The sequence below is a fragment of the Sus scrofa genome, chromosome 3 (assembly GCF_000003025.6).
Source record: "Sus scrofa isolate TJ Tabasco breed Duroc chromosome 3, Sscrofa11.1, whole genome shotgun sequence".
NCBI classification, from domain to species: Eukaryota; Metazoa; Chordata; class Mammalia; order Artiodactyla; family Suidae; genus Sus; species Sus scrofa.
The window spans coordinates 73,552,892-73,682,572 of NC_010445.4; the positions used below are offsets into that span (position 1 = coordinate 73,552,892).

The 129,681-nt window shown below is 45.7% G+C and overlaps 1 protein-coding gene across 8 annotated transcripts; it reads right to left on the bottom strand.

Annotated features, from left to right (window-relative positions):
- Positions 3,670–97,106, bottom strand: ARHGAP25 (Rho GTPase activating protein 25). 8 transcript variants are annotated; one of them, XM_013996088.2, is made up of 11 exons: positions 96,364–96,614; positions 54,487–54,686; positions 47,506–47,593; positions 41,385–41,501; positions 24,466–24,673; positions 19,174–19,306; positions 15,999–16,072; positions 14,096–14,217; positions 12,825–13,021; positions 9,117–9,652; positions 3,670–5,620 (listed from the first exon to the last, which is right to left on the bottom strand). In XM_013996088.2, the coding sequence occupies exons 1-11, from the start codon at positions 96,545–96,547 to the stop codon at positions 5,413–5,415; spliced, it is 2,067 nt and encodes a 688-aa protein (XP_013851542.2). In that variant the 5' UTR covers positions 96,548–96,614; the 3' UTR covers positions 3,670–5,412. The 8 variants fall into 8 exon arrangements, with proteins under 8 accessions (XP_013851542.2, XP_020943075.1, XP_013851543.2 ...); XM_003125069.6 differs by lacking the exon at positions 96,364–96,614 and adding an exon at positions 96,642–97,106 and having other exon boundaries at positions 4,731–5,620; XM_013996090.2 differs by lacking the exon at positions 96,364–96,614 and adding an exon at positions 73,502–73,547 and having other exon boundaries at positions 4,799–5,620.

The following is a 129,681-nucleotide window of genomic DNA, read 5'->3' on the forward strand; positions in this document are numbered from 1 at the left end:
TGATATTCAGCACTCAACAGATGTTAGTGATTATTACCATCATAATAATTATCAGTTTTAATTTCACACATGGATGTAAATTATAGGTATTAAACTGTACATTTGATGGAAGGTGAAAATAACCGTTTAAATAGGCATGCCAGGAAAAGAAGAAAGGTAGCAATCCCCAGGGCCAATTCAGTGCTCCATACCCTTGGTCTCATCATTTACACAGGGAGGGGAGAGGGGCTGGAGATGGAGTTCAGTCACCAATGGACAATGATCTAATCAGTTGTGATTATGGAATGAAGCCTTCATGAAGCCCCAGACAGCAAGAGAGCTTCGGGGTTGGCGCTTGCGTGGAGAATGCCAGGAGATGGTGGAAGCTCCAAGCCCCTTCCTATGTGCCCTGCCCAATGTATCTCTTCCAGCTGGCGGTTTCTAAGTTATGTCCTTTTATATGATAATAAACCAGTGACCTAGTGAGTAAAATGTTTCTCTGAATTCTGTGAGCCACTCTAGCAAATTAACCAGTGGGGTACTGGAAACTTCTGTGGGTCAGAGGTACAGGTGGCAACCTGGACTTGCAATTGGTATCTGATATGTTGTGGGAAGGGGAGCTGTCCCAAATGCCTTGGATTTATTCATGACTCAGCTACTGTTACATTGAAATTGTTTGGTTTCTTCAGGCTCAGTTTTCCCCATCCGAAAAATGGGTTTATAACAGAAATCCATTTTCTAACTTGTAGGCACTTCTTATCCTAAAAGAGTGTACACGTGATAATCCAGCAAGTAGGGAGGTCAGAGAGTGTAACTGTGTTGAGTAGAGATGGGAGAGGAGAGTGGATAGATTTAATATTAACATTAGTCACGAGTTGAGCCAAACTTAGCAGTTTAGCAATGCTGTCTGAATATTAGAATTAACTGGAAAGGTTCTTGTTTTCTTTTTCTTTTTCTGATGCACCTGCAGCATACGTAAGTTCCTGAGGAAAGGATAGAATCCAAACTGCAGCTGTGACCTATGCCACAGCTGTGGCAATGCCAAATCCTTAACCCACTGTGCCACAGCAGGAACTCCCAGGACGTTTTTTTTTTTTAAGAAAAAATGTCTTAGGCAATACCCCCAAGATTCTGATTCAGTTGATATGGGGTAGGATCTGAGTATCAGATCCTTAAGGAGATTCTATTGCGCAGCCAAGACTGAGAACCACAGTCTTAGGACAGCATTGGTTATGCAGAGGAGGTGGAAAAGGTTAGGTGGGTCTTGGTTGTGATCAAGAATTCAGTCCAGTTCTATATTCTAGAAGCTTACTCGCTTACGTTTAATGAGTTTCACAGGGTGGTCATGGCCTGAGGGGGAGAACTCTCAGGTAGAACCCAAGAGTCGAAAGAATCACTGAACAATGCTCAGAGGAACCCTCAAAAACCATCTAACTTTAATCCTCTTCCTCATCGCTGCGTGAACCCCGGCAACTCTGAATCTTGGTTTCACCATCCACTAAATGCACAGGTTAAATAGACAAGTTCAAGGGTATCTTCCAGTGTTGTGGTTCTATGGTCCTAAGATAGTTTTAAGGCATCCCAGGAAAGAGATGTTGGCATTGCATGTCCATGTTGGTATTCTCTGCTCGTTCCCTGTTTGACGTCACACAGCAGCTCTCTGTTGCTGACAAGATGCCAGCCTTGAGCAACAGCTGCATCTCCATCCTCGCGGCTTCAGCTTCACGCAGCCTTCTCTTACAGGATGAAAGCTTCCATGTAGTTCCTGTAAAGGCAGCCAGTTTGAATTGCAGGAGTAGTTGCTGTGATGAGAGAGCTCTGCTCCTGGCAAGCATACCGCCTGACCGCTGATGCAGAGGAAGTGGTGGAATGTGGAAGTTTACACAACGTCAGTGCACACACATCCTCTCATCTCAAGCCGGGAGCCCAGCCACCAGCTGCTGTGCCCTGGTGCCCCTTGTCCTCCCCTTCTCGATGGTCTCTGCGTGGGACTTAAAGAACTGGTCAGAGCAACAACAACAAAAGCATTTGCTGCTTGCGTCTCTGCAGGCTCTGTCCTCGTCATGTCACGCTCCATCTCACCAGGGCACAGATGGACCAAAACCCATTGGAAGAGAATTGCTCTGGCTGAACATTTGTGTCCCCCCCACCACCGCAAATTCCTATGTGGAATTCCTAACCCCCCGAAATGATGGTATTAGGAGATATGGCCTTTGGGAGGGAAGTCATAAGGGTGGAGCCCTCACAAATGGCATTCATGTCTCATGAAAGAGGCCCCACAGAGCTCTCTACCCCCTTCTGCCATGGGCGGATACAAGGAGAAATCTGTGACCCGGAAGAGGATCCTCGCCTGACCCTGATCTCAGACTCCAGCCTCCAAAACTGTGAAAAATAAATACCACGCCTGGTCTGTGGTATTTTCTTAGAGCAGCCCAAGCGGATGAAGACAGGAAGCATTGTGGCTAAGCCCCTAGTACAAAACATCCTACTCAGCACAGAAATGGGTGGAAAAACCATCAGCTCTGCCTCACACTTAGGAGAAAAAGCCCTGATGTGTGCCATGCTTGAGGCTGTAAGGAAATGAAGAATGCTAGTGGGAAGTGGCAAGGGGTTTTAAAGTGCATTCTGCGGGCGTTCCCGCTGTGGCGCAAGGGGATTAGTGGCGTCTCTGCAAGACCAGGACACGTGTTCGATCCTCAGCCCGGCGCAGTGGGTTAAAGGATCTGGCATTGCCACAGCTGTGGCATAAGTCACAAAGGCTGAGATCTGATCCCTGGCTCAGGAACTCCAAATGCCATGGGGCGGTCAAGAAATAAATAAATAAATAGGTCACGTGTATATGGCAGACCTTTCGACGTGCTCAGTACCTGTGCAGGTAGAAGAGGGGGACAATGAAGGGGGTCAGTGGCTGGAAAAAGGCAGATTCAGTAGATCCTGCCTATGGGAGGGCTTTGAAAGTTAACAGTGGAAGCTCCAGGGTTCAACACGGCATCAATGACATTGGTCAATCAGGTTCTGCCTCCCAGAAACTGCCTCCCAGATCCAGGTAAGGCCTGGAGTTATGCTGCCATGCATTGCATAGGTGGCCTTTTATGGGGGGAGGGGGACGGAGGTCACCATCATTAGACCCCCCATCTTCTTCCCCGGCCCTTCCTTGGACTCATGAGGGCCTAGGGTCCTGCAAAAACTCAGTCACGGGTCCTCTTCATAGAAAGGGTGACAAAGGAGCAGGTAGTGGCAGCTTGGGCCGGACAGTTCCCTCCTGCTTGTGAAGATGAATTGACACCCCAGCTTCCGAAACTGGAAGGTCACTCTGTTATCTTGAGGTCCTGGCAGGAGGCGTGGAACAAGAGGCATTGCCTGACCAGGTAGGGGGCTTGGGGTTCCAATGAGAGCCTTACACGCAGCCCAAGCTCTCTCTCCCAGGCCCAGCAAGGTCCTAAAACACAGACCCCCAAACAAACAGGCCTCAGGACTTCCTCTTTGTGCCTTCAAACAAGGGTTCCCCTTTGGAACTGCAGAGCCGGCTACTTCCGTACTCAAGTCTCTATTAGCATCCGAAGGGTGAACACGAGGAGCCCTTGGGAGGACACGGCGCCCACTCCTGGCAGAGCTGCAGACACTCATCAGAGCACATTCAGTGTCAGGAAGCATTTCTACGTTTGCTACCCTGTAACTGAAAAGCAAAGCCCAGGATATCAAATATTTTATTGCTCTATTTAATAAAGTTCTACATCAGTCTCCCCGCCTCCCAATCTTCTGTCAGCAGACCCCAGCAAGGATGCTCTCGATGTCATCCTTGTCCTCTGTCAGTCTGGTCCTCAGGGGGCTGAAGGTGGGCAGAACAGGACTGAGAAACACAGATTCCCATCCCCCAACCCCAGTCCATCCATCCTCTTCGCCGTGTGAGTAAAACCTCATGGCCGAGGGCAGGGGCCAATAAGCAGGGTGAAGGAAACACAGCAGATGAGCAAAAAGGAGAAAACAAAGGGAGGAAAAAAAAAGGAGTAACAGAAGAGACACAGATGCTGGGAAAGCCTAAACTCTCACTGTGGTGACTAGAGTTTCCAAACCACTGATTTAGCAGCGTGGCTTCAAGAGCTCAAGGAAATTTATGGGAGCGATGGGACCAAATACATATAACATTGGTACAGGTATCACCTGCTGGGAAACTGGGCCGGAGGTCTCCAGACCTGAAAGCACACTTGAGAATATCTCCTTGTATTGGTTTGTATCTCCTCATCGATCAATTTCTGTCCTGCGTATGTTTTATGATATATAATTTATAAATAAATAAATATACCTAGTTTGGGCGGGTGTATGCTCAAATATTTTCTGTTGAGGGGGTACATGGTCAAAAGAGCTTGGAGACCACCTAACTAGAACGACAACAGAAACCACTAAAGACTCCCCCATGCTACCTAGCCAGCCTGGGGCCTCACCGGGGCCTCTGCCAGCCTGGCTTAACGTGGAAGGAAAAGTCAGCTTTTGGCTGGAAAAGCTCATCTCCCAGCTTTTCTCTAGTGCCTCAGGGGCCTTTACAGGGTAAAATCAACTGCATTTTGGTGAAGCAGAAACCAAAGTTATTGTTCGGAGCCACACCCCCAAGCAGCCTCTAAGGAAGTCCCATCACAGCGGGCCCGCCCTTTGCCACTGTGGCTTTTGAAAGGCAAGTGGGGTTGGAAGGTGGCCTGTGCCTTGTTCATCAGGCAGGGAAGCCTTTTACTCTCCTAGAAGAGTTGTATGGATTACCAACAGCCCTGCTGCTGCTGCTTTTTTTTTTTTTTTTCCCTTTATTTGAATACAATTTTCTAGTTGATGCTGCTTTCATAAATACAGTTTATTGTTTGCTTTGTCTTCATCTAACACTAATTTTGACTTTTCAACCCTGGAGCATGTGCATCATGGTGGGGGTGGCAGAATAGGGTCGTGGCTTCAGCAGGTGCCCAGAACACAGCGCACCACGGCCAACTCAAGAGCTGGCTATCCTTTCCTACCACTGTGTCTCAGAGACACCGGAGGCCATCTGACTAGGTGGGTGGTTCCACACTGGAAACAAAGAGCGAATGCCTCAGTCTAGCCTCGATTGGGGGCAGCCTGTTGCCTGAGTCCTGGCCTGTGGCCTGGGTCAAAGTCTCCAGTAGATACAACCATCCAGCCATGGGAGGTGCCTTTGCACTCAGCCCAAGACCAGGGGGAAGCATGCAGTCCTTTCTAATACAGCCCCAGGGGCTCAGAGAGGTCCATTCAAGTTTCCGGTCACTCAGCCTCCTGCAAACTCCACTGATTTATTTCCTGGGAAATGTGATGTTTCCCCCCACACGTCCTCTGCCTCTTAAGGAAGTCACGCTGCTACCCAGTCCTCAGGTAGCACTGAGAAAGGGAGCAGTGCTGGGTCTTTGCAGGGCGGTCCCCCTGGTGCTCCTGGGACCCTCAAGCGTTGGTCTTGGGCTCCTTCATCGACCGGACAAATTCCTTGACTTCCTCTTCCAAGGCCTTGTTCCTCCTCTCCACGTCCTCCAGGGAGCGCTCCACGTTGCGGAGGCTGATTTCCAAGGCTGCAGACTTCTTCTTCTCCTTCTCCAGTTCCTCATTGAGCCTCACCACCTTAGTCCAGACATCGTAATTTTCCTTCTCAAGGCTGCAAGGAAGGAAAGAAAAGAATGAAAGCACAGGGCGTGACCACTAGATGCTCCCCCCAGCCTTGCCCACAACCTCCTCTGTCCGTTTTACCTTCTGCATCACAAGACCCATCTCCAACCTGTGCCTCTGCGTACGGCCCACCCCCAACAGGGGGACTTTTCCAGTAAACCCGAATGCCCAGAGCCTGTCCAAGGCCCTCTTTTTTCACTTAGCATCCATCCAGTACCATCTCTCCTGTTGTTTTTCAGGCCGTTTTATGGTTTGTTTATCTCTTCTTTTTATGGCTGCATTTGTGGCATATGGAAATTCCCAAGCTGGAAGTCGCATCCTTAACCCCACTGAGCAAGACCAGGGACCGAACCCACAGCCTCAGAGAGACAGCGTTGGGTTCTTAACCCACTGAGCCACAATGGGAACTCCTCATTTGATGTTTTATACGTTCCACCACACCATAAAGTCTTTGAATGAAGAGACCACCTCTAATATCTGTACCCCAAAGCACCTTGCTTCTGTCCTGCTGAGGGGAGATGTTGACTGATGACGGAACCCCATCCAGATCCCAGCACTTGTGCCTGCAGGCACATTCTCATCCTGCTTTAGTGTGGAGCACAGACCAGCACCTTCTCTAATGAAGGCTCCTGGGATCCAGGTTTGGAGAAAGACAGGGCACTGCCTACTGGGAGCAAGGGTTCCGCCCATCCCACCCTGGCATCTGAATCCTACTCCAAGTGTAGGATCTGTTGGATTCCTAAGTTTCCAGGCCTTTCCCTGTTACTGACCAACTCCCTAGTCTAGTCTCAGGTGTCCCTCTGTCCCCCTCCCCAGGCTAAGCTGAATTAACTTTTAGGAATCAGTACATGGGCCAGGTTTCAGCCAAAGGAGGGAATTTCAGGCCTGTGAGGAGACTGTGATTGGAAAGTTGCTTCACATTTCATTCTGTGAGGTGCTGCCTCTCTGCTACCCTACTCCTTTTTTTTTTTTTTTTTTTTTTAGGGCCACACCCACGGCATATGGAGGTTCCCAGGCTAGGGGTCAAATCGGAGCCGTAGCCACCGGCCTATAGCCACAGCAATGCTGGATCCAAACCGCGTCTGCAACCTACACCACAGCTCACAGCAATGCCAGATCCTCAACCCACTGAGCAAGGCCAGGGACTGAACCCGCAACCTCATCATTCCAAGTCGGATTCGTTAACCACCGCGCCACTATGGGAACTCCTGCCCTGCTCATTTTATATGGAGACTGAGCTCCCCTTTGAGCCTATCCCCGGCTTCTGTCTGTCATCAATGGCCTTGGCCCTACACATAATAGCCTCTCTTTGGAGTCTTGCCTACCCCTGCCTATTCCTTCTTAAAGCCAAATTCGTCTCATTCCTCTGGACTTCCATGCACTGCAAATTTAGTTTTCTTCTCTGAGCTCTCCACATCCCTCTCATTTAGTGGAAGTCTCAAGAGAGACACCAAGCTGGATCCTGACCACCACCTCCAACAGAGGGGTGAGATATGAGTGGGCTCAGGAGGCTGGCTGATCCAGGTTCAAATCCCAGCCCCACCCACGATTAGTTGTGCAACTTCCGCAAACCTGTTTATACTCTGGGAGCCTTTCTGCTGTGAGATGGGGCTATTACCTATGTCATGGGACGCTTGAGGGGATTATATGAGAAGGCGTACCTGAAGCACGAAGCTTGGAATAGGGACTGAAGCCTGTTCAATCCCCTCCACCCCCGCAGGGTAGGGTGGGAGCTGGGGAGCTCCCCGCCCTTCGACAGTGCATTCAGAAGACATTGTTCCCTCACCAGGAGTGGCCGTCTGGGCATCAGCCAGTTCTCCCCCATTCTGTCAAGTTGGGCATCTTCCCTGGGGCTGCCTTGTCACCACAAAGCTGTGTCACTGGCAAGACATTGCCCAAGCCCAAGAGTCTGCAAACAATTGATTCCTGGTTCTTAAACAAAACAGCTACATGATGCTTCTAGACAGGCAGCCCCCTGTTGGGAATAATGGCTCGGGCGCAGTCTTCCTTTCATGCACCTGAGTCTCGATGGGCTGAAAAGTACCCACAGTTGGAAAACAGGTTCACATTTTACTCCTTTTTGATTAGCATCAGTGTGGGCAAACCTGGATTGAGGTTTCCTCTCAGGAAAAAAATAAGTGGCATGAAAAAAATTTCAAGGAAATAGTTTATCTCCTCAAGCAAACAGATTGTGTCCGAGCAGCTTAGGGATTTGGGTGAAATGGTGGCTGCTGCTTCTGTTTTGCTCCTCTCCGAGTCCTGGGCAGCCAGTGACCCTGATCTGGGGAAGCTTCAGTCAGGTCCGGGCTGCTCAGAAGCTCCACCTCTTAGGCTTTCGGGTGGCTGACCAGGCCTCCTGCATCCTCTGCTCCCTCCCAGCCATCACTCCCCTGTCCCAGCCACCACCACTCTTCCTGGGCCAGGCCCCTTCCTTCCATGGCCTCTGCACTTTGGTTCTCTGCCCGGCCTGCTTTCCTCACCCCTTCCCCCAAACCCCAGGAGGACCTCCCTGGGTCCCTCCTCTCCTGCAGGCCTTTGATTGAATGTCACCTTCTCAGTGAGGCCTTCCCCAACCCAATCAGCCTATTTAACATCGGAGCCCCTGTCGTGATGAACCCCCCCAACTTCCTGCCCTGCTTTACTTTTCTCTATAGCATTTCCTACCATCAGACAAAACACGGGTTTTAATTACCTATCTGTATGGTCCGTCTGTTCCCCCTAGAAGGAACAGTCTAGAAGCAAAGGGAATTTTGGTGTGTTTTGTTTAGTGCTGTTTTCCAACAGCTGGGATGGGATGGGGTCTGGCACACAGTAGGTGCTCAAGAAATATTTGTAGAGTTGACAAATGACATTCATATGAAAAACTTCAAAAGCTCCTCTTCATCTATTAAGGCATGTGGACGCTTAAAGACCCACTATCTGGAAAAAGCTGATTGAGCTACTTAAGCTACATACTAAACTTTTCAAGAATTTAATCTGAAGCTTAGAGTTTTCACTAATTTATGCATCTCCTCATTCCCTTTACCCTGTTTCTTTTTTAGGCCCAACTGCTGTAGATACTTTATTCTACAAATTAAAGTTTTGTAATGTCATTTCCTTGGCAGAGGAGAACAATCCCTACCGCTTTTTTTGGCTGCATTTGTGGCATGAGATTGAAGCCACACCACAGCAGTAACAATGCCAGATCTTTAACCTTCTGCACCACCAAGAGACTCCTCCTTTGCTTTTAAGATGTAAGTTGAGTGGCTGCCCAGGGCCCTCTGCAGGTAATTTTTTTTTTTTTTTTTTTTAGGGCCACACCTGCAGCATATGGAAGTTCTCAGGCTAGGGGTCAAATCGGAGCTGCAGCTGCTGGCCTACACCACAGCTTACGGCAATGCTGGATCCTTTACCTACTGAGCAAGGCCAGGGATCAAACCCGCATCCTCATGGACACTAGTCAGTTTTGTAGCCTGCTGAGCCGCAATGGGAACTCTGTGACTTACTTTTTAATCTGTTCCTCATACATTTGCTTCTGTGTTTGTATTTCCTTTCGCAGCTCCTGGACCAACATCCTCTGAAAAGATTCGAGTTCCTCTTCTCCAGAGTTCTTTTTCCCAGGCCTGGCTTCGGAGTTTGGGCTGCCGGGAGCATCTCTCTTGGAGTCATAGGCCTGGGGGGACAGTGCATCTGCTTTGTCCCCAGGGGACCCAGGCTGGACAGGGACATTATCATAGGTGGAAGTCCGCTGGGTGTCGAAAAACTGTGGCACACCTTGAGACATCGTTCTCCTGTGCCCTTCCCCTGCCTTCGCCTCCGAAGATGGTGAGCAGAACTCATTTTTAATGACCTCCGTTTTGCAGCTGTTGGCACCTTGCAAAGCTGATGTCAAGAAGCATTTCCGGTTAGGGAGCGTCTGAGTCCTTTTTCGGGATTGCATCTTCCAATCTCCTGGTTTTTCCTTGGACGCTTTGATACTGTCTTCTAGACACCCATCATTTGGCCGTTGTCCAGTAGGACTGGTTGCGTCGGAGTCGCTGGTCTAGGAAAAAATGGCCACAGATGTTACATGGGTTTTACCCATATGTGTCATGTTCCCAAGGTAAGGATTAGGAAAGTATCTCCTGGCTGCACCCATGAAATTCTAGAAAACCATCTCTTCCCTTGTCACATTAGTTGATTATCTGTGTGGCTTTTTTTTTTTTTTTTTTGGCTTTTATTTTTTTGGCTTTTTAGGACCGCACCCGCAGCATATGGAGGTTCCCAGGCTAGGGGTCTAATCGGAGCTACAGCTGCCAGCCGACACCACAGCCACAGCAACGCCAGATCCAAGCTGTGTCTGCAACCTACACCACAGCTCACGGCAACGCCGGATGCCTAACCCACTGAGTGAGGCCAGGGATTGAACCCACAACCTCATGGTTCCTAGTCAGATTCGTTTCCACTGTGCCAAACGGGAACTCCTGTGTGGCATTTTTCAGAAGGATATTGCACTTGAAGGAACTCATGCTCTGGAAGTGAAATGTTGACTAAAATCAACTGCTTACAGTAAGGGCCCCAAAATAGTTTTTTTTTACATAATCTTAGAATGCAGAGGCTTTCCTATGACCAAAGTCCAGAAGCCAGAAAAGAAAAGTCTGATAAATTCAACCCACATGGATTTCTATGATTCCCCCCCAAATTAAAAATAAAACAGTGATCACCAAATGCTAAATCAAAAAGAAGTGACAAAGTGACAAAAATATTTGCAATGCATATCACAGACAACAGGCTACTCTCCCTAATATACAAAAATCATAAAAACTGTATAGAAAAAGACCAAAAACCAATATAACTACAGGCAAAGAACAAGATTAGGGAGTTCACGGAAGAAAAATGCAGCTAGCCCTTACACATAAGAAAAAATGTTAGGACTCTCTTGTAACAGGAGAAAGTCACATTAAGATTAAATTACTGGAATTCCCAACTTGGCGCAGTGGAAATGAATCTGACTAGGAACCATGAGGTTGCAGGTTTAATCCCTGGCCTTGCTCAGTGGGTTAAGGATCCGGTGTGCCGTAAGCTGTGGTGTAGGTCACAGACACAGCTCAGATCTGGCATTGCTGTGGCTGTGGCTGGCAGCTGTAGCTCTGATTAGACCCCTAGCCTGGGAACTTCCATATGCCATGGGTGAGGCCCTGAAAAAAAACAGACAAAAAAAAAAAAAAAAAAAGATTTAAATTACTGAAATACCAGTTCTTACCTATCAGATGGGCAACCCCCCCAAACTCTGACAACACACTCTGCAGGTAAAACTGTAGGGAAATAGGTAATTTTATGCATTGCTGATGGAAGTACAAAATGGCACAACCTCTATTTAACAAGTTTAATCAGAATTACATATTATAGATCTATTGACTCTCTAACTCAGCAATTCCACTTCTGGGAATTTGTCTCAGACATATATCTGCTTGAACACGAAATGAATCATGGTCAGCGTAATTCATTGCATCCTTGTTTGTGGTACAAAGGAATAAAAATAACCTGTTCATCTATAGGGGTCGGGTAAGTAGATCATGGTACAAGCACAGAATGAAACACCGCATCCCTGCCAAAAACCTGAGGTTATATGAAGTTGCTGGCTATGTACTGACATGAAAAGGTCTCCAGGATGCATAGAAAAATTAAACATTCAGAGTAGTGTGTGTGTGTGTGCATGTGTATGTGTGTATAGAGAGAGAGATAAAGTATGAGCATGTTGCACTTTGCATAAAAAGGAAGGTACATAACTAACAGTCATATCTGCTTATATTTGCATAAAGGAATACTGGAAGGATAGAAAGAAACTAATAGAGGCAGGGAAGAATAAGGTGGGGAGAGGTAGCAGAGGGAGCAGGAGTTCTAAACGCACATCTTTTTCTTTTGTTTTGACTTTTTGGAATCATATGTCTATATTTTAGATCAAATTAAAAAGAAAAACAGAAAGATTGAGCCCTCAATGTAAAATCAGAAAATCAGGCTGTCCATCTAATGCTTCTAGCTCATCGCCTGCTTTAGCAGCCCCACCTGGAGTCAGAAGGACGAGAGCCCTGCAACACACAGTAGATCTTAGTCCCACTCTTTACTCTTCGAGTGCCATCACCTTCGGCCAGCTGGTCAACCTCCCTGAACCTCAATGTCTCTGCCATGAAATGTGGATGATAAATTCTGCCCTACAGAGTAATGGTGAGGACTCCAGATCTATCTAAGTTCTCCAGCACAGTGCCTACCCATTACTGCTCACAGTGTTACAATAAATACAGAAACCTGTCAAATGAGCACAACAATGGCTACTCTAAAGGACGGCTAGGATGATTTAATTCTATGAAGTACAAATATTTGGAAACATTCATTTGATTTTAGAGTATTAGCAAGATGCACTGTGTCTAGACAGGCATCATCCATGAAAAATCACACCCACCACTACCTTTTTTTCAATTCTTTCTTAATCATCCTCAGGATTAACAGTACTGAAGGCAATTGACATTTGCTGGCCAACCGGAAATTTCAAATTCATTTCTTGGTTGCACGTGAAGAATCAAGCTGCTATAAAAAGTTCATATGTTCTTTTAAAAAAATTATCTCTATAAATACCTAAAAATATTTAAGCTTTGTAAATCAGTGGCCTCAAATAGTCTACATTTCAGAGCGTGCAGAGTTTTTTGACATTGTGAACGTGAGCCCCAACCCTTCAGTACAAACGAGGGGGTTGACATTGCTGAGACAGTTTATCAGGGAATGAGAAATATTCCACAAACACATCACATACTCTGAGAAAAGAATCACGTTTCATGGTTTAGCAGGAAACCAGTTCTCTCCAGACTTTCACCCGGAATTTTCAACAACTCTCCCTAAAACATTTACACCGTGGTGTATAATTTCCCTGTTGAACTTTCCTGGACTGCAGTCCAAAGGGTTTCCCTTATCGGGTGGGCTTCAGTGAGGACTGCCATTGCCTAGCCTTTGGGGGCATGGGCACACACGTCACTAACCCCACCTCCAGGATGCCAACTGAAACTAGATTTTGCAAGAGGCCAGGCTTTTAAGATGTGTTCAAATGGGTCTGTACAAGTTGTGCTCACTGCCACAGCATCACCCGGGACTCCCCACATTGTCACCCCAGAGCAGCTCTTACACAGAATGGGCTGGATTAAAGGAAGAGTTGCTTAGGAGGAGGAAAGCTTTCTGTACCTTACCATGTTATTAATGCTGTCTGTCCTAGAAATTGGAGGGTCCTCAGAGGCATCCCAGCCCACAGAGCTTCGTGCCACTGGAGGTTTCTTGGGGTCGTTTTTGGGGGCAGGAGGGGATAAGGGTGCATCCTTAGACTTGGGGAAGAGGACTTCATGGTCTCTGATCATCATGGTCATCACTCTTTGGATCTGAGGAGTCCCTGAAAGAAAAAAGAAAGAGGTTTGTAGTGCTGGACCATAGGGCCAGGGGCAGGCAGTCCTCAAGAGTGTCCATCCATGGGATGTCTCTAAACTTGGCTCTAGAACCACACAGCCCCAAAAGACCTCATTTTGCTCCTCAGAGGACCCTTTTCAATTGCTGGGAGTAGGGGACTGTGGTGAAAGGAATGGGATAGAATGATACAGGAGTGGCGTGAAAGAGGGTCATTTTCGGAGTTCCTGTAGTGGCTCAGTGGTTAACGAATCTGACTAGGAACCATGAGGTGGCAGGTTCGATCCCTGGCCTTGCTCAGTGGGTTAAGGATCCGGCGTTGCCGTGATCTGTGGTGTAGGTTGCAGACGCGGCTTGGATCCCATGTTGCTGTGCCTCTGGTGTAGGCCGGTGGCTACAGCTCTGATTCGACCCCTAGCCTGGGAACCTCCATATGCCATGGGAGCAGCCCTAGAAAAGGCAAAAAGACAAAAAAAAAAAAAAAAAAAGAGGGTCATTTTCAACCTATAATCCTCTGGATCGGTCTTTGATCAGGAAATAGGAAATATGGTAGGAAAGAACATGAAGACATCCTTCTCTCCTGATGTGGTCGTCACTATGACATATGATTTCTTACTGCACACAAAGCAAATGTGTGCCAGGCACACTGCCTTCCCCACCATAGCAGACACCATACTCTATGGAAAGACTCTTGTTCACCGAACAAAGACAGACCCTCTCAGAAGGCGCTTCAGCACAGCACTACAAGTAGCCCTTTTGTGAGGTGCCTTATAAAATCACACTCGTTTGCTCTCTCTGGCTAAGGATGTTTAGAAGTAATAGAAGACTAAGAAATTGGCTATTTCTGTGCTAGCTATCCTACTATGTGACAACTGGTAAATCGGTCTCTGCTCTGCCATGACTTGGAAAAGGGACATAATTGCTACCATGATTATTTCACAGGGCTATCTTACAGCTCGGACAAGACCATCGAGTGAAAATGCCTGGCGAGTTGCAGAGCAGTTTGGTGGTGGTGTCACTGTTACTTCCTCTGCACTTGCCTTCCCCACGGGACCAGCCGTACCTCTCATGATCACGGCAGGGTCTTCGACTTTTGACCTGATGAGATTCACACCAATTACAGTAGCCAGATTGTCCACACTCATCTTGTTAACTCCACAGTTCAGCTGGATTTCGTGGAGGAACCTGTGGACAGCCAGGAAATCCAAGAATAGGAAATAAGAAGTTGCCAGAAGGAAGCACTTTCAGGTACAAACCGAATCTTGGAGGTGGGTCCCAACTCTTTCCTTCTGGTCTCAGGAATGGAACCAGTCTGCACTGACTACAAGAATTGAGCTTAGCCCTGAAAGATTCAAGATTAAGGAAGAAGAGAGACAAAGCAGCCCAGCTGCTGTTGGTGACATTGGGGCCCGGGGTTGGTGAAGAGTCACTTTGCTAGGAGGCAGGGTCTGGTTCCTGGGGCTAAGAAAAGATAAGAAGAATCAAATGGGTGTTTGACGGCTCCTGATCTTGACATGATAGGTTTATTTCCCAGGCTCTAAGCACCTGTCCCAGATGAGTCTTCAGAGAAGGAAACTTTATCATGAGAAAGTCTCAGAAGTAGGAATTCATGGTGCCTCCTTTCTCTCATTCTCAGGTTACACCACCAAGCATCTTGAGTTCTCAGTGTGTGCTTAAAAATTAACAATGAATTTTTGCTGAAATTCTACCCATTTGAGGCATGAAGCTCTCAGATTCACTGTTTAAAAAAAAAAAAAAAGAAAGAAAACCTTGAAAATATCATTAAGGAATTTCTAAATACTCTCTCTAAAAACTATTTGTAAATGAATAGGCTGAAGCAACATAAAATTCCGAATACAGAGAAATTATCAAATAAGTGGTGGGGTATCCAGATGAGGAAACATTATGGGATATTATAGAAACATTTACAATCTTATTTTATGACATAGGAAAATGCTCACAGTACAGCATTTAGCCAAAAAAAGCAGGATACAATTATATATATAATTCTAATTTGGTATAAAATTTGTTTCCCTATATTCATATTGATGCATGCATAGGTCTAGCCTAGAGATAAAAACATTCAGAAGGAAACACACTCAAGTATTAATAGTGACTTTTGCTGGGCGAGGGGATTTGGGGTCATTTTAATTAATTTACAGTATTTTGTACTCTCCTGGTTTCCAAATCAAGCATGTATTTCTTTCATAATCTGGAATCTACAAAAGACTATTTTAAAAAATAAAGGTAAATTTCAGCAATATCTGGCATGGAGATCCAGCCTCCCAGCTCAGCTAGATGTGGATCAATCCACATGCTACATGTTACTACAGAGATGGCATCCAGCAGGTCCTCAGAAACGGAAATAAGAAAGGTGCCCTTGGAGTTTCCACTGTAGTACAGTGGGTTAAGAACTCAACTGCAGCAGTTCCAGTTGCTGCAGAGGTGCAGGTTAGATCCCTGGCATAGCACAGTGCGTTAAAGGATCTGGCGTTGCTACAGCTATAGCACAGGTTACAGCTGCCAGTCAGATTCAGTCCCTGGCCTGGATAACTCCATATGCTGTTATGGCCATTAAAAAAAAAAAAAAAAAAAAAAAAAAAAAGTGGCCTGGAATGAATGCCTCTGGATGCTACATTATGGTCCAGAGTTAGGAATATGGGAGATAACTCTAGAAATAGAATAAGGATTTGGGGTTCTGATGCATGTCCCAGGACTCTGGGCAGCTCTGGGACAGGCTTGTAGGAGGAAGCATGTTCATTTTATGTGCCCATCAGATTTTCAGGGGACCCTTTAAATAATCTTGTGGACACAGGAAACTACCTCAATGCTGCGTGAATAGAGCTGACCTTCCACAGGTTGGACCAGGATCTCTTGGGTTCATAGAGATACTCTTTCCTCCTCTAACAGAGGGCTTCTCTCTGGTGAGGCTGAAAACTGTGGTGTGGACACCAGAGCGCTCTTACCTGCAGATGTAGCTCAGGAGGCTATAGTTGTCTCGAGGAAGGATGGAGAGCTGCTTCACCAGCTCCTGCTGAGCCTGGGAAGAGATTTTGAACACCAGTAAATGAGCCTGCTCTCTTGCCGGCAATGGGACCCTGCAACCTAATTGGTGTATCTTTGCAGAAGCCACACATTGGCAATCACTCCTGTTCCTATAGTTTCGTGCACTTTTTTAAAGAAACTTTTCCTTTTAAAATAACTATAAACCCACAGGAAGTTGCAAAAATAGCATAGAGAGGCTCATTGTTTTGTACAGTATATTTTTTTATTTGTCTAAAAGTATACCCCTCTTCCCCAACTCCCTCTAAGGCAAGAACTGTTTGCAAACCACACTCACAATAATGGTTTGCCTGATGAATGCTAGAGATGTAACCCTCCAATAAAGAATTGTACCAGTGGGAGTTCCCTGGTGGTCTAGTAGTTAAGGACTTGGGTGTCACCGCTGTGACTCTGGTTCAATCCTTGGCTTAGGAACTTCCACATGCTGTGGGCATGACCAAAAAATAAAAAGAATTAGACTAGAACCAAACACCCCCAAGTCACTTTAAAATTATTGAGAGAAGGAGGATATTTTTGAGAACTCAGGCTTCAAGCAATATGGTTTTGCTGGGACACAGACCAACCTGAGGACAGGTGAGAGGTCCGAATATTCTAGGTCCATGAGAACCACGAAGATAGGAGATAGTTATACAAGGAAAGTGTGTGCCAGGAAGAGGAAGAACAGGGAGTTTTCTTTGTTCTTTTCACCTGTGGCCCTGTAGGGTGTATAAATCACGGTCTGCCACATCATGACTGCAAAAGGGCACCAGTGCACATGAGACACTCAGACCCTCCTCTAACCTGAGAAAATGCACCCCACAGCCTGTCAGCCTGCAGGTGGTTACTCGGTGCCACACCTCTGGATCTAGAACACCCGCTTCATACTGAGTCCCGCCTCTTCAATTAAGTCAAGTGAATTCATTGCCAAGATTGCCAGAGACTCACCCCTCCCAGCTACTGCCCCTGACACATTTTCACCTACGAGTGAGGTTGTGATCCCCCACCCTGTCCAGATGTGCATTAGATTAGAAACACTTCAATATGTCAGGATTGAGAAAAGTTGGGAGAAGTGGGTCTAAACCGAGGAAGTTCAGGGGCGAAGTTCAAGAGTGAGAGTCTCTCAGAATTGCATCCATGACCTCCTTCACTTTCTCTGAAGCAGTGAGACCAGATGCCACCTGTAACATTCATTGTTTCAGCCAGCTTTTAAACCTAATTCCATGAAATTGTATTCTTTTCGCAAAGGTGAGCTGATACACTATACAAAGGAGATTTTCCATCTCCTCTTCGAACCCACCCCAAATTCATGAATCACACACAAAATATCCTATACTAGATCATGCAACCTAACTGAGGGCTTGAAAAATAGCCACAGCAGCTCTAGTGTGTGAGCTGCCTCACTGTCACGCTTTTCCTTTCCTAATGTTGAAATATAAAGCCGCCTTTTTTCTTATGCCAGGGTCTACTCAGATCATGAGGCTCTTCTCTCTCCATCAGGACAGAAGTGGCTTTGCTTTGTTCCAGGGCTAGAGCACTATCTCTTCAATGATTTAAAAGAGAGATGGGGGAGAGAGAGAGCTTTTTCTGGATACTACAGAACAAATTCTAAAATAAATCGGAGAATAGGGAGTTCCCATCGTGGCGCAGTGGTTAACGAATCCGACTAGGAACCATGAGGTTGTGGGTTCGATCCCTGGCCTTGCTCAGTGGGTTAAGGATCCGGCGTTGCCGTGAGCTGTGGTGTAGGTTGCAGACATGGCTTGGATCCCAAGTTGCTGTGGCTCTAGCGTAGGCCGGTGGCTACAGCTCCGATTAGACCCCTAGCCTGGGAACCTCCATATGCCACGGGAGCGGCCCAAGAAGTGGCAAAAAGACAAAAAAAAAAAAAAAAAAAAAGCGGAGAATAAACCCCTAGAATCAATAATTGTAAAATGTCATTCACTTGTGACACATACCCCTTAGTCCTCAAAACAATCCTGCCATTATGAAATTTGCCTCAGCTTGTGCCATCCAATAGCCACTTGTTGCACATGTCTCTTTAAGTACAAATTTTTAAATAATAAAATAAAATCAGAAATGTGATTCCTCAGTTGCACCAACCACATTTCCAGTCCCTAGTGGCCATGTATGGCTGGTGGTTACCACACTGGATACTGCAGTTATGTTACAGTTCCATCATTACAGAAAGTTCTCTTGGTCTAAGTAAATAAACTGAGTCTCAAAGAAGACGCATCATTGGCTAAACGGCAAGATCAAAGTTAAATTCACTGCCAGTTTTTTCCATGCACCACTTTGCCAGAGAAAGCTTTTAACACAGTAGTGCTAAACACTAACTTCCCCAAAGTGGGGAAGTAGACCTCTATGTTAGCTGTGTAACACAAAAGCATTCGTGAGTCATTTAATTTCACAAATCTTGGTTAAAAACCATAAAGGTTTCATTATTGTTGGCTGGGTTTCATTAGTTTCTTTTCCTGGTTGGTGAGTTTGTTGAACAGGACTCCAGTGTGGTGATGGGTGACTATAAGGCCTTCAAGGAAATAATCTATACAAGGATCAAGACTCCTGGGTTGAACTTGTGCATGCCACCTGCAACACTGCAAGCGTGATGCTGCAGACAGGACTACAGACCCTACAGGCAGCTGCAGCTGAAATGAACCAAGAAAAACTCCCATCCTTCCTTTCTCTGGACCACGTGTCCATTGCCTACCCCTGTCTGACATGCATGGTCATCCCAGCGCTAGAACATTCAGAACGCTCACCTACCCTCCAGGTTGGTCAATCTTTGTGTCTCAGTGGGTCTCCGCACCGACACATTGCTTGAAACCCTTCTCAGAAGCATCTTCCTTCTCATACTAATTTTAAAGTGATTTGGGGGTATTTGATGATAGCCCAGTTCTTTGCTAGAGTGCTACATCCCGTGAAGGCTATCACCATGATTGGCTTCATTGGTCTTTTATTGCTGAGGAAGTTCCAGTGTGATAAAATATCTCGACAAAAGTTCCGGGGTCCCTGATCCACTGTTGTTTGTCTGTCGGCAGAGTGTTCTGCAACCATCACCTTCTTCTGAAGCAAGACAACTAACTCTATTGAGATACAAACCTTTGCCTCATCTGCATTCATGAGCTGCCCACACAGCAGGAACCCCTCATACTGGCTCCAGGGAACCACTGGTTCTGGGAGGTCTCGGAGGTAGAGCTTCAGCAGGGAGGCCACTGTGTGCACATCTGTATCTCTGGAAGAAAAGAAGCAATGCTTTTGAAAGCAAAACTCTAGGGCTCTTCTCACCGTCACCCTCCTGCCCCTCATGGTGATTCCCTGAATAAAATCTCAGCTTCCAAAGGGAAATTTTGCAGAAGCATAGAGTCTGATAAAGATGTATCTGACCAAAATATTTTTGCTACTTCTCCTTCTGGAGTAAAAACCCCCAACACCTTTTCCTTTATCTCTTCTACCTAATCGCCTCAAAGACAAGGTCTGCTTTTCCATTAAACCTGTTAAACTATTCTAGTCTTCATTGCTTTCTTCTTTCTCCAAATCACTTTACCTACTTAGTCTCTAGTTTTTTGGGGGGTTTTTTTGTTTTTGTTTTTGTTTTTGTTTGGTCTGTTTGTTTGTTTGTTTTTAAGGCTGCAACCACGGCATGTGGAAGTTCCTAGGCTAGGGGTCAAATTGGAGCTGCAGCTGCCAGCCTACGCCACAGCCACAGCAATGCCAGATTTGAGCCATGTCTGCAGCTTATGTTGCAGATTGTGGCAACGTCAGATCCTTAACCCGCTAAGCAAGGCCAGAGATTGAACTTGCATCCTCATAGACATTATGTTGGGTTCTCAACCCACTGAGCCACAACAGGAACTCTTGTATTGTCTTTGGCTGATTGCGTGCTTTAAGTGCAGAGTTGGATAGCTGCAGCAGAGACCATCCAGTCTGCAAAGCCTAAATATTTCATATGTGGCCCTTCAAGAAAAGTCTGCTGACCCCTGGTTTATGGAGCTATTGCATTATTCTGCAGCTCTCTGAGAGAAAATGAGTCTGCAAGTACCATATACTTGAAACTCAGTAGTGAAGAAATATTTGTTCATTTCACATCAAAAAACTGATTGTGTACCCCAATTTTCGTAACAACACTATTTACTATAGCCAAGACATGGAAACAACCTAAGTGTCCATCAACAGATAAATGGATAAAGATATGGTATATTTACACAACAGAATGTTACCCTGCCACAAAAAAAGACTGAAATAATGCCATTTGCAGCAACATGGATGGACCTAGAGATTATCATACTAAGTAAAGTAAGTCAGAGAAAGGCAAACACCCTATGATATCACTTATATGGGGAATCTAAAAAAAATGATATAAATGAACTTATTTACAAAACAGAAACAGACTCACAGACATAGAAAACAAACCTATGGTTCCCAAAGGGAAAGGGTAGTGGGGGAGGGAAGGATCGGAAGCTTGGGATGGCACATGCACACCATGGTATGTGGAATGGATGGTCCATGGGGACCTGCTGTGTTGCGCAGGGAAATCTACTCTATATTCTGTGATGACCCATATTGGAATGGATCTGCATATATGTGTAATTGAATCACTTGGCTGTATAGCAGAAATTACACAACATTGCACATCAACTCTACATCAATAAAATTTAAAAAACCAAACCAAAACAGAAAAGAAAAAAAAAAAATTACAGTTACCAAAGGGGAAAGGAGGATGGAAGGAAAAATTGGGAATTCGAGATGAACAGATATACAGTACTGTATATAAAATAAACAACAAGACCTACTGTATAGTACAGGGAACTATATTCAATATCTTGTAAAAACTTTTAATGGAAAAGAATCTGAAAAAGAACACACATACATATATGTATGTATGTATAAATGAATCACATGGCTAGTACACCTGAAACATTGTAAAGCAACTATACTTCAATTTAAAAAAAGAAAGAGGGTGTTCCCGTCCTGGCGCAGTGGTTAATGAATCCGACTAGGAACAATGAGGTTGCGGGTTCCATCCCTGGCCTTGCTCACTGGGTTAAGGATCCGGCATTGCCGTGAGCTATGGTGTAGATTGCAGACGCAGCTCGGATCCCAAGTTGCTGTGGCTCTGGCGTAGGCCAATGGCTATGGATCCGACTCGACCCCTGGCCTGGGAACCTCCCTATGCCGTGGGAGCAGCCTTAGAAAAAGACAAAAGATAAAAAAAAATTTTTAAAGTAAAATAAAAAAAGAAAGGAAGGAAGGAAAAGAAAAAGTGGTCTTTGTAAGAGACAGTGCCAAGTATTTAGAAAAGCTGTGGTGTGGTGAGGGCCTCCTCGGCTTCAGGGAGGGCAGGGTATAGAGGCAGCGGGGTGGGATCACCTCCAGGAGGCAGAGGAGGCAGGCATCCGCAGCAGCAGAAACCAAACACCAAAAAACACAATTAGCCATTATAAATCATCACAGAAAGCTTCCCAATTCATTTTGCCAGGGAAGATCACTGCTTGGCTTGGCTAACTCCTCATGCTTGTTTATTGTGTCTCCACTTAAGTGTCATTTTTCAGGGGACCTTCCTAAACCCACCAGACTATGTCAAAAGCTCCCCCTGCCCTTAGATTATTTGTCTAAGTTCTTTTTTTTTTTTTTTTTTTTTTTTTTTTTTTTTTGTCTTTTTGTCCTTTTATTTATTTTTTTTTTAGGGCCGCACCCTCGGCATATGGAGGTTCCCAGGCCAGGGGTCGAATCAGAGCTCTATCCACCGGCCTACACCACAGCCACAGCAACACCAGATCTGAGCCATGTCTGTGATCTACACCACAGCTCATGGCAACACCGGATCCTTAACCCACTGAGAGAGGCCAGAGATCAAACCGGCAACCTCATGGTTCCTGGTTGGATTCATTTCCGCTGTGCCATGACGGAACTCCTAAGTTCTTGTAGTACCACCTATTTTTCATTTTTCATCATGTAGCACAATGGAAACTATGCAGTTATTTCTTTAAATTTTTGGTTCAAGGTCTGCGCCCCTGTTATAACAGGGCTGACTCAGATGTCATGGCTATGGTCTCAGTTTCCGGTATGATTTTTCCCAAATTTGCTTTTCCTCCAACCTAAGGGAACAGCCTTTATATGATTTTTTTTTTTAATCTGTCTTTTTTTTTTTTTTTTTTTTTTGGCTATTTCTTTGGGCCGCTCCCATGGCATATGGAGGTTCCCAGGCTAGGGGTCGAATCAGAGCTGTAGCCACTGGCCTACACCAGAGCCACAGCAACGCGGGATCCGAGCCACGTCTGCAACCTATACCACAGCTCACGGCAATGCTGGATCCTTAACCCACTGAGCAAGGCCAGGGATCGAACCCGCAACCTCATGGTTCCTAGTCGGATTCGTTAACCACTGTGCCACGACGGGAACTCCAATATGATTTTTTTTTTAAATGAAAGACTAAGAGCATGTTGAGTTCAATGCCTGATCCATCAGAGATTAGCCAAGACCACTCAAAGGGTCTGGTGACACTTTCCTTGCACCACTGACCTTATAATGTGGCATATATGTGTGTCCTTTTCTCACAAAAATATAAATATTGGAAGGGTATTAGCTCTATTTATTGGCTGTATCCAGCCCAGTGAAAACCCAACAAAGAGATTTTTAAATTCATATTTGTATGTTTAATGAGAGCCAGATACATCTGCACTAGAATCTACCAAACAAGAGTGCCTTTGTTTTTCTTCATTATAATGAGGCAGCTTGGAGGATCTCATGGTGGAACTGCACACAGGACCAATGGAGAAGACCATGATGTCACAACCCAAGGGTCGGCCGTGGGATGACCCTGAAGAACCCCAAATGATCCTTCCTATTTCTGGATGTATAAGTGCTACCCTTCCATACCGGGAGAGGAGCTGTCACGACAAGGTGTGGTAACTTTCTTCCCTCCAGCCCTCAATATTTCATAAGACTCAAAGATACTGACTCCACCGCCCAGGCTGACTTTATAGATGCAGAAGCTCAAGCCTCAGGCAGGTGTTTGGCAATCCCTGCAGTCACTTCTATTCTTCCAGGCTGACTGTTTTCATTGCCTTGGCAAGAACCTGTCCATCTCTTCTGATCAATGCAAAGCTAATTAAAAACATCAGAAGAAAAGTGAATATAAAAGCAGTGAGCTTTTGATTGAACAGGTGCCTGATAATGAAATGGGATTTATGGTCCTGCTGAACGTTCTGTAAATTTGATGCCCATAACCTGCTATATCTTCAGAAACAACTTCACCTGTTGCTCTTCTGTTACAATACAGCACCTTGATAAATTAACTATGGCATACCAAGGGCAGCAGAGACAGTCATATGGTGCCCCAAACTCAGACAGTAGCTGTGAGAAGAGAGAGAAACAGACAAGTCTCAGTGATGCTTTGGAGGGACAAGGGGCATTACTCGTGTGGGAGGTTGGGAGCAGGGAGAATGGTTCACACAGCATGGTACTTAGCTATTCATGATTTTCCTAGGACCAGCCCTAGTCCTCAATCATAAATAAGCTCTTGGAAGATTTTAACCTTTCGAAATTGGATAGAGTTCAGGCTCATCTCACTAAATCTTGGTTTATAGGCTGCTGATTTGGAAAGAACGATGGCTGTTTCTTGCCAGCAGGACAAGTGCATGCAGGCAACTGGAGTGAATATTGCACAATGGGCTGAGAGGGTACAATGGCAGGTACGGGTTGTTCCGGCCAAGCGTGGCAGAGAAGAAAACCTTGGCTAGGTGGCTGCAGCAGGCGAGGCAGGAGGGGGATGGTGGAAGAAATGTCACTGCTCCTGAAATGCCCCCAACAGGGCTGGGCAACCTCCACAGAGGAGACTTGGGAGAATGCCAGGCTGCCAAGACATCAGTATGTACTCCCTTCCAAAGGTTTGGAGACCAAGTTCAGAATTGCAGACCACTGTGGTCTCCCAAACGAACAAGATGTCCTGGTTCCGGCCATTTCTGGAAAGCTGAGGAAGACTTTTAGAGCCCTTGCGTATAGACCTGCACCTTATCTACCCCCCAGAGTCTGCACGGCCAGCTCAGCAATTCTCCATTCCTCCTCCGCTCCCCAGCACGGACTTTGAACCGAGCTGCATCCTTCTCCCTTAGGTCGCACTTCCCTTCCCCCCATAGCCTAACACCTCTCAGCTGCCCATCGAGGCCCCAGATCTCCTTCACATCATCTCTCATGTAAATGATCAGCATTAATGACCCCAATCCCGCATTATGCTCCAGGCTCCCAAATCCTGCATTATGAGCAAAACAAAAGGCTCTTTCTGTTGCAAGCCAGGGAAGCATCCATGCATGTCCCAGAGCTGCTCAACACGAGTAAAGAGGGGTCCTCTCCGCCAAGCAGGGCACAAGGGAGTCGAGGTGAAGACAAGCATACCTGTCAAAGTTGGGCCGCTCCCCCGCGTCAAAAGCATCTCTCAGCTGCTTCACCAGGTTGTCCTGCCCGGGCAGTCGGAAGATGCCCTCTTCATTCAGGCCATGCTCCAGGATGAACTCGGCACACTTCTCCACCAGGATGGGCACCAGGTGGGGGCCAAATTTCTGCTCATAGGCCACGGTCTCATCCAAGCGCTGGCCGAACACCGCTGGGGAGAGAAAAGCAGAGCCTGCCCATCACTCCTTTGGAAAAACTGATAGGTCAAAGTACCTTGTTCCTTGATTTTCTTTGTAGCCCTTGACTGCAATGATACTGAAAAAATACAGAAGACAAAGCACACATAATAGTCCCTGGGGCTACAAAGTGGGGGCTGTAAATTTGAGGCAATCTGTCTTTTTCTGTTGATCCACATTTACCAGAGTCAAACACCTCACTTTTATTAGGTGCTTGTGTGCTGGGCATTGTGCTAAGTACTTCGTAAAACCTTTCTCATTTAATCTTGACAGCAACCTCCTGCCGTGGGGGTGTTGTTATATCCAGCCTTGCTATTAAAGACGCTGAGTCCTAGAGGAACTAATGAACTTGCCAAGGCTGAGTGCCAGGGCAGGGTACAGTCAGAATTCAAGCCCAGGCAGCAAACTCAAGAGAATGTACTCTTAGCCGCAATAGAAAACAGGCCACTTTGAACCCTGCTTGTGTCCTGTAGCCTTAAAGCAGAATAGTCACGCGGATGTCTCGTGCTGTATTAAACCATTGTGGCATTTTAAATAATTTACATTATTTACTATACATTACATTATTTACATTATTTACTCTTATTGCCACAGAGAACAAGGTTACACACCCCTAGCAGAGTTCTTTGAATGTATATAGTGCAATATATCATTTCTAACTTATTGCTAAGTTAATGCATTAATATTTGGATAGAAGAACATAGGCGTTTCTTTCTTTTGAACTCTTTCCTCAGAGCAGATTCCCACATCACTAGGTCAAGTGGTTTGAACGTTTTAATGACTACCGTATGCAAATTGCTTTCCAAAAATATTTTTTCCCAGTTACACTGCCTCCAGCGAAGCAAGTGTGGACCAGCTCCACCCAGCCCCGCCGGCACTTGTTTTATAATTTCCCCACCCCAGCTGTGTCATGAGACTGTTTATAAATCAGGACGCTGGTTCTCTACCCATTTCCCCACCAGGGCCCCATGTCCTTCCTGTTTCAGAGATTCATGCTTTCAGCTCTGTCCTGCCTGGTTTTCTCTCTGTCATAATTAAGACCCTGCTACACTGACCACTCCAATCCCTAGGACAAAGCCCTTTGGTCCCCTCTCCCCCACGCCCCACCGGGGAATTCTCTGTCTGGTTGGTCCCTTTTATCCAGTCTCTAATGAACGTGCATTGCACATTCAAAGAGCTGTAGCGAGTTCTGGAATCTGTTGAGTCTTTTCCTTTCCCCTCTGCCCCAGGCCAGGCAGGGCTCCTCCCACCTCCCACTACTGTGGCCTCCACTCCTGTAACTGTTCAAAACCCTCCTGCTGGGAGTTCCGGTGGTGGCTCAGTGGGTTACAGACCCAACTAGGATCCATGAGGAAGTGGGTTCCATCCCTGACCTTGGCTCCGTGGGTTGAGGATCTGGCGTAGCCACAGGCTGCGGTGTAAATTGCAGATGTGGCTCCCATCTGGCATTGCTGTGGTTGTGGTGTAGGCCGGCAGCTGCAGCTCTGATTCGACCCCTAGCCTGGGAACTTCCATATGCGGCAGGTAGAGCCCTAAAAAGCAAAAAACAAAACAAAACCCTCTTGCTATTTACCTTCCTAAACAACTGATCTGCCTGAGCACATTTGCCTCTGTTTTTTGTTTATTTTTATTATAGTCGATTTACAATGTTGTGCCAATTTCTGCTTTACAGCAAAGTGACTCTGTCACACATATATTTACATTCTTTTTCTCATTCTATCTTCCATCATGTTCTATCCCAAGAGATTGGATATATTTCCCCCTGTTTTTAGCAGTCTCCCATTTCTTTCCCAACTGCCACAGCAGCGTTTTTCAAATTACCCCTCAAAGCTCCAAGGCTTCCTTAGAGGCCCCTCCCTCATCACCTCTGCTGCTGGAATGTGAGAGCGTTTAGGAGGAACCGAGCAGGTGGGCCTCTCTGCTCGCTACTCCCAACCAGACCTGCGGTTTGTCTGTTTGGCTTAACAGCATTCCCAGTGAAACTGTTTGCTAAGATATTTCTGTGGCTAAAATTTGAAAGCCTTAGGTTGGCATTCAGCCTGGCCCCCACCTACCTTTCTGGCTTGACTTCCACCCACACCCCTAAAGGCACCTCAGCCTGATGTTCCCAAAGCCCACAGCATCCTCCAGCCCTCATGCCCTTGGGCAGGTTCTTCCTGCTGCCCAGTCTGTTCATCACTCCCTTCCCCATCTACTAAGAGTCTATGTCTTCCTTGGCCCAACTCAATAGCATCACCTTTGCTCAGTTTTCCCCGACCCAGCCTGAGGGGTGCCGTCCCCACTCCGTGCACCTGTATCCCTTCTGGAATAACGCTAACATCTATTGCGTGCCCTGCATGTGCCAGGAGCAGACAGGTAAGGGATTTGGAGACAGAGTTCTCGCTTTACAATGAAAGGACCCCATGCAAAATAATGAGAAACAACTGGAGGATGTCAGGACCTATATAGAATCAGGTTTCTAGGAAATCAACTATACTTCAATTTGAAAAAATTTTTGAATTAAAAAAAATTTTTTTAGGAGTTCCCATCGTGGCACAGTGGTTAACGAATCCGACTAGGAACCATGAGGTTTCGGGTTGGATCCCTGGCCTTGCTCAGTGGGTTAAGGATCCAGCGTTGCCATGAGCTGTGGTGTAAGTTGCAGACTCAGCTTGGATCCCGAGTTACGGTGGCTGTGGTGTCGGCCAGCGGCTACAACTCCGACTGGACCCCTAGCCTGGGAACCTCCATATGCCGTGGGAGCAGCCCTAGAAAAGGCAAAAAGACAAAAAAAAAAAAATTTAAATAGGCCTGATAGCAAAATAATACAGTATGGAAGCATTGTTTCAAGATGCATTTCTCTGGTTCTACTTTAATTACACAAGTGTTAATAAATGGAATTTTAAATTTCCAACAATCAAATAAATGAAGTTTTGAAACACATAAAAAAAAAAAAAAAAGAATCAGGTTTCTATTTGTCTGTGAAAGAAGCCAGATAGATATTCTCCCCAAATTGGAGGGGAATGATTGAAATGATAAGACTTAAAACATAGGCAACAGGGCCTTTGTAAAATTCCCTTTGAGGGCTTCTCAAAGGGAGCAGATGTGTTTCAGAGGAGCTGAAACTTGAACTCAAGTAGTCAATGGATCCCAGTAAGGGCAGATATCCCAGACACGACGGCATAGTGTTCACGGAGATGTAGAGCTGTCCACTGTGAGCTCCATTTCTGAGGCAGACGATCTGGACTCAAGCTCCTCCTTACACCCCTCTGCACAGCCAGTCCATCAAATTTCCCCCCCATGTGAGTCTCTCAGGCTTGTCCTGTGCTCGTCGTCTCTTCCTTCCATGGCCCATAGTCAGTGGCTCAATGTCATTCTCTCCAGGACACTCCTTTCCCCACCTTCCTTTTCCCTCCAGCATCTCACTCTGCCAACTTCCACTCTCCCCTCCATGCCTTCTTCAAGCCACTGAGGAACAGAGCATATCAACCCTCGGAAGACCCTGCATCCAAATCTTCACCACTCCCTTGAGCTCACTACCCATTCTCTCCCTTCTGTCTCAGCAGGTGACTTTGTCTCCTCGTTTCCTTACCTCCCCAAATAGAGGACCCCATCATCTCCTGTCTCTGCCTCTCCTAAGGAAGAAAAGTACCCTCTGCTTTTCTCTAAGACAATGCTTTCTTGAACTATAGGAGCCATCTCTTTCCACCTCCTCCAGGACTCCACTCCTGAATATCTTACATTGAAAGAGCATGTGAGTCTAAGTCTTCAGCAATTTATTAAAGAATAATGTTCCACCCCCACGCTCATGCAATCAATCAATACTTGCCTTTCTTTCCTTCATTGATATACTCATAGAAAAACATGTTCATTTCTGGAAAGACACAGACAGACGCACAGCCTCTACTTCTTCTCACTTAACCTCTCACCCCATCTCAGTCTGGTTTCATTAGCTACATCTTCCCATCCAATCTGCTCACTAGGATTTCTCGTGCCCCCTAATGGCCAATTCTGGCCTAAGTTCATTCCACACTGCTAGTCTTCTCTGAAGACTCTGATGGTGTTGATTCGGCTACCTCCTCAAGACTTTCTTCCTATGTGGCTATGAAATCATGTACTGTCATTCCAGTTTCATCCCTCTGCAGGCTCCTGTACTTGTCCCTTTCTTCCACCTGCTCCTTCAGTGTGTCATTTCCTAGTATTCCGGCGTCTCCTCCCTCTAGACTCCATCCTTGGGAAAGTTCATATAATTCCATGCATTTGGCTATCACCCAGAAACTGACAATTTATAAATCTGCATACCTGGTCTAATCTCTTTCTCCCTATCATCTCTGTCTCCATCACTTCTTTCTCTCTTCTGTTGCCTTAAGTCCAATATCTAATGGAGGTTCTCCCAATGTCTTCTCCGATCTCACTCTCACCCCACCCACCACTTCTCCTACTGACCTCCTCACAGTCAATAGCATTCATTCAGCCAAGCCATCAATCAGCAGGTACTTTCCTAGGCATTGAGAATACAAACCCATTAACACAAGGAACCTACACGCGACTAACCTGATTAGCAAAAGTGTGAGCATTAGAATGATCTGCAAAATCCCCTGCCTGCCAAACAGACCAAGACATTTAAAATATGCATGAAATTCTCTCTTCTCTACCCTCACGGCTACTGTCAAAATTATTGTAATGGTTTCCTTTGTCATTTTATTTCCTGCAAATTCCTTTCACGGGAATTTACAAAACCATTTTTGTACAAATCTAGACGGAGCATCTGCTGTGGGCCAGGCTCTTCGGTAGCTTAGATTACAGTGGCAACTGTATTATGATAGACAGAATGAAAAGTGGTCTTTCTCTTGAAAATTCTGGATCAAATGCCCTTCCTCCTCCTCACCTGGCAACCTGATTTTCCCGCAGCCTAAGTTCAAATGTCTTCTCCTCAAAAGCAGTGGCACTCAAGGCTTTCCCTGTGTGTATGTCCCTACTTCTCAGGTCATTTTATGATGATTTATTTAAACATCTCTCTTCCACTGGACTGTGGGCTCCTCAGAGGCAGACAGCCCGTCTGGCTCACCATCTATTTTTATCTCCTGGCACTGAGCCTGGCACATGATGGACCAGCCCTCAGAGAGCTGTTACCTGCCGTCTCCCACTCCTCTTCTCCATCCTTGCCCTCCTGAATGTACTCTGGTCAGCACTTCTCCAAACTTGAGCTTGTCAAGTTGATCAATGGCCTCTACATTTTTAAAATCCAGGGGTCACAGTCTCAACTCCATCGTCAAAGTGTGACACAGCAAATGGCCTCTCCTTTTTTATTTTTTTTTTCCATTTTTTAAAATTTTATTGAAGTATAGTTGATTTACAGTGTTGTGTTGCTGCTTTCTCTTTAAATGTTTTTTTTTTTTAATTGAGGTAGAATTAGTTTACAACATTGTGTTAGTTTCAGGTGTATAGCAAAGCGAATCAGATACGGATAGATGGATAGATAGACAGATAGATAATAGAGACAGATACAGATACAGATATGTTCTTTTTCAGATTCTTTCCCATTATAAGTTATTACAAGATATTGAGTTACCTGTGCTATACAGCAGGTCCTTGTTTACTTATTTTACAAACAGTGCAGTGTCCACGTTAATCTCAAACCCCTAATTTATCCTCCCTGCCCCCGCAGCTGTCCCCTTTGGTAACCATAATCTTGTTTTCTAAGTCTGTGTGTGTCTTTCTGTTTTATGAATAAGTTCCTCTGCAATCACCCCTCTTTCTTGAGACAATCTCTCACATGACTTTGGTTTCTCCATTCACTGCATTAGCTCCTCCGTCTCAGCCTCCTCAGCTCTTCCTCCTCCTTTCTCCCTGTCCTCTAAAGGCCGAAGGGTCCCAGCACTTCCCTTCCTCGGGTGCAAGTCCTTCATAATCGCACAGCTTTAAATATCCCCATATGAGGAAGACTCTGAACTTTCCAGCTGCAGCCTAGAAATCAGCCCAAGCTATTCCCACCAACAAGAAATGAGAGCTGCCTGCTCTAGAGCCATCAGGCCCGCAGGTCCCTTCTGGCACGAGAGGAAGGGCATCCTCGATTCTTCAGCTGGTCTACACCATGCTTTGCCATGCTTCATCTCCCATCGCAGGTAAGGAGTATAAAAGCCAAAACATCCCTAGAACTCCATAGACCCAATCCTGAGTTCTATCTACCTCTGACTTCTGGTTCTGATTGCTGCCCTTTGATCCCAAGTGGACATGAAATGGCTTAGCAATGAGGGAATAAGTGACCCAGGAATCCTAGGGAAGTGACCAGTGAAGGCAGAAGACCGCAGACAGGGCATGATACTCAAAGACCATTTTCCACCCCAAGGAAAGCAAGAGGCCCCTTTCTATGCTGTCCCCTCCCAGCTCACACGCAGCCCTTCAAGGAACTAGCACCCTGCTGTTCTTTCTACCCTCAGCAGGCCACTCGGCCACTCACCACTGCCCATCACTCTGACCCTGGCACCATTACCAGATGCATTTCCATCTAAACCAGTGCAAATCTTAATGAATTCTACTATGTGATCTCATAATTCACACATTTAATTAAGCTAATTTTCTGACAAACTACCCACCCTAAAAAACGTTCATGTGTGTTCTTGTTTAGCCCTCGTAAGAACTTCACAAAGTAGAACACATTGTTCCATTTTACAGATGAGAAAACTGAGGCTCGGCTTAGGTGTTTGTCCAAGGTTGCATTTGCCCTGTGATTCTAAAATCGGGGCTTTAATCCTTCTTGTTTAAAGTCAGTGGAATAAAACAGTCTCGAGAGGAGGGGATATAGGGTGAAGCCCAGCCTCTGCTCTCAAGCCATCCTCCATCCTCTACTTCTCAAGCCCCCTCCCCAGATTGGCTGGAAAACCCCAGAACACTGTGTTGGTCCCGGGAAGCACCAGGAGAAGGAGGAGCTGTCCCCTTCCTTTCTACCTTAGATCCTCTTTTATCAGAGCTCAAACACTCCTGCATTCAGCCCAAGAGCCCCTTCCACCCACCTTCAGTCAGCCCAGGTCACCAAGTGCTGCCCTGCCCCTTTTTCCCTCCTCCCCACTGGCTCTGTCATCCCCACTGGCCAGTCCCCGGAGCATCTCCATCTCAGCCAGGAGAGGAAAGGGGAACGGGGCCAAGTGTCTTTTAGTGAAAGAACTGAATCCCCAAAGAGAAAAGAAATACCTTTCTTCTGGAGTTTGGGGTTTTTTTTCCTGAAATTCCAGCAAAAGAGCAGTGCCAGAGCAGGGAAGCCACAGCCCCATTCCCACCGCGGCATGGGAATATGAGGCATGGCGGGGGCCGAGGAATCGTGGTTTCTGCCGGGCCAGCCTCAGGCTTTCCGTCCTCCCCAGGCTGGAGGAACCATCCTCTCTGGCTTCCAGATCAGCACATCCTTGTAAATAACTGCTCGGGTTCAGACTCCGGCACAGAAACCATGGGATCTGTCGGCACCTGCCCCTGGCCCTCCCTTCCTCCTTCCCACACTACTTCTCCTCCCCGCTCACCTTTACACACAGGACTCTGGGCTTTTAAAGAGTGAACATAAAGCTGTCAAGGCCCCCTGCAATAAAAATAAGTGCCTCCTTTTACTTAGCAGCTAATTGTCAACTGCCATTCAAGCGATTCCATGGAGGTGGATTAAAAAAATTAAAAAAAGATCCTCCCCCCGCCCCAGCCCCAGCTCTTGCCAGCATCGTCCCATATATCAAAGCCTCTGGCAGGAACACAGGATTTCACTTAGTGCTGATGAAGCCGGCCCACCCTTCCCTGGAAATGACTGAGAGGCACGTGGCTCAGTTGAGCCTTCAGAGAGAAGGTTTTTGGAGGTGGGTTGCTGGATTAAAATGAGAGGATGTTCTCCGCCCCCCACCACCCCCGCTCTGAGAGGGTTTAGCAAAGAGTGCAGCAAGCCAACTCGACACGCCCAGGAGACTTGAAATGGACTCAGCATCATGGGGGCATAGGCTGGGGCGGGACTGCTAGGAAGGGCCTGGGCAGTGTGATGCTGCCATCCAAGTTCCTTTCTCCATGAACTCAGAGGCCAGGAATGGAGGACTCATCGTTGACAACACGCTCTCTCTCCAGGTCAAATTCACTCCCACGTTCCGGTAATGTTACTCCTGAAACGTTGTGCAAACCTGTTTGCTTCTCTCCATCTCCACCACCCCCACCCTTGTGCAAATCACCTTAGGATGAAGACCTGCATCTTTAACAAGACTGTCTCCACTGTTTTCACCTTGCTTCCCTCCAGGGCCCCTTTCTCCTTTCTGCCACAGGACTTTGGCACATGCTATTCCTCTGACCGAGACACGGTCCTCTTCTCCTTTCTTCCCCCTTCTCTGCCTGGTTGGCCCCTACAGGCCTTCATCTCCAGTTCAGGGACCGTCCCTGAGCTTTTTTTGTCTTTTGGAAGTTCCCAGGCTGGGGGTCCAATCGGATCTGCAGCTGCTGGCCGATCCAAGCCACGCCTGCGACCTACACCACAGCTCACAGTAATACCACAGTCTTAACCCACTGAGTGAGGCCAGGTGTCAAACCTGCATCCTCATGGATACTAGTCAGATTCCTTTTTGCTGAACCACGATGGGAACACCCTGCCCTGAGCTTCCTGACAAAGACTTTTTTTTTTTTTTTTGGCTTCACTCAGGGCATTTGGAAGTTCCTGGGCTGGGGATCGGACCTGCACCATGGCAGTAACCAGAGCCAGAGCGGTGACAATGCCAGATCTTTAACCTGCTGAGTCACCAGGGAACTCCCAGTGAAGACTTTATTTTCCCCACATGGCATCATGAGTTTTTTCTTCATGGTACTTTTCGGTTTTAATTTTAGTTTTCCTTGGGGGTTTTGCTTCCTTTCTGTGTCTTCTAGCAGATTGTGAGCGCCTTGAGAATAAAGATGTTGTCCTTTCTTTTTCTCTCTCCTCTTTCTCTCTCCCTGTGGTACCCCCCAGGGCTGGCACAGCACTTGGCACATGACAATGCTCAAGAAATATTTGTTGAATAAATGAATAAATAAATTTCTGCCAGGTGTAGGGTCTCAGGGGAAGAAGGGTGAGGAAATTAATGAAAATCAGTAAGAATCACCCCTTGTTAAGTCCCATTTAGCTACAGAGAAAGAAGCAGGACACGTGGGTTAACAGTGACTCAAGAGACCACACTCCCACAAGCTACACTGCCCTGTGGGTTGTGAAAGCATGCTCTGAAGGCTGCAGAGACCTGAAGAAATGAGAGGGAGAAAAGGAACCCAAGGTATATAACAATTCAGTTTGTTTGTTTGTTTGTTTGGCTTTTTAGGGCTGCACCCAAGGTATATGGAGGTTCCCAGGCTAGGAGTCCAATTGGAGCTACAGCTGTTGGCTTACACGAGAGCCACAGCAACTCGGGATCTGAGCCACGTCTGCGACCTACACCACAGCTCACAGCAACGCCAGATCCTTAACCCACTGAGCAAGGCCAGGGATTGAACCTGCAACCACATGGTTCCTAGCGGATACATTAACCACTGAGCCACGCCGGGAACTCCACAATTCAATACTTTTATGCTCCATGACTTGTGCTGGCAAACACACAAAGATGCTTAAAGGTCTTATAACCTGATTGGATGGAGCCGTAGGCACAGTTTAGTGAGTGCTAATGCACCCTGCAAAGGCCAGAGAGCAAAACTCAGAGGCCAGCCTCCAGAGGAAGACAGCAAAGCTGGTCCCACAAGACTGAGTGACAATTTGCAAGGTGGCTGCCAGCCCTCTGGGGTTGGAACAGAGATCAAGTTTCCATGTGGACACTTTCTGGGAAGGCAGAACCCTCTACCTAAAAGGAAGGGGTGGTTTGGGGAAAACGGGCAACTGTGAGCCTGGGAACAAGGCACCAGAAGTTGACATATGATCACCTTCCTTCCCTTTCTTCTACTTAAATTGGGAAAATGTAGGATCGTATCCAGAATTTCTGGGGAAAAAGCTAATCTAACCTTTCCAGCCAAGCCCTTAGGAAAGAGTAGGGGAGAGAGAGAGAGAGAAGGAGAGATTATCTGCCTAAGGAAGAGAAAGGCTGGAACACCAAGATGCACACAAAGTTCCACTCCCAGTTAGAATAGTATGATTTATAATAAAAAATATATATACTTGGTCTTCCACCCATTTCCTGAGAGAGTTCCTAGAGCTCTTGGTATTTCCTGTGATTCGAGCATTAAAGTGGCTTTTGTTATGTTAAAGAGGTGACTTTGGAATCCTAGCTGAGGCTGGAGCTGGTTGCCAGGGTTTGGACTTTAAGTCCCAAAGGCTGAGAAGGGGAGAGGGGCTGGTGATTGAGTTTAATCACCAATGGCCAAAGATTTAATCCACCCTGTCTATGCAAGAGAGCCTCCGTACAAACCCAAAAGAAAGGGTTCAGAGAGCTTCTGGCTTGGTGCCCACAGGAGGTGGTGACCGCGGGGCACTAGCAGAGGGCATGGAATCTCTGTGTCCCTTCCCTCTCCCTTTCCCGTGTATCTTCTCTATCTAGGTTTTGTCCTATAATAAACCAGTAACCTAGTAAGTAAACTGGCTTCCTCTGTTCTGTGAGTCTCTCTCGCAAATTATTTGAACCCAGGGAACTGAAACCTAAGCAGAGCCCTGTGGGGTTCCCGGACCCACAAGCTTTCCTGTGTCCCCCACTTATTGTTTCGGGGGAATGAGCTTCAGCCTCCAAGACTGCGTGCCAAAAAGCAGGTTCAAACAGTGGTTACTCAGGGAAGGGAGGGGATGCAGACACCTGGGAGGAGCCATCTAGAGACAATAGTGCAGCCTGGGGGCAGGGTCCTGGTTCCTCCTCAGGGAATATACCTAACACTATCTTCGAATTCTTCAGCGGAACTAAAACCCTCAACAAATGAAGATGCTGATGAGGCATTCTTCATTCCTAAAGAAGGATCATCAGAACCAATCCTGGGACCACCTAAAAACCAGCTTTGAAAAACAAGGCAATCTCTCTTCTACCTGCTCTGTATCAATGGCCCTATTTTTCACTCCCAAACTATAAAACCACCTCCCAATTTCTCCCAAGGGGAGCATGGTCTTTAAGGCCTTAGCCTGCTGTGGCCTCCTGGGTTCAGCAAAGCAATAACGCTATCTTTCTTTCCTTCACTGCACTCAAAACTCTGTTTCTGAGTTTGTACTCCGCACAGGTGACAGAGGCCGAGCCACATCATTGGCACCTTCAATCTATAGCTTGTTGGTTAGAGGCACAGGACAATCTGGACTCGCCATAGTGGGGGGGGCGAGTCCACTCCATAGTGTTGGAGGACTGAGCCCTTAACCTGTAAAATCTGAAGCTATCTCTGTCTGGACAGTGTTAGAATTGAGTTGAACTGTAGAACCCCTAGCTGGTGCTCAAGATCTGCTTGGACTGTCAGACCCCTCACTGTGCTCCCCCCGCCCCCCCCCACCCATTGGACTTGGTCTCAGAATCAGACAAGGTAGAGCCAGTTCAGAGGCAGGAAGAGCCAAGAGGAAGGAGCTGGGTGTGCCGTGGGAACTGTTACCAGCAGGCAGAAAGCTAGGTGTGAGCAGGGAAGGGGGGGCACAGGCCAGGTAGCAGGAAACCATGTGTCCCTCGTGTAAACAGCCATGTCCATGGGCAGACAAAGAAAGCAGGAAGCTCCAGACTAACAGGAAACCACAAATTTTGGGTGATAAGTGTCCTGGAGGCAGACAAAGAAAGGTGGGAAAAGGCAGGAATCTGCAGCATCTAAATGTAACCTTTTGCTTATTATGCCCTCCTTCCAATACAATTAGCCTTGTAGATAGATTCCCATCAAGCACCAAGGCCTTGACACTTCTGATCAAGGCCAAATAAGGACCAAAATCTCTCCTCCCTTTGGGAAGGTGGAGCGGGCAGGGGGTGAAAATCAGGGAGTATGACCTCCCAAGACCCTCCTTCGCCAGTGAATATTCTGCCCCTTCATTTGTATGCCCCAAATAACCTGTGTGCCAAAGAAACCCAGGGCAGCTGCTCACCCATCTGCTTGCTCCCTGTCTGGGGGCATATTCTCCCTGAAACACATCCTCGTTTGACTTTCTCCATCTCCTTGTCTCGCTTCTGAGTTCCTTCTGTGACAAGACAGGAATCTTTTGCTGGAAACAGAACTGCATCTCTCCCATCCAGGAGGAAAGAGAGCTTGAACTGGGCAGGAATTGGGACAGGAAGAGGGCTCAGCTCTACCTGTGGCCTGTGGAAGTTCCCAGGCTAGGAGTCACATCGGGGCTGCAGCTGCTGACCTACACCACAGCTCACGGCAACGCTGGATCCTTAACCCACTGAGTGAGGCCAGGGATCAAACCTATATCCTCATAGATTCTAGTTGGGTTTGTTACTGCTGAGTCACAACAGGAATTCCTGAGAACAGCTTCTAAAATGTAAAATTCTTTCATTACTTGGGGCGTCCTGATGGACTACAGTTGAATGCAAAATTGTTTTGTCTGGACATCTGTTTTTCTGGGGACCATTTCCAGAGCTTTGTGTGGATACTCCAAGGAGTTTGCAAACCATAAAGAGTTTTGCCAAAATTCACCACTGACCCCCTTGGAAGGAGATCATTCTGGAGGAAGAAAAGCATTTATGGAAGAAGTTCCCAGATGAGCTGACCTTCATTTGATAGAGAGAAGGGCCTCAGGGAGCAGAACACAGCATCGCTCTGAAAAGAGGAGGCCACTTTTTCACTCATTCACTTAATAAATGTTTATTGAGCACCTGCTATATCAGGCCCTGCTTAGTGTCAGGGATACAATACTGAACAAAACAGAGGGGGAAGATCCTGACAAGTAGATTGCAACTTTCATGATAATAAGGGGAGACCAACTACAAATAAAACAAATGAGTAAAGTATTTAGAGGGTTGGAAGGGGGCAAGTGCTAACAAAACCAAAGAGGAAAGAGGGATGGGGGGTGGGTAGGAAGAGGGGAAGGCAGGGAGGGGGTTCAGTGTTAAGTGGGATGATCAGGAGAAGGCCTGCTGAGGTGATTTTGAGCAAAGATCTGAGGTGGGCATGGGACAAGCTACCTGGGGAAGGAGGAGTCCAGACAGAGCAAGCAGCAAGTGCAAAGGCCCTGAGGCAGAATGTGCCGAGGGTGTCTGGGGATGAGAGTGAGGAGGCTGCTAAATCTAGAAGGAAATGAATACTGGAGAAGGTTCTAGAAAACAAGGTCAGGAGTTCCCTTCGTGGCGCAACAGAAACGAATCTGACTAGGAACCATGAGGTTTCGGGTTTGATCCTTGGCCTTGCTCTGAGGGTTAAGGATCCGGCGTTGCCGTGAGCTGTAGTGTAGGTGGCAGATGCAGCTCGGGTCTGGCGTTGCTGTGGCTCTGGCGGAGGCTGGCAGCTGTAGCTCCGATTGGATCCCTAGCCTGGGAACTTCCATATGCCGCAGGTGCGGCCCTAAAAAGACAAAAGACAAAAAGACAAAAAGACAAAAAGACAAAAAAAAAAAAGAAAAGAAAGCAAGGTCAGAGAGATCATGCGGGAGGGGGAAGATTGTGCACGGGAAGTCATGATAAGTGACTCTTCCTCTGAGAGAAAAAGGAAGCTACTAGACAGTGCTCAGCAGAGAAGGGTCTGGACAAAACAGATTTAACAGGCTCCCTTTTCTGCTCTGTTGGAAACAGACTGTAGGAAGGCAAGGCCAAAACACGTGGAGATGAGTTTGGGGACCACTGCTGCAATTGGGACAGACGGTCTGGCACCTCCACCAGGAAGACAGTGGTAAAGGTGGTGAGGAGGGGGTAGGTTCCAGGTAGAAAAGGCCATAGAAAGTTTCAAGAAGGGCTGGAAAATGACAGCAGCAACCTATCTTGGTGACTTTCCAAACACTTGAGAGCGGTCCCTGGCCCATCCAGCAGACCTCGATCAGAGGCACTTAACAAAGCCGAAGAGGGCCCCCTTGACAGCAGGGCCCCTTGGACAAAGCATTTACTTCCTCAGGTCTGAAGTTTCGGACAAACAGGAAGAACAAATGTCTGATTCGTCCCATGGCCTTAGACTGAATTCTGCTATCTTAAAATGCCTTCTCATCCTGAGATCTCTGATTTTGGCTTAATGCAAGGCTAAAAAGACATCTGAGATGCCACATCAATTCAAGCCTTGTTCTTTGAATAAATAAATAGTGCGGCTTTCTTGTTTCTCCCCCCTTGGACTTTCCTCTGCCTACAGGACTTCCGCTTGACTTGCCTCTGACGGGGGCAGGGGGGCAGGGGGGCGGGCGGTGGCACTGAGTGGGGCGAGAGAGAAATCCCCCTGGGGACCATGACCGATGTCGTGGTTCACCGTGACAAGGCTGAGCGGAGCAGCACCCAGGGCACAGGTGCTGGTCCCAACACATCCACGGCATTTTGACTCAGAACAGCTACCTAATGAGACAACGCCTACTACCCTTGTCAGTGCAGACAGCCTAATGCACTGGACGGGGGAAAACAGAAAACGTCAATAACCTCACGATCCAGGGTAATAACGAAGGTCACAGAGAAGACCATCCAAGGTGAGCAGCACGTAACAGAACTTTAATAAATAAACCTCATCTCCGTCTGATGAGCACCATTAAAAAATACTGTTTGGGAATCGGGAAATGGTTAAGGAAACTACACTCTGCTTCTTTGCTAATCTGTTTCAGCTTTTTTTTTTTTTTTTTGCTCTTTAGGGCTATATCTGGCATATGGAAGTTCCCAGGCTAGGGATCGAATCATAGCTGCAGCTGCCAGCCTACACCACGCCCACAGAAACACCAGATCAGAGCCACGCCTGTGACCTACACCACAGCTCACAACAACACTGGATCCTTAACTCACTGAGCAGAGCCAGGGTTCAAACCAGCATCCTCATAAATACTAGTTGTTGTTTCCACTGAGCCACAGTGGAAACTCTGGTTGTAGCTATCTGTAAGAGGCAGGCCCTCGTGAGTTTGTTTGGCTGTCCCATCCAGGTCACTTCTTTTCACGAAGCCCTCCTGTGCAGGTCACAGGCCACAGGACTGCCTCCCTGACTCTGGCTGAGAACCTTCCGCTGGTCCACAAGGGAGAAATATAGCAAGGCTGGGCTGGCACAGCAGAGTTTGAGACAGGCGTGAGCACTGGAAGGCTGCTAACTAGAAACAAACAGGCAGAGAAAAGCAGAATGAGAAGCTGCTGCCTGGCCCCAGCGAAACTGCTCAGTTCTCAGCCCCAGTCCGTTAAGCCCTTGGTTTCTTGGAGTGGGAACTGCATCTGCCCAGCAAAGCCCTCTGTGTTGCTTAACGTCATTTGGCTGAAATTTATCAATTAGGATTTTGCAGCCATTTGGAAAGATAAAGCTATAAAAGAAAAGGTATTAAATTGCATAGCTCCCATGTTTGTAGTCCTAAGAAAAAGCCATGTAGATATGAATGCCAGCTGGAAGGAAAATAGCAACCCACCTCTGGTAATTTTACGAGTGATTATTTTCCTACGTTTTTTCGAATGACCACAAGATTGTTAAGGTGCTCATAATTTTCAAAAGAAACTATTGGGCAACCAAATAAACATTTAATATGTGAGCTATAAAGCCCCCTTAAATGATTTTCGAAGTAACAGCCTAGTGGATAAATGACCATATTTGATACAGTTGTCCCAGAATTGACAGAAATGAGAATGTTCCCCAAAAGGTAAAGGAAAATGGTCACTTGAGATCTCATCCACATCAGTTCTTTCACATTTTTACAAAAGGAAAAACAAACAGATTCAGTAGTTTGTTCATTTCGGATTTTTTGCACATTAGTTATTCACAGGCAGGGCCCTCCTACAGTGTAGACAACATCAGGGTTCTCAGAGAGCTTGGATTCGTAACCTCGAACTTGAGCTTCTAAGTTCAAACACTCATAACTCAGAAATGTGTTCAACCCTGAATCCACTATGGCCCTGCAAGATTCCAGACACAATTCCCAAACCTCTTCCCCGTCCAACCACCCCAATTCTGGTTTTTTGTTTATTTGTTTTCTTGTTGTTGTTGGGGCTGTTTGTTTGTTTTTTGCTTTTTAGGGCTGTACCCACAACATAGCCTGGAAGTTCCCAGGCTAGGGGTCGAATCAGAGCTGCAGCTGCCAGCCTATACCACAGCCACAGCAAAGGTGGATCTGAGCCAAATCTTCAGCCTATACCACAGCTCACAGCCACACCAGATCCTTAACCCACTGAGCGATGCCAGGGATCTACCCTGAGTCTTCATGGATACTAATCAGGTTCGTTACCACTGAGCCATGACGGGAACTCCCACCAACCACCCCGATTTGAACAGCAGCTTTATCTTCCTGTGCTGATCAGCCTAACCTGATGCTTGCCATCAACTCTCTTAAGTGCCAAAGCCCCCATAACTGGGCAGGCTCTTGGTACTATTGAAGGTTAGTGCTGCCAGGGGTCAGCTGGTCCAGTCCGTTCATTTTACTGATGAGAGCACGGTGTCCAGAGAGGAGAAAGGACTGCTTCAGCGCTGTGCACACACTTGCTGATGAGTGTGCAAAGGGCCTGCGGTCATTCCAGCTCTTCTGGAGTCAGCTCTTTGAGATCACCCAAGGAGGGAAGTTTGAGCCTTGGCACTGAGCACAGCCTCAGACTCTGGTGGCCTTCTCTGAACACTGTTCAAGGAAAGATCTTGTCCAGAACGACTTCCTTCCCATCCTTGAGCTGTCACGGACTCCTGCCCAGGGAAGCCTGCAGGGATTCTTACCTCCACAGGGCGTGCCAGCGACTCTCCTAAGGAATTTAACCCACTCCTCCATTTCCGCCTGGGAGCTGGCCATGAGGACATAGGAGTCCTGTCCCGTGCGACTCTGGTCACATGAGGCTGGGGGAAGAAGTAACACTAGTAAAGGTCGTACAGTGGTCAGGAGCCAGAGCAAGGGGCGACGGCGGGAAATCGAAAGTGAATTGCTTCTTTGGTGCAATTCGACAGCCAGTCAAACAACACAAATGCATTACCTGCTTATCTTCAGCAGTACTGAGTATCTAGGCACATTTATTGTTTTTGCTGAAGCTCCAGTTCTACAGACAAATCATTGAATTTGCAATTGGGATGATTTGGACTGAGATCTGCTCCCATGGAGGACAGAAGCCATTTCCTACCAAAAAGTCAGAGGAAGTGTGAGGGGCAGTGGCAGTACCAGAAGAGACAGGCTCAGCCCATAGGAGTGTTTGAAGACTTGGTGGACCACACCCATCATGGATACTTTCCTAAACTTCCCCTGAGCTCCACTGGCAGGTGGGGCGGGGAGGAGGAGGGGACAGCCACTGGGGAAGGAGGGACAGTGAGCACATGGGTGCCTTCCTCACAAATCAATCGGTTCATGATTACTGCCTTCCTGCCAGCACAAGACATTGCACACAGTAGGTTCTCAATACGTGGTTGACAAAAAAATGAAATTTGTTAGGACTTCACCATTTTCACTGTAAACCCCAAATTGTAAACAGACATCTGTAGTATTTCCGGGGTTGGTGCTATCAAATGGACAGAAGGGTGGAGGAAATGGCAAGGGGGCAGGGGTGGGGAAAGGAACCCAAGAGAAAGAATGAGAGAAAGTGACAAATAGAGAAAAATAGGGAGAGAAAGAAGAGGAGAGGGAGAAGGAGAGCATCAAACATAGACAAGAAAGTAACAGCCATCCCTTTCAATTACAAGATGCTGTTAAATTTCAAATTGCTTAGGGAGCCATCAATCCATTCTGCTCATCCTATCAGGGCATTTCCTTCAAAAAAAAAAAGCCTGTTCTACTACCATGTGACCCAACAATTTCATTCCTGGGTATACATCTGAAAGAAACAAAAACACTAATTCAAAAAGATACACACATCCCAATGTTCATAGCCGCATTCTTTACAATTGCCAGGGTATGGAAGCAACCTAAGTGTCCATCAACAGATGAATGGATAAAAACGTGCTATATATATATATACATACAATGGAATATTACTCATCCATAAAAAGGACCAAATTTTGCCGTTTGCAACACATAGATGGACCTAGAGGGCATTATTCTAAGTGAAGTCAGTCAGAGAGAGAAAGACAAATACTATATGATATTACTTATATGTGAAACCTAAAAAAATATAAAAACTCGTGAATATAACAAAAAAGAAGCAGACTCAGATACAGAGAACAAACTAGTGGTTACCAAGGGGGAAAAGGAAGGAGGGAGGGGCAAGGTAGAGGCAGAGAATGAAGAGGTACAAACTTTTAGCTGTAAAATAAGCTACAAGGATATATTATACAACAAGAGGAATATAGCCAATATTTCACAGTTATTACTATAAATGGAGTATAACTTTTTAAAATTGTAACTATATTATACACCTGTAATTTATAAAATACCATACATCAACTATAGTTTGATTTTTTTTTTAGAAAGCTAAAAAAAAAAAAAAAAAGGAGCCTCTTCTAGCTGCCCAGTTGCACCCAAACCTGTATTTTCTTGCATAGCAACAAAATACTTTCAAATTTCCTTTGTTTCCAGTCTCCTGAACCTATCTTAATATCATCCAGCCTCAGCTTCTTTCATGCTCTGGAACAACCTGATTCTGAAACCATCTTATCATTGGCTCATCAGCTCTCTGGCCAGAAGGTTCAGTCCGAGGAAGCCCTGGCCATTTAGGAACATCCTGAGACTGGGTGTTTCCGGAAGTAAAATCGGCAATAAAAAGCACTCAGCGCAGAACTAAAGAATCCCATGGGAATAGTAATATATTTTTGAAACAGAATAGGGCATTCAGTATCATTTCCACTCTACAAATAGTAGAACTGAAGCCCAGAGATGCAAAGGCCTCCACCCACTGGCACCCAGCAACTTATTGCTAAACTCAGGGCAAGGCCACAGGTCTTTCTCTCAATCATCTCCACTAGCCTATAGTTCTTCAAATTTGACCTTGGCCAAAATTTATCTGGCATCCTTCCCCACCATGCCTACACTCCGGTCTCTTAAGTTGTCAAGAACATGTCTTTGCAGTTTACTCTTATTAAACCTGGGAGATTCCTTTAGTTCTGTCATGGCAACACCAGTGAGAAAAATCCAGTTGTCAGGATGTTGCTGAATGGCCAGGGCTTCCATGGACTGACCTTTCTGGTCAGAAGAGCTGACGACAAGATGGATTCAGAAGCAGATCAATCCAAAGGGTAAAGGAAGTGAGGCTGGGTAATAAGATAGGTTCAAGAGACAAGAACCAAAGGCAATCTGAAAATCTTTTTTTGCCCCACCCCCCGCCCCCAAAAATCAACATTTGGACTCATCAGGGTGCTAGAAAGAGCCGTCTTTGAGGGAAATTGCCTGACATTAATAATACTAAGCCCATGAACAGCAACTGTGTCCTCAGGCACATACTTTCTGTGACTTGAACATGTTCGACATGGGTCAGTTATTGGGCTGTTTCCCTTGTCAGAAGGAACCTTTCTTCTTTTCTTCTCCTGCTTAAGAAACTCCTATCCATCCTTTAAGATCTAGCTCAAATGTTATCTTCTCTAGGGAACCTTCTTTCTACATCTCCTCCTCCCACTCTGAATGGAGTGGGGATTCCCCATTCTAAACTCTTGACATCCTATCTTTACCTCCATCACAGCAGTAGCTAAACTGTCCTGAACGTTGGTTTCCTTATCGTCAAAACTGAGTTAGTCACTTAATACGACCAAAGCTGTATCTGTGATCTTCCACCCAAAACCGGTCACATGCACAGGTCTCAGCAAATCCCTCTTTCCTGTTGTTTGAGTGAACCACCTTGGAGTCAACCTTGACTTCTCTTTCTGACATCCAATTTGTCAGCAAATAAAGTCCTCTCTACCCTCAAAATGTGTCCAGAAACTGATTGTTTCTTACTCCCTTCACTATTACTCCCTCCAACCTGGATAATTGCAGTAACCTCCTCACTGGTCTCCCTTCTCTGTCTTTGCCCCTTTTTATTCTCATTGCAGGCCAAGAGTTAGATTCTGTTACCTCTCTGCTCAAAACCTCCCAATGTCTTTCCATCCTTCTAGTGCAAAAATATAAATTTTTACCATTGCCTACAGAGCCCGTAAAATCTGTGCCCATGCCTGACCTAATCGCCTCCTCTTCTCCCCTGTCATCCCTCCACTGGAGGCTGCAACCACCGTGGACTTCTTGAAGTTTCCTGAACAACAGAAATAGGCTCAGAGGCTTTGCACTGGCTGTTCCACCTCCTGGAATGCTCTTCCTCCAGATGTGCATTTGGCTTGCTCCTTCAGCTCCTTCAACTCCTTCAGATCTTGGCCTAGCAGTCACCTTCTCAGTGATGCCTCTTCTGCCCACTCTATTTAAAATGACAAATCAACAACTGCCATCCCCATCTCACACTCTCTCTCTCGGCTTTCTTCCCACAGTACTTATCCCATCATTCAAACTCTACAGTTGTGCTCACTTATTTGGTTGTTGTCAGACTCCCCCCATTAGACTGTAAACAGCGTATAGGCTGTTCTGTTCTTTACTGGACTCCCAGTTTCTACAACAGTGCCCGGTTCATGGCAGGTGTTCAACAAATTTGGTGTAACTCCTCAGAAGGCAGTATCAGAATTAATTGCTACATACACAACAGAAGGAATACTCCCCCCCAATGACACCCTTTGGGTGGAAAAACAGATAGTTATTCTGCGGGGGTATATAGGGAAAGGGAAACTCGCCTTAAATTTTTGGCTGCCTCCAATAAATAAAAACATAGCATAACTACAATGAAATTCTTCTCTGTGGCCCTGGTAGAGCCAACACGGGCAGTCACAGAGAGGGGATCCTGATTAGGAAGGTCATTTCCTGTGTCAGCACTGGCCCTGGAGAATCATCTTGAAGAAGAAGACAAAAAGAGGAACTGAAAATTCTCAGAGTTCCCGTTGTGGCTCAGCATAATGAACCCAACTAGTATCCATGAGGATGAGGGTTCTGTCCCTGGCCTTGCTCAGTGGCTTAGTGATCCAGCGTTGCCATGAGCTTTGGTGTAGGTAGCAGATGTGGCTCAGATCCCACGTTGCTGTGGCTGTGGTGTAGACTGGCAGCTGTAGCTCTGATTCGACTCCTAGCCTGGGAATTTCCATATGCTTCAGGTACAGCCCCAAAAAGAAGAGAAAAAAGAAAGAAAATTCTCTACATCATAACATAAAGGGTTGTCTTATTTTAGGTTGGGTGGAGCCTTGAGAATGATGGCATCTTTAGGAAAATTGTTCCCTGTCTTACTATTGTTTTAGAATTGTTGTGTATGTTTATAAGATGTATGCATATGTGTGCACAAGTACACACATGTGTATATCCGTCCAAGAATTCCCCCAGCAGCCCAGGAGACAGATACAAGTGGACGGATAAAAAGAGAACAAATCTTCATCCTACGCTCGCGTAGCAAGGGGATTGGAGTTTTGGTGCAAAGCCCACAGTGGATCTGCAACTGGAGCTCTCAGCAGGGTCACCCTTGATTGAAAATTCAGGCTCTGAGACCTGTTATTATGGGTGATTGCATTCCACAAACTGTGTTCAGAAAGGGATCCTGGGACAAGGAGAAGCCTTGTGGGGAAAGGTGGGGAGTTCTCAAAAAGAAGAGACTGGAAAAGTAGACTCTTCCTCTGAGGAGCAAGAGAAATGAAGAGCCCTTCAGATATAAAGCAAGAGAGGGCCCATGAGGGGATCACCTAGGAAGAGCTGAACTTAAAAAAAAAAAAAAAAAAAAAAAAGTGGCTTTCTTTGTTTTCTCTAAATAGTCATAGCCAGTTTGGGGACTGGTTTCAATCATACCTTTTCCTTTAGTAATTGCGAAAGCATCAAATGCTAACATGGCACTTGCTGTTACCAGGCACTATCCCAAGTGTGTCATATGTATTTCTTCACTGAATCCTCACTATCACCATCACTGTCCCAATTTCACAGGGAAAGAAACAGAGGCAGGGAGAATTCAAATAACCGGATCACAGTTACACACATAATAAGTGGCAGGGCCAGGGTGTGGACCTGGGCATGCTGGCTCCAGACGGCGCATGCCTACATTTTCTGCCTGCTGCCTCTCTATCACGTGTCTTAGGCACATGACTGCCCTGTGTGAGTGATAAGAAGGGAGTTCAGGGGAGGGGCGCTCAGGGAACTTTGGTTTTCCCTGCTTTGTCAGCATGGTAGTAGCAGCCTGGCAGCAGAGCCGGACTAGCAATCCTGGAGCTGCGGGCTGGAGAGGGAGCAAGAGACAGGGGGAAGCAGCCTCCGCCTGAAAGACTTATACAAACATGAGCAAATTCACTTGAGAGAGACTGAGACAACCCCACCCCCACCCCAGCTTGGCCCAAATGCATTCAAGCAAGATAACTCTTGATTAGAGAGTTTCCCTCCAGTTTGCTGCTAACTTGTACAAGAGGTGAATCACAGCACCTGACACGTGGTAAGTGCTTAATAAGTTGTCATTTCTTCTTAGGTCACATTGAATCACACGAGACGACGGACTGCTGACCATTTGTGACCTACCAACAGGACAATTTCCCATGGTTCAATTTATACTTTATCTGTTAGTTTGACTGTCAAACTCACCTTCAAAACTGAGCTCTATTTTAGTAAGCAAGGATGATGGATTTTCAGATCAGTATCCCAGTGCCTAGCGGATCCCTGGCTCCAAGTAGGCACTCATGAAATGTTCAGAAAAGCTGAACCCACTTAGTTCACTTGCTGTTAATGAGCTTGTATAGCATCATTAACTACGTACAGAATTACCATGCATTCTTACTAGGCTGGTTAGCTAGCTGGTCGACAGATTCACTGCGGGTAGTCTTGACTCCTGGGATCAGAAGTAAAATGGGAAGGTAATGTATATCTATCTGGTCTTTTGTCACCTACCTGGAATGACTTCAAAGACAAACTTCCCCGCTTCTTCTGGGTTTGTGGCAATCTCCTTGATTGTACTTCCTGGGAGATACATGTAACCCTGAAAGATCAAAAGTGAGGCCTTGAAGATACACAAAAATGTTCTTGCCTATGAACTAAAATTAAGTTGGAGGACAGATAAGATAATGAAGGGAAGGGAAACACAGAAAGCTAGCAACCCAGTTTCAGTGGGAGTCCTTCCGCTAGTTAGACCTCAGTCAAATTAAGTGGCAGCTATGTGAGAGCAAGAGAGGTGCCTTAAGAGACAAGAACAAGGTTCTGACCAGAGAAGGAGCTGAGACCTGGCATCACCAATAATTGCCTCTTCCAAAAGCCCCAATTCCTGGCCAAACCAGACACCTGATCTTTGCTGGGGCAATGCTGGGGCAATGCTGAGTCTGGGAAACTGTACCACCCACCAGGCTACCAGAGGGGGAAATGAGGACGGAACCAAAGGTTCATCGAGGGGCTCATGGCAGCAAGAGGTTCTGAGCAGCACACCCCAGGTGTCTGTCCCTTTGCTAAGTACCTTGAATATATATTACTCATTTAGTTCTTTCAGCAATTCTATAAGCAAGGTATCAGTTATACACGTTTACAAGTGAGGAAACTGGGGATCAGAATGATTCTGAAATATGCCCAGTGCCACAGAGCTAGGCACTATCCACAGTGCACTGTCACATGCAAAGGGTCCTCGGACCTCACAACAGCCCCATATCAAAAGCATGGCAAGACGGCCACTCCCACTTTGCAGATGAAGAAACCAGCGCTTTGAAAGTCTAACTGCACCAAGGGACACAGATAACTTGTCCTAGAGCTGCCTACGCATAATTTACATCTCACTGGCTGTCCTAGGTAGTGAGCTGAGTGCACCTGTGTGCCTTGGTTCTAGAACAAACTGTGGCTGAAAAGGATTGGCCACAGACACGTTACAAGGCAAGAATCTTAAGGAACCCTCAGCACTGTTCAGACGCCTGAAAGAATAAATGTTTCTTAAGGGTCTAAACATGAAAATGTCTAAAACTGAGTGAGAAAAAGAGCAGAAGATAAAGAAAGAAGAAGAGGAAGAGGAGGCGGAGGAGAGAAAGGGGAAGAGCAGAAAGAGGGGGAGGAGGGGAGGCAGAGGGAGGAGGACAAGAGAAGAGAAAAAAATATCTGCCTACACTTCCCTTATTTTATTAACTTAAAAATAACCTCCACCTACATGGTCCTCACTGTCTTTAAATAGTATCCAAGGCCTCAGAAAACAATGACCCTGAGTTCATGCTGCTGGATAGTATATTCAGCGCATTTTGCACCCAGTAACTATTCAATAAATGGTATTTCTATACTTGGTGTTTTATTTTATTTGATCAGATGAAACGATCAAATAATAGTTTAGGGAGGTACTTAGGAGAGGCAGGTATCTCTGAAAGGCCACTGTCTTTGTCTTCCTACCAAGCATTGCTCCCTCCCGCCTAAAAAAACAACATGGCTTTTAGCCCTAACTCACAGCCATCATTAAACATTAAATCACATAAACTTACAAGGAAATATTTTATATTAAAAATAAAGGTGGTAATACTCAGAACGCATCACTTTTTAATTCTTTTTTCTATTTTTTTTCTCTTGCAGTTCCCTAAGACACAATTAGCATACCACACTGTCCAAATTCAAGGTGCACCGTGTAACGATTTGACCCACCTACAACATAAAATGATCACTACAATAAATTTGGTGAACATCCATCATCTCATATAGCTATAAAAGAAAAAAAAAAACCGTTTCTGTTTACCTAATTATTTGCTACATTTTACTATATTTCTGTTCATATGCTCATTTACATGTAATCTATCTGTGCAGCAAAATATTATCTAACACTGTGCTTCCGTGCATCCCTCCTTAACTCTGCAAGTTCAGGGATGCTGGTCACTTGAACTAGCCACGGTGGGAGTATTTACACCACAGAAATTGGCATATGCTACATCCAAACCAGCTCTCCCACCGGAGGGCCATTTGTTAAACATTTCCCAGCATGCCCCCGACATTCTAACTCCACAGAAAGCAGATGAGACAATGGGACGATGACGCCAGGATTGTCTGAAACCATCCTCTAGCAGTGATTGAGGGCATTTTGCTGAGATTTCTGTGTTCAACAACTTCCCTGACAAAGAACCGTTGGGAGTGAGTTGTATAAAGCTGCCTCTTATGCCTTAGAGCTGGACAGGCCTTCCTGAGAACTCAGAGAAAAAAAAATGCACAGACTGACTTCTATCAAACCCCAAGTTTCCCCGGAAAAGTATACACGAGTCCACCATACAAGTCCATAATTTATTTAATCATTCTCCTTTGTCGGTCATTTGGTCCAAAGTTTCTCATTAAAAATAGCACTACATACATATACCTGATTATTTCCTTTGATTAGCTTCTTAAAACAAGAATGATCCAGTATTGCAGGTCATTCTGGGTATGATACTTTTGACTCTTAGAAATCGATGCAATTTGCTTTCTAGAGAGAATGTGCCAAACATATACACTATCAGTATACACGAGGGCATTTTTCATCTGATTGCTCTAACATTACTGGGGTATTTGCTGTTTTTTGTTTTTTTTTTTTTTTAGTTTTTTAGGTGTCAGGGTATATGTGGGTTTGTTTAAAATTTACAACTAATCTGTATTTTAGTCATAAAGAAAGAAGAAAATTAAAAGTTATGTACAACTCCAATACTGAGAGAAGACTCTGTGTATTTCTTTCCAAGACTTTTCCTGTAAATTACAGATGCATGATTTTTTTTTCCCCTCAAGAATTGGATAGATAGCACATATATCATCCTCTGTTGTTAACTGCTCTTTTTTTTTTTTTAAAAAAAAAACAATTATATCATGGGAGTTCCCGTCGTGGTGCAGTGGTTAACAAATCTGACTGGGAACCATGAGGTTGCAGGTTCGATCCCTGGCCTCGCTCAGTGGGTTAAGGATCCGGCGTTGCCATGAGCTGCAGTGTAGGTCGAAGATGTGGCTCAGATCTGGCGTTGCTGTGGCTCTGGGGAAGGCCAGCGGCTACAGCTCCGATTAGACCCCCGACCTGGGAATCTCCATATACCACGTGTGCAGCCCTAGAAAAGACAAAAGAAACAAAACAAAACAAAACAATTATATCATGGATATCTTTCAATTTTAAAAAATATCAATTTAGGGTATCAAGAGCTGAATTAGATTCTTATATAGATATATAAAAGTTCCCTGATGTAACTTAGCCCCACCACTGGGCATTCTTTCCACATCACTATTATAAATCCCTGCATTTGAAATGCAGGGTCAAAGAATTTGCATTTTCTAAGGGCCACAGTACTCTCCAGAAAGCTCGTGGAGATTTTCATTTCCACCAGCTGTGCATGGGAATTCCTGTTTACCAACACTGGAATTTCTAGAATATTTTTGCCAATTTGATAAGGGAATAGTGGTATCTCATTAGCTTCCATTGCACATCTTTAATTATGACCAAAGGTGAACTTTTTTATGTATGCTTTTGGGCCATTTTATTTCTTTGGGAAATTGCCCAAGTATGTCACTTGCTCTATCACCATTTCTTAACAGATTTGAGACCACTTTAAATATAAAGAATATTTGTTTACCAGAAGTATGTGAACAAATTTTCCTGTTTCTTATTTGCTTCTTCACTTTATTATTTGACTTTTTAAGGTACAGATATTTTTGTTTATGCATTTAAATTGGTCTTTTCCTTGTGCTGTCTTTGTCACTATGCTTAAGAAACACCTGCCTCCCAAAGATCATGAAGATAATTACACTTTCTGCTAGGATTTTTATGGACTCATTTTTAACACATAAGTGTTTAATCCACCCAGAATCATGAATGGTGTGAAACATGGTGTGGAAATAGACCTTTATTTTCTTCCTAAGAACTTAGCTCATGTCTTTCATTTTACTTATAGATATTTGCAATACCTGTGAATCCTGAAACAATGTTAAATGATAGCATAATAAAAATACCTTATTTTGAGTAGATTTTTATTTCTTAATAAAATAATGATGGATACATAGAAAGTCTGCAAGGATGTCCACTTCTAGTTTGTTATAATATGGAAACATCAGCCCAAATTCTCAACTAGTTTCCAGGAGGAAATGGGTTAAGTAAATTATAGACGCTCCATAAAATAAATTATTTTGCCACTATTAAGAATTACATCATAGAAGAATATTTAATAAGGAACAATATTCATGACATACTGTTCACTTTTAATTAAAGAATATTGTTATACTCATCAAATGCTTTCACTGACATGTGGAATCTGAAAAAAGGACAGACTGAACTTCTTTGCAGAACAGATGCTCACTCACAGACATTGAAAAACTTATGGTCTCCGGAGGAGACAGTTTGGGGGGTGGGGGGATGTGCTTGGGCTGTGGGATGGAAATCCTGTGAAATCAGATTATTATGATCATTATACAACCACAGATGTGATAAATTCATTTGAGTAATTAAAAAAAAGAATATTGTTATACTAATTTTGCATTTAGAATAGATGAGTTTCTAAATGTCTGTGTATGGGAAAAACTGGAAGAATTGAGCCTGTAGGTGGCTATTTCTTACTGATAGGATGATTTTTATTTTCTACTTTGTGATTTTCTGTATCCTCCAAATTTCCTATGCACAATATAGCTTTTGTAATCAAAATGTTCACATCCATATAAAGTAAAATATTCCAAGAAATAACCATTTTATTCCTGAGAGCTTTTTTAAAAAAATTATATCTGAAATTAGTTTATCAAATGCTTTTTTTTCAGTCATCTTTTTAGGGGTTGTGTGGTTTTTCTCATTTGACTTATTGATCTGATATATTAATGGGTTTCCTAAAAAAATAAACCGTACTTGTCATCCTAGAAGAAGCTTTACCTAATTATCCCAGGCTAATTTAATCCTGAGAGGACGCTGGGTTTCCTCCTCCAGAAGTAAGGGAGAAAAGCCAGGACCTCTAATCATTTATCGTACCCTGTGACATCAGTTTATGCTTTTACAGAAGAGGGTTTTACATGTGCTTCATATCATTTAAGCCGGTGACAAATTCAGGCTAGATAGGATTGTCTCACTTCATAGAAGAAGAAAGAGGAGTCCAGAAAAATTAAATAATTACATGGCCAGAGGGTAGGAGAGCCAGGAAAAGAACACAACTCACCCACTGCACCTCTCGGAAGTAAGCCTCACTGAGATTCCTCTTCTGCTGATTTGGGAGGTCAAGACATTACTGCCATCTCTGCAGATGGAAAGCCTTCCTGCCTCAGCTATTAATGCACCAGGACTTCTGTCTTAGCCTGTAATTGCGTGGCTCTGATAGGGTCTGGGTTGTTCATAGAGTGAAGGAAGTCTGGTTACCACGCATAGGATGTTGGGCAAGAATCCCATCAGTGGTGCTGTCTCTGACCCCCTCCAGCCTCTACGGACAGATGCTCCCAGCCCTTGAGTGGACAGCTTGCTTATTCAAGCCCATGCCCATGCCCCACAGAGCCTCAAGCCTGCCCATACAGAGAACTGGTTGCTTCCAAAATGACCTCTCATTTCTTTGCATACCCTGTCCTCCACCTCCAATATCCTCACCCTTCTTGGGGCCTTCTCTCTGCCTCCAGAAGGTTCTAGAGTCCTTCCGTCCTAATACGTTTCTTCTGGCCAAGCCCACTCTTCCACCTCCACAGATGTGAGCTCTCAAGAGGGTGTCCAGTCATTTTGGTTGCCTGGAGACATACAGTTGACACCAGGGGTTCCAGGGGAGCTGTTAATAGCACCCCCTTTCACTCTTATGCACGACACTGGCCGTGAGCACCAATGAGACAGGAAGAAAAGACCCAGCCCACGATTAAGGATCAAAGCCCTCCCTAGCTTCATCCACTCCACCAGGAAATCCTGTTTGCTGTACTTTCAAAGTAGATCAGGAATCTGATCTTTTTCATCCAGTTTACAACTCCCACTGAGTTGTCACACATCAGAAGCTCTCACCTAGATCACCCTTATGCCTCCTCCCCTCGGCCCTGGATCTGTTTTTGAACATGGTAGAGAAAGCCTTCTTTTTACAGCATAACCCAAGAATGACCCCTTTCTGCTGGCAACCTTGCAATGCCCCCCATTGCCCTCAGTTGTAAACACTCAAGTCTTACAATAGCCTTTGCAATTTGCACCAGACCCCAGCCCTACCCTCTCCGAGCTCATCCCCTTTGATTCTCTCATTCCCTAACTCTGCCACCTCCATACTGACCTCCTTGCTATTTACCACATGGGGCAGACATACTCTGCCTCAGGGCCTTTGCACTGGCTGTCCTGTCCATCTGGAGGGCTCTTTCCCCAGAGATCTGCCTGGCCAAGTGCCTCTCCTTCTTAATCTTTGCTCTTCACGAGGTCATTCTGACCACCCTTTTTAAAATTCTACCACTTCTCCCAAATACTTGATCCCCTAACCCATTCTATTGTTTCCTCATAGAACAAGTCATTTTTCTAACAAATCACATACTTGTCTTATTTGTTGTTTATTTTCTGTCCCCCTCCCCATCTTAAAGTTTCAACTCCTCAGAACAGTGTCTGGCACATAGTAGATACTCAGTAACTATAGACGGAACAAACAAATAAATGAAAGCCCCAAATCAATTTCCCTGAACCAGCACCCTCCTCCCTGAGCCCCGAGGCTTTGCATCCCCATCCAGATCATGTTGCGAGCCTTGACCTAGTGCTGCATTTAGGAAAAGCCACAGTAGTCAGCTCGGGGCTCCGTGAAGGAAGAGCACCCTGTCATTTCTACAACTCAGTATCTAGAAAATGATGAGAAAGGGAGAGAGAAGTCCTTTCAAATAGATGGTGTCTTGGCACAGTAAGAAACCCCCTGCAAGTTTACAGAGATCTCCGCCCCCATCCACCTCTCCCACCCAGGAAGAGACAGCCCTAGAAAGCCAGCTATCAGCCAGGGTTGGTACCTGTGGCTTCACGTCCTCCTCGTCCTTGTAGTAATAGAGCTGCTGCGCCCTCAGCACGAAGTACCTCTGCTGCCAGTTTTTCACGATGGACCTCTGCTTCTTCAGCCAGCCCATCTTGATGGGCCTTTCCAGCGGGTTGGGGCTGGATGCGGGGTGAAAGGCCGCCATCTGCTCACCGGTCATCACGCTCCTTGACCGAGCTGTGGAGAGGGACAGACAAGCGAGCTGACCGGGGACGTGAGCAGTAGGCAGCGAAGGGCCAAGGAGCGCTGCGCGCCAGCCAGGCTGGGCTCAGGGGTCCAGATCAGCAGCAGAGAGGGTGCCCCAGGACCCAGTGAGCCAGCCGAGGGGCCCGTGCCCACCAGCGCCGACCCAGGGGCCCCACGCCCACGCCGGTCAGGCAGCTGGAGCTGCCCCCTTGTTCTGCAAAGCCAGAGATTGGCTGGAGCCTTCTGAAGAGGAAGTGGCCACAGCATCTGACAAAAGGTGCTTCCTTTTTCCTGCGTGGGAGTCAGTATCTGACGAGAGAGGGGAGAAAATAATGCCTCTGCTCTCAGGGTTCAGCGGCAGCCAGAAACTGCCCGGCTTCTTCCACAGAAGAGGAACTGCCTTGTTCCTGGACCTCACTGTCCCAGAGCTCCCTTCCCCCGCAGACCCCAGCCCCTCCACAGGGCCAGCGAGCAGGATGCGGACACTCCTGAATCTTCCCGCCCAGTGTCATCAAGTGCTGTCTGTCCCCTGCCCACTGAATGTTTACAGCCCTGTCTGCTGGACCCAGGGCCTCCTGTAACTGCTTTCCTACAAAGTCGGGTTGTCCCTCCCACTTGGCTGACAGCACTCAAGCATTTAAAAGGAATATGAATCTGCCAACAGGACACAGAAGCAGAATTTGAATCCAGACCCCCCCACCCCACTGCATAGTGTAGTTAGTTGGCTTTTGTTTTCACACAGGAGCTCTGCCTGCCATTGGATTAGGTCTGGGGGTCTGCAGCCTGTCTCCATGGTAACTCCCTCCCAGGATAACTTCTTCCTTTCCTCCCCTCCATAGCCATGGCTCAGCCTGCCTGTGGTCTGGTCCCCTGTGGTTCAACATGCACTGTGGGCCTCCCCTTCCTCCTTTCCCAGCCAGTTCAACTGTGTCCTTAAAACTGCATCAGAGCTCTGTGTCTCCTCGTGGCTGGAGGAAGTCTCCATTTTATAATCCCTTTATCCAGCTTTTTATCTGTCCCCACAACTCAGTTGAACCAAGCTAACTCCGCTCTTTCCCTATCTCAGGCCACCTGACCGAGACCAGTTCTTTTCTTGGCTCTTTGACCCTGAGTACATCATGCAACTTCTCTGAGCCCCAGTTTCTTCGCTTGTTAAACTGGGATTATCATAGCCCCTATTCTATGGAATGGCTGTGGACATTAAACAAGTTAGTCTATATAAACCACTTAGCACAGCCCCAGGTCCAAGGTGAGCAAATGTTAATTTATTATTTTTATCAACAGATGACTCTGCTTCCTACTGTGAAGATGATGGAGTTCATCTTTGAGAACCCCCTAAACTTCTCTCTTCATTTCAAAATGCTGCTCCATCATCGAGCTTTCTCTCCCCCTTCGTTCCTCTCTTTAATACATTGAATCAACAACTTCTCCCATTGCTTTTGATTCCTTTCTTTCTATCTTCTTCTAGGACTGCATTTTTCAACGTTTATATATTTTTGGCCACACCCACAACAAATGGAAGTTCCTAGGCTTCCATAAGTTGGAATCCAAAGTGCAGCTGCGACCTGCACTACAGCTGTGGCAATGCCACATCCTTAACCCACTGCACCCGGCCAGGGATCAAACCTGTGCCTCCACACCAACTCGAGCCACTGCATTTGGCTTCCTAACCTACTGCACCACAGAGGGAACTCCTTCAACTTTTATGTATACTCATGGCATGCTTTCAGATACTAGAATTTTATACAGCTGTACAGAGTCTGTCTTCCACTGACTCTAATTGTATCCAGAGTTATCACCCAATTTATATGTTTCATCCTGCATTGCTGTCTAAAGTGGAATCTGCTCTAACGGGGCTCCCTTGACCCTCCCAAGGGGTCTGTTATATACCCTCATTCCCAGATGCTAGCTTGTGGTCACCCCTCGCCTCCTACCAGGGACTAGAGAAGTCATACTGCCTTGTATACCAGGGTACAAGACACACTTGATCCAACCTCCTATTGGACAGACATCATAACAGTGCACATACTCCTTTACAGTAAAAAGGAACTTGACATCTTGATGACTATTTAGCAGCATGCTAGCAGAAAGATTGCTTTATACCGCTGTGTCATGGCACATCAGTTAAGAATTTTATCTTTGGTCTTGCATCTCAGTTCACTGCTATCTTCAAGGCCTTCCATCTATAACTCAAAACAGCCACTCTGGAACTGATCACTTACTCTAAGGCTGTTTAAATGATCCAAAGAAACCAGAAGAGGATTTGGGCAGGAATACAGTGGGGAGGAGGGAATCTGAAGAACTATACACAACTCTATGTCTCTCTAGGTCAGAGACTGTAACATCGGAAGACTAGTCTCTGTACTTGAAAGAGGGCAGAGAGTAGGCAGAGATGAAAAGAATAGTTCACATGCAGAATTTAGGAAGCAGATGGAAGACTGAAGGATTCTAGGAGATGCACGGGGATTCTCTGTTCCCCACCCCCATCTCAGTAGCCTTTGTGTGGCTCAGCCCAGTGTGACTTCTGTGACCACCAGCTGAAGCAACAACAGACTTGGGAAGGAGGGCTCCCCTCCTGGCAAGTGCATGATGAGGAGCCTTCCCATGGCTTCTAGGGTGAGGCCACCAAAGGCAGCCAGCCCAGGAAAAAAGAAAAGCAGATGGGTGCCAGCTGATAGCTCTGAGGACTCAGCATCCCCCCACACTCAGCCTACCCCCAGAGTCCCACAGCAGTCGTTCGGATTACTCTGGGAAATAGGAGAAACTGAAGGGCTCCAACAGCCTTGAAGAAATCAGGCCAGGGGAGCAGGAGCAAAAAAGCCAGTATAGACTGAAGAGAATTAATTCAGCACAGAAGAACTCAGCTGCTGGGATTTTAGTCTGCGATTAGCTATGGGAAAATGTTATGCTCTGTAGTGGCAAAAACAACAACAAAAACAAACATGCAAAACCCAAGACCGGCCCCTAGGAGCATCTGTGCATTGCAGAATGGCATGGCAAAGGCAGGAGTGGATGACAATCTTATGTTCGCAGACTTGGCCAAGAGGAGTCGATGTCCTTGTGACAAGTGAGCAACCACTTTGTCTGCACGCATGTGATCAAGGTCTGAGCTAATCATCTTTTACATTTCTGAGGTGGTACCATTCACCCACACATCCACCGTACACGATGTGATTACAGGCATGCTGCCTGAGGGAAGGCTTGGTACCAACTCTTAGTGCTGGAATCAGACTCGAACCCTGGGGAAATGACAGCTGGGTCTCTGCTGAGACAGTGATGAAACAGAGGATCCTCCTGCCCCATATCTGAGCCATCCCACCCCAGCCCTCAGCACTGCTCAGCAGCCAACCCAATTATGAGATGATTCAAACATCAGGAAAGAAAGTCTGGTGGGCCCCTGAGTCAGACTTGGTTTTGACTAACTTTCTTGATTAGTTCCTTTGAAAGGTCACTCTTCTCTGCGGGTGGGACTTGTCCCCGGATAAAGTAAACAAAGAAATCTGTCACTATTTATAGGGCTGATTTTTCATAATGAAAATCATAACCATGAGCTTTCTTGCGAGCCAGTCATCACACGTGGAGCGCACGCTTCCAGCCCTTTGGGGAGGAGCTGGGCTGGAGAGGAGGGCCGCGTGGGCAGACCAGCCAGACAAGGTGGGTAGTCAGAAGGCAGGCATTTAACATTTAGAGAACACTCTGGGGAAGGGGGGAACCCAGCCTTAATCTCATAGACAGAGGAAGAACAAGCCCCCTGCATTGTCCAGTGCTTGCTGTGACTGCCTGTGTGCATGAAAATGAATTAAATTAAATTCAGTGCCTCGGTCACACCAGCCACCTCTCAAGGGCTCACTAGCCCATGTGGCTCATGGCTACAGTAATAGACAACCCAGAGAGAGAGAATATTTCCATTTTCACAGAAATTTCTATTGGACAGCACTTTCAGGAAGCTGAGCATTACCATTACAAAGTGTGAGACAAAATGGGCATAAAGGTGGGGTGGTCTTTCATCAGAGGAATCAAGCTGGAGGGTCCAGAGAGGAGATGGCTTCAGGTGGCAGAGTGAGAAGTTCAACCTTGATCTGAGAGGGAATAGGGAGCCACCTCAGGTAGCGAAGCAAGAAAGGTCCGTGATCAAATAGAGACAGTTATGTCATTAAACAGTGCTGGCTACACTGTAGTGGCAAGTGAGAGAGGGCACTGTTAAAAAAAAAAAAAAAAAAAAGGAGATGTGGAGGAAGTGCCATATTCGCAGGAGTACTGTTTCTGCTGCTTTTTGCCACAAGTTAGAGCAGAGAAAACCAAAAGAGGATGTAGAAACAGTGAAGTCAGCTTGGGAGGCATTATCACTTACTTTCTTCATCTTCTCATTTTCTGACCCTCGGCACCCCCAAATAATCAATCACAAAATGTTCTGAAGTCTACTTCTGAGATATTTCTTCCATCTGCTCTCGACTCTGAATCTGTTTAGAGTCTGTCTGGGAGGCTCTGAATGTGTGGGTGAGATGATCATAGTTCAGTCAGGGCTGGAGACTACTGAAGGTATTTTCTCGATATGTCTCTCTGAGTAGCGCATTTGTTTAAATAAATCTGAAAAAGGAATAGAATTTACACCGTGTCCTCCAAGAAACCCTCTCTGGGGCTGTAGACTCATCTATCCAACTGCCTACAAGTACCTCCTTGGGCTTCTTAAGGTCACGTGTTGCTAGTTGAACTTACCCCCTCTGTCTCCCTACCTCTCTGCCTTGTGCCACAAACACACCCAAGCCTGCTTTTCTATAGTTTGTTATGAATGACATCTTCCCAGCCAATCAACATTCATCACAATCAATAGCTCTCTTTCTCTCTAATCCCTCCTCTCTACCCCCACCTGATTTGGGGTTCACCTATCCTCTCCCTGGATTTCTGCAATAATTCCCTGACCTGTCTCCCTCCTACTAGTTCCACCTCCAGTCCAGTGATGACATTGTTTATAACATGGTCCTTTCTTTTTTTTTGTCTTTTTGTGTTTTTCTAGGGCCACACTCATGGCATATGGAGGTTCCCAGGCTAGGGATCAAATCAGAGCTACAGCTGCCAGCCTGAGCCAGAGCCACAGCAATGCGGGATCTGAGCCGCGTCTGCGACCTACACCACAGCTCACAGCAACACCGGATCCTTAACCCGCTGAGCAAGGCCAGGGATCGAACCCACAACCTCATAGTTCCTAGTCAGATTCATTAATCACTGCGCCACGACGGGAACCCCATGACATGGTCCTTTTTGAAACACAAATCCGATCATGTTACTCTTCAACCTCAAAGCCTTTGAGGACCCTCCAACATCTTCATCCTAAAAGATGAAGGCTAAACCCCCTACCGTGGGGTTCAGAATCCTTTACGATTTTCCTACTGCATTTCCTGTTTTTCCTCCCTACCCATCCTGCACTTCATCCATGACAATATGCTGTTCCCTTTACTGGAATACTATCCCCCATTCATCCCCGCCCAACCCCCAGCTCAACCTCTTGGAAAGTTCTTGTTCATCCTTTAAGACTCAACTTCAGGTCACACCTCCTATAAGAAGTCTTCTCAGCCCAGCCAGACTGAGTCACTCCCTGGGCTCTGTTCCCACTTAACTAGGGACACATGTCCTTCAAAGCACTTCTCATCCCTCCTGGTTCTTTTCTGACTCTACTTCTCTCTCCACTTGAAGTCTAAGAAGACAAGGGCTCTGCCTTCCTGCTTAGCTTTGTTCATCCCTACATCCGTAGCACCTGACACAGCGCCGACAAAGAGAAGGCAGGGTGAGGGAGCAGAAGGCACACAGGCAGCCTTGGGTGGATCAGGTTCTATCTCTGAGGGTCAGGTTCCTCCTCTGAGAAATTATGATAATAATATGTATCTCATGGGCTGGCCAGTCCATATGGATTAATAATGATAAATGGACAGGCTCCAGCCAGTGTCCACTTCTTAAAATATAGGTATTAAATGGAGGCTATTATCATTAGCACTAATATCATAGTATGGATTCAATTTCATGCCAACTGAGAGTAAAGAAAGAGGAGATGAAAGGAGGGAGAGAGAGGGAGGAAAGGAAAAAGGGAGGAGTAGCTGGAGAGGGTACAATGTTCCAGGTGTGAATCAAGAGGCCTGAATTAAAAGAGTGGCAGTGGAAAAGGAGAGTGTAGGAGAGGCAGGGATGAGGCAGATCACCAGCCCTCCACAGCTGGCCAAACAGAGGCATATATGAGGTCTGAGTTTGGAGTGGCTCAGGTGAGGGAGCCTTCTTCATCCATTCACTGGACACACATTGGTCAAGCACTTGACACACACTGGGAACAGTGACTGGATCTGGGACATACGATCAAGCAGATGCAACCCTGCCCCAGTGGCTCATAGGCATGGGAGACCCATCCATAGAGCTGAGCAGAAAGCAAAGAACATGGTGCGGTTGGAACAGTCCTGTACTGGGTGTGACGAAATATGAGGGTGGGCTGAGAGATTTCAACTTCCCCAGAGTTCTAGGTTTTTGACCGGTGAAGCCTGTGCATTTGTAATAGGGAAGAACAAATCTGACTTCATATTCGATCTGTTGCTGTTATTTTAACCTTACTCTAACCTTTGTGCTCTGTTGCCTGTGCTTAGTCCTGCTCTGCACCTTTGGTAAAGGAATATTTACTGTAGCTTGAAATATACAGGAGAGCCTGTCCTGACCTGACCACAGAAAAACAAGAACATCATGACCTGAGTGTGACCTGACCCTCACTGCGGACAGATACAAGAACAAAGGATCTGACACCACGAAATAGGCAATAACTAACCACGCCCCTCCCTCACCTTGCCTTTAAGAGGGCTTTGCTGAAAGCCTTCAAAGAGCTCAGGCTTTTTCAGGCATGAGCCACTCATCTCCTTGCATGTCCCTGCAATAAACCTTTCTCTGCTCCAAACTCCAACACTTTGGTATTGCTTGGCCTCACTGTGCATTGGGTGCACAGACTTGTGTTCGGTGGCAGGTTCAGAAAGAGGTTACGGGGGAAAGAGGAGGTGCAAATGAAAGTCAGGGCATGAGAATCTCTGATCTGCAAAGTAACAAAATAGACTGAGTCAAAGAAATCACAGAAAAGGCTGAGTCCAGAGGAGACTAGCATTGAGGGAGACATTTTTAACTGGAGGCCCTTAGATGCAGAACAAGGGTTACTGTTCTCCTCCAGACTCTACAGGACACTTGCACTAGGTTTACTAGGTATGGGAGAAAAGCAGCTCAGCAAGAAAATCCACAATCCCTGAGAGTTTGGTGATGGAGCAGGGGCTGTTGCCTTGAAGGAGAGTGAAAGGAAAGAGGCTCTCATACTGTGCCAAGCAAAGATCCAGGGCCAGTGCTGGCCCATCTCACACCCCTGCCGTCCTCGAGGTGCAGATGGAGACACTGGGTAGATGGATGCAGCCACCCACCAGGGTGACAGCTTCATGAGAGGAGCATCAGCTGGGTTTCAGCCCTGCTCACACTTTCTGCCAAGACTTTGGACCAGTGCACACTTACACAAATGCCCGAGTTTTACAAGAGGACACTTAAGGATGGAAAGCAGCATTCAAAAGCGAGAGGTCCTTTTCAAAGAACTGTTTAACTTCCTGATCGTAGTGTGCTCTTTCGGAAAGGGATATTTGGCTAAATGGGTGAGCGGAAGGGCCCAGGGCCTCAGGAATAAATATATTTGTGCTTTTATTGCATGTCTGCAGGTTAAAAGGTGCTAGAGCCATGGGGAGGTTCTTGAGGGCAAGAACCAGGTCTTATCCATTTTAATATCCTGAGGACTTTCACTATATCTGTCTCAGAAAAGTTAATTGGAAGGAACAAAGAGAAGAAAAAACTACATGTGTATGTGTTAGTTACATGGAAAGAAAAAAATGAATAAAATTCAAATATAAGATTCATAGGATGGGTTTAACAAAGAAATGTATCTTTCACATCCTTTACTTTAACCAATCAGAAAATTTCTTGGGTCTTTCTTATGTGCAAATCATGCTGCCACGTAATGTGCAGAGTTTAAACACTGGAGGAAACCCTCTAAATTAATGAACTCCAGACTAGTGAGGCTTCAAATATTTGCTGTGCTCCTGGGACACAAAAATGCATTCCACTGTGCCCTATTGCCAATAGCTGCCTCCATGAGACCCAGTTCTTGATGGGCAGAGCCTGTCAAATTCTCCTGTTAAAAATAGGGAGTCACAGTCAACCACTAGGTGTGAAGGAGAGATAAGCACCTAGTTGAGGCTTGCTTTCTGGTCGAATGTGAATGAGAAGAGTAGCACTGATGAATACAATAGGACAAAAACTCAGGCATCAGAAAGTAGGTTCAGAGTCCTGGCTGGCTCAGCAGGTTAAGAAGCCAACATAGTGTCCATGAGGATACAGGTTCAATCCCTGGCTTCGATCAATGGGCCAAGGATTCTGAGTTGCTGCAAGCTGTGGTGAAGGTCAGGGATGTGGCGGGGATCTTGGGTTGCCATGGTTATGGCATAGGCTGGCAGCTGCAGCTCGAAATCACCTCCTAGCCCGGGAACTACAGATGCCGCAGGTACAGCCATAAAAAAGAAAAAGAAAGTAGATTCCCAGGGGCAGGAATTTGTATACATTTTTTCCACCAATCTAACCACACCTCATAGAAGAGCATCTAGCCAATTGAAGTTTCTCAATAAATGTTTTTGAGTGAATAAAAATAAACATTTTAGAGAGGAATGGGAGTCACCATCAGGCATTTTGTATTTGCAACAAATGTTGGCTGATATGCCCATCTGTAGGACTTCTAGATCTGTTCTCTTGTGGCCACTGAAGCAGAGCTGGCAGGGAAGCTAGAACCCCTGATGTAATAATGATCCACACCAACAGTGATTTATTTAGCGGGTCTTTCCCTGTGCCAGCCACCGTGCAAACACGCTACCAAGTCCATTCTGGCTTGAATGCTCATGCTACCTCTTCATGGCAAGTCCCACAGCATCGTCTCCATTTTACCGACCGGGAACTGGAGCTCAGAGAAGTGAAGTGATTTGCCCAGTGACACGGCCAGAAATCTAATTTCCAAGCCCAGTATTCATGCCCAGGCCCCACAGCCCACAGCGAGGGCCCATTGCCTGGTGGTAAGAGAGGCGCCCAGACGGAGACAGCGAGGTCAGAAGGTACAGGGTCAGGCCGGAAGAGGAAGTGAAGGGGAGGCGTGTCCCTCTTCCTCGCCCCGCCCATCGTGGGAGACACCTGCCTTGGCCTCCACCCACTTGGCCGCAATGTTAGGTGCAAACCACTTTGTGCTACTTTTTTTCCGTCCCACGTTAAGCTCTGCAAGGCTCAGCGGGCCTTGATAAAAGAGTGAAACCTCTCTCTATATAAAGTATTGATATAGTACTGAAACCTCCAGCCCACCACCGAGGCTGCGCTCACACCCCGACAGGAAAATGGACATATTAGGTAGTCCTGCCATGGCTTCCCTGCTCTCTACACAAGCTGCTTCGAAGAGAGGAAGAGACGGAAGGATCCTGACCCAAGCCCAGTGGAGCCGAGGTGTGGGAAGGAGGAGCACAGAGCTACGTCCCCGGGTGCCCGACCCCTCGGCCACAAGGCAGCTCACAGCCGGCCTCCCACCCGGGCTGAGGAGGGAGGACGGGAAACAGCAGGCCCATAACAGCTGCCTCCCAGGAGATAGCCAACAGGTCCACACCATTGCGTACACCACACATACACAAACACACCCCACCACCACCCCCATCACACATGCAGTTATCAGACTGTGGAAAGGCTGGCCCTCCTAGAAGAAAATTAGGTCTTTTAACTTCAGGAGCCTGCAGCCCACTTTCTTTACCCATCTTCTCTTTTCCTTCTCCAAGGCAAACTGACTTCCATTTTAAACACCCACCATTCAGAGGGAGGGGAAAATTTGAATTTCTTTCCACTTTTAAAACCTGGCATTTAGGGAGTTCCCCTTGTGGCTCAACAGTAATGAACCTGACTAGTATCCATGAGGATACGGGTTCAATCACTGGCCTCGCTGCTCAGTGTGTTAAGGATCTGGCATTGCTGTGAGCTGTGGTGTAGGTTGCAGATGCAGCTTAGATCCGGCTTTGCCATGGCTGTGGTGTAGGCCAGCACTTCAGTTCCGATTCAGCCCCCAAGCCTGGAAACTTCCATATGCCAAGGGTATGGCCCTAAAAAGGCCAAAAACAAAACAAAACCTGGCATTTAGGGGTTCCTGTTGTGGATCAGTGGGTCAAGAACCCAACATAGGATCTGTGAGGATGCAGGTTTGATCCCAGGCCTCACTCAGTGGATTAAGGATACAGTGTTGCCGCAAGCAAGTTGCTGCATAGCTTGCAGATGCGCTTGGATCCTGCAGATGCAGCCCTAAAAAAGAAGAAAAAAAACAAAAAAACAAAAAACAAACCCTGGCATTTAAACTTCAGGATAAATTTTATCTGTGATTACTCTCCTGAATTTTTTTTTTTTCAATTCTAAGTTTCTTTTCTTAACTTTGGCTTGAAAAATTTTGTGCCCCTGCAAAAAGTAACAAGATTTAAGACTGAGGACAGCCTAGGGGCTTGCTCTGGGCACCCGGAATTAAGTCACACAGGAACTGCCCAGGACTCTCACCGAGAGAAAAATTTACACAACCTGATTCAAAGAAATATCTAAAGTAGTTCCCTGAATACCTGCCTCAGACCCAGGAATTGAACAGGCTTAATTTTCCCATGTTCTTTAATTTAGCTCATGGAAATTCATTGTTCAAGTAAGCCTTTCAACTAAAAAGCGCAAGTTCTGCTTTGCAGAAGGACTTAGCATGCAGAACTGTGTCTTTTGCAGAAAGCAGTAAAAACGTGGTCTCTGTAGCATATGAAGGAGAGAGAGAGAATGAGAGAGAGAGAGAGAGGCTCCTGGCTTTTTGCTGCTTCTTTAGGCTTGCAAGGTCTACACTGCAGATTCATCCACTCGACCTAGGCTGACTCGCCAGGGCCACCCCTCTGGTGTTTCCATTCTGGAGCTCTCCTGTTTCTTAGGAATTTAGAGAGCAGCTGCCTCTGCAGGGTGTGTGTCTTCATCCGTTGCGACATTTCACCGGCCTCCTCTGCCAATCTTTGCATAACAGGAAGCCAAGCACAAAAACAAGAAGCCTGCAGAACTGTGAGTGCTTCCGACCAAACACTGCTCAGGGCTGCCTCCTCCTCAGCTCACGGTGAAGTGGAGATGTGGCAATCTGGTGGCACAAGCACCCCAGCACTGTGGCTGCTTAACCAGACCCAAGCTAACTGACTCCCCGGACGTGGATGTCAGGAAGGACTTCATCGCAGATGGCAGCGGGACATTGGCTCTGTAAGCTGTGCTCATTAGTAGAAGTGTTGACCCTTCTGCTGTCAACGCCCATCATTGGTTCTAGGTCAGAGGTTTTGCTTAATTACTAGCGTTCATGGCTAAGTAGTGCATTTGAATGCTTGAAGTATTTGCATTTTATACTAATAAAATAAATCCGTGGCCCCAGTATCTCAGAGCAGGTGATCCAGCCAGGGCAAGGGCCCGAGGGCTGATACCCCTGATCAAGCACTGGGCCTTGCCGAAGCTACAAGCCATTACCCAGCCTGCAGCTGTCACTCCAGTCTGTTCCTAGGGCCTTCCTTGATCCTTGCGAATAGGGATTTTTAACCTTACAGTTCGACGAGTGTGAACAGTGAATGATTCTTGCAGTGGGATGGGCCTGACACACAAGGCGTAATATCTCTTACTCTACCACCTGATGAAAAGATTCTATTAAAGAGTGAGGCAATTAGATTATGGACAGAGGATACCTATAAGTTATTAATTAGTTTCATAGGTTTGATCAAGCAATGTGTCTAGGAAATAAAATGTCCCTGTTTTTAAAGATGCATACTTCAGCATGGGGAGTAACATTACATAGTGTTGGGGATTTGCTTTAAAGTATCTCAGCAAAGAAAAGAAAAAAAGAGAAAAAGGAGTTCCCGCTGTGGCGCAACAGGATCAGCAGTGTCTCTGTAGCTCCAGGATGAAGGTTCGATCCCCAGCCATGCACAGTTGGTTAAAGGATCCTGTGTTGCTGCAGCTGCAGCGTATAGGCGGCTACTACGGCTCAGATCTGATCCCTGGCCGAAGAACTCCACATGCTGCAGGGTGGCCAAAAAAAATTTTTTTAATTAAAAAATGAAAATAGAGAAAGAAAGCAAAGAGAAAGATAAAGCAAGTGTGACAAAATCTTGATAATTTTGAATTTCACTAACAGATACACATGGCGGTTCATTATACTCATTCTCTATGTTGGTATTTGAAATGTATGTAGAACTGAAACATCTTTTTCAAGATTCTACGAGGTTTTAAACATTAAATTCTATAAAAAGAAATAAAAAGAAAAAATACATTCAGTTGGGCTTCATTTTTTTTTTTTTTTTTTTCACACATCAGCTATTGCCCTGAACTTCAACTTGCTTGTTTTTCCAGGCCTGCATTTCCAGACCTGTTAGTTCTTTCTCCGAATGCAGCCAAGTGATGTTACACAGATGGTCCACCACACACGTACGCATTCCCTCCCGGACAGATCCTGCCCCTCCGTTTCCCCGGCGCTGTCACTTTATCAGTTAATGAAGGGGAAGAACCGAGGGACTCCTGTGCTTCCAGTTATGGATAATATTTCCTGCAAAGTCAGTTTTATACTCAAACTCTTAGTGGTGGTGATGATCTGTGTGCGTACATGGAGACACATGCTCACGCGCATGCATACACGCATGCACGCATACACACGTGCACGCACACACGTATAGAATTCTCCAGGGTTGGGGACATCCTACCTTGAAAAACCACTGTTGTAAGGAAGGCAAAGAGACGTTTGTCTTGCGTGACACTTCCTCCAGACTGGGTGTAATGTCTAGAACATCTGAGGCTTAGTTTAAGCTCAGTGGAAAGAATGGAGAGACTGATTATCAGTGCTTTCAATGAACAAAAGTTGGAGGAAGTGCTAGCCCATAGGCTGCAAGCCTGGTCAATGGCCAACACTGGATGGGAGCCCCTCCCCCCAGCCCTGCAGCAGTCTGGCAGGTGGCCTAGAGCAGTGAGTGGGAGGTGTCTCTGATTGGGCATCAAGAGACCCAGGTTCAAGTTCCAGCTCAGACACACACCAGCTGTATTGTTTTCTTGGCCTTTCTGAGCCTTCATTTTCCTATTTGTTAAGTAAAAGGATGGAACTAAAGCATATGGAATGCATTTCCAGCTCTAAGTATTTTTTAATTAATTTTTTTGACTCTAAATTTTTTCAGTTGACCTATAAAACATTGTTCAGCCTATTACTATGTCCTGTAATCCTGTTTTTTAGGTGCAGCACGTCTAACTTGATTTGCCAGTCTAGGCTAGACTCCAGTTCTATGCCGCATCTCTAACGATAAATTAATTTAATTGATTAAGAAAAATGAATTTGGCCAAAGACATAAGCTGGGTGACTTTAATCAAACACAGATCATTTGGCAAGTGCTGGTTAGAGTGTGAATTTCAATATTAGGCTAAAGAAGATCCCCTGAGAAGTCCCAGTAATGATACAGGGTAGGAGATAGACAGACAAAAACCACTGTAACTATAACTCGAGGATTGACAGTTCAATAGGCTTCGTGAGCCGTTTATTCTGGGGTGATACCTAAGCTCCCAAATATTACAACCCACCCATCATCTTTCTGAATGTATCTGTCCAGCTCTACACGAGGCTTTATATATGGACATCTGCAAATACATCCATGCATTTTCAACCAAGAAGCTTTCTACTCATCTAGTTAAGGCGATAATAATGTGTGTATTTTAAGTTTATTTGCAAGGATACTCACAGTGACACTGTTGTTTAAAAAATGTAAACAAGTAGAGTTCTCTTATGGCTCAGCGGGTTAAGGATTTGATGTTGTCACTGCACCAGCTTGGGTTGCTGCTGTGACACAGGTTTGATCCCTAGCCCAGGACCATCCACATACTGTGAGGGGAAAAAAATGTAAACAAGTAGATGTCCAACAACATGAAACTGGTTGAATAAAATATGGCATCCCTATGAAGTAAAATCCTATGGAACCTTAAAGATAATGCTTTACTGAGTTACAGTGACATGGGAAAACGTTGAATTTATGCAGTTAGGTTTAAAAACTGCTTATGCCAAAGCAGTATATACAGAGTGACTCCATTTCGCTAAAAAAATATACACATACATATTATAGTGTAGGAAAATCGTAAATACCTCTGGTGTAGAACAGAAAAACATAACACAAGATTCATATGACAGACACCAGACCAGTGTAGGATTATAGGTTATTCTCCTGAGAGGTGGGAATATGGGTAATATTGTCTTCTACCTGCTGTCAGTTTTTTTTTAAAAAAAAGGAAAAGCTATTTATAAAATTTCTATGTCAACTTTTTCTTCACATCTGCAGGCAGAGTTTCCCAATTTAATAATTTATAGATTTAGGAGTTCCTGTTGGGGCTCAGTGGTTAACAAATCTGACTAGGAACCATGAGGTTGCAGGTTTGATCCCTGGCCTTGCTCAGTGGGTTAAGGATCCGGTGTTGCCGTGAGCTGGGGTGTAGTTTGCAGACACGGCTCAGATCCTGCGTTGCTGTGGCTCTGGCATAGGCTGGTGGCTACAGCTCCGATTAGACCCCTAGCCTGGGAACCTCCATATGCTGAGGGAGCAGCCCTAGAAAAGGCAAAAAGACAAAATAATAATAATAATAATAATAATAATTTATAGATTTAACATAAGTCAGTCAAGAAAGAATTGACTAGGAACTGGGAGTTCCCTGGTAGCCTAGCAGTTAAAGGATCTAATGTTGCCACTGATGTGGCTTGAGTCACTGCTCTGCTGAGGGTTGGATCCCTGATCCCTGGCCTAGGAACTTCTGCATGCCGCATGCAGCCAAAAAAAAAAAAAAAAAAGAGAGAGAGAGAAGAGGAAAAGAAAGGGAGGGAGAAAGGAAAGAAACTGACTAGGGGGAAACTGTTCCAGTGTTAGGAAGAATTTCCATAGCCTAAACCAAAGCGAATCCAAAAATTTTTAAACAGAGCATTTCAGAAACTAGATATGTCATGTCGGGCACTTCAGGATACAACATAGAAATATCCTTTATGACATATCAGGTCGGTATAGTTTTGCTTAGTATTATTGTCATTAACAACAGTAACTTCTGCTGGTCTCAGTGTCTACATTTATAAAATGCGGCAGTTGAACAGGATGCTTGCCAAGGTCCTTCTTGGCTCCCAAATTGTTCTACTTTCTGTCTATGAGCATTCTCTGCAAATACCATAATGTATGCAGAGGATACCCTTAGAGGAAAGGGGACCCCAAATGAGGGATTTATTACTTGGGAAAGAAAATAAGAAAGCAAGCCCTCAGGAGGGGGGTTAGCACAGGTCAGGGCTGTCAACAAAAACAGCCCAGAAACCACAGAACCTGACAAGTTCCTTGGGGCTAAAGAGAAGCAGACCTTGGCAGGAGAGAAGAGGCAGCAGGAATGCCTGAGGGAGCCCAGGGGGTGCCCAGGGAGCCCAGGAAGGAAGGAGCCCCGGGAATTCCAGGCGTTTGACCCCCTGGTGTAACAGCCCCATTTCCAAGTGTCCATTGACGGGATCAAAGCGTGACTTCCGTAATAATAAGAGGAAATGCGAAACAAAAGTAAAACTAAAGAAGGATGCTCTCTGGGTGCTCTTTGCGGAGAGGAGGATTTCTGGAAGCCGGAGCTTAGGCAGGACCAAGTCACAGACCAGTGTCTGTGGGAGAGCAGTTGTCTGTGAGAGGGGGGTGGTCCCCAAAGAATCTGCACCACCTCCTATGGAGGGACCTCGGCGCAGCAGTGCTGGGGGCGTGGGCAGCAGGAGGCCCCAGAGCCACTTCTGGGAGTGCTCGCAGCACGGAAGCCTGGCTGGGCACGCTACACTCTCGCCAGCTTACTCCAGGTGCTGCAAGGCCCATCAGAAAAGCAAGGGGGATCCTGTCTTGCTGGCTCCTCACCTGGGCCACTGAATCCGTGAGCGGACACTTTCCACCTAGCCTAGGGCTGCCCCAAGAAGAAAAAAAAGAAATTCTCCATGAACAGAGAATTTAGGGAGCTGAACTCTCTAAACTGAATGCTTCTTAAAAAGCTACACCTAAGCTGACCATGCCACCCAGCAATTCCACTTCTAGGAACCTACTCAGGAGAAGTGAAAGCACATGCCCACAGATCTCACGGCAGCAAGTGTTCCCAGCAGCATTATTCGTAAAGATCAAACTGGAAACCATCCAGAGTCCATCAACTGCTGAATGGATGAACACAATTTAGCGTAGCTGTACATGCAACGCTGCCCCCAAATAAAAAGGAACAAAGTACTGACCCGTGTTAGCACCTGGTGACCCTCATGCCATATGAAAGAAGCTGAATGCAAAGAGAGCATATTGCAAAGGCATACATAAGAAATGCCCAGAAAAGGCAACATTATAGACAGAAAGCAGATCAGCAATTGCCTAGAGCTGAGGGTAGGAGCAGGGACTGACTGCAAATGGGCAAGGGAGAACTTTCCGGAAAGATGAACGTGTTCTAAAAATGGTGATTTCTTTACAAGGAACAATTCCTAACTCATTTTAGAAAGACCATTTTAAATAGACCATAAACTTCACAAAGTCAGGGATTTGCCTGTTTTGTTTTGTTTTTTGTTTTTTTTTCACTCAGGTAACCCAAATGTCTAGAATACTCCAGGAATGCAAGGATATTTCAAGATTAGGAAAACTATTCAATGGTTTGCTGTAGCAATAGGTAAAAGAACTGAAAAACCATATATTTTCAAAGGATTGTGAATTTACACTTGACAAATTTCAAATTGATTTATATTACAAAACTTATTATCAGGAATGGTATGGTAAAGAATGTCTACCTTGAACCAAGAGGAGGAAGTTGAGAGAATGCTCTACATTGCCAAAAATTCAGCTATTGGAGTTTCTATCGTGGCTCAGGGGTAATGACTAGGATCCATGAGGACAGGTGTTCGATCCCTGCCTTGCTCAGTGGGTTAAGGATCCAGCATTGCCATGAACCATGGGGCAGGTCACAGACACGACTCAGATCTCACATTGCTGTGGCTGTGGCTGTGACTGTGGCTGTGGTGAAGGCCGGCAGCTGTAGCTCCGATTCGACCCCTAGCCTGGGAACTTCCATATGTCACAGGTGTGGCCCTAAAAAGACAAAAAAAAAAAAATGACTACTGAAAATGGAAAGAATCTTCAAGAAAACTTCAAGAAAGTTCTTAGGAGCAGGACCAACTGTTTGGTGTTCAGCTGTGTAAGGAAAAGTGATGAAGTTCAAGTGAGACATTTCAAAGACACAGAAAATGACACAGCAGAACAGCTCCGACACTTCTGCTGTAATTGAGGATCACAGTGGAATGTGTGAACATTTCCACTGCTGTGACATTTTGCAATTCTGCTAAAAAAATTTTCGAGGATTAACAGCAGAAAGCAATCTAAAATGCATGAAACATATTCCAATAGAAAAAAAAAAAAAGTCAAGGTTTTGCTTAGAGCTCCTGATAGGGGAAATCATTACGATTTTACTTTTTTGTAAAATAGTATTGTTTGCCAGCTTTTCTAGCCACTTTAGCCGTCACTGTTCTTGAGTGAGGCTTCGAAGAAGGCAGAATTTCCCCTGTGACTCTGCCTGACATCCTGCAGTGCTATTTCCTCTTCAAAGCTGTCAAACTTTATCAGCTGTCTGAAAAAAAAAAAAAAATGCTCTGGGGGTTTCCCTATTATCACCCAAGGTCCTCACAAAAATGTCAGGATTTCTTTTGTAAGCATCTGTCTGATGGGGGCATCCTCGGCAGGTGGACACAGACATTCGCCCTGACCCCCCTCTCTTCAGGGCTTGCCACCCGTGGACAGGTCTCCCAGCCTCTGCACCAAGCCCTTGTTGCCCATGGAAGAACTAGGATATCACTCTTTCTTTTTTCCTTATCCATTTGTTTGCTTTTAGCCGATGGCGGCTGAAGGACAAATGAAGCCTTAACGTTGTAGGTGCAGAAGCAGAAGCAGCAGGAAGCCCAGGGGGACAAAGAGGAAGCAGAAGACGGGGAACCACGCATGGGTGACAAGGGTGATCGATACCGTGATACACAGGATTTGTTCCCAGTTCCGAGTCCAGCTGCCCTGGCTCACCTTAGAGCATAAAAGACCTCTTCGAGGTGAAAAATCTCTTATAATGTTTGTGTTGGGCTTGGTCACAAGGAGTTGGGTTTTGTGCATAAACCCAATGTATGTGCTAAATGGAGATAAAATAACTGACGTGCTTTCTAATGACCTGGCATGGGCTACAGTCAGAAAAAAAATAGTAAGCATCTTAAAGTGGAATTTAAAACAACTAGAAGGAAGGATTTGCTTCACACCCTCCAGGATGGATGATGGGATTTTTTTGTCCTTCTCCTCCCTAGCACCCACCCTTCCCCTCTTCTGTTTTCTCGCTTTTCCTTACTTGTATCAACTCTGAAATGAGAGGTCGTCACATTCAACCCAAGGGAACTGGGAGGAAGCTGTATCCAGACTTAAGAATAGGCCCTAAAAACATCTGTTCCTTTGACTATATGGAAAGATGTTTCAAAACACAAATAAACACGGCTAATTAATTCACTTAGACATTCAATCCCACCAATACACAGCGCAAGCTTCGTTATACACAGGAGGGGTGTCTTTGGGGGGAATGAGTGTCCAGAATGCCTTTTTCACTGGCAGAATTCTGAGAGAGAGCCTCCATCATGACATTCGGGAGGGTTTGGCCATAAAAATAGCACTCACCGTTCCAATTTTGCAGCACTTTCCTCTGCATGATAAAAATTACTTTGGAAAATGTGACTTCTGTGATCTCTGGGAGGCGATCTGGAAAGGGCGGGGCGTGGGGGGGGTGCTGCTGAGGGTTCCGAGTGACACAGGAAATCTGTGTTTGTAATGCTTAAGTGTGTGGGTGTGTTCACGTGGACAGTGCTAGAGCGGAAACATGAGAGAAAATGTTTGCAAACCGTTGCAGGCGGAGCTGAATGAGAGACTCAGAGAACCTATACAATTTTACAAGCACATCTGATACCCATGGAATATCTTGCTCTGGAATTATCAATAACCACTCAACACCTAAAAGCACAATCTGTAAGAGAAAAAATTGACACTGGCTTTTGTCAACATTAAAATCTTTTGTTCTTTGAAAGGCTCTAAGAGAATGAAAAGCAAGCCCCAGATTGGGTGCAAACATGGGCAAATCACACATCCGACAAAGGAATTTTAGCCCCAATACATAAAGAACTCTAAAACTCAACTCGAAGTAAACAACCCAATTTTTTTTGGTGGGAAAAATATTGCATATATATTTTTCTGAGTGAAAAGATGCCAAATATCATCAGCCGTTAGGAACACGTAAAGTAAAACCACAGTGACATACTTTACAAGCGTATTCGAATGCCTAAAATAAAATTTTAAAACAAACTAGCAGTATCAGAGACAGGTAAGGATGAGAGGCAAATGGAACTTTCAAGATGGCTGGTGGGAATACGAAATGGTACAGCTACTTTGGAAAACAATTTGGCAGCTTCTTGAGTTCCCCCTGTGGCTCAGCAGGTTTAGGACCGATGAGGATGTGGGTTCAATCTTTGGTCTCGCTCAGTGGGTTAAGGATCCAGCGTTGTCGCAAGCTGTGGTGTAGGTCAAAGATATGGCTTGGATCCGACGTTGCTGTGGCTGTGGTGTAGGACGGCAGCTGCAGCTACAACTCAACCCCTAGCCTGGGAATTTCCGTGTGCCCCCAGCTGCAGCCATAAAAAGAAAAAAAAAAAATGAGCTGTTTCTGAGGAAGTTGAACATCCACTTATGATATGACCCAGCAGTCTCACTACTCAAAATTTACCTAAGAGAAATGAGACACTATGTTCACACCAAAACTCGTAGGCACATATTTATAGCAGCTGATGTATCATCTCCAAAAATCAGACGCAATCCCAGCGTCTTTCAACTGATGCATGGCTACATCCATACAGTGGAATAATACTCATCTGTTAAAAGGACAAACTATTGATACAAGGAGCAACAGGGACAGATCTCAAAGGATTCTGCTGTGCAAAAGAAATCAGACTCCGAACAGACAGGCTGCATACCGTACATCTCCATTTATATGATATTTTGGACACAGAAAAACTATAGGGATGGAGAACAGATGAGGGGTTGCCCAGGGTTAGGCTTGGTCAAGAGGGGTTGACTAAGAGGCAGTCTTGGAACCCATCTAAGTTGTGGTGGTTACCACATGACTCTTGGCATTTGCCAGAACTCATGTAACTGCAGACCAAAGCAAATCCATTTTACTAGAGGTCCATTTCAAAATAATTTCTTCATCTGCTCTCATTTGTTGCATGTTTGTTACACACAACCACCTGATCTCACTTCCTCCTGACCTTCAGAAGTTTCCATAGCTAATGTAAGTTCTGAATGGAAAAAACAAAAAGCGACTTCTCCCATGCCACAGTGACTTGGGGGAGGTGAAGGGCCTCAAAAAAAAAAAAAAAAAAAAAGCATGGGAATGGAGGAAAGACCAAAATATCAAGCTAAGTCTCCCCAGATGGTAAGGGAGTAGGATCCCTGAGGGGCGGATGGTTCCCCTTCAGAAGCTGGTCTGCCTCCTGACATGCCGTCCCCAGCAACAAGCCCACACGCCCTCGAACAGGGTCTGACCAGGATCCTCCCCTGGATGATTCTTTGTGGGGTCCCAGGCTAATAAGGGAACACAGCCAGGGGTGTTTCCTTCGGCCAACACCATCTCCTAATTCCAGTGCTGCTGGGTTTTAGGACAACGAGGGAGAGCACAGTAAGAGGTAAGTTGGCGAGGGAAGAGGCTGGAAAGGGAGTTCTCTTGGGGAAAGTGGTAGAAAGCCCATCAGGCAGTGCTCAGGAGAGCTAATTATCCAGGCCTGGTTCTGCTGCTAACTTGCTGTGTCCATATTAGAGCAGTTCACATAATTTACCCATGTTTTATCATTGTCTTAGGAGACTTTGATGGTGGTAGGGTTGGGTGCTTCAAGAAACAAGAAACGGACTCTGATAATAAATAAAAGATAGATGATGACAGATAGATTGATAGATGTTACATACATATACACATAGACCAATAGTTAAGAGTTCCTGCTGTGGTGCAGCAGGTTAAGGATCAGGGGTTATCTCGGCAGTGCCTTGGGTCACTGCTGAGGCATGGGTTTGATCCCTGGCCTGGAGCAGTGGGTTAAGGATCCGGCATTGCTGCGGCCGTGGCATAGATCGCAGCTGTGCCTCAGATTCCATCCCTGGCCCTGGAGCTTCCAAAAAAAAGCAGTCAGGAAAAAAAAAAAAAAAAAAAAAAGTCAGTGATTCTTTTTTTTTTTTTTTTTTTTGCCATTTCCTGGGCTGCTCCCATGGCATATGGAGGTTCCCAGACTAGGGGTCTAACCGGAGCTGCAGCCACTGGCCTACGCCAGAGCCACAGCAATGAGGGATCCCAGCCGCATCTGCGACCTACACCACAGCTCATGGCAACGCCGGATCCTTAACCCACTGAGCAAGGCCAGGGATTGAACCCGCAACCTCATAGTTCTTAGTTGGATTCGTTAACCACTGAGCCACAGTGGGAATTCCAAAAAAAATCAGTGATTCTTAACTGGGGAGAATTTTACACCCCAGGGAATAGCTAGCAATGTCTAGAGATATTTTGGTTGTCACAACTAGGAGGGCTGCTACAGACATGAGGTGGAAGGGGTCCAAGGCTGCTGCTAAAGAGCCCACAGTGCACGAATCAGCAGATCCCACAGCAAAGAGCACATAGCTGCCCAATGACACTAGTGGTGAGGCTGAGAAACCCGGATGTAAATATAGATCCATACATACATGTCTGTACCTAATGCATGTATGTGCATGTGTGTATAGCTTTTTAAAGATAACCTATTATTTCAAAAAAACTAAGGTAATGTTGGGGAAAAAATCATGACTCAGGATGATTAGAAATCCAGGTAGCTTGTGCAAGTTTTGAGTTCTTTGCGTTCAAAGGCCTTCCACTTAGCGCCCTATGATTTGCAGTGTTCAGTTGGCTGAAATGCCCCCCAATGCCCCCAAATGTCCATTTGCTGTGAACTTTGGGCTGAGAGAAAAACTAGATGCAACTTGAGTCCACCCTGCCAGAGGGCAGGTTTGCAAAGGCCGGGCCTATGACCACCTACAGAGATGGGCGAGAAGCCAAGAGGAGGAACTGGGAACACGGCCTCCAAGGAGGTTATTAAATGTATCTGTAAAGTGATGAGGAGGCCATCTACCTTCTAGAAACCTACCATCAAATAAATGACTGTGGGCCTTGGGTCCCTCAGAAGCAGAAATGACAGGTCTTTTCCTTGAAACAGAATTCATCATCTTTCTTTTTTTCCCTTTTGCCCTCGCAGAAGAGTTTGTGGTTTTTATGCTACTAGAGAACAATCCGAACCCTAACCTATGCTCCCCAGTTTGCACAGATGATTCCATGAGCTTTAATAAGTTTTGCTTACTTACGTCAATCTCAAGTTTTATCCCTTTAGAGCTGTCAGGATAGGTGAGGTAATTTTGCCACCTGAATTTATATGAGATGACAGAAAGTACAGTAAATCCCTGTCCCAACACCATAAGTGGGGGTCCAAATCAGTCCACTACAGCACAGGTCTTGTTATATGGAAGCTAATGAAATGGCACAGCAGCTTTGAACCTGCTCAGGCCCCAGAAAGCTTCAGAGGTCTGGCTGGGACAGCAGACCCATCCCAGGCACGGCTGGCTGTGCTGCCCTCTGGTGGCCACAGTCAGCTACAGCTTACACATCGATCACCAGGATGTGGTCCAGGATGCCAGGACCTGCCTGTCAGCAACAAAAAGCAACTCTAGGAATTTCCCAGTTAGTGGCACCATTGTATTGTCCCAGGCCAGGAACAATGAGCCAGTAAAAGGCAGTGTACTAGGGGACCATGTGGTGGTTCCCTACCACTCAGCCTTCTCTCCCTCCACCTCTCTCCACACATCACATCCAGAAAATACTTTTGGGCAGGACAGAGGATGTAGCCATGCAGCTACTATATTGTGTCTAATTATCACAGGGTTCCTTACTGAGGGGTTTTTCAGTGCTTGGAAAAATAAAACAGTGGTGTTAGCCTTTGTCAGATCAGTGGCCCCGTTGAGAATCTGCACATACTCATATAATCTTTCCTACAATTTTGGGAAAGTCATGGGCTTACTGAAGCCAGTCCAGGACGCAGAGGGAAGGACAATGAATACTAGCCTGACAAACATGTTTTTTGGGTAATACATGTACAATGAGCAACTGTGAAGCCATTTGGAACAGAAAGAAAATACAGGGATAGGCAAGAGAGAAGGAAGAGGACACCTATGCCAACTGGAGGAAAACAAGCCCCTCACTGTCCCTTAGAATGTGCCACATGCCCATATGGCTTGTTAGTCATGGTTAGTCATCCTGTGTATCTCTACCTTCTCTTTTCACCTTTTTAAATTTTTTAAAAAAATTTTTATTAGAGTGTAGTTAATTTACAGCTTTGTGTCAATCTCTGTTGTACAGCAAAGTGACCCAGTCATATATATATATACACACATTCTTTTTCTCATACTATTTGCCATCCTGTTCTATCCCAAGATACTGAATATAGTTCCCTGTGCTGGACAGTAGGACCTCATTGCTTATCCATCCTAAATGTAATAGTTTGCATCTACCAACCCTAGACTTCCCGTTCATCCCACTCCCTCCCCCTTGGCAACCACAAGCTGTTCTCTATGTCTGGGAGTCTGTTTCTATTCGTAGAGAGGTTCACTTGTGCCATATTTCAGATTCTACATACAAGTGATGTCATATGGTAATTGTCTTTCTCTTTCTGACTTACTTCACTTAGTATGAGCATCTCTAGTTGCATCCATCTTACTGCAAATGGCATTATTTTATTCTTTTTTAGGGCTGAGTAGTATTCTATTGTATATATGTACCACATCTTCTTTATCCATCCACCTGTCCATGGGCATTTAGGTGGTTTCCATGTCTTGGTTCTTGCAAATAGTGCTGCAATGAACATAGGGATGCATGTAGTTTTTGAATGAAAGTTTTGTAACATCGGGTGTTTAACACTTCTGCGTTTTTCGCATTCCCCTCTGGCTTCCATCCAGAGTATTGCTGGCAAACCAGCAATGAGGCTTGAGTTGGGAGCGAGAAGACAAGGTGGGATTAGTTCAGCACACTCACCTCCTGAGTGAGCCCTGCAAGCCCCACTCCTTAATCCCTTTGGAATGAGATACTGTGACCAAGCAAAAGCATGGGAAAAGAAGTGGTCCTTAAATGTGGGGTCTACAAAGTTATTCCAAAAATAAAGCCTTTAGCACACCCCACAGGCAATTCATGCCCAGAGTAGGGGAAGCAGGTATTGGCCACACTCACAGCAGCAGATCCCAAACTTTGCCAGATATCAAGACTACACCCCTTGCCAGTTATATCAAGATCTCTGGAGTAAAATTTAGGAAGCAGAATTTAAAAACAAAACAACAACAACAGATTTAAAAACTCCAACCAGCAGCCAAGTTTGAGAATCAATGATTGAGAGGATGAGTAGGAAAGACGCCACTGGAGAACTGATACCACCTTCACTCTTGAGCCCTGGGGTAACTGCTCTGATGATTGAGGAAACCATCAAACGCAGGCACTGGGGACCATGCAGAGAATAAACTCAGGACCGTGAGAACTGGAGGCTGGACAGTGGTTAGGAGGTCAACGAGGATCTGCAGATAAGACAAGTAGGTGGAGCTGAGATACAGATAGGAGAGACAATTAATAGGACAGATATACACTTCTTGGGGAGGGAGGAAGTCTGGTCAAGAGGTCAAGGTCTGGCTCCACAATGACTTCCTACCTGGGACACAAGGTGAAAGAACATCAGGCCAACAATATAATTTGTGGTGCTCAGTACAAAATGAAAACATGGGGCCCCTTGTTCAAAAATAATTAAGAATTTCAAGATGGTAACAACAGAGTGCTTAACCAGGGGCAGGAGACTTCTGGGCTGGGGACTTGCGTGGCTGTCCAGGCCGCACACCCAAGCAGCCAGCCCTGAGAAGAGGACCTCGGCTACTTGATTGAGCAGGAAGGAGTGTACAATGAAGATGGTGCTTGGAGAGAGACACACTCAAAAAAGAAAGGCCACTGGGTGATGACCCTGTCTCTTTGAAGGACCTACAGAAGTGCTAGCTGGGGTTATGGTGGGAGATCTCCTACTGGTCGATGAACTTCTCGTAGAACATTTTAATGGCAAGAGTGTTCCCGAGGGCTCTCATTTGTTCCGGCGCTAACTGACTGCTGGGGAGACAGCGGAACCAGAGATGGTGGAGACGGTGGAGACATGTTTGGTGAAAGAGTCTGTGGAATGGGCTGTTCTGGGTGCAGAAGATGTTAAGTATGGTGGGCAAACTGCAGTGGTGACATATGACAATTTATCTATCAGAGTTCAGTGCAGGAAGTAGGAACCGCCTTATAAGGATTTGGGTGCTTATAAGATATCTGGCGGCATAAAGAACAGACTTGTGGTTGCCAAAGGGGAGGAGGAGGGAGTGGGATGGATGGGGAGTTGGGGGTTAGTAGATGCAAACTATTCCATTTAGAATGGATAAGCAGTGAGGTCCTACTGCATAGCACAGGGTCCGTACAGTATTTTGGGAGAGACCATGATGGAAGGTAATATAAGAAAAAGAATGTTTGACTTTTCTTACGTGTATGACTGGGTCACTTTGCTGTACAACAGAAATTGGCACAACATTGTAAATCAATTATACTTTAATAGAAAATAAATACATAAAGTGAATTTTACTATATATAAATTAAAAATAAATTTTAAAAGAAAAAAGAAAAGGAATGTGTGTGTGTATATATATACATATATATATATATGTAATATATACATATATATCATGACTGGGTCACTTTGCTGTACAGCAGAAATTGGCACAACATTGTAAATCAACTACAGTTTTAAAAAATAAATAAAATATCTGGCGGAGTTGAAGGATCAGGCTCCAGGCCCCAGAGCAAAACAGACCTGATTTCTTCAGAGACGAACCACCTCTGGAAATTCCACATGTAACGTCCCCCCAAAGAGGCTTCTGCCACTGCTGCCGGTGCCCAGGACACCACGGAGCCGGCTCAGGAGCTCCGAGGCCCTCTGGCTCCCTACACGCTTCCAGGAACAAAGGGTGAGGAGCCCGCCCTTCTCTTCCACCTTCCAGCTCTCATCGGAGCGACTCCAACCAGCAGAATGTCGTCGATTTCCAGAATCCTGGCTACAAGGGCGGCTGAGAAATTTGGGTTTGGTCTTTTCAGTGTCTCCAAAGAGAGGAAAGGCAGAATGAAGTTTCAGTGGACTAGTCCAGAGTTCCAATCACAGCCTGTTTTGTGGTCAGGAATGGCCCGAGGGCACCACGGCTTTCCGAGTATGGGGTGGATAAGCCCTTGGGCCCTGGGCTTTGAGGAGCGCCCTCCCCCGCAGCAAGTCCCGTCTTCCCCGCCCCTCCCTCCCCCTTCCCCCCCTCCTCTCCCCTCCCCCATCCCCTCCGCTTCCCTCCGCTCCCCTCCTCCTTCTCCCTCCATCTGTGTCTTCACCCCCTGGACGCCTCTCCCGCTGTCTTCGCCCCTTCTCCCTCCGCCTTGCTCTCCCCCACCCCTCATCTCAGCGACCCACGCTGAGATGAACCGACCAGACAACAACGTTGACGTACAACTCTAATATTTCCATTTCCTGAGAAAAACTGCTTTGTGTCTGAGACAGGAGCTCCCTGATGCCCTAAGCCCAGATCTAGCCAGTGTCCCGCTAAAGAGAGAAGGCGGAGAGAGCGGGGCTGGGGAACACGGATGGCTCCCTGGCTCCTGCGTCCGAAGTGGAGGAATTAATTCACTGGCCACACTTTAGTCTCAGTCATCAAGAAGACTTTGGGGAGTTCTCCTGTGGCTCAGTGGGTTAAGGATCCAGCATTGTCATGGATGGGTGTGGCCAAAAAATTTAAATACATTAAAGGGATTTTTCACCAAAAAAAAAAAAAAAAACACTTTGAGGATGAAGAGCTACAAACCATTCTGTATACAGTAATCTACAAGGATCTGTTGTACCCTATGATATCACTTATATCTGGAATCTAATATATGGCACAAACGAACCTTTCCACAGAAAAGAAATTCATGGACTTGGAGAACAGATTTGTGGTTGCCAAGGGGGAGGGGAAGGGAGTGGGATGCACTGGGGAGTCTGGGGTTAATAGATGCAAACTGTTGCATTTGGAGTGGATAAGCAATGAGATCCTGCTGTATAGCACAGGGAACTGTATCTAGTGACTTGTGATGGAATATGATGGCGAATAATGTGAGAAAAAGAACGTGCGTGTGTGTGACTGGATCACTTTGCTGTACAGTAGAAAATTGACAGAACACTATAAATCGATTATAATGAAAAAAATAAAAATCATTATTAAAAAAGAAGGATATATTGTACCACACAGGGAATATAGCCAATAATTTATAGTAACTATGAATGAAGTATAACCCTTAAAAATGGCAAATCACCATATTGTACACTTGTAACTTACATAATATTGTACATTAACTACATGAAGGGAAGCAGACAAGGGAACTGGGGCCCAGGGCCAGAGCTGCCTCACAGACACACAACCGGCTCAGCCGTGCAGGCCCAGGGCTCAGACGGTCCCTGCACTGGTTCAATGCTCTGCAGTCGCCATCTCGAAATTCTCCAGAATCTGAAACCATATTTTCACTCTGCACCAGGCCCTGCAAGTGATGAAGAGTCTGGTGGAGAAGGAGACTCCATCAAAAGCTCAGCAAAGAGTTGATACTAAGGTAAGGGAGGCCACGGTGTGGCACCAAGCCAGCCCTAAGGACAAGGTTGACTATTTCACATGCTGCCGGGCAGTGCAGACAAGAACAGGGATGCACCCTCTGCCAACGTATGGACAGTCGGTGTCTTTGATGAGGACCTTCTTGGCGGAGGGGCATGCCTCAGTGCTTAATGTGGCTGACTGTAGAGTGACAAGTGACCAGGTCCCCACCGACACTGGAGAAGCAGTGACAAGAACACAGGAAGCCCCACCCCCCATCCTACAGCCCATGCCCCTTCTCTTCCCACCCCCAGCTCCATTTCCCAGAGGGAGGGACTTCCCACACAGGCGTGTGGACACACCCGCCCAGACAACCAGGCTCTGTCCTGGGCCTCCCTGCCCCCAGCCCTCTGCACGCTGGAGGGACACAGGAAGACTCTAGTGCTGGCCTGGAAACAGCTCTGGCCATCCCTGTGGGGAGTTTCACATTCCCAAGTGATCTAGACCGCAAGCAGGGCCCAGGCTACAGATGGCAGAGGAACACAGCTGGGGCCAGACCAGAGCAGAACCCTGTAAGATCCTGGCCTCCAAAAGGGGGCTCCATACCTGGATCTAAGGGTGGTTCTGTAGGTAAAGATGTAGGTAGGAGGTAGCACTTGGTGGTAGGAAAATGAGATGGTTCTAGATCAGCTGACATACTTTTCTCTATGAAATATAAAAGGGAGGGGTAGGTGGGAGTAGGTGTTATGGCCTCGAGAGAGAAAAAAATGTTTTTTGGGGAAAGGAAAGTACATTTACTGGATAGGCGTAGCAAGCTTATGTGGTGGGGTTGAATGTCCACTTAATATGATTACTCACAAGTTTCAAGTAAATCCAGTGGAGTTCAGTGGTCTGATTTTCCCCAGCAATATTTAGGTGCCCGAGTATGTACAGAAGCCAAGAAGACAGATCGTTGAGTTTAAACAGGGTTAGGGGTTTTTTCCAGGTGGTTATCACAGCAGGAGAGAAGAGTGGAGGGGTTCAGGGCATGTGCTCAGCAGTTCTGCAATGCCAGAATGAGCCGTCTTTGGCAAAGAGGTCATATTGGATGATTGATGGTGAAAAAGTGGGAGAACCAGTGGAATGGGAGCCCATTGAGGGTAGAGCTTGCTGGAGTGGGTGACCTGGGCACACAGGATGGGGTGGTCACAGTGTGGAAGCTGCCACTGAGACTTCAGAGATGGCACAGTCAGAGGGGATGGCACAGTTTCCTCAGGACTACGAGCAGCTGAGCTGGTTGTAGATAGGTCCATCAAAGGGGAGAAACTACCAACAATAAAACCAGCAATTTATTGCCAAGCACTACACTAAGTGACTTGTCCACACATTATTTGAGTCTTATACCAGCTCTGTAAACTGCACAGGACTATAGCCCCCATTTTTCAGATGAGAAAACTGAGGCTTAGAGCAATTAAAGCTTCGTCCCCCAAATCCAAGAGGTGAGAAAAGGCTTCAGGGGCTGTGTTCTTAAAGACACCCCTCACCCCCACCCCCACCCCCAACACCCCTCCCCATCTCCACTGAACTCAGGTCTGGCTTCTAAATGGAGCTGGTTTGAGTGTGTGTTGTTTTTTTTCGAGAAAGGCTGTTTATCTGGACAGGTGACTAAATCATTGATTGCTGTCATTATAATGCTGGGCATTTCACACCACAGAACGATGAGATATGGGGCTAACTTTGTAATGACCAGAGATTGGTTAAATCCAGGGTTTCTGGAAAGAAACAACGGAAACAGAAGTTTACCATTAGAAAAGCAGCTGCGCTGTCTGGGCGCGCCCTCTACTGGCACTTAATCAGAATAGCAACCTGGGATCTGAAGCTGGGGGCGGGTGGAAGGACTTAATTAACAAAGAGAAAACTTAACCCTTGTGGGTATTTAGGGGCTGTGGCTTATGTGGGGCAAGAAAACTTTAGTTCCAGAACAATCCCTGGGTCAGCATTTTTTTTTCCTTCTTCTTTTTTTTTTTTTTTTGTCTTTTCAGGGCTGTTCCCAGGCTAGGGGTCAAATCGGAGCTGCAGCTGACAGCCTACACCAGAGCCACAGCAACGCCAGATCCGAGCTGCATCTGCGACCTACACCACAGCTCACAGCAATGCCGGATCCTTAACCCACTGAGTGAGGCCAAGGATCGAACCTGCCACCTCATGGTTCCTAGTTGGATTCGTTTCAGCTGCACCACGATGGGAACTCGCCCCGGGTCAGCTTTTTAAATGTCACAATCATAGGTACGTCACTTACGACTCTCTGATTGTCTTTAATGGGAGAGCTCTGCCTCCCCCCGGGTGTCTTTTCAATGAGACCGTGAGCTACTTGAGGTCAAGATCTTAATATTTTTTAATCTTCTTATATCCTGAGCTTAGTACAGTGCCCAGCACACTGTAGGTGTCTGATAAATACATGTCAATCAGAATAGAAGGAAAATGAGCAAAGTGGTAAAACCTCACATAAGAAGGAGGGCTTAATCCTACTTGGGCAATTCAGGAAGGCTTCCAGGAGGAGATGAGTGGTGGCCATGGTGATGAGGAGGGACGGATAGAATTAAAAAAAAAATCCACAAAATAGAATGGTAAACCAAGGGGCCAGACATAGATTCCCAGATATGGATTCCCAAATGACAGGGATTTTCGTGTGATTCTGGAAAGACATTCATTCCTGCCATAGGACCAACAGGTGTGGCTCTCAGAACTTCCAGAGAAAGTATGAGCAAGCGTCTTTAAATGTCATAAAAACAGACAGAGGAAGAACAGCAATTCGACTTTTAAAGAAGCCACCCCACAATTGTGTTTTTACCTTTAATGTAAAATGGTGTGACCTCACTGGAAATTCAGTTCCATAGATACACAGAGCACCTAAGAGCACCTATCACAACGAAGCCATTCTTTTCTCAAAATATCTTGTTTTCTCAGACATAGAGCGTGGGACCAGGGTGACTTTCCTGGTTTTCACACTGAGTGTGTCATGTCTCAGAAACCCTCTGAGTGTCAGGCAAATAGGGATGGCTGTCACCTGAGCTGAGCAGAGAGCTAAGAATGGCTTGGAGAGAGAAGACCAGGGCCCAGGCTGGCCTCAGGACAGAGCGCAGAGGGACCTGGCTGAGGAAGGGACAGGGGTGACAACTATGCTGTCTCCCTGGGATCATCGTAACTGGGTGGAGTGCAGGGTGAGAGTCCTCGCCCACCCGCAATATGGGTTTCCGGGTTCTAAAAACCAAATGCCTGGAGGAAAATGCAGAAGGACAGTGAAAGGGAGATACCCTCACATTGGAGCCCTCGGGTTGCAACAGCAGAACTGACACCAAGAAAGAGAGGCGTCTCTTTGCGAAGGCCCTGCTGTTTCTTCACAGTTGTATCTAGAAATAATGATCTGGAAGTTCCCTGGTGGCCTAGTGGTTAAGGATTCAGTGTTGTCACCATAGCGGCTTGGGTCACTGCTGTGGCTCTATCTCTGGCCCAGAAACTTCCACATGCCTTGAGCAAGGCCCCCCGAAAATTTTTAAGTAATAAATAAATAAATAAAAAGAATGATCTGGAAATGAAGAGTTGGCCACATGCAGGATTCTTTGCCAAACTGGAAAAACTAGTCTGTCGCTACTGTAACTCACATGTCAGTGATCATGGACATGAAACCTTGACCCCGGGGAGGCCCTAACCAACAGTTTGCAATCTTACTTCAGTGGGAAACGGTCTGCAGCTCTGGAGGAAGCGGCTCCTGGGAAACGGGGGAGGGTCCCACAGGCAGAGCACAGCCCAGAGTCACCTTCTTCCTACCCGAAGTAAGACAAGGGTGAGGAACAGCCACTAACCCAGCAGCGCGGACCCAGTGACCTTTCGGCAGCAGGTATCCTGCCGGAGACCGACCAGAAGCTCCTCCTTAACCTTATAGGAAAGTCACACCTCAGGCGCTTTACTGACTTGGGAAAGAAATGGCAAAAGATAAACAAAACGGAGGAGTTCCTGTTGTGGCTCTGCAGTAACGAGCCCAACGAGTATCCGTGAGGACCTGGGTTCGATCCCTGGCCTTGCTCAGTGGGTTAAGTATCCTGCATTGCTGTGGCTGCGGTGTAGGCCGGCAGCTGTAGCTCCAATTCAACCACTAGCCTGGAAACTTCTATATGCCCTGAGTGCGGCCCTAAAAGAAATTAATTAATTAATTAAAAAAAAAAACAGACAAGAATAACAAAAAGGAAAACCAGATGAAAACTATCTAGCTGTGTAAACACAATGGATAAATTGTTGATGCCTTAAGGAAGGGCTACAGATTCAAAGTCTGGAGGGAAGGGAAGAACGAGTCATGCCAGGCAGCCCCAGAGCAGCAGGGTTGGGGTGAGTCGGGTGGGCAGGAAAGTGGATCAGCAGATGTTGTAAAGACCGTTTGTCTAAAGAAAAGAGGGAAGAACTAAATTGGACCCAGACAAACTAAACTGGACCCTGGCACCGCTGGCTGTGGCTTTGACCAGTGACTTGGCTGGAAAGAGTTGATCTGACACCCTTGGCAGTGATGATGACAAGTGATATTTACGAAGCGAATGTTGATGCCTGCTATCATGCTAAGGGTTTGACAAGGATCGTCTCCTTTACTCATCACAATAAGCGTATGGGTTAGTACTGTGATTATGTCCACTTTATAGATAAAGACACTGAGGGCCAAGCTCAGGTGACAAGCAGTTAGTGATAATGGAATTCAAACATAGGCTGTCTAACTCGTTCTCGCTACCCTTCTACACATAGGTGGCTCATTTCACTGTAGCTGGTTCAGACTTGGTTAGACCCTTGGGGGGTGCTTTCTAAAATTATTTTAAAATATTAAAAAATATTTTAGAGCATCATCAGAAATTACATACTGGACCACTTCCTGTTTCACTTTGAAACTCCCAAACCAACAAGGAAGCATATAAATGGTTCGGAAGCCATGGGCCAGGGTTGCAGCAGGAGCATGCCGCCAGCCCCATTGGGAGCCAAGGTCTGAGTGTACACATTTTGGGGGGTGGGTAGCAGAGAGAGGAAGCAAGTCACAGTCACCTGGCCAGTCACAATCCTGGTGATGGGCACTTCACCCATCATATGCGGAGAGTATGTGGTGGTTCCAAGTTTGAAAAAATATTCTTTTTTTTTCGTGAGATGGAGGTGCGGGGGGCGGGGAGGTTGTCAGTATGAGAGGCACAGAATTGAGCCTGCTCCGTGAAAAGGCCCTGTCATGTGGAGGCGAGCAAATAAATGTATGAATGAATGGATGAGCATCTCTTTTTTTGGCCCCAAGCCGCTGCAGTGACAATCCGGGATCCTTAATGAACTGCACCACAGGGAATTCCAGACTGAATGAATGCATGCGTGAATGAAATGAAAATGATCAGCCTCAGGGTCCTGAAGCTACCATCATTTTACATAACTAGGAAAAAATATGAGTGGTCATAGCACTGTGCTTTCATTTATGAACTAGAAGAATTGATTCCGAGCACCAAAATTCTTTGGACACTCTTATTAAAAAAATTATAATGCCCACCAGTCACTAATTAGTATGAAATCTATGCACAGCACCCCTGAGGAGGTGTGTGCTGATAGATTGCATATACGCACATATACAAGCTCTCTTTAAAGGAAAAGACTTCATGGTTTTTTCATATTCAAATAGAAAACTCATTTGCAATGAATAGATAAATTTATACCAAAGACAAAGGAAAATTGAAGTGTGCTAATAGAATGGGAAGTTGTGCTTGAGCTTCCGTTGAGCTCTGAGCTTCCTGGCAACGAAGACGGAAAGAAATACACTACGTTTCATAAGTATCTTAACTGAAAGGAGGAAGCATGATGCTCCCTCAAAGGAGAGAAAGTATGAGCACTGGATTCTCAGCAAATTTTTTCACCTGAAGTCACACACAGGAGTGGCCTGTGTTGGTCATTTCTGGTTCACATTTTTACAAAATAATCAGGGGCAGTTTCATCATGAAATCATTCCCTGCAGGGACACTTAAAAGGGATGTCGTGACATTAAAGCACAACTCGGGGAGGCCATCCGTGAGGGCCCCAAGGTAATGGGGCCCAAGTACAAAGAGCTTCTAGTTTGCTCTGAGGCTAGAAATGAGGTCATCACCGCCTGCTGTGGCGCTGTGGGTTAAGCATCCAGCTGCAGCAGCTTGGCTCACTGTGGCGGCATGGATTCGATCCCCGGCCTGGGGCAATGGGGTAAGGATCTGGCATCACTCCAGCTGCTGCTTGGATTAGATCCCTGGCCCAGGAACTTCTATATGCCGCAGGTGCAACCAAAGAAAAGAGGAAGAAAGGAAGGAAAGAGGGAGGGAGGGAGGAAGAAGGAAGGAAGGAAGATCATTTATAAAGAAACAGGTGTGTGTGTGACATTTTCTTCCTCTCCACTTACACATTATTAATTCTATTTCATAATTAAGTGCATTTTTCCTGGGATTTATTGCAGATCAGCAAAGGGGTCCCAAGCCCGTGGACTCTTTTCAGTACCACCCCCGCCCCCCGCCCTCCTACACACCTGTCAAGAAGAGCCAACGGGCAATTCACCCCTTAGGCAAACTCCTGTCAATGCCACTTTCTGTAGATGATTTGAGTTCATTCTCTTCTAGAGGGTTCTTCCAGTAGAGTGCTGGGTTGCATATTACTGAAGAGGAAGATATTTCTTTGTTTAAAAACCAAGTAATCAGTTGGTAGATCAGACGCATATCACACAAGTTCAGGAGCCTTCACTGAGCTCGCCACAAAGCAAGTCCACAGTCTTCAGGAGCTGTGAGCCTCTCAGTGCAAATGGCCTGGGAAAAGATTATTATACTTTCCTGGGATTTGCAGGCTTGGGGTCTCCCAGGGGACAAGACGTCTACACTGTAACTCAGATGTAATGGAGCTTCCATTTAGCTCTGGGCTTCTAGCTCTGAGCTTCCTGGCAGCCAAAACAAAAAGAGAAATGCAATACATTTCACAACCGTCTTAACAAAGTGGAAAAAGCCTGACAACGTGTGGGCTAACGTGTGGGCAGTAATCTGGTAGCAGTAAGGGAGCCCAGAGTAGAGAGGGCTCCAGGAGGATGAGAAAGGGCAGGGAACTGCAAAGGATGCGGCTGGGGTCTAGAGCGTGCCTGTGTCTGTCTGTGGAAGCAAGCATGGCAGCAGACAAGTGGGTGGGTGTAACCCCTTCACCGGCAGGAGTTATACAAAATTGTAGAGATTTCTTTCCTCTCTCCAAAGGGATGGAGAGCATGTACAAGAAAATCAGTGTGAGAAGGATGGCAAGTCTGGGACTCAGTGCATCTGTATCTTAAGAAAAGGAATGGCAGTGACGGGAAGGGAAGAGAGAGGTGGTGGGACTAGAATGCTGATTCCTAGGCACTCTCCTATGGCTCCCATGGCTGGCCTCATCACATCAGCACTTGTCCTGATGTCCTCCAGTGGCTTCCCTGTCTGTGCCCCACTAGCCTGTAAGCAGAAAGCAGGACTGCCTTTAATATTTGGAAGTCAGAATTATGAATATCCTTTGGGGGGGAGGGGCAAAGTGATTTTCATTTTTTTAAGAACATTTTCAAAAGAAAAATTTAAAAAAAGCTTTCAAGGAGAAAAATGGTGATGAGTAAAGCATAAGACAAGAAATGTAGGCGTTCCCGTCATGGCTCAGTGGTTAACAGACCTGACTAGCATCCACGAGGACTCGGATTCAATCCCTAACCTCGTTCAGTGGGTTAAGGATCTGGCATTGCCGTGAGCTGTAGTGTAGGTCGCAGACACGGCTTGGATCCAGCTTCGCTGTGGCTGTGGTGTAGGCCAGTAACTACAGCTTCGATTCAGCCCCTAGCCTGGGAACCTCTATATGCCTTGGGTGCAGCCCTAAAAAGACAAAAAAAAAAAAAAAAGTAAATGATCTCCTCTCTTTGTAACTTCCATATTTCAGTTCCAGTCTGGGGATGCCACAAGATTTACACACCCCTGCCTGGCTGGAAGCCCTCCCACTGGCCTACGCCTCACCCTGGCTCTGCCTGTGGTAGTTCCCTGAGTCTCCTCTGGTGCCATTTGGTCTCCGTTGCTGTGGCCCATCACTGGGGCTCCACATGAGCTTTTTACAGCTCCCGTCTCTCGTGTCCAATTAACCGACTACAGAGCTGCCTCGAGAAAGGCTACATTTTTTTTCTTTCAAGCTGTTTTCTGTGTGATGGAAGGATGTTTTTCCGATATGGTTCCTGTGTTTTCCTTTTATACTAAGGGTAGGGAAAAGTTTGTGTTCAACTGGAGATTCTTTTGCTATTTCAACATCCCGCCCTTGGGTCATCGATTCCTTTGTTTCTGAGGCAGAGATAGTCGTACTCAGATTTCCAAGTTCAGAGAATGGGGGTGGGGGGTCCTGAGCCCCAAACCCCACAGTGTTCAAGGGCCAGCTGTACTAGCAAATTGTACTCCTCTTTCCAGATTTTTGAGGGTCTATTCATATGCTCATTTCTTTGTTCATTTTATATACAGTAATAGTAAACTCTCATGTGCCTACAATAAGATTAGTTAGGCACCTTTGGACATTCCCAAATCCATTCCCTTTCTTTCCCCTCCAGAAGTAACAAGCACTCTGAACGCTATCTTAGTCAATCCCTCAATTTTCTTTATAGTTTTGTCACATACATATAGTTTTTAAGCTTAATATACATGGATCCCCATCCTGCTCTTCTGTGACTTCCCTTTTCTGCCCAATATGAAGTGTTTGCTATTCGATCTCATTGAAATATATGACCATAATAATTACTTTTTTGCTTTTAGGTAGCAGTTTATTTTATAAAGATGCTACAATGTATTTTTCTATTCTGTTATTGATGAACCTTTGCGTTGTTTCCTGTCCTTTCTTATTTCAAGAAATGCTGGCTATGGAACCGCTGTGTATCTGCTCTGGTTCACACACACAGTAGATTCTGCAGGGGAGAGTCTCAAAGGGAAACGGCCGCTCCATAGGGTTTGTGCATCATGAATGTCACTGAGCAGATTGTTTTCCAAAATGGCTATATTCTTAGTGTCTGAGAGCTCCTGTTGCTTCAGCACCACTGGGTATTGTCAGACTTTTTCATTTTAACCATGCTGGTGGGTGAGATGAAATATGCCATTGTGCTTTTATTTTCTATTTCCTGGTTACTGTGCTCAACCACATTTCCATATGCGTATTGGTGCTATTATCCTTATCCTGTAAAATGCTTATTCTCCTTGTCTATTTTTATTTATTTATTTACTTATGTTAAACCGAATTTTTATTTTTATATTTATTTATTTTGTCTTTTTAGGGTCGCACCCGCGCCATGTGGAGGTTCCCGGGCTGGGGTCTAATCAGAGCTGTTGCTGCCGGCCTACGCCAGAGCCATAGCAATGCGGGATCTGAGCCGCATCTGTGACCTACACCACAGCTCACGGCAACACTGGATCTTTAACCCACTGAGCGAAGCCAGGGATTGAACCCAAGTCCTCATGGATATTGGTTGGGATCATTAACTGCTAAGCCAGAATAGGAACTCTGTTGTCTATTTTTAGATCTTTTTTATTGATTCATGGGACTTCTTTATGTATTCATTCTATCTCTGTGTATTTCTGTATCTATCTATGCACCTATCTAAAGCTATACTTTCAAATCCGACTTCTTTTAACAAGAATAATACTGTACATTACATAAAGCTTTATGGTTTTACCAATTGGTCTAGTTACAAGGGCCTTAAGTAACATATACATTTATTCCCTTTACTCCGATTTTCTAAAGGCCAAAACTAGATCCCATATCAGACAAATAATGATTTATCAAGTGGGAAACAAAAACCCCTCCACTATTGTCCTCATTCACTTTACTACTTGGAACATTAGAATAATGAATGTTTGTTTCTGGATAATTTTTTTCCCAACATTAAATTTCAGATAGAAAAGAAAATTGAAAACAACCACCCCAACACAGTCACTTTTTAAATATATCCCAGTCAGGATGCTCTCTTGGGCCCATTCTCTCCTAGTTTGGCTTAAGGGAACAGAGGAAAAATAAGATGTTCCTGGATGGTCAGGACCCTCTTGATGGAACATGGAATATGCCAGACTCCTGGACAGTGTGCACAAAAGGATGCTACATCCTAGAACCAGCCTCCAGGGCTTAACGATTCAATTAGGAAGACAAGTATGTGAAAGTAAAAGATTTGAATCACGCTCTACGAATGTAGTTGAAGGCTGTCTTCCTCGTTGGACTAAGACTGAAGATGCTGAAGGTCAAAGGAAGAAATGTGGGTTCTTTTCTCCTCCTCCAGTCAAGCCTGTTTGCTCTGCATTTTCTGCTCCTCCCACCCTTGTTCCCTCCCAGGACCAATAGGTCAGAGGCAGGTTGGCCTGGGTCACATTCTCCTGTCACTTCCAAGACCATGGTGTGGTCTCTGGCCAGGCTGCCAGCCTCTGGGGCCCTCCCCAGTTTCTGAGATGGAAACACTGAGGAGGAGAGTCGGTCCCCCCCACCCCCACCCCCGCACCCTCCGGCTCTCAGAGACTTTCACTTTCACTCCAGCTCTGGCTCAGCACTCACAAGATTTAGAGGGAGCTGGAAGTGCCACTCGCTAAAAAAATTGTTGGGGCCCCTTCCTGCACCACATCATGGGTCTGTGTCTTGCTGTTTCCCTAAGCCTGTGCTCAACCTGGTATCCTCCTATGGTCCTGCCCATCCCCTGAAGTTATAACCCACTAAGAGCCTCTTGAAAATTGACCTTGACAATGAGTTATGAGCTAATACTTGGGTTCTACCTCTAAGGGACCTTGTTAAGCACACCCTTTTGGTGATAATCCACTCCAGTGATTCTCCACTGGGAACAATGTCTCTCCCCAGATATCCAGTAATGTCTATAGATATTTTTGGTTGTCACAACTGGTGGTGGTAGAGGGGTGAGACCATCATCTAGTGGAGAGAGGTCAAGGATGCTGCTAACATCCTATACTGCACAGGATAGCTCCCATCACTCAGCATTAACCAGACCCAAACAGCCATAGTGCCCAGGTTAAGAAACCATGACCTACTACTCCTCAGTAGCTCAGCCTGGAAAAACCACAGATCATTGATTCCCTGACATGATTCCCAGCTTCACACTTCTCTCTCTCTCTCTCTTTTTTTTTTTTTTTTTGTCTTTTTAGGGCCACACTCACGGCACATGGAGGTTCCCAGGCTAAGCGTTGAATCAGAGCTGTAGCTGCCGGCCTATACCACAGCCACAGCAATGTGGGATTGAGCCACGTCTGTGACCTACACCACAGCTCATGGCAACGCCAGATCCTTAACCCACTGAGAGAGGCCAGGGATCGAACCTGAATGCTCGAGGATGCCAGTAAGATTCGTTTCCGCTGAGCCATGATGGGAATTCCCTCCACACATCTTAACAGACGTGAGCTTCTTTGACTACTGTTAAGCCAGTTCCTACAGTTGCACCTGGACATAGGATGCTAGAGAGGGGACCAGAGGTCCCCTGGCTGAGTCAGCAGCTCTCTTCCTTCAGAGGGCTCCGCTTGTGATCTGTATTCTCATCAATGTGACACTCGCAAAAGGTATTGTGGCTATAGTCCAACCTCCTGCAGCAGCCAACTTGAAATGGTATGGATAATGACAAGGGCTCCTCTACATTTCATTATGTAATTATGATTTTTTTCATTAAATAATATTAAACATCATCTGCTTGTGCTCAGTCATTCATTCAGTCAACAAATATTTGCCAGGTGCCCACTAGGACCAAGCACCATGCCCTATGCTAGATGCACAGTAATAGTCCAAGTCTACTCACTCAGACCACAGTGCCTACAGCAGGACTTCTTGATCACATAGTAAGAAGGGCTGGGGGCTTATTCGATGGCAGATGCTTGGGTCTCCCTTCAAATATCCTGATTTTACAAGTCAGCATGATGCCCAGGAGTATGCACTTTAAGCAAGCACTTGTAGTGACTTGTGATACAGGCTAACCATTGGACCATGACTTAAGAAATGCTGGCAGAAATCATGGAAATCTACCCAACTTCATCCCAGGTCTGAGATTATGCAGCCCTGTGCTGTAATGTGGTAATATCCAATATCTCTGAAAAAAAAATTTGTTTAACCATTTAATCAATTAATCATCAATGGTCTTATTTGCCATTTTTAAACAGAAGAAGAGTATGACCTATTCAAACACACTTGGCGAGAGGATAGAACTATCCTACATAAATAGAAGCAAGGCACTTTCAAAGGAACAGAACTATCATTTTACTTTTTTTTGGGGGGGAGTGTTGGGGGGTTTTTTTTGTTAGTTTTTGGTTTTTTGTCTTTTTAGGGCCACACTATGGCTTATGGAGGTTCCCAGGCTAGGGGTTGAGTCGGAGCTACAGCTGCCGGCCTAGGCCACAGCCACAGCGTTGCAGGATCCAAGCCGCCTCTGTGACCTACACCATAGCTCATGGCAATGCGGGATCTTTAACGCACTGAGTGAGGCCAGGGATGGAACCCGCATCCTCGTGGATCCTAGTCGGGTTCATTAACTGCTGTGCCACAATGGGAACTCCTGTAGAAGTTTTACTTTTAAAAACACATTTTCGGAGTTCCCGTTGTGGCTCAGTGGTTAACGAATCCGACTAGGAACCATGAGGTTGCGGGTTTGATCCCTGGCCTCGCTCAGTGGGTTAAGGATCTGCCGTTGCCATAAGTTGTGGTGTAGGTCACAGACGTGGCTCGGATCCCACGTTGCTGTGGCTGTGACGTAGGCTGGCAGCTATAGCTCCGATTCGACCCCTAGCCTGGGAACCTCCATATGCCACAGGTGTGGCCCCAGAAAAGACAAAAAAAAAAAATAAAAAATAAATAAAAACACATTTTCGTGACCTACAATAGAATAAGAATTAACCACAGTCACTGATACCACAGTCGTTAGGAGGTATGCACACTCCCCATTCTCTGAACTGACCTCAGGATCCAATGATTCCCAGGACCTCCGGTCCTCTCTGCAGACTAAGATAAATGGCTTCTCTGATTCTCTCAATTTTCCTTCAAATTCTTTCTCAGACTTACATCATTAACACTCAGTTACGTGACTTTGGAAGGGATCCCTTCTTTTCATAGCACATTAACCCCTGTTAGAAGCCCAAGTCGAAACGCTGCTCCAAGCAAAACCTTTCCAAGGCCTCAGAAACACCTTACCTCTGATCTATATCGAATACCAAGGACGTTATCTCACTACACAAGCGTAAGTAGAACATACAGGGAATCATCTCCAGCCCAACTGCTCCACTCTAAACTACCGTGATTGATACTAGAAGAAACCCATCCAAAGAACTTCAAGATAACAATTACAGAACAGATTAAAATCAATGTATCACCATCAGCACCAATGACAGGAGAGGCTGATAAAAGGCCAGTATATTTCAGGAAGCATGCCAGACTCCCTTAAGGTAATTACTCTTAAAATCTCTTTTATTTCAACTCCTTTTAAGAATTCCCTTCCATTCTGTCCCTTTAATTAAATATCTTTATTCTGCCTTCAAGCGTCTCTAAGTTCCTGTCTTGCCCGCCGTGTTTACTTTTTGCTACAAATAACACCACTCCAAGTCCCCAGAGTCCGCGAAGACGGTCTAGTGACCCAGTGAGCTCACTGAACAGAACTCCTTGTGTTCCCTTAGAGATCAAGCACTTCCAAGGACGCCTTTCAAAACCCACTCAAAATATGGATGAACGTCCAAACAGGAGGGAAATGATCCTTTCATGATAAACAAAGAAAAACTCACAGTGTTTTGTGTGATCTGTAGCCTTCATCCATCCCAAATAGCACAGATCCGGCACACGGAGGAGCTCCATTCCTGCCACCTCCCAACAAATGAAAAGCCGTCCCCAGCATCTGGGAACTTTGAGCCAACCTGTCTGTGTGAATGCAAATCTCACCCCAAACCCAGCTTTGCCCGAGAGATCCATTTTTAAGCAGACTATGCTTCCTGCAGACCGACATGCAAATGGTGGGAACTCAAGTATAAGAACCACAGATGCAGCCAAAAGGCATTGACCTTACCTATTTTCCCAGCCTCCCCTCGCAGGCTGAAGTCCCAGTTTCTCGGCAGCTTCAGGGACATGTTGCTTCTGGGTCAGGTGAGGAGCTGCCCAAGCCGGGAGTTTGCAACGATTCGCGCCCTGCTGGTCTTTTTGATCTTCTTGCTGGTGTGTGTGTGTTTTCCCCTTTGTGATGGCTTCGCAGGCACTCCTGGGTTTGAAGTTGATTCACCAACGTGTCGTCTCCTTTCTCTCAGATGAAAGGTCCATCCATCTGTCACCGGGGATGGCACCCCAGCCCTCCCCTGGTCCCTCGGGGACTCGTGCCTTGTGAAGTGTGCACTCTGCTTGTCTTGCTTTCAGTATTACCAGAAAGATCCCAGTTGACACTTCGCTCTGCGTCATGGGAAAGCAAAGCTCCTGTTCGAAAGAATCTCAGGCCTCACTGAGGCGAGGTCGTGATAAACAACGGCTGCCTCTTGGCTTTTTTTTTTTTTTTTTTTAACTGTCTGCTTCCTTGCATTTGAGGAAGTGGGTGGCTGTTCAGGGTAGATGATGCATTATAAATTCTTTCTTGAGAAAATGATTTTTGGAAATGCTTCTGTAAGTGGAGGGAGTGCTGTTAGGACACAAGCCTATAGCTCTGAGTAAAAGATAAAGAGAAGAAAATTCCAGGACCCTGGCCACCGACGTGTAAGCCTCCCTTCTCTCTTGACAGACTGGGCTTTCAAAAACTCTCAGTAAGACAAACAGCATCCACCAAAATTACCTTCCTTTATTTATTTTTAGTTTTATTTTTTTAAAGTTAACTACTTTTAATTCTTCTTGCTCTAAGGCCTACATAGTAAGTTCTCCACCTGCTCAGGACAAAAGGTTCCAAGTGATCTCAGCCTGATGTCGGGAGGGTCTGGAAGCATTTAGCTAATGAGTCCGCTTTAGCTACATAGACCCACTCACATGTTAAGATGGTTCTTTAACCTTATGTACAGGGTGTGGGTTTGGGAATCTGATTGACATGGGTTCCAAACTCAGTTTTTCTTCTTCCTAGCTCAGCAGCTGTTAACAAGCAACTGCAACTCTCTGGGCCTCAGTATCCTTGGCAGTAAAATGGGTTGATAGTAGCCATGAGTGCACAGAACTGTGAAAGCATTTAGTACAGAGCTTGACACACAGTTGTTGCACCACAAACATTAATGCAAACCTTATTCCCTTCAGTTCAGTTCTGTGACAGGCTTTCCTATGTCCAACTGGATCAGACTAACTTAAGTGATTAAGTATTTGGGCCCAGAGCCAGACTGAGGGGTGTTCAAATCCCATCTCTACTACTTTCTTGCTGTGTGACTTTGGACACGTTTCTTGACTACTCTGTGCTTTAATATCCTGATCTATAAATGAGGCAGATCACAGGGCCTACTTCAGAGGCTGTTATGAGGCTTACTAAAGATAGTAGGTGATAAGTTTCCTAAGGCTATAAGGTGGTAGGCTAATGAGACAGGAGATAAGAGTGTTCACAAGAGCCACTGCATGGCCAATGCACAAGCTCCACATCCCTTCATTCTTCAGCTCTCCTGGATGACTCTGCCATGCTTCCGCCTTTGCCTTGCACATGCTCACTCTGTTGGTGACCCGGCTTCCTGTTTCATTGAGAAAGCTGATGCTGCTGGAGAAGAAGGTCGGCAAGCTCCTGCCACCACACCTGCCCACCCGCCTGCGTTTGAGCGCGCACAGAGTCTTCTCTCAGTCATGATGGATGAGCTGTGTCACCCCTCCTCCATCTTTACCGTGTCATCCATTTCTTCCTTCTCTGGGATCATTCCCACCAATATTCAAACTTATTCTTTTTTCTTCTAGGGTTTTTTAAAAAAATCTCTTTTGATACCACTTCTCCTTTTGTCTACAGCCCCATTTGTCTCCTTCATTTCTTTTTTCTTTCATTCTTTTTTTTTCAGGGCCGCACTTGTGGCATACGGAAGCTCCTAGACCAGGGGTTGAATCAGAGCTGCAGCTGCCGGCCTACGCCATAGTCACAGCAACACATCAGTGACCTACACTGCAGCTTAGAGCAAGGCCAGATCCTTAACCCACTGAGTAGGGCCAGGGATAGAACCTGTGTCCTCATGGATACTAGTCAGGTTCTTAACCTGCTGAGCCACAAGGGGAACTCCTCTCCTTCATTTCGAGCCAAGCTTTCCTAAGAATTGTCTGTACTTGCAAACACCTGTCCCATTATTCTGTCCTGAGTGTCTTCCGTTGATGTTTTTGCTCCATGACTCTCCCTTATATATTCTTATCAAGAACACTGACAACATCCCTGTCGCTGAAGCCACTGGTCAGGTCTGCATGTCACCTCACTGTGGACACATCGGCTTACTTTCTCCAACCCCAAGCCCTCTCTCCACCTGGCTATCCTAGAACTCCTCCGTGGCCTGCTTATCTGCTCAATCTCCACCTCCTCGCTGATTCCATCTCATCTCCTTGACCTCTAAAGAGTGGAGGAAGCCTGTACCCACTCAGAGGCCTTCTTTTCCATCTATACCCACACCTTGGGGAACTCATCTGTCTCGAGGCTTTAAAGGCTATGCCTTGGATCCCTCCAATTGCTTTCCAGCCCAGACTACTCCCAAGCCCCAAACCCTACATATCTCTGCTTAGATTACAAATAGGCATCTCAAACTAAATCTGTCCAAACTTTAGATTCAGGGGAGCAGGCTGAAGGGGCAGAAGTGACCAGAGGCATATTCTTGTTGTTGTGAAGGAAGGGAATGTAAGAGGGAAGAGCCACACAAGCATATCTAAAGCCTCTGCTTTTTATCATATCTGCTCATATTCCAACAGCCAACACATCACACGACCACGTCCAAAGTCAGTGGACAGGAAGTCTACACACCCCTGAGGGGGAGCAGGGAAAGGAGAGTGGAGTCACTGTTCACAGATCAAGATTTTAATCCATCACACCAACTCAGTTTACCCAGCCACCCTCCAACCACCCCGCAGGTGCTGGATTCCTCTGAACTTGACTCAGCTCATTGGAAACTTCGGAGCCCACACTCTGCATTACTGCCTACCCAACCCAAACAGCGCTCCCCTCTTTCCTGTCCTGACTTGGAGGGCCGAGGGTGGAGAGCCATCCCAAGTCCCAGCCCAGCAGCATCTCCACAGGAAACTTGACATCCTCCAGAGCTTCAGTCCTGGGACCTTTCCCTCAAGAACTCTGAAACTATCTTGAAGGCAGCATTTGGGAACATATAGAGAACTTCCTTTACTCTTTAGGGTAGGTTCCTGTAAGTCTTGGAAAAACTCATGACTGATGGGGAAGTTGCTTGTGAATACTTGGAAAGGCAGTCAGAAGAAAAGCACCCCTGGAAAGGCCCAGCACAGCGGCCTTCCCTCCAAAGTGCCTGCTCTGGGGTGGTCAGCTGCCTGTAGGGGTGGAGGGCAACATGGCTACAGTGCTGCTCCCCCGTTCCTGACTTTCAGAAAATGAAGAATTTGATGTCTTGTCTGGCTGCAAAAACAAGAAACCAGCTTGCAACAAGCAACCAACATCTGCCATAACAAAAAGAAAAGCAAACATTTACTCATCTATTGAATGCTAAGCATTTACTGAGTGAGGACTTAATTTTTACTGGATACTGGTGGAATGTTCACGAACAAGCTGCCTTTGTTTCTGCCCCCATGCAACTTACAATCTGTTGAGAGAGAACAATTAAGTAAATGATAAAGTATGACATGAGAAGGAGTATGCTGGGAGAAGTTTGGGGAGCTATGGGACTTTATGTCGGAGGAGACTAATTAGGACATGCAGCGTGACGGAAGACTTCCTGGAGGAAGTGTCTTTTAAATTAAGGCTTCCTAAATGAGTTAGGGAAGCAAAGGGTGAAAAACAAAACCAAAAAACTGCATGCCAGAGGCACAGAGCCTAGAAAGAACACATCTGGTTGCTCCTGAAAAGGAGGAAAGGGGAGAAATTGAGGAGAGATGAAGCTGGAGGGAGAGACCAGGGGCTGGATCAGAGCAGGTTCCCTGAGAAGCCTATACTGGAAGAAATAAAAGCCACTGGGGAGCTTTCATTGGGGTCGGGATGAGGAGGCTGCTGGTGGCAGACAGCCAGGTGAGAGAGAGTGGAGGAGGGGTCGGCCCCAGCGTTGAGGCAGAGAAGGGAAAACATCACTCCTCCAGGCAGTAGGATTGCTGGTGCAGGGAGCTTCTATGGGAGAAAAAAAAAGATGCCCAAGATACCGGTCCCGCATCCCTGCAGAGATGGAGGCTGCAATCACAGAGACTGGCAGTGGATAAGAAAGAGTAAGGGTTGCTGGTGAGGAGGGGGAGCCAAGGTTCCCCAGGGAGAAGGTGATGGGCTCTGTGTGCGCAGGAGGTTGCCTTTAGAGACCCCCGGGGTGCTCACTGCAGATGTCCTGCAGGTGTGGGAGCCTAGAGCTCACGTTTGTTCTTTCCTTCCTCACTCCCTAAACATGTAGCCCGGACTGTGCTGGGGGGATGCTGAGTAAACAGGATGATTAAGAACCTGGCCTACGCCTCAAATGACTCATGAGAGAGATGTGTAAACATAATGGCTGTTCAAGGCAGAAAAAGAGTGCACGCATGGGGTAGGGTGAGAGCAGGAAATGTGAGCTCAGCGTGGGTGGCCAGGGACGGCTTCCTGGGAAAGGTGACCCAGGAGAGAGCAGGTGGGCAGGAAGCAAGGTAGGGGAGCAGGAGGAAGATGTTCAGGGCTGATGAAGCCACAGAAAGCCACTACAACAGGAGACCCATTTAGGGAAGTGCCGGGAATGGTGCATGGCTATGGGGACAGTTGGGCAGGGCTTGGGGGGATGGACCTCCAGCAGAGAGGGCAGGGCCAGAGGCCAGAGCTTCAGACACTGGCTGAGGGGATGGACTCCCCTCCTGAGGTAACAGTCATCAGAGGACTTTTTATGTATTGCTTTTATTGATATTTTTACCATGAAAAAAGCCTCTGCTAGTTTTAAATAAGCATTAAGAAAATGAAAATCATGGCTACCATTTAATGTGTCATAAAATGTTTTTCCCATTCTCAGCCTTCACCACCCCTACTCTACTTGTATATATGTAATGTATGTATATTTCTTTTTAACTTTATTAAGGAACAATTGACATGTATAATTGCATATATTCGAAGTGTACAACCTGATGATTTTATATCCATATACATTGTTGATGTGTGACCACTCAGATTAAAATTAACACACCCATCACCTCACATAGTTAACATTGTTACTCGTGTGTGTGTGTGCACGCACGCTCAGAAAACTTTTTTCTTAAATTTTTTGGCCATGTCTGTGCCATGTGAAAATTTCCAGGCCAGGGATTGAACCCATGCCGTGGCAACCCCCCAAGCCACTCCAGTGACAACACCAGATCCTTAACCCACTGCACCACAAGGAAACGCCTAAGAATGCTTTTAAGATCTACTCTAAGCAACTTTCAAATATAGAATACCATATTATTGGCTATAGTCACCATGCTGTACCTTAGATCCTGTATATGTATTATGTTAATTTTAAAAATTAGGAAGTTCCCATTATGGCTCAGCAGTAACAAGCCCAACTAGGATCCATGAGGATACGGGTTCGATTCCTGGCCCTGCTCAGTGGGTTAAGGTTCCGGCATTGCCATGAGCTGTGGTGTAGGTCGAAGGTGTGGCTCAGATCCAGCATTGCTGTGGCCATCACATAGGCTGGCAGCTGTGGTTCCAATTCAATCCCTAGACTGGGAATTTCCATATGCCATAGGTGCGACCCTAAAAAGAAAAAATAAAATAAATAAAATAAAATAAAATAAAATGTAAAAACGCTATCAGTCCTTGACAAAAAAATAAAAATAGTTCTATCTTTAAGCATTTTCCCAAAATATCATTATTAATGGACTCAAAGTTTTTCATTATCTGATGAGATCCAAATTTACTCAATAAATCTCTGTATTTTGAACATTTGAAATGTGCACAAATTTTTATAATCTTCTGGTAGCTAAATACCTGGGGAAATACATTCTCTCACCCTCCCCACACCTCCCCCCAGATGAATTCTTAGAGGTGGAAATGCTATGAAAATGGATACAAAAATGTTAAGACTTGATATGTATTTTCCAGTTGTCTTCCAGAAGGTTCTACCAGTTTCTGCTTCCATCAGCAATATGTGAGGGGTCCACTTTCCTCATGGCCTTGCTAATAGCTGACATTGTTATTTTTTAATCATTGCCAATTATTCACGTAGTTTTTTTAATAATAGTGAAACTCAAGTTACTTTTTAATGTGCTTATTGGCCATTTGTAGGGGTCAGATCGGTCTAGATGGATATGTGTCTGGGTGATTTTGCACAAAGGGGTTGTGTTGTAGCTTTATTTGTGACTGTCCTCCCATTCACTCTAGGGGCTCCTTTAGAAACTCCAGTTAGCTGCTTGCTAGCTCTCTACTTTGTTGCCTCTTCCTCTTTCATTTTGTCACTTTTGTTACTGTCCTCTGCATTTCAAGGTAATTTCTCCTGTTGGTTGTTCATCTCACTGTTTTGTTTTTTAACAGCTTTACTGAGTTGTAACTTATATACCACACAGGTCACCCACCTAAAGTATAAAATTCAATAATTTTTACTATATGCATTGAGTTGTGCAACCATCACCACAATTGTAAAACATTATTATTAGCCCCAAAAGAGACTTCATGCCTTTTAGCAGCCCCCTCCCATTACCCCAGCCAGCCTGGGCAACTGCTAATTTCCTTTCTGCCTCTCTATATTTGCCTATTCTGGACATTTCCTACAAATAGAATCATGTAATGTGTGATCTTTGTGTAGTCTTTTATTTAGTGTAATGTTTTGAAGATTCATCCACGTTGTCACATATATTAGAACTTTATTTCTTTTTATGGCCAATATCACCGTATGGATATATACTTCTGTTTATCTATTCATCAGCTGGCAGACATTTGGATTATTTCTACTTTTTGGCTATTATGAATAATGCTGTTGGAAACATTCATGTACAAGTTTTTGTGTGGACACATGCTTTTGTTTCTCTTGCATATGTACCTAGCATGGAATTTCTGGATCATATGGTGACTCATGTTTAAATTTTTGAGGAACCATCAGAACTTTTCCAGTGTGGCTGCACCATTTTCTATCCCACCAGCAATGCAGGAGGGTCCCATTTTTCCACATCCTCCCTAATACTTGTTATCATTTCTCTTTTACGTTTGAGCCATACTAGGGTATGGAATGGAATATCACTACAATTTTGATGTTCATTTCCTTAATGGCTAATAATGTTGAGCATCTTTCCATGTGTTTCTTGGTTGGCTTGGTTTTCCAAAGCATAAGTTCTGCTTCTTGAAGCATCCAAAGATGTGGCCACAGGGAATGTGCATTTCTACAAAACCACATTCAGCTAAAACTTCAGCATCCAGCTTTGACCTAAATTCTACTTTGTTTTGATTCTTTTAAATCCCTCTTTAGTGGAAGCTGATGTGCATTTTGCTGAATAATCATCACTAATTTTGAGCAGTCTTTTTCCTATTTATTTCTAAAGTGCCACTTTCCCTCACTCCCTGCCTGGCAAATGTTTAAGCGATGCTGGGTGTAAAAGCGAAGTCTCATCTTACTGGTCATGATTGGATCTAATGGAGACAATCATTTGCCACTGGATCTCTCCCTCTTTTTCCCCATCACATGCTCCAAATTGAGGTTGCCATCATCATCTGCATCATCACTGCTATTGTAGTTGTTACTTTCTGCAGAGATTTGTTATCATACCTGGGGAGGGGATGGCAGGATGATACACCAGCTACATCACTGATGAGCATCAGAGAAATGTAGAGGAAGGCAGTTTTCTGGATTCTCCATGTTGTGTCTCTGAGGGAAGAACAGACTCCAGGAGAGACATACCATGGGTGTCCACCTTTGTCAGAAGGTCTCTGCTCATGACAAAGTCAGGGAGGTTTCTCTGAACCCAGGTTTTTGTGCTAAAGGACAATGACCTGTTGATCAGCAAGCTTCTATTTATGGGGAACAGGGAGGAGTTTGGTTACTAGAGCTGGTCTTATATCAATGGTACTTTGAGGGTGGGGAGATAAACAAAGATGAATCTTGAGCATCTTGGTGTTAGAGCTGAAACAAAAGAGGCTTCCATTTCACTATTTAACTACAACAAAGGAGTCTAGGGAAGTGACCAAGGATTGGCTTCCATCCCATATGCCTCCCATAGCCCTTGAAGGATTTCTTGGTGAAATTTGAAGGTGTCGCCCATGGTGGCAGATCCCTGAAGCTAATGTCTTTCTTTTTCAGTAGAGAGTATGAGGCAGGGGAGGAGAGGAGGCAATGGGAGGCATCTGACCTAAGCAGATAATAGAGTGTATTGTCTGTAGAAAGTTTTTTAAGTATAACAACACTAAAAACCATCTCCTTTTTAAAATTATTTAAAATTATCACCACATATGGTAATTCTAAATAATTCTGTGCTAAAAATTTCTTGCCTTAGTTGGACCACTTCCAGGCCCCCACAACCAGCTTCACAGGCCCCCACAAACCCTGCTAGTTATGATCCCACCTCAGCCACGTGAGAATTCTCTCCTAGGTATGGAAACTGCCCAGGGATTGTGTATTTTAACGGGCTCTCTGCCCATCTGCAAATATCAACACCATGTCCAATCCTTCCCACTCCAGATCCTAGAGGATTTGAACCCCTATTCCAGCCCATACCCTACTTCCCCCAGTGGTAGTTGATAACAACCCCCCTCATCTCGTGAGCCTGGGATTCAAACCAGGTGACTTGGTTTAGAAAACCTGCAGTGCACCATTCCAAAAAGAAGTGCCTTGAATGACTGCATCTTAATGAGTTTATCCTGACAATTCGGGTATAGCATTCACTTTAAAAAAACAACAAACGAAAGAAGCCAAAATTTATCATTTAAGCAGTTTTAAGTTTACAGGAAAAGTGAATGGAAAGAAGAGTTCCTGTATACCACCTACCCGCCACCCTGTCCCCCACACAGACTCTCCCTTCCCCTTCTATCAGTGTTACTGAGTCCAAGTTCCAAGCCCATACTGCTCACTGTAGGACAAGCCAATAAATCAAGAGAGGAGGTTTTGGGGCAAGACATAGCGACTTTATTTGGAAGGATAGCAGACCAAGAAGATGGTCGCCTAATGTCCCTGAAAATCATCTTAACTGAGTTAGAATTCAGGCTTCTCTTTTATACTAAAAGGGGAGGAGGTTCAGCTGGTTGTTGCCAAAAACTCCTGCTTTAGTGAAGCTTATTCTAGTGAGAATAGACAGACATAAACACAATAGCAAGATGGGTGTGCTGTTAGATGGTGGCGAGCACTGTGGAGAAGAGGCAGATGTGCTCTGGGAAGGGAGAAGTGGGGGTGGGTTTCAGGAGGGGGTGGCCACAGCTGTAAGTGTGTGGACAGTGCACCATTTGAGTGAAGACCTGGAGAACGTGAGCAATGATGAAGGTACATGTCTGCGGAAGAACTTTCCAGAAGAAATGATAGTGAGTGCAAGGGTCCCACCTAAGGTGGGAGCAAGCCAAGTACAACCAAGAGACGGTGGGGAGACAGTATGTCTGGAGCAGAGGGAGGAAGGGGAAGATCCCTGGGGGTAAGCCCACAAGGTAACAGGTGGCCGACCACATCGAGCTTTCTAAGACCTGGCCAGGACTTTGGCTTTAACTTGGAGTGAGGCTTTGAGCAGAGGAGTGATTTGACTTGATTTGTACTTTTAAAAGATCCCCACAAAAGGATGCTCAACATCACTAATTATCTGGGAAATGCAACTCAAAACCAGAATGAGATATCACCTCACTCCTGTCAGAATTGGCCATCATCAAATGAACACAAATAACAAATATTGAAAAAGATGTAGAGAAAAGGAAACCCTCCTACACTGTGGATGGGAACATAGATTGGTGCAGCCACTGTGGGAAACAGTATGGGCATTTCTCCAAAAATTAAAACTGTAATATGACTTAGCAATTCCACTCCTGAGTATATATCCTTAAAAACGAAAACTAATTTTAAAAGATACATACACATTGCTTACAATTGCCAAGATATGGAGGCAACATAAATATCCATCAACAGATGAATGGGTAGAGGAGATGGGGTATATACACAAGGGAATATTACTCAGCCATAGAAAAGAACCAAAGTTGTCCATTTGCAGCAACACAGATGGACTTGGAGGGCATTATGCTAAGTGAAATAAGTCATAGAAAGACAAGTACTGCTGATATCACTTATATGTGGAATCTAAAAACCACAACAAACTAGTGAATACGATGAAAAAGTAGACTCACAGATACAGAGAACAAACTAGTGGTTACCAGTGGGGAGAGGGGTGGGGGAAAGGGCAAGATAGAGGTAGGAGATCAAGAGGTACAAACTATTAAGCATAAAATAAGCTACAAGGATATATTGTACAACACATAGAATATAGCCAATATTAATAAATATAAATGGAGTATAAATTTTTAAAGTTGTGCCAGAGTTCCTGCTGTGGCTCAGTGGGTTAAGAACCCGACTAGTATCCAAGAGGATAAGGGTTTGATCCCTGGCCCTGCTTCATGGGTTAAGGATCTGATGTTGCTGCAAGCTGTGGTGTGGGCTGGCAGCTGCAGATCAAATTTGACCTCTAGCCTGGGAACTTCCATATGCCACAGATGCAGCAGTAAAAAGAAAAAAAAATTGTTTCAATTGTGAATCACTCTATAAGTACATCTGTAACTTATATAATATTATACAGCAACTATACTTCAATTTAAAAAAAAAAGATCACCATGGCTTCCACGTTGAGGGCCAGGGAGAATGAGATAAGAGGTCCCAGCTCAAGGAAGCGGGAAGAAAAGGGGACAAATTGTCTGAAGGGTGAAGAGGGCAAGGGCAGAAGCAGAGGCATCAGAGGCCATGCCCCTGGAGTGAGAGGTCTTGCCCAGAAGAAATACACACCAGAGGCTCAGATGTCAAGCAGTCTCAGGGACAGCCAGGTATTCAGGGTCTCAGGGGAACTGTCCCCTCCCTAACACCTGCAGGGTTGGGGCTCCCGGTCCAGTGGAAAGTTGAGTCCAGGGGCATCTCAGCCTCTCCCGATGGCAGAAGGTAAGCTGTGCTTCCTGGCCACACAGAATGCTCCTGAGGCCCCTCACCAGACAGCCCAGCTCAGCTCACAGTTTGGCTCAGCATGCAGGGCATAGCCCTGTGGTGTCTGGATTAGGAATTTACCCCACTCTGGAGTTCCCGATGTGGCTCAGAAGTAATGAACCTGACTATTACCCATGAAGACGCAGGTTCGATCCCTGGCCTCACTCAGTGGGTTAAAGATCCGGCATTGCCCTGAGCTGTGGTGCAGGTCCCAGACGCAGCTCAGATCTGGCATTGCTGTGGTTGTGGTGTAGGCCGGCAGCTACAGTTCTGAATCAACCCCTAGCCTAGGAACTTCCACGTGCCGTGGCCCTAAAAACAAAACAAAACAAGCAAACAAAAAAAAGAACTTACCCCACTCCAACCCACTTCCCAGCAACCCAATTCCGGGTGCCAGACGTGTCCACACACAATCAGCCCGGTTCTTTCACTCCTTCCAAAGTGAGCCAGGTGATTTGTGCCTCTTTTCAGAGCAGTACCTTCTGTGGGGACACAGGGGTCTCTATCTTGTCACAAGAGGTGACCTCCAGGGACCAGAAATCATAAGTAAAATCATCCAAGTCCAGTCTGTAGGTTCAGTTTGGGTCTATCCTGGACTGACTGGCTACAGGCAGTAACAGGGCCTTTCTCCTCCCTGGCCCCTCACTCAAACCCTTTTAAAAGTGTCGGGGACGTAACAACAACAAAAAAAATTAAAAAGAAAAAAGTGTCCTGCAGCTGGCGCAGTGGGTTAAGAATCTGACGTTAGCTGCTTGAGTCGCTGCGAAGGTGCAGGTTTGATCCTTAGCCCAGCATTAAAGGATTAAAGAATCCTTTAGATGATCCAGCGTGAAAGAATTAAAAGATCCAGCATTGCCGCAGCTGCAACATAAGTTTGAGGCTCGGATTCAATCCCTCCCTGGCCCTGGGAACTTCCATAAGAAACCATTAAAAAAAAAAAAAAAAAAAAGAGTTCCATCATGGTGCAGCGGAAATGAAGCCAACTACAAACCATGAAGTTTTGAGTTTGATCCCTGGCCTCTCTTAGTGGATTGAGGATCCGGTGTTGCCAAGAACTACGGCGTAGGCTGGTGACTACATTCTGATGAGACCCCTAGCCTGCGAACCTCCATATGCCATGGGTGCAGCCCTAAGGAGACAAAAAAAAAAAAAAAAAAAAAAAAAAAAGTGAAAAGTGTCCTGTAGCTAAGGCACCAACCCCCAGAAGAGGCAGTCAGAGTAACTTGGAGGCTAACATGGCCAGGCAGGCCACATGAACCAGGGGGAGAGGGCTAGCCTCCCATTCCTCACTGGTCTACTCTAGAGAAGCCAGGGTGTCCCCCAGGCAGAGGAGCCTGGGCCTGGTAATTGCCCCCCCAAAGGAGGGCCTCCATGCCAGCATCTCCCAAGCACTCAGCTCACACTGGACTCCAAAAATGGATAGAAATGGCCAAGGTGCCAAGGTTCAGCACCCTTTATTTCCCATGGGAACCCAACAATGGGTGGGGGTTCCCTGATCCCTAGAGGGAGCCCTACATCAGGAGGGGAGATCTTGTTGCCCTTCTTCCTCCTTGACCTTGTCCTGGAGGTCACCCTCCTTCACACGACAGCTCTAGGTTTTTATCTGCCCCTTCTTTCTCTGTTCAGCTGTTAGAAACTACCCGGAGAAGTTTCTCAATTCCTGCTATTATCTTAAAGCACATCCAGGCTTGAGGGTAGTGCACTGGCTTTCTGTATCACTGCTGGTCCCACAGTAGGTCTACAAGTCTGGGCAGGCTGTCCAAGGAGCCCAGCGCGGGTGATTCCACCAGAATGGCCCTCTCTAAGCTACAACCCCCTTTGCTCTCCTTGACTCCATTGAGCCTTCTTTGCTATTAACCAGCAGCTGTCACCTTAGGTGGCTGCCTAAAGGCTCTCTGAAGCCCAGATTGGTCCTCCTGGCCTCAAACACAAGCCCACTGTGCCGTGCAGGGCAAGCCAGCCGCATGCAGAGAGAGACAGACACTCATGTGCACGTGCCCAGTTTCTTTCAGGCTTTTCATATTCCCCACCCCCACTCCACCCCAGTGGTTTAAGAATAAAAACGCCTCTATTTCCAAACGAAAGTGCTGTTAGCCACCCTGCTTTCAGTGAAGGAGTCTCATGGCAGATTTGACCCACTGGCCCTTTCTGGGCTTCCTCTACCCTTTGTCCCCTAACTCATTCCAGAGTGGAGACCTGAGGGTTCTCCCCACCCTCCTCGATCTTACAGGGCAGGCTGAGCCCTGGGCTGCCCCGGGTCTTGGCAGGGCCATGCACCTTTGCCTCTGGGCTCTCCCATGGTCCCCACACAGGTATGTAAACTTATTCACTGAGTCCAGGGGTAGGAGGGGCAATATACGGGCAGGAGAGCAGTAGCTACAAACTACTGGGCGTAAGATAAGCTCAAGGATGTATTGTACAAAGGGAATAATGCCAATATTTTGTAATAACTGTAAATGGAAAGTAACCTTTAAAAATTGTACTCTATTAGGAGGAGCTCCCGTTGTGGCTCAGTGGGTTATGAATCCAAGTAGTCTCCATGAGGATGCTGGTTCCACCCCTGGCCTCGCTCAGTGGGTTAAGGATCTGGCATTGCCTTGAGCTGTGTAGGTCACAGATGCAGCTCCGATTCAACCCCTAGCCTGTGAACTTCTATATGCTGCAAGTGTGGCCTTAAAAAAAAAAAAAAAAAGGAAAATAAAAATAAATAGATAATAAAAAATAAAAAAGACTGGGCCAGGTATATGTGGCCCCTCTATCAGTCAGTCTAGATATCGTAGTTTTCAATGAAAACTCCTGCATGAATCCTTCACTGCCTGTCACTCCACGGCACCTCTAGAGAGCCTATGTAGAGATTCCAGCAGCTTGGCCTTAGGGAGCCCAGTTCTCTTTCCCCAGAGGCCCGGGGGTGTAGCCATACAGTAGCCGTTTCATCCCAGAGCAGTGTCTTGGGCCCCATTCATCCCCTAGTCCTTCACTATCATCAGGAGAAGCCAAAGGATGACAGGCAGCAGCCTGATGGCCCCAGTCCCCCACGTGAGGAATCCACCGTGCATGGCGCCAGAACACCAGCCCTCCTGAGCATCTGTGACCCGCCCTCCAAGGGTGTTTAGTGGCCCGCAACCATTGGCAACCCCCACCCCCATTACAAATGTCCACTGACCTGCTAGCACCCTTGGGGAGGGGAGGAGACCTCTCCCACCCTAGAGGACCCCCCATAGCCCTTCTGCCTGCCTCTTTGGGCAGCACTGAGCCCACCACCAGCCCGCTCTGCCAGAGAAAGCACAGGCGCCGTCACTTGTGCAGCTGGGCCCATGGGCAGGAAGGTCAGTGGGTACCCAGGGTCTCCCTCCTCTTGGCTACAAGTGAGGGGTTGTGCTCTATGTGGCGGGGGTCCACTTTTGAAAAAAAATTTCAGAATGAAAAATCTCAATGAGGAGTTCCCATTGTGGCTTAGCGGTAACGAACCTGACTTGTATCCATGAGGGTAAGAGTTCAAGCCCTGCCTCATTCAGTCCACTAAGGATCCAGCATTGCCAGGAACTGCAGTGTAGGGTGTTAAGTCGCAGACTTGGCTCGGATCTGGCATTGCTGTGGCTGTGGCTGTTGCTGGCAGCTGCAGCTCTGATTTGACCCCTAGCCTGGGAACCTCCATATGCTACAGGTGTGGCCCTAAAAAAAGCAAAAAAAAAAAAAAAGAAAGAAAGAAAAAAAAGAAAAAAGAAAAACCTCATTGAGCCTCTGGATGCAGCAGCTGTTTTAGCAAGCTTGCAGCACCCAGAGGCCTGTGGGGTCCCTACTCAGACCCACACAGTGAGGAAACAGCCACCAAGGACCGGGAACAGCCAACTCGGAATCTCTCAGACACAGGCGGCACTGCTTGCCAGCTAAGTGAGCTGGGCTTGGTTCCCGAGGTTCAAGCCCGGGCCACAACCAGCGGACAGAGTTTACAGGCTCCCTGATCCCAAATACAGGGCTTCACTTTAGGCCGCAGAGTTGTCCATCTCTCCCCAGGGGATGGCCACACCCTACTGAACGATAAATGACCTCCTTTATCCGGTGCTGGGAGTCTCCGATTACAGGAACCCCATTTATGACCACTGCCTCCCAGCAGGCTCAGCATCATGGAATTTGCCGTCTACTCCACGCTGCTTACCAGCCCCAGCCATGGGGCTAAACAAGCCCAGCAGGGCCAGAGCAAAACAGCCACAGTCCCCCTTGCCCTGTAAGGAGAGAGAGCAAAGAGGAGGTGGTGCCCCTTCGCTGGAGCCCAGGCCTATGTGCTTTCACTCTCCGCAGTTTAGGGGGGTGGGGGATGGGCAACAGAGTGCCTGTTTGCCACCTTCCCGAGGGCGTCCGCACCTAGTGGCCCCAGCTCCAGCCTTTCGTTCAGGGCTTCCCAAAGCTCACAAGCCCATCCGTGATGTGGAGAGGTTGAGGAGATCGGGAGCCAGGGCTGGGGTGAGAAGTACCACGGGGAGAGGGGTTCCTGGGTCTGAACCCTCCTTCCTAGCTGTCTGCCTGCATGACCGTGGCCATGTTGAGAAGCCTCTCCAAGCTTTCCTTCTCTCATAAGCAAAAGGAAGGTAACTACATCCGTCTGGGAGAGCTGATGAGCCAATCCAATGAGATGCATCACATACACTCCGTAGAATATCTGCCACATCATAAGTTCTTAATAAATGTTCGAGAAGAGTATCATTTTTCACTGGTGAAATTATGTCCCCTGAACAGCCCTGGAGGCTCCATTTCATGGGATTTAACAAGAAAGCAGAGAGTGACAAGCTAACATGGGCCCTATAGGCTCTGACTTGGGGAACAGAAGAGACGGGTGGCCGTCCCTTGTCTCAGTGGCCTTATGAGGCTGCAAAGCCAATGTGGACCAGTTGGGGAGGGGCGTGGACAGGAGTGAGGAAGGGAGCTGTCTGTCCACAAAGCCCTGCCGGCCTGAGAGGCTGAGGGTGGTGACTAACTCTGGACCACAAACCAGCGGTGTGGTTTAAAGAGCCCCTCTTGCCAGCCCAGGGGCCCAGCACGTGGGCCAACAAGGGCCACACCCAGTTTAACCAGCATGGACATGCTGGAGGAAGGAAGTGGTGCTTCGGGGAGGGGTAGCGTCTCCTCATCCGGACACCGAGACCAGAGAAAGGGATTCAGGTTGCAGAAAAGCAAACATGCAGTGCCCTGTTCTATACGGGGCTTTGCCAAGAGGAAATCTAATCCGACAGCCCAAGAACTCTGCTGTGAAGCCCATCTTGCCCTGCTCCATCAGCCAGCTTCCAGTCCCCTGAGATCACGAGACACTCAGCAGGGTGCTGCCAGAATAGGAAGTGACAAGGGCAGCTGATTTCATCAGTGATATGAAACCCACAGTTCACGTTGAGTAATTACACATCAAACAGCCAGGCTCCTCTGGGGGGAAGGGAAGAGTCAGTGGGAGCCTGTTACTTCACCCTAAGTTAATTCCACCCATTGGCAAAGAGGGCATTTTGACTTTCGTATCCCTTGCAAAGCCATTTTCCCCTCATGATTTCCATCCCAACCTTGTAGAACGCGTCCCATTTTACAGAGGAGAGAACTGAGGCATGGACTGGAGAGGTTACTTGCTTAAGGATCAAGTCAGAGATCCCAGTTTTCTCTGTGAGCCAATGAAAACCTTAATAGTCTGAAAATACACAATGTCATACTTCAGGTGTAAATTTCAAAATCCAGCGAGGAATTCATTTCCAATTGCCAGTTCTCCTGGTTTAAAAGAGGAAATGAGTTTGGACCCGTGTCATAAAAGGAGTTGCCATACTTTATATGTTAGTCAACACAAGCTTCATTTATGAAATGTTAAGTCATCTGCACAAATTAAAACTTGGACACACTTGGACTCATAACTCTTCCTAAGGTTCGTGGAGAGTTAGTAGCCAAGTTGTCACCGAGGAGTATCATGTCTGGTTCCAGACCGTTGTGGCAGGAGAAAAGAAGGAAGACTTTGATCCACAATAAAAGTTTGGAGCCTGGGGGTGTCTTAAGTGTTTCTGCATTTGATCTGTGAGCGCAGCTCGATTTCTGTAAAAAATTATTTCAGGTTTGAAAGATAATATTGATCAAGCAGAGGAGTCTAGTAAGAGCCCCTTCAAATATTTCAAAACCTCTGGTCTGAGGTGGAGGTGAGTGTATCAGAAGATAGCCTATATGTTTCACAGCCGCATAGATTTTGTCACCATGCAAAGGGTCGTTTGAATCTGGGAGATGAAGACATGCTGGAAGCATGTCTTAGGTCCTTAGGCATCAAGAACTTGCCCTTTTATTTGATTCCAATAATAGGTGATTGTGGCCACGTAGTGAGAGGAAATTGATCTTACTCAGCAAAGCTTCCAGAGCAAGTGTAAGAACTATTTTTATAAAACAAACAAACAGGAGTTCCAGCTGGGGCTCAGCAGGTTAACTAGTATCCATGAGGATGTGTGTTCGATCCCTGGCCTCGCTTACTGGGTTAAGGATCTGGCTTTGCCACAAGCTTCAGGGTAGGTCCCCGATGCGGCTCAGATCCTGCATTTTTGTAGCTGTGGTGTAGGCCAGCAGCTGCAGCACCAATTCGACCCCTAGCCTGGGAACCTCGATAGGCTGCCGGTGTGGCCATACAAAGAAAAAAACCTTTTTAAATTTTAAAAGAATAAAAAACCAACACAGAACAACAACAAAAAAACCCAACCATTTGAAATGTCTCTATGTCTGTGACCTCTGTCCTGCCCCAGCTTCATGTCTCTGCCCCCTCAAAATATTGAGCCACAGTTTGCCATGGAAGCTCAGCAGACTGGCATCTCATGAGCTTCGTCCTGCCAAGGGACACCATTTCTGTCTGCAGTTTTAAAGATGGGACCTTTCCTGTCTAGGGGTGTGATTTCTAGAAACAGGGCCCTGATCAGTCAGCTGATAGTGCACAGGAAGTCACACGGGTTTTGCCATCACTTTGGTCCTTAAATAACATTTAAAGTTTTCTTCTCAAAATAAGCATGGGCTTTAGATCAGTGGGCATGACAGGTAACTGGACAACCCCGGCCTGGTCAATATCACTCGTGCTGAGTTAATGAGCCAGGTGCCAAAGGATGCTCAGTAGGCCTGGATTCATGAGGGTCTGGGTACCAACTGCTGCCCTGGGTTCCTGTGATTTCCACAGCCCAGGCTTCTCATCTGCAAGGACCAGATGATAATATCCACTGTGGGCTCTTCTCGTGAGGATTAAGGCTTCGTGTATGTAAAGTGCCAGCACATAGCAGGGATTAGCAGTCATGATAATAATGCTAACTTTCCTTAAAACAATATCTGACAAGGAAGGATATGGAAGACTGAATAATGGGCCCCCAAAGATGTATACATCACAATCCTCGGAACCTGAGAATGTGTAAGAAGGACTTTGCAGGAGTTCCCGTTGTGGCTCAGCAGAAATGAACCCGACTAGTATCCATGAGGATGTGGATTCCACCCCTGGCCTCGCTCAGTGGGTTAAGGATCCAGCGCTGCAATGAGCTTCAGTGTAGGTCAAAGATGTGGCTTGGATCTGAGCATTGCTGTGGCTGTGGTGTAGGCCGGAAGCTGTAGCTCCGATTCGATCCCTAGCCTGGGAGCTTCCATATGCCACAAGTGTGGCCCTAAAAAAAAATTGGGGTGGGGGGAGGAAAGAAAGTCTTTGCAGATGTGATTAAGTCAAGGATCTTGGGATGGGAGCACCATCCTGGACTCTGCCGTGTGCCCTGTGCAAGCACAAAAGCACGAGGGGATTGTGAGAAGGAGGCAGGGGGAGATTCTGTGACTAGGGAAGCAGAGGTCTGTCGGGATGATGTGAGAAAATGGTCATGAGCCAAGGAATGCAGATGACTTCTAGAAGGTGAAAAAGCTAAGGAGGCAGACCACCCCTTGCATTGGCACTCAGAGTCCTCAGAGGGAACTAGCTCTGCTGACACCTTGACTTTCGCCCAGTGAGACTAGTTTTGGATTTCTGACCTCCAGGATTCCCAAAGAATCCGTCTGAGTTGTTTTAAGCCACGGAATTTGTGGGAATTGGTTATAGTAGCCGGCAGAAACTAATATAAATGTTATAAAACGGATGCTCTTCGTAAGCTGGCTCTGCAGGCAATTCCCAACAAAATCATCTTTCCCATTTTTTCCAAACCGGATTATCACGTATTCATGACCTACTTATTTCAGTGGGTAGAGTGGGAAGAACAGAGGCCCCAAAGCAGACCCTGGAGCAGTGATGCTCAGACTTTTCTAGGATTCTGAATTATCAGAGTTCTGGTTAAAATTAACATTCTGATTCAGGAGGTCGGCGGGGGTGCGGGGGAGGTCTGAGACACTGCTTTCCTAACACATTCCAGACGATGCAGTGCTGCTGGGCTCCAGATCACGCTCAAAGTAGCCAGGCTCTAGAGGACCAAATCAAAGGGAACACACTTTTTTTTCTTAAAGTGAAATAGAGCTGATTTACAATACTCTGTTAGTTTCAGGTGGATGGTAAAGTGATTCAGTTGTACATTTTTTTCAGATTATTTTCCATGATAGGTTGTGACAAGATGTTGAATATACTGTTCCCTGCACGATGCCTTTCTTGTTATTTATCTATTTTACATGTAATAGTATGTATCTGCTGATTCCATACTCCTAATTTATTCCCCCTCTTCCCTTTCCCCTTTGATAAGTAGAAATTTGTTTTCTGTCTGTGAGTCTGGTTCTGTTTTGTATAGAGATTCATTTCTATTATTTTTTAGATTCCACATGTAAGTGATATTGTATAATATTTATCTTTCACAAAGTATATTTTGTAGGTCCATCCATGTTACTGCAAATGGCAATATTCCATTCTCTTTATGGCTGAGTAATATTCTATTATATACACAATGGGATGTGTGTGTGTGTGTGCGCGCACGCGTGCGTGTGTGTGTGTGTGTGTGTGTGTGTGTGTGTGATCTTAAGTCAGTCATCCATTGATGGGCCCTTGTGTTTCTTCCATGTCTTGGCTATTGTAAATAGCACTGCCATGAACATTAGGATGCATGTATGTTTTCAAGTTAGAATTTTCATCTTTTCTGGATATAAACCCAGGAGTAGCATTTCTGGATCATATGGTAGTTCTATCTTTAATTTTTTAAGGAACCTGCATACTGTTTTCCATAGTGGCTACACCAATTTACCTCCCCACCAACAGGGTAGGAGGGCAAAGGAAACACATTTGATTGTCAGACAAGAGACACCATTCATGGATGGGCCCGCCCTTAACCCCCTCCCCAACTCTGTCCAGTCCTCAGTAAAACTCCTTGGCAGGTGTCCAAGGCCCGCTGAGTGCCCAGGACTGGTCCTGCATCAGTCACTTCCACTCCCACCAAGTGAATTGTACATATAAACTCAGTTAGATCTGTTCCCAAGCCAGTGTGTCCCAAGGTAATAGAGGCTATTATTACCCCTTACTATTCTTCTTTTTTTTTTTTTTTTCTGTCTTTTTGCCATTTCTTGGGCTGCTCCCATGGCATGTGGTAGTTCCCAGGCTAGGGGTCAAATTGGAGCTGTAGCCACCTGCCTACACCAGAGCCACAGCAATGCGGGATCCGAGCAGCGTCTGCAAACTACACCACAGCTCACGGCAACGCCGGATCCTTAACCCACTGAGCAAGGGCAGGGATCGAACCCGCAACCTCATGGATCCTAGTTGGATTCCTTAACTGCTGCGCCATGATGGAAACTCCTTACTATTCTAATTATAGGATGAAGGTATTACCTAAATCAGTCGAATACGAGTGCAAAGAAAAAAAGCAGAGCATCTTCTATAAAAATTAAGTTAATGGCTTTGGGAAGAGAAAATAAATGTGTATCATAAAATATGTCAGATCACAGGCAGGTAAGTGCTAGGGAGAATCATAAAAATCTCTACACAAGGAATGCTTTAAAATTCCACTCCCATTTTAAAGAAACCAAAACTTTCCCACCCGTGCATTCCCGACAAGATTTAGATGAGCAAAGCCATCGGGGTCTGCATCTCCTTTTTCAGTGAAAATGTAAAAGGTGAAGTGATTGTTGCCACTCTTCGTGGTCATGAGGTTGTGCTTTGACCTTTGGCTTTTCTGACGCAACCCTGCTGTGCTGCCGACAACCCCAGTCAAGCCTCAGCACCACAGACCTGTCAGAAGCTGTGATTCATTCATCTCTGCCTTCTGCAGAGGAAGAACCGAAGCTCAAAATAAAACAGCGAATTGACTCCGTTCTCGCGGCAGTACAAGCCTCCCCATCCCAGGCCACCCTCAACAGCCCAGGGTTGTAAATAACAGAATGCCGTGTTCTGACATTTAAAGGGAGAAAAAAAGAATTGCATGCATGGTTCAACTAAGATCGCAGGGTAAATTGAAGCGTCAGCGGTGGCCAAACCACATCAGGTGGAAAAATCATTCAATAAAGTGGAGTATAAATGTCTCTCTGAGATGGCTCTCGCGACCCTGCGGTGGTTTCTCACCAGTGTAAGTGCTACTTCAGGATGACAACATGCGGTTGAGGGTTCGGATAAAACTATGTGTGTGTGCATATATATATATATATATATATATATATATATATATATACAAACACATTTTTTTTTCCCCAATCCTTTTGTGCTGGACAGTTGAAACTTCCATTTCACAAGATGATGAAGTTACTTCTGGGAGGGAAGGATGTTGGCCCAGGCTGCAGCATTCCTGTCCATCGTGAAGGATCTGCACTTTAGGGGAAGCCAGAGCATGGAGGACTTAAGCATAATTTCCTTACACGGAAAGGTCCCGCGAGGGTTCTAAGGATGTTCCAGAGCAGACCTCATGACACAGCTCCCCTCCTTCTCTGTGGTCCTCAGCTTTCCTTCTTCTTTTGAAATGGGTACCAGGGACACTGGGTGCCAAGCCTCAAGGAGAGAAAACTAACCGGGCCCTCTGATTCAAGTTGGCAAACTAAGCATATTCCTTTCTTTCTCTACTCTCCCCAAATCCTGTCTACATGACAGGAATGAGGGAAGACTGGAGAGCCCTGGGGAGAATCAGTAGATTGAGGATTTTCCTGACTCTCCGGAAGCCAGTCAATTAGAAGTACCTGGAGGGATAACATTGGCAAAAGGGATGCCAGCTCGGAACATGACAAGAGAAGTCTGCTGCGGAACAGGGATCCTGGATGCAGGGACCACAGGTGTGAAAAGGACTGAACAGATGCCTATGGAATAAAGAGGGGAGTCGGTTCCTTCTCCCGTCCCCTCATCCCTCTTAGATACAATGAGAAGTCCCTGGGAGGATGGTTCTGGGATGATTAATTTCCGGGCTCTGGGATATCACTGTGCTTCAGATGCTTTCCACCCCTCAGCTCCACCATGCTCACTGTGTCACTTTACCCCACCTCTAATAGTTGTCACAGAAGTTCCATTCTCTCACCTAGAGGTGGCAACATATGGTGGAAGGACCAAGGATGGCTCTCATTCTGCCATATATCTCTCTCTGATTTGTTTGTTTGTTTGTTTGTTTGTTTGTTTTTGTCTTTTTAGGGCCACACTCGTGGCATATGGAAATTCCCAGGCCAGGGGTCAAATCAGAGCTGGAGCTGCTGGCCTATACCTCAGCCACAGCAACACAGGATCCAAGCCACATCTGTGACCTACACCACAGCTCAGGGCAATGCTGGATCCTCGACCCCCTGAGCGAGATCAGGGATCAAACCTGCCTCCTCATGGATACTAGTTGGGTTCATTGCTGCTGAGCCAGGACGAGAACTCCTTCCATGTGTCTTTTAAGAATAAGAACTCTTTCCCCAGGATCCACCCAAACAAAATACCCATCGCATCTCAATGGCCAGTACAGGGTCATGTGTCTGCCCTAAACCCATCACTGGCAAGATGAATGGGGTTTCTGTGGCTTATTTAGAGAAGTGCTTTTCAAAGTTGAGCATGCATCAGAATTGCCTGGAGAAGTTGTTAAAAACGCCCATTGCTGGGCCCCACCCGTAGGTTCTGATTCAGTGAGTCTTGCTTAGGGCCAAGGTCTGGCTTTTCCGTGGAGTTTCCAGGTGGTGTTGATGGAGATCACTGGACTTGAGAAGGCAACCAACAGTGAAAAGGCCCATCCTCTCTCTGTATTTTAAGCAGTTCTAGCCTGACTTCCTGCCCGAGTGCTTCAAGTCAAGCCTTCTAGTGCACATGGCTGGCCCTCCTGCTCAGAGCTTAGTCATCTCTCTCATTCAGGGAAGTTATGATTGTAACCATCAGAGGAACAAAAAGCAGAAATGGTCAAAGTGGCTGGCTCTGGGAAGCGGGTGGGAGAGGATGGGGCGGAAGGAAGTGATGAGATATTTTCTTATGATTATGTGCCCTTCTAAACTGATTGGATTTTTCTTTTCAACTGTATTATCACTTTAATATTGTACACACTTTTCTTACTAAAGAACATTTTCAGCCTTCTACCATTTTCCAACCAGCCATTTCCATGTATCAAGATCAAGGCTGTGAATGAAGCTTAATGGAGGTGGCAGTAGCTAGTCATTCAAGGATATCAGTAATTGAGCTAAAATCAAGATAATGAGGTTGACAAAATATTAACCTATAGCTTACATCAAAATTTGTTTTAGGAAGAGGACTCTTACCCTTTGGGAAGATAATTTGTAAAGAACCCAGGGAAAAAGTTCATCTCTATCTCTCCTTAGCACCACCATCATGGACCTCCGTGAAAGGTCAGAATCAAGGCTCAAAAAGCTGAAATGCTCTGTAAGTAAAAGAAGTCATTGACCTATTCAGGGAATCCAATGGAAAACAGGGGGAGAAGGAGGGAGAAACAGAGGCCATTCAGAGTTCCTGTTGTGGCTCAGGGGAAACGAGTCCAACTAATATCCATGAGGATGTGGGTTCGATCCTGGCCTCGCTCAGTGGGTTGGGGATCCCAAGTTGCTGTGGTGTAGGTTGCAGACTTGGCTCAGATCCCACGCTGCTGTGGCTCTGGCACAGACTGGCAGCTGCAGCTCCGATTTGACCCCTAGCCTGGGAATTTCCATATGCCACAGGTGCGGCCCTAAAAAAAAGAAAGAAAGAAAGAAAGAAAGAAACAGGTGCCATTTTTTGAGCTGTGACATCTCACCCGGATGCGGATGTACTTTATCATTTCCCCAAGACCCTCTTCTGTTAAGAGTCTTCTACATGCCTGTTGAGTGAGTTTTTGTGGTGGTAACGAAAGAGGTTATGTTTCACACTTGGCTTGGGATGTGCCAGGAGGAAGCAGAAAACCAAAGAAACAGAGGAGACTCAGAGAGCAATATAAGACTGGTCTGCCCTAGGGAAAGACAGTAGAAATCTTGTTTCACTTTCCACAGGCCCAGTTATTCGAGTGTTGAAGGTAATTTCACCTACATCTCAAGGGGCAGGTCAGCCCCCAGTGGACATCCCAGTTAGTCATTTAAGACGTAGAAAAAGCCACAAAGTTCCTATCAGGGAGCAAATATTTCAACCCTGTGAAATCCCCAGGTGACCGAGGGTTTTGACCTCCTAAGAAGAAACTACCATTCACCTATTTCGGAGACATCATCCTGGAAAAGAAGGTGGTCAGGGAGTGTCCAGGGCCACCTGGGCTGGGAGTTCAAGACAAAAAAACTGAGCACATCTTTCAGACGGGAGAGCTCTGAGAGCCCCTAGGCTGATGTTCCTCTAGGCCGAGATCAGAAAAGCAAGTCGGACTTTTGGCTTTTTTCGCCAGAGGCCCCTCCGAGTAAGTAAGTAAGTAAGTAAGTAAGTAAATAAATACATACATACATAAAAGTCTTGTAGCTCTTTTTAGCCTGACTGATGTTATAATTATTATTCCATTCACCATCTGAAGCTCGGGGACTCTGAATCAAATAATACTTATGTTCCATCTGGTGCTGGTCATCATTCCCCATGAACACCTAGGAGATAATCTGAAGTTCTGCCCCGAGTACAAAATTGGTGTCATTATTCCATTTGCTCAAGAACTTAATGGAGTCTATTCATTAATACATGCCTTTGACAATTCAAGCTTGTATTTTTTTTCTCTTTAGTATTTTTCCATGTCTCTTCACAATGGCAAGGCAAGGTTGAGTTTTTTTTTTTTTTTCCTTTTCTATGGCTGATTCTCCTTTTCATTTATCTATTATCTATTTGACTCATTAGCAGACCTAGCATAAAATCAACTTCATGCTCTCTGTCCTAAGTCATTAGCTGTGCTTTTTTATGGATCACACGGAAGAGCTTGTCATCAGACCCTTCAATAAGGCATCTCTCAAAAAGAATAAATAACACTATTACTTTAAGGAAAGTCATTCTTCAACTTATTAGAAAAAAAATCTGAAGAGAAATGTATTGGCCATTTTATCCTGTAATTCAGTTTGATTCTGCTTTCTTTGTCTCTACTCAGAAGAGGATCGTCAAGCAGAATGGACATTTATGTCCACACTGGCACACAGTGTTTCATTTGTCCTTCCATCACTCAAGGACAAGGACCACATGGCTGACTCAGGAAGGTAAAGTGGGACGGAAATACCAGGCACCGTTGCTTGCCAAATTCTGGGCTATCAGGATATTGGTTTTATCTGTTCTAAATTATAACCTGGCAGAGACACATTAGTATTTCTTCATCTGTAGCCATGGACATATTTGGCAAGAAGAAACCTTGTTTCTCAGCTCCCTCTGCTGGCCTTTCAAAAACACAAATACCATGTGATATCACTTATATCTGGAATCTAATATATGGCACAAATGAAGCTTTCCACAAAAACTCATGGACTTGGAGAACAGACTTGTGGTTGCCAAGAGGGTGGGGGAAGGAATGGGAGTTTGGGGTTAATAGATGCAAACTACTGTATTTGGAGTGGATAAGCAATGAGATCCTGCTGTATAGTACAGGAAACTGTATCTAGTCACTTGTGATGGAATTTGATGGAGGAAAATGTGAGAAAAATAATATATATACGTGTGTGTGTGTATGACTGGGTCACTTTTCTATACAGTAGACATTGACAGAACACTGTAAATCAACTATAATAGAAAAAATAAAATCTTCAAAAATTAAATAAATAAAATAAAAGTAAAATCATGGCAAAAAAAAAAAATGTTTTGTCCCCTTATCCCCAGATCTTGTGCTTTGTATCTACAGAGAGCCATCTTCTTGCCAAACATAAGCTGAAAGGGAAGTTAGAGCCACATCAACTGGGAAAATTTTCTCAAGGAGCCCAGTGCTCCAAAAGATGAAAACAGAAGTGGGGACTTCCCAATGGTAAGTCCAAACTAAAATGCAGATTCTCCAAACACACCTCCCCCTACAAAGACGTAAGCCTGAGATGGGCTCTGTCATGTTTACTCTGAAAAAGAATCCCAGGTGATTCTGCTGGACCTCCTGATTAGGAATCACAGTCTTTAAAAGATCTCTTTTATGTTTAATGCGTATTCTGGTTGCTATGATTCAAATTTCTATCTCTTTTACAGCCTTAGTGGTAGGGGGTAAGGGAGGCAAATTATTAGACCAAATATGCTTGGTTATTAAAATGGCACCTATAACCCTGCTTCTTCAGGCTAAAAATCCCAATTACATTATCCTTTCTTCACACTTCCTCTCCTCCCGAAAGATTGTCCGGAACCCATAATAACAATCCAGAGAGGCATTCAGCACTGGGTGCCCCCAGTTCTCTGAAGCCTTGCTACTTTCTTGTCTTTGGTTTTCTCCTTTCCTCTCCTTAAGGGTTTGGTTAGTGTCATGCATTCCTTCTGAAGCTGTCGAGCAGCCACCCAATGACAGAAGGGTCATAGCTCCCAACCTGCACAGGCTGTTCATTATTCATGATGATGAGGAAGATAGGGTGTGATTTTTTTTTTTTTTTTGTCTTTTTGCCTTTTTTCGAGGGCCGCTTCCCACAGCATATGGAGGTTCCCAGGCTAGGGGTCAAATCGGAGCTGTAGCCACCGGCCTACGCCAGAGCCACAGCAACGCGGGATCCGAGCTGCGTCTGCCACCTACACCACAGCTCATGGCAATGCCAGATCCTTAACCCACTGAGCAGGGCCAGGGATCAAACCCGCAACCTCATGGTTCCTAGTTGGATTTGTTAACCACTGCGCCACGATGGGAACTCTGATGGGGTGTGATGTTGAATGATGCCCACAGCATACTGAGCCACAGTCCTGAGGTCCAGACATCAAACCTACTCCCGGCAAGAGAAGAGGTTTTAGCCCATCAGCTTAGTGACAAATAGACTGCCTCTCACTGACCAGGGTGTGATTTACATTCAAATTCTATTTACCTTGGTCAGGGCTGCCATGACCAAAAAATGGCTTTGAGGCTCTAGGTATGTCCATGACCTTCACTAGATCCCTTGTAAAATGTGTGGTCTTGGTTATTTCCTACCAAGGGAAATGACTCTAAATTTGTCCAAGTAAACATGGGCTAGTCAAAGCACACACTAGACAAGAGAACAAAACATGTCAGAATTTAGTCTATCTAGGAAAATATTACAAACACATAATGTAAAAAGCAGTCAGAACTGAAGAATAACATAACTGAAATGGAAATTGCACCAGAAGGAACTAACAGCTGATTAGGTGATATAAGAGAAGGCATAAGTCATCAGGAAAGTAGAATAAAGGAAATTAATCAAAAGCACAAAAAGAAAAACCAAAAGGAAAACAGCTCAAGGGGCTTCTAGGACAGCATCAAGCATACCAACATTTGTATTATAGGGGTCCCAGAATGAGAAGAGAGAGGGAAGTGTGTCAAATACAGATCTGATGAAATTATGGCTAAAACCTCCTGAATCTGAAGAAGAAAACAGATATCCAGGTACCAGGAGCAGAGAGGATCCCAACCAAGATGAATCCAAACAGACCCACATCAAGACGTCACCTAATTAAAATGGCAATAATGAAAGATTAAGAGGGAATTCTGAAGGCAGCAAGAAAAAAACAAAGAGTCATATATAAAAGAACCCCCATAAGGCCATCAGCTGATTTTTCTGCCAGAAGGAGTGGCATGATATATGTATATTTTATGTGCTGAAAGAGAAATCCTACAACTTAGGATACTCTACCCAGGAAGATTATCCTTCAGAATCCAGGGAGAGGGAAAGACCTTTTCAGAGCAGCAACAATTACTAGAGTCCATCCATGCTAATCCAACCTTAAAAGAAATATTAAAGGGTCTTTCTCTAAGAGGAAAAGAAAAGGCTACAGCAAGAAGTTATGTATCAATAGGAAAGGAAAAATCCCACTAGTAAAGGCAAACATATAGTAAAGGCTGAAGATGAAGAACTTACATAAGCAGGTACAAACATTAAAAGACAAAAAATGTTCGTATCCCCTGTAACTCTAACAAACAGTAAAGGGATACATATGAAGATGTAAAATATGACATCAAAACCACACAATGCGGGGAGTGTAGTAAAAAGGTAGATCTCTTAGAATATGTTTGAACTTAAAAGATGACCAGTTTAAAACAAGTACATGTAGTTATAGATCCATAGATCTATACCATGGATGAATCCCATGGTAGCCACAAATCAGAAACCTACAACAGACACACAAAAACGAAAGAGAAAAGGAACACAAGCATACCACTAAAGAGAATCAGCAAACCACAAATGAAGAAACCAAAAAAGGAAAAGAACAGGAAAGAACTATAAAAACAAGGAGAAAACAAGCAACAAAGTGGCAGGGGAAAGTACCTAGTAGTCAGCAATGCTAGAATTTCCAGAATTTTCCTTTTGGGAAGAGGAGGGTCAAAGGGAGGCTCTGAGGTTAGGAAGTGTTTATGCATCATTTGGTTTGTCTTTTGTTTTTTGTTGTTGTTTGTTTTTTGTTTGCTTTTTAGGGCCGCACCTGCAGCATATGGAATTTCCCAGGCTAGAAGTCAAACTGGAGCTACAGCTGCTGCCTACACCATAGCTCATGGCAATGCCAGATCCTTAACCCACTGAGCGAGGCCAGGGATGGAATCCACATCTTCATGGATACTAATCAGATTCATTTCCACTGAGCCATGTCGGGAACTCCCATGCATTATTTGATTTCACGCATATTGTGCAAGGAAGTTAGGGTCTCTAGGAACGGATCAAGATTTTTGTTCTGTTTGGTTTGATAGAGAGGAAACCTCTCACCCACTACTTTTATATCTGATAAGGGGCTTTACTGAAAAACAAACCCAAAGACAAGTCAGAGTGGGATTTTCTGAGCCTGGCACTGACCATCTTCAAAACAGCCCATCTTCAAAACAGCTATAAGCAGACACTTTCTTTTCTTTTCTAAGTTAAAGCATAGTTGATTTACCATGTTCTGTCCATTTCTGAGCAGACTCTTCCTGACAGAAGTGGCCACAGGGATGGAAACTTTAACCCGGAGCATGGAAATCCTTGGAAACCTGAGGAGTAATGTGAAATCACCGAGCAAGGGGGCCCAGAGACCCTGCGTGGCCTGAGTCTCCTCCACACCGATGACCCAGGGAAAGGGCTGCCTCCCTGATCATTTGCTCTTTGCCCCTCAAATCTAAGTAGGATGTTTATGCAACTGCCCAGAATGGTCACTCCTACCCAGACAAGGGTCTTCCAGGTCAGGTCTCTGTGAGAGACAAGGGTGAGACCCTCCTGCTCCGGCTCTAACTGGCAGCGTCAGGCTCGCCAATTTCCCTCTGCTGGTTAAAGACTCAGGACTCACAGACCTGGTGCGGAGAGACGGTCTTGGTCAGCAGCACCTTTCTGGAAAGGTTTGTTTTCAGCTGAGCACCTGCACAGGTTGATCAGAGGCCTTCCCCAAACCCAGTGACATTGCAGAACTGGCTTCTCTCCCCCAAATGCTCTACCCCTGGACAGGGGTGCAGTAACAAACCTTTTCCTGAACAGTGGAGCCCAGGCCAGGTATGCTGGCAACAACACCATCTAAGGATGAGAGGCATGAACAATGGAGCTGCGTCTGGTCATAACATGTTGGGGTCGTGTGTGTTGAGAGGCTCGTCCAAAGGGCCTTTCACATGAGAAGTGATGATGTCAATTCCAGACCGGTTCCGCTCCTATAACATTCCTAAAATGATCGGATCTCTGTTTGGAGTGAACAGGCCTTATTCAGATTTTAAACCCAAAGTGCAAATGAACACATTAACACAGATTGGTTAATAGTCGTATGGCCTTCAGACACCTTGGAAGCGAAAGAGATGCTGCATTATGCTTCACAGTAACACTGCCCCAGTACTAGGAGCTAACAGATGTTGAATACATCCTGTGTGTCAGGCACACAGTAGGTGACTTCATCTAGTCTGTGGCCCGCTCCTGCCCATCACTCCCTTCTTCAGCTCCCACTGTGACTCTTAATACTGAGGATGGGTTCAGACCCCCAGGGAATAGACCTAGCACAGAAAGCACAAAATAACCACAGGCTTTGGCCCAGGCCAGTTGAGAATTCATGTCTACATTTTGAGAGTTAATGCAAAGGAGCACAGTTTAAATGAAGCTTGACGAAATTCCTCAATGGGAAAGCAAAGCCAGAAGAAGTCCAAAGAAGCCCTGCAGCGAGAAGCAGGTTAAGCCACAGGTGGTAATGCCATCTCATTTCCTGCCAGAACTTTTTCATCACCGCACACCACTTCTCTGGTTTTCTGCTCTATCGGTAAAATGAGAGCCTCATGACAATAAAGCCCACAGCCCAGAGCTGATGATGAAATTCAATATTGAAAACCAGCTTCAACAGAACTAAGCTCTCACTGCAGGCAGGATGAGGAAGGTTGCTTAACCGCTCTGGTTGCTGTTCCTCTCCTGCAAAAAGAGATGCTAACTTCATTTTCAATCAGTCCCTTAGGATCCAGCTCCCTTCTCATCACCCTTACCTAAATGTACACAGGAGACGATGGTTAGTGGCAGGGAGACGGAAGATGCATAGTTTGGCTTCTGAGGAACATGGTTTCTGGAGAGTTCTATAATTAACCTACTCTCCCCAGACTGGACACTCTGTCCCTCCAATCCACTCTAGCCCCATGACAATAAGTCATTCCCAGGATGTCTCTTCTTCCCTACTTGCAGCAAAGGAAAGAACAGTAAGCCAAGGCTTGCAAAACCAGATTCTTATCCCAAAACTCAGCTAGCTGTGTGATCTTTGTCTAAGTGCTGAACCTCCCAGAAGGGTTTCCTCAATTGGAAAACAAGGGAATTGGGCCAGGCGGTCTCTATGATCCCTTCCAACTCTGAAACTTGAAGTAATAATACAAGCACATGGAAGAAAGGAATTTTTCATGACCTAAAGTTCTCAAGATTTGGATTTAGCAATGATGCAGAATGCAAACCAAATGGCCCTTTGGAAGGAAATGACTTCCTAGAAGTGTTATTGGTAAGCACTTAATTTTCATTCCAGACTTAGGTTTCATACAAGGATTACCTAGCCCTTATTTAGAAAGTCATGCCAATTTCAGCTACAGTTACAATGTTGATTTGAATCTAAAATTTCACAGAAAATACATTTGTTCTAATTACTAATGACTGTTCTGCCTGGTAGTTAAGAGATAAGAATATGTGGTCTTTTCTCCAACAGCCCAACATTTATTTAAAATTAATTAGCAGAAAACAATAGCTCAATAAATATCTTTGAATAAATGAATAACACTAACTGGTGCCATTTTCTAACCAGCTTGTTGCCTGCCATTGTGTGGGTTCCACATGAAAGTGATCAAACCCATAGTTATTATGCCTCATTTGAGTCTGGAAACTGTACTGGATTCTGGAGATTGAGAAGTGAAGAGAGATCACAATCTGGTTTGAAAAGGGAGAAAGTAGAGTAAATGGTGAAAGGTAATGAAATCATCATCAGCTTTAATTTAAACTACCACCCTACCATCATCAAAAAGTCTACAAACGACAAAAGCTAGAGAGGGTGTGGGGAAAAGGGAATCCTCCTATACTATTGATGGGAATATAAATTGCTGCAGCTACTATGGAGAACGGTAATGAGGTTCCTTTAAAAACTGAAAATAAAGTTACCACATATGACTAGCAATCCCACTCTTGGGCATATATCCAGAGAAAACTCTGGATTTGAAAAGATACATGCACACAAATGTTCAGAGCAGCACTATTTATAATAGCCAAGACATGGAAGCAACTAAATGCCCACCAACAAATGAATGGATAAAGTGGATGTGGTATATATGTATGATGGAATATTATTCGGTCATAAAAAAGAATGAAATGCTATTTGTAGCAACATAGATGGACCCAGAAACTATCATACAAAGTGAAGTAAATCAGATAAAGAAAAATATCATGTCATTTATGATATAACAGTATAAAATATATATTTTTTATCAGTATAAAAAATGATACAAGTGAACTTATTTACAAAATAGAAACAGACCCACCAACAGAGAAAACAAACTCAAGGTTACTGAAGGGGAAGAGAGGGGAAGGATAAATTAGGAGTTTAGGATTAGCAGAAACAAACCACTATATATTAAATAGATAAAAAAAAACAAGAAGCTACTGTGTAGCACGGAAAACTATTTTTAACATCTTGTAAAAACTATAATGGAAAAGAAAAAAAAATCTTTAGTGCTGGGTTCAATAGGGTCGGGAACCTCCTCCTGACCCTATAGGAGAAGGAAGCTATGGGTGGTGGGGGATGCTGTTTATTGCTCCTTCTCAGGGGATCTGGGGAAGCTAGAGTAAAGTGGGTATCTTATTACCTCTACTGCTTTCATGAGCAATTTCTCCAATATCACACCACTCCCTATCAGTTTGCAAATAAGTTCAAACTTTTTCCACACATAAAAAAAAATTGCTGCCATAGATTCGGTTATATGGTTATGTTTTAATGGGAATTTCACATTTTTCTAGCAAATCCCAGAGTAACTAAAACATTCTTTCCTGTGTGTGCGGCGGGGTAGG

Bases quoted from the DNA above. Each gene is read 5' to 3' on its own strand.
- ARHGAP25 (XM_013996088.2), bottom strand. From the start codon at position 96,547: ATGGATCTCTCGGGCAAAGCTGGGTTTGGGGTGAGATTTGCATTCACA. The intron at 13,022-14,095 runs GTACGGCTGGTC...TTTTTCTTTCAG, and splicing joins CCCTGCCGTGATCATGAGAG to GGACTCCTCAGATCCAAAGA. The intron at 9,653-12,824 runs GTAAGGTACAGA...ATTTTTTCCTAG, and splicing joins CAGACAGCATTAATAACATG to ACCAGCGACTCCGACGCAAC.